Source organism: Gordionus sp. m RMFG-2023, chromosome 2 (assembly GCF_954871325.1).
Source record: "Gordionus sp. m RMFG-2023 chromosome 2, tfGorSpeb1-WG-v2, whole genome shotgun sequence".
NCBI lineage: Eukaryota > Metazoa > Nematomorpha > Gordioida > Chordodea > Parachordodidae > Gordionus > Gordionus sp. m RMFG-2023.
This window is the reverse complement of record NC_088776.1, coordinates 17,418,602-17,547,678: the sequence shown is the minus strand read 5'-3', so window position 1 is coordinate 17,547,678 and position 129,077 is coordinate 17,418,602. Positions and strand designations below refer to the sequence as shown.

General features: G+C 26.4%; 4 protein-coding genes across 4 annotated transcripts; 2 read left to right on the top strand and 2 right to left on the bottom strand.

Annotated features, from left to right (window-relative positions):
• The first annotated feature begins 22,619 nt into the window (after positions 1 to 22,619).
• LOC135924135 (A disintegrin and metalloproteinase with thrombospondin motifs 9-like) lies at positions 22,620 to 71,037 on the top strand. The gene is given in 26 exon segments (XM_065459182.1): positions 22,620 to 22,691; positions 24,289 to 24,773; positions 32,648 to 33,041; positions 35,644 to 35,783; positions 35,864 to 35,947; positions 36,309 to 36,474; positions 36,536 to 36,638; positions 36,685 to 36,843; positions 38,446 to 38,602; positions 38,809 to 38,904; positions 40,882 to 41,030; positions 42,742 to 42,805; positions 42,872 to 43,165; positions 43,809 to 44,022; positions 44,311 to 44,477; positions 44,536 to 44,665; positions 45,224 to 45,350; positions 45,418 to 45,658; positions 45,778 to 45,942; positions 46,028 to 46,192; positions 51,292 to 51,681; positions 52,650 to 52,823; positions 53,134 to 53,556; positions 53,603 to 53,764; positions 53,868 to 54,152; positions 70,804 to 71,037. Coding segments are annotated over 25 exon segments (5,046 nt in total). The 5' UTR covers positions 22,620 to 22,691; positions 24,289 to 24,410.
• A 14,492-nt stretch (positions 71,038 to 85,529) lies between these two features.
• LOC135924133 (zinc finger CCHC domain-containing protein 13-like) lies at positions 85,530 to 85,859 on the bottom strand. The gene has a single exon (XM_065459181.1). It carries the CDS (start codon positions 85,857 to 85,859, stop codon positions 85,530 to 85,532), a length of 330 nt encoding a protein of 109 aa, XP_065315253.1.
• Positions 85,860 to 91,278: 5,419 nt separating this feature from the next.
• On the bottom strand, positions 91,279 to 94,734 carry LOC135924132 (uncharacterized). The gene is made up of 5 exons (XM_065459180.1): positions 94,601 to 94,734; positions 94,244 to 94,521; positions 93,741 to 94,168; positions 92,768 to 93,557; positions 91,279 to 91,745 (listed from the first exon to the last, which is right to left on the bottom strand). The coding sequence occupies exons 1-5, from the start codon at positions 94,732 to 94,734 to the stop codon at positions 91,279 to 91,281; spliced, it is 2,097 nt and encodes a 698-aa protein (XP_065315252.1).
• A 24,274-nt stretch (positions 94,735 to 119,008) lies between these two features.
• LOC135923130 (A disintegrin and metalloproteinase with thrombospondin motifs 20-like) lies at positions 119,009 to 126,785 on the top strand. The gene is made up of 5 exons (XM_065457719.1): positions 119,009 to 119,045; positions 125,859 to 126,040; positions 126,094 to 126,185; positions 126,236 to 126,340; positions 126,645 to 126,785. Exons 1-5 carry the CDS (start codon positions 119,041 to 119,043, stop codon positions 126,738 to 126,740), a joined length of 480 nt encoding a protein of 159 aa, XP_065313791.1. The 5' UTR covers positions 119,009 to 119,040; the 3' UTR covers positions 126,741 to 126,785.
• The last annotated feature ends 2,292 nt before the right edge of the window (positions 126,786 to 129,077 follow it).

Here is a 129,077-nt window from a genome sequence, read left to right as displayed (position 1 = left end):
ATACACTGATTTCCATCGCATTGTAATGTCTTTCTTTAGAAAATATCGAGGCTCTTAGAAGATATTTCAAATACCTAATTATCAAAAGATTTTGCATCATATATTATATAATACTACCCCCTTCTTCCCCCACTCCCCTCATTTCCTATACCACATCAAAATTAGAACAACGGAATTCCAAATACAAACTACCCATTTTAATTTCAATCCTAATCTTGAGTTATAGCCCCCTCCCCTGTGGAAAAAGGTCCTGTTTAACATTGTTTGAATGGTTAAGCGTCTTTTTATTATTGGTAGTCGGTCTATAGATCTGGTTATAAGCAAGTATAATTATCATTAATATTTAAATTTCTTCATAACATTAGTGCTAATTATTTATTCAAACTTTTCTATTGGGAGAGGGGGGGGGTGGTGGGTGGGTGTTTCTTAATAAAAAAAATTCATGATTAAAGCAATATTTTTATTTTCCAGCATAACATAAGGATTTTCATTATCTACGCTTCCTGAGACAGATATCTTACTTTTCTTATATCTTTTTTATAGGGCCCTACTTTCTACTGTAAAAAGTGGAATCATAAATTATAAGTTCGCTTCAGCTTGTTTAATTAATTTTAATATCCGTCAATGCTTGCTTTTAAAACTTTTATTTTAAATTTTTCTAAACCTCTTTTAGTCTTGAAGAATACACATTTAAAAAAATATGAAGGCATAGAAAATGTAAAAAAGAGATATTTTCCACCTTTCGATTTTTTAGGGTTGTATCTACTCTTTGAAGTATAACTCACAAAGTAAATATTTTATTCCATTAAATTTTCTCATCTTCAGCTATGATAGTAACGTCCAATCACTATTATCGCCATTCTAATAAAATTTATGACATTCATCAGATTAATAAAATATAGCAACTGAACTGAAATGGAAATATACTATAATTTGTGTTAAAAATAGTTAAGTTATTTTTAATAATATATGAGGCATGTTCAATTCATTCAATTTTAGCTCTACTTATATTTATTATATTTCTATATCCATTTTTATACAATTTTGTCTTTTATCACATAATTAGAAAAAAGACTCGTCAGGAAGCAAGAACTTAGCAAGAATCAATTAAGGAAATCAATAATCTATTTTTTCCCCAATTCCTGAGTTACAATATGGCAATTTCATTATCAGAGATTACACGAATTAAGTACTGAGATGGATAGCAATTCAATTCGACAATCTACCTATGATGCTGAATATTGTTTCATGTCTTGTTGTGATAAGCTTTGACCTTGTCTTTTTGATTAAACAATAAGAGAACTTTATACAAATTTATTATCAAAAAATACTTATCAAGTCCATACTAAATCCCTCACTAATTAAAGCATGCTTTGTCAAAGAATAATATAAATCCTAGTCTAAATATCTGTTTGGCTCAATGTTTTAAATAAAACTTTTTTTCTTAGTGCCTTGCAAATTTTATTTATTTCGGCCAAAGCTCCATCCAAAACCTTTATTTTTAGGAGTCTAGCCATAATTTTAAATTTTAGGCCGGAACCTGTCCTGTCCCAAATTTAATTGAAAAATATAACTAAACGCATATTTAAACAATCAATTAATATAAAAATTTAATTCCTTTACCCTAATCTTTAGAGAAATCTATTTTATTGCTTAGAATCTTTTTTATATTTTTTGAGTCAAAAAAATAAAAGCCTTAACCCTATTTTTTAAAAAAATAGACCCAAGCCCGACTTTAACTTAATTTCCAGGTTCAACTAAGTCTGTCTAAAGGCCGATAAATATAAAATTGTAGTTTTCATCAAACTCCATTCCCGATATCGCAACTGATGTAATTCATTAAACGCGATAATACATTTGCGATAATGCATTCGTGCTAATACATTCGCGATAATGCATTCGCGATAATGCATTCGCTATAATATTTTCGCTGTATTATACTCGCAATAATGCATTCGCGGTAATGCGTTCGCTATAATACATTAGCGATAATGCATTCACTACAATATCTTATATAGAAACCTTCAATCAATTGACGGTTTTGGTTTTTTAGGTAGGACAAAATTATAGTGCTTCTATTAAATCAAAAATATTGGTTTCTCTATAAATATGTGGAACCCCAAATACAGATCGGCACTTTTCGACACTCAATATATTAAAGCCATCGCATACATCTAAATGTGTATCATTAGAGATTAATGAATTCTTAGTTATCTATATTAAAAAGATTTATGAATAAAATTTGTATAATAAAATAGAAAGAAAATTATATTTAGAAACGTGTTCCGAAACGCAGAACGAACGGGAATGTGACATATTTTTTACTTAAAAAACTGGTTAAAACCTTTTCTTAATTAAAATTAGAATCAAGATTCTCGTCCATCATATATCCATAAGGGTAAAGTTAAGAACCCTTCTATAGGCTAATTTAGGTAGCTGACATATAAATGCAATATATAAAAATTTTAAAAATGGTTGGTTTAATTTAGATTCTCTTTAATAACGGTTAATATATATTTAACAAATCGTTTCAGGTTTGGTTTAGCTGAGTTAATAATCAAGCTATACCTTGATATGAACTAAAAAGATTTTACAAAAAAACCATTGTTGAAACAAATAAAGTCACCGAAAAAATACAACAAATATACTGAATAGTATTATTAAAATGTTAATTTTGATATATTTTTCAAATCCTGCATAAACTTTTTGAACTCTATAATTGTCCCATATATAATATTTCTCTACAATATCAAGATCTAGAAAATAATTCTCTACAAAATAATTCTCTACAAAATAATTCTCTACAAAATAATTCTCTACAAAATAATTCTCTACAAAATAATTCTCTACAAAATAATTCTCTACAAAATAATTCTCTACAAAATAATTCTCTACAAAATAATTCTCTACAAAATAATTCTCTACAAAATAATTCTCTACATGTAATTCTCTACAAAATAATTCTCTATAAAAGTAATTCTCTTTAAAATCATTCTCTATAAACAAAATTCTCTATAAAATCATTCTCTTTGAAGTCATTCTCTATTAAGAACCTTCTCTATAAAATAATTCTCTTTAAAATCATTCTCTATAATCGACATTCTCACCATTCTCTATAAACGGCATTCTCTATAAAACATTCTCTATAAACTACATTCTCTATAAAACAATTCTCTATAAATGCATTCTCTATAATTGTTTTCTCTATAAATGTTTCTCTATAATGGTTTCTCTATAAAGACGTGGAACCCCTTTTATGTATTTAAACGTGATACGTGATAATTAAGCGCCTATCCCTATAATGTTATACACACACGGTTGATTTTCAATTGCGGTCGTTTTGCGGGACATTAGCATAAAATATATTTTTAATTGTAAAATTAAAATCATTTATTTTTATAAAATTTTATTTTGTTTACATTCTTTTATATATAAAAAAGATCGTTGGTTTTTTTTTATAAATTAATATATTTTAATAAATCAAGATGTTATTTTATTTTGAAAAATAGTTACCGACTTTGTATTTATATAAACTAATTATAAAAAATAATAGGCGGATAATTAAGTCAATTCAAAATCCCGGCCTAAAAATTTTTTAGCAATTTTTATATTTCTACCGCAATTTTCATATTTATCCCGCATAGTACCAAATTTCTCCCACAATTTGAAAATTTTGACCTGGCAACCCTGTATATATCACGTAACACGTAAAACCCTGTATATATCACGTAACACATAAATTAAAACTTCAGTCAATTAATATTAATACCATTGATTAATTATTTTTATCGAAAAATAATAATTTATGATTAAAATTTTGAGTGAGCTATATTCATTTTATTATTTAATATCTCTAATTTGGTCTCTGATATTTTTAAGATCTACATAAATTAACACAGACAGCACTTCTGAATATTTAATAATAAAAATTTGTTTTAATGTCCAAAACGTTAAGCCCAGGAGATGTATTGCATATAAATAACCTTAAAAATATGAATATATTGATGAGAGATATGCATTGCTGACCATACCTGTTCGTTCTTTCATTTATATATTTGCTTACAATTTAAAAATTGAAAATTTTTTTACATAAACCGTTATATATTTTATAAAATTTACAAAATTTATTGGACTTTAAATTTCGCTCCAGTCTATCTTTGACGTCTGGGCCCAAACCGGGCTTAGTGTTGTTAACTAAGCCGATCGACTTAACTTTCTATTCAGGTTTTGAGTCGTAAAATTTATTTCAAATTTGGAGACTAGAACAATTCGGATTCAGAGTCGGCTTGACATTTTTTTAAAATTATTCTCGGGTAGTAATAATAATATTAGGCCGTTTTAAAGTAAGAGTCGCCTCATCAACCCCACTCATGGGGCTCATTGGGATGCTTAATTTAAAGAGGTATTTTACCACATCAATTCTAGTTCTGAGTCATTAAAACTCTACTTTTTAATAACGCCTATTTATGTTGTGAAGATCTTAAATTTGAATTTTTACAACTTTCTAATTATTTATATTGCAATAGCATGTAACTATTTTATATAAATTAAGGTTAAAAGCGTGAGATTTTAAAACTTAATTTTTATGAGGAAACTCAAATAATATATAATTTATTATGCGAGAAAATATTAAATTCGTAAAACTAAGGTTTTAATTTAAACAATAGATCACGAGAATAAGTTATGATATTAATTGCAATCTCAATATATTATACACTTCTGGATGATTGATATTTGTGATACGGGTGCAGTGGCGTAGCTACGAGGGAGGGGGGGGGTGGTTCGGGTTTGGACCCCCCCCCCCACCCCCAGAGCAATCTTTCTAAAGATTATACGTTTAAAAGACTCAAAAGTGACTTTATATCAAATAAATACCATAAATATTTATATTTTTCTGGTTTTGATGTTTGTGGAAGGATATTATATTACTATTGAAATTATTCTGGATAGTATTATTATAATAAAGTCATTGAGAATAATCTACTAAATTTTAATAACATATTATCGATGCATTTAAAAAATATATTTATTATATATTATCGAAGATATGGTTCCCCCAGAGCAAAAAAAAATTTGGATCATACGTTCAAAAAATACTTTAATTCAAATAAATACCCCAACAAGATAATATTTTAAATAAAAAGTTTGTTGAATATGATTATGACAACACTAATTAAAATGATGAATAATTCTAGGACTTTTATATTGTAAGAAAAACAAATATGATTTTTAAAATAAACCAGGCCGAAGGCCGGAGCCCCTCAGGCCTTTATATGTATGGACCCCTTCTAAGGAAAATTCCTATGTACGGATGAAAAAACAATCAACACAATATCAACAAATTTTCAACGTTGAATTGACATGGTTTCAAATTCCAGAATATATAAAGAAGGAAAAAATTTAAACAGCGATTAGTAAATAAACTTTAAGACTTTCTGAATTATAATAAACTTAGTATTAATCTAATATTTTTTATCAACACCCCTAAGAATATATGGATAAGGATATAAATTTTGGCACAATCAAAATTTGAATAATTATTTTAAAAAATGAACACCGCGCCACAATTTTATTATATGATTATCCTAATATAAAAGTATTATTAGCAAAAATAGATATCATATTTAAATAAAATATTAATCAAAATAAAAATGTTTGATTCAATTCACAACCTTAGTTTTAACAATCGATTTTTAACGTTGGTAATATGTATACTTAACATGATTATAACAAAATATTCTTAAATGTATCTTAATTTCATCTAGATTAGGCCAGGCTATCTAGACACCTTTTATACAATATATAGATAGTGTCAAGAAAGCGAGATTTGACATTGGAAATCAAAACCTAAATATAAAATAAAATATATACTAAAATTATAGTTGAATCCTTTATTAAATAATAATAAATATAATTAAATACAAAGTTAAAAGAAAAAATTAAAATTAATATAATAAAAAGTAAATTTAAGTTAAAATAATAATTTAATCATCCCTTTTTCGCATCATAATTTTTCCATTATATATCCTTTTTCTTTAATCAACATTTGCATAGTCTCAATTTGTATCGAAATTTAATTCTTTTTTCTTGAGTAGATTTGAATATCTTTCGGCTTCGTAATTTTGTTTAAAAGTAATTTGCCTGTCTGGCGTTTTTCTTAATCTAGTAAATTTGCATGTTACCACAATTACAACAGATAGCTATATACTTTTGAAAAGTATGTTTTCCCAACTTTGCGCTTGGATAACATTTATAGCCACTTTGCCTCAATTTTATTATGTTAAACTTATTCTCCCAAGTTTAATTTAAGGATAAATGAATGCTCTATGGACACATAGGCGGGAGTGAAATAGGATGGGGTTATATGGGCTATGCTATCCTACTAATTTATTTTAGTCTCCTTTCTAAATTTTGAATATTATATAAAAATTATATAGTCAAAAATATTTTTCATATTTATTTTATACCAATTTTATTTTCAATATTTTTATTTTCATTAATTTTATTGAAATTTTTATAAGTCATCACCGCTTCTGCTTTATTTAAATCATAGATTGAGGTTCAATACCAAGGAGTAGTGGTGAGAAATAGTTACACTTTTAACAGGTTTTGAGCCATCTCTAAAAAGATTAAACAGAATTTTTAAATGAAAACAATGAAAACTATTATCTTAGCCTCAATCGAGGTTTAAACTTAAAGGATAGCTTAGCTCAATAAAATAAAATATACTCTCGCCCCAAGGCTTAGTAAATTTTTTTGACTGTTGGGATTTTAGCCGATTAAACAAAATTGCAGGCAAGAAATAATCCAATTTTAGCAAATTTTAAAAGTTTAAATAGTAATTTAACCCTTCAATACTCCGGTGAAAAAAATGACGTTAGTACTTACTCGGGTATGGTTTAATAGACCCCAATTTCAAATGTATATATCTCCAGTTATATTCATTATTTTTTTTAATATTTGGATATAAGATAGAACTAACCTTAAACTTCATAAAATATTTATTTATTTTTATTTCTTAAGTTTAGATTAAAGATAATGAGAAAAATAAAATTCGTGCCAAAATTTCCTAAAAAAAGTTTACTTTTTTTAAATTTCAAATATTAAATTTAAAAAATTAACTTATCTATCATATAATCATAATAACTCATAATATGGATCTTTAGTCTTCAATATAAAAAAAATTACACTAATACATTCAAACATAAAATAATATAGAGTATTGAAATATGTTAAATAAACATTTATTTACATAAAACATTAATGTGTTCTAAACATAAAATTTGAAAAAAAATATTTTGTTTTTTTTATTTTGATGGTTAGATTTAAAAATTCCAGCTAAATAAATATTTCCCAATAATGTCTTAAATTGTATTACATCAACTTCTTTAGTAGAACTTTCATATTGGTTAGTATAGTTTTTACATATAATTTTAATTTTTTATTGGTATGATAAATAATCTATTCAATCATTTTTATGTTATGAACAAGTCAAAACATTTTTCTGGAGTGTCAGCTTCTTTCCCTTATTCTTTTACTCCTGTCAGATGAATAACTAAATTTTGTTGATGAGTTCTTATTCTTTAATTAGGAAGATCCTTTTTTCCATTCGGTAATTATTTTTTTTGCTAATTTTAGAGAGAAATATACTATGATAAATGATTTCATATTTGCCTAAAATATTAAGTATATTGTCTTCAGCTAATATTTCTTCTTCATCTAATTCAGATTGTTTATCATGATCACTATCATATATAAAATCTTCATCCTCACTATTAATTATATTGTCATAATCACCTAAAATAAAATGATATTACATCTTAAATAATTATATATTTAGTTTCAGAATTTGCAAAAATCATTATAAATGACAAAATAATTTGAGAAATGAGTCAGCTGGTGAAAAATAATAATAAAATAACTCCACCAGAGAAAATCTTTACGTTTTCTTTTTCATATATCTTATTCAAAATATAAGATATTTAAATTTTGTTTTAATAAATTTTGTAATATAGTAGTATATATTTATAATTTTAAAAATTTTTTAAAAAAAATTTCTTAAAAAATTACATATTTATTCTGGTGGGGTATTACAAACCCCAATCAGTCACAAAATGCTTATATCTTAAAAACTACTCAACCAAAATATATGAAATTTGGATTATAGATTTTGAGATATATTTGATGAAGCTACTGAAGAATCCAGATCATAATATTTAACCGTTTTTATTTAATATCATTTCTAACATGCCTGGGGCTTCATATACCCAACCAGAGTATTGAAGGGTTAATAATTTCAAATAGGTAGGTTGTTAGATATTAAGATGATTCAATTTACTTTTAAAGAAATAATAAATTGGGATATTTTTTTTTCGGTTCTTTGGTGTCTTTTTGTCAATTAACCATTTTTTATTGAGTAACTAATATTAAAAAAATTATTAGGAATATGTTGACAATAATAAAAATATTGTGTAGGCAGCATCTCTACATGCCAAAAGATTTATTGGTAAACCCTCCAAAATTTACTCCTAACCCCCCCCCCCAACAACAAAATTTAACACCTCTAAATAAATTTTTTTTTTAAATTTCTTATAATGAACTACCATTTATAATGTCGAAACAATTTTAATTAAACTTTTTCAGGCCTCATGATTATTTAGGCCAATAATTATAGTTATCATAGTTGGATAATTGCTATATTTTTAGTCTGAGTTTTAGCCGAAAACTATCACTTTGGCTTCTGGGTTTTTCTTAAAAATATAGAAGCTCAAATTTGAAAGAAACTAATATAAATTAAAACGCCTTCATGTTAACGGGTTTTGTCCAGCATGTGACTATAAATCGGTATTTATAGTATTCTCCCTTTTTAAAAAAAATTTCTAAGGGATTCAAATTAGCAAATTACAATAGGCAATCAATTTTGCTTCTTTATCGATATGTGCCACTAACTTTACAACCATGTTGTGCATTAATTTTTGCATATGTTTTTCGACCTCTTCGTGGCATCTGTCTCTCATTTACTATGTGTTTAGTATAATAATTAGAGTTTTTTTATCTAGATAACTTGACAAAAAAGAAGTATGTAGTTAGACTAAAAGCGTTCAAAATTTACTAGTATATTTTCCTTTTGCTTTACTTATATATACCAGAGACTTTTAGCGTTTAAGCAAAAACTTTATATATGTTGAATATGTGATCGATATTAACGTTTTATTTATTTTGGCAATTGATTTATTTTTTTGATATCAATTTGTATTTAAATTTAATCGGTGAAATTTTATATTAACATATTATTTTAACGTTACATTTTTGTTAATATCAATTTGTATTTCACATAATTTGTTATTTTTTTATTGTTAAAAAAAAGATATAAAAGAAAAAGTATTTTTGGTTAAAATAGTGAATAAAAAAATGTAATTTATAATAAAAATAATATGTGATTTAAGATAATAATATTCTTTCTTATTTTGTTTAATTATTCTGTCATGGTATCAATAAATAAACGAGGATCTTATTCAATTTCTAGATGGAGTCCAAATTACGTCCGAACTTCGTGATGGATGCTTTGAACAATTCCACATATATGACTGAATTCGTCAAGCTGGATTTCCCTAAATTCAGTAGCTATGACAGCGCCTACATAGGGAAATTGCAGAATTTCTTCGACACAAGCAAGATTTCCAACGGAGAAAAGGCCGCGTTGTTTCTCCGAAGTCTCCCAGATGACGAATTCAATAACGTTGGAGCAATTTGCACGGAGGCAGACTTATAGGACCCAATCGCCCTGCTTGGCAAATTCAAGCCCAAACGGTCATTATTTTATGCTGCCACTCAAGGCAAGGAGGAGACGTTCTCGGCTTGGGTCACACGCGTAGCACGACTCAATAAAGAATGCAAATTCAATGGCATTCAGCGCATTATTGAGAAAGTGAGAGTTGCTTCGAATTCCAAAGATGTCAGGAAAGCGGTCAGGAGCTCTATGACTATAGAAGACATTTACAATCTAGGTCTAGAATAAGACACCACGGAGCCAAGTAACATCAAGGGCGTGATGAAAGTTAAAGCCACTCATTTGACTGAATCACCTAGAATACAAGAGGTCAATCACATGGGCAGAGTCAAAAATAGTTACGTAATAACAAAACCCATTCAAGACTCTCACGCACATGGTAAATCTCTTATCAAGTAACCCCAGTTCATCAAAGACATTCGCGACGGACAACATTTCGATGAACGTTACGACCTATGCTGCGACTATTGCTACGAAAAACGATTTGATGAACGTTACAAGATACGCTACGATATCGGCCGCAACAAACGATTCGATGGACGGCACAGCAACTTTCACGACAATCGTTTTGATCAAAGCTACGATAATTGTCACTATAACCGCAACCATTTTGACAATCGCAACGATAACTACTACGACGATCGATACAACAATAGCGGGTACAACGTCCATGGCAATCGCCACGACTATCATTGTGACCATCATCAAAGCCTTGATAGACGGGATGACTGCTATAGAGGTGATAACCGAACCAACTATTCCCGTCGTGGTCAGCACAGACACAACCCTCAAAATATTAATGGTTTTCCGAAATATTCGTCGAGGCCCTACCAGTACAAAAATGACAATAATACTTACAACAGATCTTCTGATTACAAAGATCGTGATTGTCAATTGAATACGAACCATGCTATGAACATCGAAGTAATAGATGATGACGACGACCTAAACACAGATTTTAAAGAATATAATCTGCAGGATTTGGAAGTGTGCAATCTGGGGGTTAAGGATACCAGATATGACTCGTACAACGTAACGGTGAGCATCAACAATATACCCACGTTGATGCAAGTTGACACCGGTACGAGGTACACTATACTTCTGAAGCTGACAGCTAAGACTGTAGGCATAACCACGATACGTAAGACGGATATGAAACTCACTGGTTATGATGGCAGCGCCATCAAGATATTAGGTCTTGCCAATGTGAACGTTAAGTATGAAGGTAACTCACAAACGCTGGAGGCCATAGTGGTGGATTGTGACAAGATCCCCCTGTTAGGGCGTATGTGACTCTACGCCTTCAACAACATTTTAAAAACGTTCTTAGTGGGTAAAGTAGAGAAGGTCTCGACAACAAAAAAAGACCTTGAATCAACTTATTCCTACAAACCCAAAATGGTCAGACAAGAGAAAGTTCACTTGAAGCCCGATGCTGTGCCTAAGATCATACCTTCAAGGAGAATTCCGTGTGCCAAGATTGATGCGATGACTCAGAAATTGAATGGCTGGCTGAATGACAACATAAACCTTGCTCGAGAGGAATCGAGATGTCCGATACGATGCACAAGCGATCCGATTGAGAAATTAGCTAACTGCCTTTACTTTACCAAGCCATCGTTCGGTTTGAAAAGAAGACTGCACCTTGAACATGGTTGGCGTATTGCTTGGCGATCATGAACGTTAATGGCGTTACCACTCAACATCCTAGGAAATAATAAGCCTAATTTCTTTGGGATATTAACGTTTAATTTATTTTGGCAATTGATTTATTTTTTTGATATCAATTTGTATTTAAATTTAATAGGTGAAATTTTATATTAACATATCATTTTAACGTTACATTTTTGTTAATATCAATTTGTATTTCACATAATTGATTATTTTTTATTGTTAAAAAAAAGATATAAAAAGAAAAATTGTTTTTGGTTAAAATAGTGAATAAAAATATGTAATTTATAATAAAAATAAAATGTGATTTATGATAATAATATTCTGTCTTATTTTGTTTAATTGTTCTGTCATGGTATCAATAAATAAACGAGGATCTTATTCAATTTCTACAATATATATCCAACTTTAAAATATGGAAATTAATCGGAATTGCGAAAATTAGTAAGCAGATAATAATTTTATGTGTTAATGTTCGAAATATTCAAATTTTCAATCGATTCTGAAACGATCGATTTTTGGCTTGTCAATTTTTTTAACATGCCTCAAAATTTTTGATATAAATTTTAAAAAATACACAAATATTCGCGGCAAAATTGTTTAAAATTTACAGCGTATACTCATGCTGTAATACGATTCCGGCACAATAAGATTAAAATTTAAAAACGCTCACTATATATGATTGGTGCAAATATGTTAATACCTTAAGCTGCTAAAGCCCCTCGAAACAAATAGTAATAAATACGGATAGAAAATTATTCGATTCATTTGATGAATACGAATGAACAGTCAATGGTACTTTAGTACCATCAAAAATGCACAATAACCAATATTTTTATTATTTTATTTGTTCATTTTCATAATATCCTTTTTACTTCAGCTTTTTAGAAATATTTTTAATTAACCTTTTGAATTTTAGAGATGATTTATTCAAATTTTGGTGAAATTTATTTCTAACTATCAAAAATTCAATCAATTAATTTAAATACTAAAATGAATATAAATATCATAAATATTCAAACTTTTATAATCAGTGTATGAAAGATACTTAATCTACTTTTTGTTTCTTTGCAAATTATGGGGCATTAGTTTACGATCACGCCTAAGCCTTTTCATTAGCTGTCCCTCGTCTCTTGGCCAAGTGTTACATTTGACTGTATTCCTCTTTTCTGACCCCTTGTTAATCAAAACTAGAGGTATATGAATCGGTTGTTTTAAACACTCTCTAACCTTCTTGTGCTTTTAGAAAAACTTGGATATTTCCTTAAATGAACGTTCTGTCGCCTACCTAACATCGAAGCTTCATGAAGGTGATCTCACAGTTTCTTATCACATGAACTAAGGATCTTGTTACGAATTTCTGTAAACCATACCCTCAGAAAATTTAAAGTGTTCCACTCCGTACTGCACAAGAACAAAGATTTGAAGGGTTACAACTTAACTACGCAATTGTTAGTATTCTATGAAGAACCTAGTTTTGACCTGAATGCTGGCGCGTACGCAGGAATTTGGTCTGGGGGGGGGGGATAATAAATTTTTTAAAGAAATATTATTGTTTTTTAAAAATATCAAGCATAAATTTATTAGGACTAATAACTATTCCTAATACACAATTTTAAATTAATGTGAATTATAAAAAAATTATATGTAAAGAATCACTTAAATGACCCCAAATAGAAATTTGAATTTTTTGAGCCTTTACACAAAATGTTTCTTAGTAATAATTGTATTTTGTATGTTATATATTTACAATGTAAAATCCAATCTTCGTTGGGATTGAGCTAATTTTTCAATTATCTCATCCTTGCTTGTCGTCAAATGCCTATGAATATTCAAAAGATCCAAACCTTTCAATCTACTTTCACATGTTGTACTTCTTAGTATGTTTTTCAGAGACCTGCAGGCCCGGCCTCTGGGCCGGACAGTATTTTAATTTTTTTAAATATACCCGGGCCGGGCCCGAAATTTTTTTTAAAAAACACCCAAGCCGGGCCTGAATTATTTTTAAAAAAACACCCAGGCCGGGCTATATTTTTTAAAACAGCCTATATTTGAAATCGTTATTATTAGCTATAAAAATCAAAAATAAATATAATTTATTTTAAAAAAATCCGGGCCGGGTCTGAAAATTTTATTTAAAAAAAAGCCGGGCCGAGCCTGAAAATTTTTTTTAAAAAAAGCCGAGCCGGGCCTGAAATTTTTTAAAAAAAAAGCCAGGTCGGGCCTGAAATTTTTTTTAAAAAAACCCAGGCCGGGGCCGTAAAAAATCTTTAAAAAAAATCCGGGCAGTGCCCTGCAAATGGTACTTCTGCAGGCCTCTGTTATTCTTTTTAAAAAAGAGAGTGTTCTCTCATTAGTTTACTAATGGGAAGAGTTTATTTCTTTTAATACATCGGGAATTTAATCTAAAATGTGTTTGAAATAATTCAGAGCATCCATAGCATTTTTTGGGACTATATCAAATCTTATAAACATAGTTATTCAGCTAGTAAGGCATCATAAGATACTTTAACATCTTCATAATAAAAATCTAGCAAATATCTTTTTTTCTATCACCATCTGAAAAAGGTTGGGAAGGCTTTTGTGGAAGTAATATTTGCAGATGTAAGTGCTGCATGATGAATTATAAATTCATTTATTTGGGTTATAAATGTATCAGCATCTAAGATATACTCTTCTACTGATCCTATAATAATGTTTTAACGATGAGCTTGCCTTGCTACAAGTCGAGGGAGACAAATATTAAACACGTATAGCTCTGCTTTTGACTCAACAAAAAATATAAAATATGAAATTCTTCATCAACATTAGCCCTAATTTCCTTGAGTTCTGATAAAATGCTCTCCGCTATTCTCATCTTCTTAATCAAATCAATGTCATGTTTTTGAAATGTAATACTTAAAATAGTTGTATAATTAAATAATACATTCTAATGAGAAATAAAATTTGGAATAAGCATTGAATCCAATAATTTTCTTGCTTCTGAGGAAATATTTCTTTCAGGCCATTGTGATATTTCAGTAATAGCAAATAATTGACTCTTCTAACTCCTTAATAGCTGTTAGTGCTTGATGGAAGAGGCTCTATCTCGTTGGACAAGGTTGCAATTTCTTTTTCCCTGTTGGACCAGAAGTTTCAGAAATAATTATTATTTGACTAGAAATTTGAAAATGGTAGATAAATATTACGCCACTAAAAATTTGAAAATAATAAGTAAATATTACGCCGGAAAACTTGAAATCGAAATTAATTGATAAAATAACTTATGAATGTGATAATAAATGTAATAAAATATATATTTAATATGAGATACGAATAAATATTAACAAATATAAATTAATATAAACAATAATATTTTTGAAAAATATATCCGGCATCTGCATTTTTTGGCTTTAGGGGTGGGGATTTGTTTCCCTGCCCCCCCCCGCTGCGTATGCCAATGCCTGAATGGTAAGCATGTCTCCGTTGCTGATTTAAAAAGGCCAATTCCCAAGGTACGCCAATTACAACGATAGGTAGCTATGCTCTTAGATCGGCAGGTATCCAGTCTACATTAGAATCAATCGCCTAGTGTTTGCAACGGTCCGGTCCGGTCCGGTCCAGTCCGGTCCGGTCTTATTAGACTTTTCGGTCCTATGGGACGGTCCGGTCCGACCGAAGACCGATTAAAGAATATAAAAGTTTACTATAAATTGCTTTATAGTTAATGTGTATGTACATGAACATATTAAATATGATTATTTAATGCCTAACACTATATAATATCTAATTCATCGTTTACTTTTTATATTCTAAATTCAATATTCATAGTTTACTTTTTATATTCTTCTTTGATTAGGCATTTGTGTATAATATAATAAAAATGAATTGATGATATAATTGAAATATTAATAGGGTAATTTAACTATTCATTTTTAATAAATTTAAATGCAGAATAAAACTTTTGTAGCTTTATAAAAAAATTTTTTTTAGGTGGGACCGGACCGCCTGGACCGGACCGGACCGACGGTCCCACGGTCCGGTCTCATTTGACTTAACGGTCCATCGGTCCGGTCCCAGTTTAGAAAAAAAGACCGGACCGGACCGGACCGGACCGTTGCAAACACTACAATCGCCGTCTTTAGAAAATGTGCATTAGGAATGTTCTAAATTTCTTGGTTAGAAAGTCAGATTTTGGCTTAGGACTTCACCTGTATTAATCCAAATTTTCCACCAATTCAATTTATCTCCACTCTCACCAAATTTTGGATAATTTATCCATCAATCTTTATAACTCTTTTTTCACAACTATCGCTTGCTCTACGCTAAACTATTTCTGTAGAACGCTGAATTTGAAAGAATTAGAAATTGAAAAGCTCAATTACCCAAAAAATCTTTTCGTCAAAAAAGGACTAGCTGTAAAACTTTTGCAATACACTGATCAGATTCGAATTTTAAAGATTTAATATATTTAAAAACGATAATTTAAACAAAAAATTTATTATTCATGCAAATAAAATCGATTTAGGCACTGTTTCGTTTTTTAAATCGTATTGGTAAATAAAACAATTTTTTGAAACTTTTATTTCATATTCAATATCCAAATATGGCCAATTCGAGCACCGTTGGTAATGGGAGAAATTTTTTACCATCTAGAATTAATTTAAGTAAATATTTAAAATTTTCAGTAATCAATAAAAAACATATGGTCAAATTTGTAAGGTGCACAAATTTCCAATCAAGACAAGCCAAAATAAATTACACAAATTGCATTGTTTTTTATAAAAATTTATGAAAGTTAATCATATTCATAATTAACATCACATACGGTTTTCATTATGTTTTATATTTATAAATATTATAAAATAAATATACTTACATAAAAGTAAAATTTATGAAAAAAATTTGCCTATTTGCAAAAACATGCCTATTTGGATTCTGACTGAACTATAAGCTGAACAAACATATTATTTAAGCTAGAAATATTTTGATTTTGCAGGTCTTCAAGGACCATATCTTTAAATATTTTGTTTTTCTACTATTTTTTATAAATATTCTTAGATTAAATAAATCTTATTTTACTTTAACGCTTAGAATTTTTCGCTTTAGTATCGTACTTTTATAACGGTTAATATTTTTAAATAAAATTTCAGATCTATGGAATTAGATCGGACTTGCAATGCAGATCACTAATTTGAGTAAATTCTTATAGCTCTAGGGCAGGGGCCCCTACAACGGGGGGGGGGGGGTCCGAAGCGCTTCAGTAAATTTGAGTGGGGGTACTTTTTTTATTTAAATTTTTTTAAAATTTAAAAAAAATTTTTTTTTTACATCCATCATGATCATGTGATTTCTGGTTTATAAATGTAATAATAAGACCCCCCCCCCACCACTTAATATTTAATTTAATATATTGACGGAAATTTTGGTCGATGTTTAGTAAATTTTATTTAATATCTCGTAACCAAGCCTTCTGGGGGAACAGGCAACAAGAAGGCAATATGATGGCCCTTATTAAGCTTATTGCAGATTCTGAACCTATACTAAAAATATATATACAGCAAAATGAAGAAAGAAAAAAGGATAAAAAAAATAAAGGATTAAAAACGAAATTATATTCAAACCTATTTAATAACATAAACATTGTCATTGAAACCATGAAATATATGGTTATAAAAAAAATTCAAAATGAGATTACATTTAACAGGTGCTTTTCAATCATAGTTGATGGCACATACGATGTTTCGAAATCAGAAGCAATAGCTTTGATAGTAAGATATGTTGAAAATAGTGAGACGCCGAAGCCTGTTGAAAGACTGATTGACATATATTGTACGGGAAATACCACAGGTCTCGATATAAAGCATAATATATCCAAACTTAGCTCGATGAATTTACCCCTTGAATATCTAGCTGGGCAAAGTTATGATGGCGCCTCAAATATGAGTGGAAGAATCAATGGTGTGCAAGCCTTGATTAGAGCAGAGGCGCCAAAGGCAGCTTTTATTTGGTGTTATTGTCATCGATTAAGTTTAATCGTTGTTCAATTATGCCAATCAATTAAAAAACTTCGAAATGTTCTAGGAATACTAGATGAGATTTATGTCTATTTTAATGGTGTAAAAAGATACGAGGTACTCAAAAAATTTCAGTGTAATGATTAGAAAAAATCGCAACGATTTCTACGCGTCAAGAATACCACTCGGTAATAGTTCCTTATCTATTTAAATTTTAAATGTTTTTTTTATTTAGAAGCTGGCAAATTTAAAGGATTCTGAAGATCCTGCCACTTCCACTATGGCTAGTGATATAGTCTTTAGAATAGAAAAATTTGATTTTATCTTATCACTTTGTGTTTTGGATAAAATATTGTTGATAACAAGTTTGGCTTGTACAAAATTGCAAACCATTTCGAAGGATATAGGGTATGCAATAAATCAAATTCAATTGGCAAAAGATTGCTTGATTAATTTGAGAAGTATAATATAAATTATTGTCTTAATTATTTTTTAATCTAATAGATAATAACACTGAATTTTTGGATGTTTTTTAAAAGGCGCAAGATTTTATGAAGGAGAGAAATCTACCTTTTGATTTTGAAAGTTCTAGACTTCAAACATTACAATCCAAAAAGGAGAGGTATATATACTTTCATCATTATATATAGAAATTTTTTTTAGCTTTAAAATAGGTGTGTTTTATGCTGCACTCGATTTAATTATTATGCAGTTTAACGAAAGATTTAATGATGATTCAATGAAATTTTTACATCAAACATCATTTTTTACGCCAAAGGGAATGGCAGAAAAATCAATTATTAAAGAAGGTATCGAGGATATCTGTGAATTTTACAATTTAAATTTAAGTCAAATTTTCGAAGAAATGTTGAAGTTTAGAAATATTTATAAGATGGCCAAAATGGGGAATGTAATTATTACTCATGACCTAGAGGTTCAAGAATCTAAAGATTTGTCAGATTCTGAGAATTGTAAATTTATTTAATTAAAATATTTTTACCAATACATTATTTAGCTTCTTCTGATTATGATGATAATTCAGGGACTTACGATTCAGATTGGAAAAACTATTCATTTATTTTACCTTATCGTTTACTTTAAAATTTTCCCTAATTTAAGAATTTTATATAAATATTTATTAACCATTCCCACAACCTCATGTACTGCCGAAAGAGTCATGAGTAAAATTAAATTAATTAAAACAAGACTGCGCAGTACCATGAAAGATTCTTTTCTCAATAATTTAACCATATTATCAATGGAAAATTTTTTATTTAAACAATTAAATACTGATAAATTTATAAATTCTTTCGCTTTCTCTTCCCCTAATTTATCTAAATTATTAATTTAAAAATAATATTTATAAAGTTATATTTTTTGCATTTTATATTATATATTAAAAATTGATGCAATAAAAATTATTTTTGAAATTTATGGGTGTCATAATTATCATTTTTTCGAAGGGGGGGGGATACTTTTCAAGGGGGTACTTTTCATGGGGGTATTCTGCTTCATTCGCTCAAAAAGTGTAGGGGCCACTGCTCTAGGGTATGAAATTGGATGTTGTTTTTTAGTCAAAAATTATGGGTTGTTTGATGATCAAATTAAATGTTTTTTTAGAATAAGAATTATATTTACATAAATAATAATCAATTTATTATTATTAATTAATAAAGAAAACCATCTTTTTTGAATTTTTTGATAATAAAAAGATGTTGCAAAAAAAAATATTATAAAAATTGTTCCTTCAAAAAAAATAGTGAAAATTCACGGTTTTTTTGTATTTAATAAGTATATTAAGCATGTTTTTTTTATTTATTTGATTGCTTGTTATGACTAACTTGAAGTGAGAATTGTGATAAAGAAAAATTAGCTAGTATAAATATATTTACATATTTAGAAAATTAATTAAAAATTTTTTAAAAAATATGTAAACTTATATATATTATAATTTGCAGTTTAATGATGTATATGTTAGCGGCAATGTGTTTTCATATTTAAATCATATTTTAAGCGTTTTTTTTAAATTTAAAAACCTAATTTTATTGGAAATGTATTGTAACATGCTTGGAATACCTACCCTATGAACTTTAGCCAATTTTGCCATGAACATTTTAACTTAATATAGTTTATATTAGTTTTTCTATAAATTTTCTTTATAAATTATAAATGATTCAAAGGTTAACGGCAAAATTGTCTACAATCTTAAGATAGGTATTCTAAACATGCCGGAATGCATTTCCGGTAAAACCAGACTTTTAAATTTAATAAAATGCACTCAAAAAAAATATAAAGTTGAAAAAATGGCACATTGCCGCATAAAACACATGGCCGCTAACATATATATATCAATATTTTTTTATTAATTAAAAATATTTTAATTTTTAAAAGGATATATAAATTTATATATATATTTTATGTATCAATATATATATTGGCGTCAATGTATTTTTCCTGCAATATGTTATTTTTTCAATTTTAAATCATTTTTGAGCGCGTTTTCTTACATTTAAAAATCATATATAACCGGAAATGTATTCCTTCCAGCATGTTTATAATACCTATCTTATGAATTGTTAATAATTTTGCCGTTAACCTTTAAGTCATTTATAATTTATAAAAAAAATCAATGGGAAAGCATATATAAAATATTTAAGTTCAAAAGTTCATAACGAAATTGTCTGAATTTGGTATTCCAAACATGACAGAATACATTTCCGACAAAATCAAATTTAAATTTACGCGCTCGAAAAATGATTTAAATTTGAAAAAATAACACACTGACGGAAAAAGCGCATTGACGATATCATATACATCATTAAACTGCAAATTTGATGGTGATTCCGAATAAATATAAAATAAAAAATTATTTTTCTGGGAGTTTTTATCAACAATTTTTTTTACATTTTCTATATTTTTTTCACATTTTCGTGATTTTGGCTAAATATATGAACAAAATTATTTTTTTTAAATTTTCTACTATTTTTTTTACATTTTTGTAATTTTGGCCAAATATTTTCTATATATATTTTTTTTTACATTTTCGTGATTTTGGCCAAAACGTTCACTATTATTGATTTTGGGGCAACGTGGTTTTAAGCATAATTTTTTATTGTAAAATTTTTTTAACAAATATTAATTAAAATAATTTAAATGAAAAATATGAATAAAGAATTGAGTGTATTGAAAAAAACTTACCATAAAATTATTTGCATTTAGAATTAATATCATAATATAATATATATATTCGTGCCCAAAAATATATAAATGACACAAAATAATGTTCATTTTTTTATAAAAATTTGAGCTTATTTGAATTTGACTTTAACAATAACCTATTATCAAAACTTGTGCCTGCAATCTTTCTCCAAAAATTAGCTTCCCTAGACTAAACAAACGACATTATATACTCTAACTAAAATTTTAGATATTTTAATTCTTTAATTAATATTTACAATTCAAGCCTTTACTCCTAAGTTCGGTTTGAAGTCTTGGCCAATCCCAAAATTAAAAAAGAAATTAAGACCTGATTTTAAAAAAGGGGGGGGGGGCTTAAAAATATATTTTAGAACAAATATAAAATTAGGGCTATAGCTCAAACTCCACTAACCCTTGAATAGAATGTACTAAATAGATTCTAAAAAATTCCTAGCCAAGTAAAGTTTTTCTTTAGCAAATTAAAGTTTTACATATCATAGGAAAATGCACTTCTAGGAGACAATTTTCGTCTCATATACATAAACTATATGTATTCTAGAGATCTGCAAATAATGCCTATTTTTAAAAAATAATTTCGTCCAGGCTTAAATTTATAAATATGAATAATTACATTTTGTCAAATAAATTGTTGTATTTTAAAATTTCAAGAAACAAGGCCCTAATATTTTTTTATTTGTAGAATATATTTCCTACAATCAAAAGAAATTAAATTTTTCCACATTTAGCTAAATTCGGGCAGGGTAGACAAATTATTTTTATTTCGGGTCGGGCTTTTTGGGACAAATAAAAAAAATCTCGTTCGGCATCGCGCCGGATCTTACAAAAAATTTTGGCCTGTGCTTGAAAAATTAGGCTCGATGCAGATTACTAATGTATTCTTAGTTAGGAGGAATAGAAAATGCATTAAGGAATTAACAGGGGGGCAAAATTACATTTTTTGAAAAAAATAATTTTGAATATAAATTTTGACGTTTATTTAATATTATATATTTTTTTTTTATTAATTTGCAATGTTTCATTTTTTAAAATAAATGTAAATAAAAAATATTCCCTTTTTTACGGAACTATAAAGTCTTATAAGAAAAAATTCTGTCTTTTCCCCCTTTTCTTTTTATCAAAAAGATGTTTTCCTTTTTCCTATTTTTAAATATCGCATCGAAAAGTTTCTGGAAATTGATATTATTATTTTTTTATTACCTTAATTTTATTTTTTCTTAAAATAATGATTCAAAATAATTTAATTATAAATAAGTAAATCTTGTCGATAAAGATATCAAATAAATAATAAATAAATTTTCGTTTATAACATTATTCAAATTTAACAAATTTTTTGGGGGGGAAATTTTTCTTATTTTAATTTAATTTTTTTTTTCTGCATATTCGGTGGTCTAAAATGAATTTTTTCGCGCCTTTTTAAGATTAAAGTTAATTAAAAAATTTTAAGTAATTAGAAAATATCTGAATCATTTTTATTTTCAATCAAAAATTTTATTGTAAAAAAAAATCCCGTTAAAATATAACTGCACCTTTTAATTTTTATATAAAAACTTCGAAAATGTTTAAAAAAAAGTTTAGAACTTCCTATTACGTCTTACTTTTTTAAAAAACACCTAATTAATTTGCACGAAATAAAAAGTATTATAAAAAAAAAGTTTAAACATTTTTATTAATAAAATAATAGTATTTTTATATTAAAATTTATTGTAAATTGAAACGAATACAAAAAAGAAGGTTATTCAAATAATAATATGGGAAAAAATTACTTTGAAAGAAAAGTAGAAGAAATATGAAATTAAATTTTTCTAAGATAACTATTACCGCGGAAAAAAAATAATAATTTAAACATCATTATTGAAGAGGAGAACCTTCATAACCTTATCCTTTTCTTTCTATCTAGATGGCGAAGAAATACTTGTGGTTCAGCACTAATATCTCGATAAATCTCTTCATTCTGCTCAATATAGCTCGTTTTTCTGAGTCGAAATTATCATCTATCAAGTATTCGAAATCATATGGTAATAAAATTAAATTTAATATTAAATTTTATATCAAGCTGCAAGCCTGAAACTCGGCCCGAGTCAATGAATAGTTTTAGAGAGAAAAAAATCTTGGCCGGGCTTGAAAATAGAATATTTTTTTAAATCCAAGCTGGGCTTAAATTTTCACCTTTTATTATTCACTTTAATAATGAAGACTGGTAGCTAAGCTAAGTTAAATTTGCAAATTCAATTTTATCTGCCCGAAGTCCCGCCAGCTACGAATTTTAATTTATGGCCTGATCCAGCATATTTCATGAAAATATATGAATTGAACTAGACACTCAATTATCACCCGTTACCCCCACGTTCTTTGCTATCCAAAACACTATGAAGTTAAATAAAATGCAAATTACTAATTGCTTTTCTCATGGAATAATTCAATTATCCTTATTGCTTTAAATTTTTAACCCTTATAAATTTATTTATTTTAAAGTCCATCTTGCGACTGCAAGGCTCCAGTCGTTAAAATATCAAAGGATAGTAGATTTTTCAATACAATATATTTTTTATCCTTGTTTGAATTGGGCGGTTTAAGTTATGCTTTTAAAGATGGGAGGAAAAAAATAGCAGATGCCAAAAATGAGGAAAGCTTTATCAAAGAAAAAATAATCACCGAATGGTCTATCCTCACATCGCCTCGTACAGGTGCAGCATGGCCATAAGGGCAAGTGGACAAAGTAACTATGCAAATTTTTTTTGCCGAAAAATTATACTAATAACATTTTATATGGTTTTAGAGAGATATAATTTATGATTAGTTTATTAAAGATAGCATCCAAAACTTGTTATGAAGATTCCAGTATTTTTAAAACTTTTTTTGCCAATGCTTTTATTTTTCATTTAACAAGAAGTCGATAAAGTTTAACTGTGTACATTGATTTGATTTATCATTATTTGGATAATCTTATAAACGTATGCAGGCCTAGAATTATGGAACTAATGTCATAGGCCAGAAAAATTCTTAGACGACAAATAAAATGGTGAGACAAGATGTTGAGCTCGAGAAAAGGCTACCCCAAATGGTATTAACTTTCATTGTATTTGATCTCGTAGCTATAAATTGCACTTGCTATAAATTCACCATAAATGATCAAATCCACTGACAACTGGGTATTATATTTATAAACCTGCAAAATTGTGGCCACTCATAAAAGTAATATCTATGATGCTTACCAATTTGATAACCCTTATTTATCCAATATAAATAATTAATTAATAATTACTTATATAATTCTCGACCTTACTCGCAATATTTTCTTTTAGCCAATTATTAAGTAAAAATGACAATAAATAATCTAATATATTTTTAAAAATCAGACCACATTTATCATGCTACTCAAGACAAGACCATTTTTATAGGTCTTCGAATGCCAATGTAAACTCATTACAAAACTTCTAGTTGCCATACTTCTTTTATGATTTAAAAACATTGGCATTGATAAGGAGGGGCAAAAGGACTTAGGGTAAACGCTAGCCGCCACTGTTTGAAAAAACTACTGAGTCAACCATTTATTTAGGTTATTTTTTAACTTTACATAAAAAAATCAATTTTTTTTTGAATTTATATAAAAAGACAATTTGCTTCAATTGAATTTCAGTGAAGAAATAAGTTTTCTACCAATTGATGAACATAACGGTATATTTTCCACCCCCTCTCAAAAAAACGCCAATATAAACGACGAAAGCGAATATAATATGAAAAGGCAGGAGGAAACGGAAGCCAGTATTATCGCCCGATTCACGCTTTTCTTACAAACTTTCGAAATCAAACTCGTTTCGTCTCTCAAATTACCGACACAATATTTGCCGAAAGGTGAGAACATAAAAAAAAATTTGGATTCATCGCGAAAAATACTAGTTCAATATTTTTCTTCCCGTGCCAACAATAATTCGTCTCCAGTTATGGAGGAACAAATAACCTTAACACGAGACGCCTGCATTTACGAAGGATACGTTGACCAAGAAACTTTCGGGGTTATTCTTTTCGATTCCACACACTCCAAGGAGGAAAAGCGGTTCGCCAAAAGTGCCGTGTTTAATTTATGTGGGGATGGACTGGTATTGATATTTTTTTTACGTATTAACATTAATTAAATATCCTTAAATTAAATAATGGTTATAATAAAATTGCATTCTGAATTTGTCAAAGCAAACCGACCCCCCCCCCCCTCCATCTTTCAACATATCCATTTTTTTGTTGCGACACTAATAATGAATTATCATAATATTACTACAAAAATACATATAATCCAATCTAAGTTCAATGGACCTTTTAAAATTTTTTAAATATATATCATAAGTTATTTAAAAAAAGTCCTTAATCAAAGATAAACTTGGCTATTATAAAATATCAACTTAACCCTGAACTGACTAAAAATGTGCACACCACTAAATATTTAATTGTGACAGGAAAGAGTTATTGATACTATTAAATAAATACAGTTGATCTTTTTCTTAGTATAATAAAAATTATAACGGGTCGGGCATATAGTTAACGGACGAGGCAATTCGTATATAAAAAATAAACCGGCCGGGCCCGACAATCCATATATAGGAAAGCGAACTAGGCCTCACAAATCTGTGGTTTTTCATCAATCTAGGCCACGTGGACACTAAAATTTTAATATATTTTTTTAATTTCAAGCTAAATATATTAAATATTAATACTATTATTTTAAGATGTTTATTTTTTTTTATATTTTATGAGCACAATTGATTTTTAAAAGTTATAGAAAGACATAGAGAAAGAAAGAAAGAAAGAAAGATAGTTGACATTGGAAAAAATTAAATATCGATATGGTCATTAAAAATGTGCTGGAATTCGTCTAAAAAAATTAAATGGTCCTTGCTGGGCCTGACTTTTCGTAAAATATTAAGTGGAATATATTTTATCGCCCGGTCCGAATTTACCTATCCAGCTCTAATCGAAAGGCAAAATATCCTATTCGGGGTGCGCCAGGTTCAGGTCTGACCGGGCTTCCCAGATCTCTATTTCTCATTCTCTCCCTTAGCAAAATCCTGACTACGCCTATGTGTTTATAAGTATGCGTTAGTTATCGCCTGCTTTTCAATCTTTAATGTTAATTACCTTAATTTTTTAAAAGATATTTTACCTTCCTTACATTAATTGCTGTAAAACGATTCGATGCTACTTCCAGACAGGACTTTTTTTTGAAGCGATTTCATGGTCACTCTTCCAGCATCTATTTTCAAAGTAATAAATTATCTAATTAATTTTTTGCATAATAAAATATAAAAAACATCACTCACTTAAAAAAACAAATGATTTTAATTTTTTTGCTAACGATTAAATGGTGACAAATTTATATTATGCAAAAAAATTAATTCGACGATATATTATCCTTTGTTTGGAAATATAAAAAAAAATTGCTGAACGTGCCAGGAAAACGCCTTGAAAAAACTATGTATCTGGAAGTGGCCTAAGGCGTAAAATGACTAAAATATGTCAAAGAACTGCAGGCCCGGACAGGCCGGCTTGGTTACACGGGCCGGGCCATATTTTAATTTTTTTAAATATACTCGTGCCGGGCCTAAATTTTTTTAAAATCATACCCGGCCCAAGCCTTATATTTTAAAACCATATATTTTAAATCGCCATTATTAGCCATAAAAATTGAAAATAAATAAAATATTTTTATAAATCGGAAATTTTATTTTAAAATAATCCACTCGAAAATATAAAACCCGGGCCGGGCGGAAAATATTTTTACAAAAAAAAATCACGGCCGGGCATTGCAAATGGTTATCTGCAAGTCTCTGGGATTTATTAATCAAATTTTTCCATTTTTTTTATAAATTGAAATTTATTATTAGTTCATGATTTTATGAATATTTTTCCTTATATAATTTTCAAAATTTACGATATTATAGTGGATATATCTATTTTAAATTTCTATATAAAACTATTTAGAGAAAAAAGAAAGTTTGAATGAAAGGATAGAGAAAATTATTTGCCGTAATTCTATAATATTAATACTACTTATATTGCTTTATAAATAGGCCTTGAACTTTTTATTTTTTTCAAAATATCATATTTTAAAAGAAATTTTATGAATCTAATTAAATATCAATATAATGAAAAATTATAGAGATCTAAAATCTTATTGTCATTTTTTAAATGTAGATTTTCTATAAAAATTAAAATGTATTATCAAGATGTAATGTTGTCAATGATAATTATGAATATGATATTGATATATATATATATATGTATATATATATATTTAACTATCATACTTTATTGATGCAGTAACCTGCCTAATTTGACTTTTGATTTTCTAACTTTTAAGCACCCCAAAGTTGTGAAATCCTCCAAAAAATTTACTTTTTTTTTTATTTAAAATTACTTGCATAATGCAAAGTTTTTAGTAATTCTGGTTTCGTTTCGAATTACTTTCTTTCAACCTTTTACAATAGAAAATAGAATATAAAAGAAAGAAAAAGATCTTGGTTTTTAATTTTTATTTCTATAATTTTTAGTACCTTTAAAAATGGATAAAAGAAGTGTTTTAATTTTTATTATTTTTTTCATAAATAATTCTAATTAATAATATAGATAGTACTTTTACTAAACAACTATTATGCACTTATAATGCTAATGTCTAAGGCCTATGCCCTTTTTCAAATTAAGTTTTTTTAATATAACAAAGTTTATAGTAAAAAAAAATATAAGGATTTTATTAATATTATTTTATTCTTCCAAATTATCCTTATTAAAAAGAATTATAATTTTTTTTAGAACAAGATCCCAATTTTAAAACCTATTATACTTATTAAATTCATAACAATATGATAATTATTTTTCAAAATGTTTTTCTTTTAAAATATTGTATATTATACATATTTATTTTTAATGACCATGTTTTATGAGGTGGAAATGAAACTTATTTACCCTTTTATCGGCACAAATCTTAAATATTAGCGATTGCTTACCAATGATTTGAAACACTCATTACTATAAAATTAGTTTTCTTGCTAAAAAAATCCAATTTAAAATCTTTATTTTACACAATATTTTTGTCGATCGTCATGATATATAATTGATAATGATCTTGAATCATTTTTTACTACTATTATATTTTCCTTTCTCGAAATCTTCCTTTATTTAATTTCCTTCTCCCCTATTCTTTTCATAAAATAAAAATTTTATTCGTTTTTTTAAACTATAAAAATAGATTGATCGTTTCTCTATTCTTTCACTTTGAAAAATAATAAAATTCTTTAAATTATCATTATAAAAATAAAATTCACAGTATTTTTTTTAAAAAATTTAACATTTGCCTTTTGGTACAAATTAATAATTATTTAATATTTCTAAAAGATTTTTTTTGTTGTTGCTCGCAGCAGACTTTATACGTTTTTTGAAATATATATTAACTTGTAAATATAGAAGTATAGAATAGAAAGAGAGAAGTATTATAAAGAGCAGATGTAAATCGATTCATTTTAAATTAATTAACATGATTGGAGACCTTTTAATTATTAATTGGATTAACAAGGACTATTACAGTTACAGTCTAGGTCGACACATTTACTTTAAAAAAAATTATATAGAGAATGTTATCTTTTGAATTTTAAATAAAAATCTTAATTTATTTTTGTTTTTTTTTTCAATATTTTAATCAATATTTTAAATAATACGAGAACAATTTTTATAGTGAATCAGGCCTTCCCCTAAGTGGGCCGAAAAATGGTATAATTTAATGGCCTGACCAAATAAATTACAAATCTAGGTTTTTTTTTCTCTCATAGATTACTTTATTTGAATAGCAGCTGATATAATATGTTATGGTATAATTTAATGGCCTGGCCAAATAAATTACAAACCTATGTTTTTTTCCCGCTCATAGGTTACTTTATTTGAATAGCAGCTGATATAATATGTTATCAAAATGTAATATGCCTCGGGTTAAAAAAATTTTTCTGCAAAAACCGGGCAGGGCCTGATTTTTTTAAATTTAAATTTTATAATAATTCATGAGAAATACTTTTTAAGTTTAATTTGTTACCGACTTAATCCCGGTATTTTATGTATAGTTTATATAATTTTTTATGTCTAATTTTTTTTCCCAAGCGGAATTCTCGACTACGTTATACAGTAAGGTCCCTAAAAAACTAATGAAATTTAAAATGATCCTAATTTAAATTTGATTCATTGACAATAAAACTTTTATGTTATGTTGTAATATAATTTTTGTGAAATTTGTTTTATATTTCGGTCGAAAAAAGAGTTTTTACAAATAACTTACTATATTTAATTGATGTTCTTTAATATCAATAAGTGAATCAATAAACTTGGATTCTCTTTATAATTACATTCTCTTAATTTACTTTCTAAATATGCAAAAAATAAAGTCAGACTCACTAATAATTTTATTAATATACATTTTAATGAAACCTAATTGGAAAGGTTATATCTAAAATATGGGTTATCTTACTTATTAATTCTTGATATATTATTTTTTATAATCATATATAGTGTTTACATTAATATAATATAATTTTTAATTTAAAAAGAATTATGTTTAAAAAAAACCCGATAGCGATCATGTCTTATTTTCTGTGTTCCTTTTCCTTTATGGCTTAAAAAATGTTCCGTTCCAATTTTGGAAACCTTCCTCAAAAATACCTGATTATGTTATATTAATACACATTTTATTGTTTCTATTTAATTATTTCATCAAATAATATCATTTTAAAAAGATTGTTTATATTTATGCGTTGTAAAAAGCGTAAAGTGTGGAAAAAACACTTCGCATCATAGCATACATTGGCCGGGATGTCTCCATAATAAAATGGTGGCCTACATGCCTATATTGAAAGTTTTTAAAATAGACACCGGGTTTTGGCTTAGTTTAGATCTTTATATAAACAAGATGTCTTGTTTAAGGCAGGCACACTATTTTATGATTATAAATTTATAGATAATTTTTTTTTATTGATTTCAATTATATAAAAATAAACTATGAAGTAACGTATTAAATAGTATTAGTATGTATTGCCATTATTCTAGTACACTCATTGCTCTAAGTTGGGCACATTTTTTAATATTGCTGTTTCTAGGCCATATTTTTCTAAACTGCGTGCCGGGTCAGACCAGGTATTGCAATTATTCCATATGCCTGTGTTTATATATTTTTTATATACTATGAGCCGGGTTCGGGTTAAGATTATTTATTTTTTTTAGTCTGCTGGCTGGGTCGGGCCTAAATTTTAATTTTTCCATGGACATGAACTTAGTGCGACCTCAAAAATTTAATACAATCACATTGGTTTCATGATTCGATTAATTTTAAACCTTTACTCCGAATATTTTATTTTGATAAAATATCTACCCCTCCCATGTGAGCGTATAAAATTTATACAGGCTCAATTTTTTTTTAACTTCCTACCTAATAAATATAATGATAAATTTTTATAATATAACTTGGGTGCAATAATTTAAATATAAAACGATAAATAAATTCAGTGTTTCTTGGTGAAATAAAATGATAATATAACTGCGTTTTACCGATATTTTTCCGCACCGTTCTGAACAGGTCAGGAATGTTCTGACTTCTGAGACAATCTTGTTTTATTTTTTATTCCATTAATGTACCTAAAGTTTAGTTCTTAAATCTTTACTTTTCTGATTTATAAAATATTAACGTTTAGGATTTTAGCACAAGTAACCCAATTAAATTTTTATGAAAAGTTCTTTCTAGTCCGTCAAATTCTTTTGTACTAATTTTCCGACTTCACATGTTTAATATCTATATAATTTTTTCCCAATGTCAATTAAGGCTTTATATCTCTTCTCTATTGCTATCTATTTCTACCGGCTGTTATAATTTTTTCGGACGGACTGGGCCGGGCTTTGCACATTTCTAAATTGAGGTAAGCTATATTTTTTATATGATTTGATTACTAATATTTGTAAAAAGTGTGAAATAAAGATTTTGATGTTTTTATTTTTAAAGTTTAATTAAAAAAATTTAGCGTGTATAAAATTTTCTCCCACATAATTTTTTCAATAAATTTATAAAAATCATCTGTAAATTATGTTTAATCATATTAAATATATAATAAATTTTACTACATTTAGTTTCCTTATGTAAATATTGAAAAAATTAACTTAATATTCAATAAACGGTTGTATTATTTTATATTATGTACTTGTGCATTACATATTATAACAAGCTTTGATATTAAATTATAATTTAACCTATGAACTTATATTGTTCAATGTTCGGTACATAATTTGAAGTTGAGAATTTGACTATAAATTTTTTAGGCCTTATTTATCACAATTTTGACAATGATCATGAGAAAGTATAGGGGACCAGACGAAACGGAATATGGGGTACGTCAAAACTTTTATTTATTTTGAAAAATATCTTCGAATTCATTTACAATTATAATATGAATAATCGCACATAGGATTTTAAGCCCACTTTGGAGAGCCCCTTTAAAAATATTAAATTGTATTTAGATATGATTCTTTTATGCAGATTTTAGATATAATGACATTTTTACGTTAAATTTGGGTAGTATTCTCTTTATTTTGCTCATTTTGTTAAAATTACCTCTTTTTTTGCTAATGTTAAAAATTTTCAATTATAATAAAATTAAATTAATTAAACCATATATAAAAATTTTACTATTATTAAAAAATCAACCTTTTATAGTAAAATATGAAATTCGATGTCTTAGCAGCAGCTTTGATACTTTTATGATTTAGTAGCTGTAGCATAAAAGTAGTCATATAAGACTTGCTCATCTTAGGAAATGGAATGATACGGTGAAGTTGCAAAGGATTACAAAAAATAACTTTTTACCCTCAGACGCCAAGGGTGAGACATTGTTTAGAAAAGTAATATTAATACTAAGTGCGCTTTTAGACTTGGAAACAGAAAATATCAAAGGTGGATCCCCAACGAAATACCCTCTTTGGGACAAGTGTCCCGTTTTTCAATTTTTTAATAGAATTTATATCAAATTTTTTATTATGTGAAAATTTGATTATAAAATGAAATATTTGCCTATTTTGTTCATAAAATTCTACCATTTTTTTACACAAGAAAAAAAAATTCTGAAATGATTTAGAATTATAAAATTAAAGAGTGTGTTTTATCAATTTATAAAAAAAATAAAAGCAAATTCTCATCTATATATAATATTATGAAAAATTTTATTCTACTTCATATTTTTCATGGGAAGGGGGTATATAACTACCAAACCTTTCCATTGTATTCACTAACTGTATACGTTGTTTATTATAGGAAAACTATATATAAAAATATATATTATTTATTATCGATAAATATTTTATTTTCATTTATATACGTCAGAGTAGCTTATTGGCCTGGTCTGGATTCTAACAGAAAATCTTTTTGAGCCCGGCAAAATTTTTTTTGGCCCAACCCGGATAATTTTAATATCAAGCCCAGCGACCCGGACTTTTTTATTTTACGATCCGGTCCAACATTTTTAAATTTCATTATTTTGAATCTACATTGTATACTGCATGGGAATTGAATATGGGCAGGAAATGAATATTAAAGTGCTCATATGATTTTCCGACGGATGATATAATTTAAATTTATTTTTTAAATCGGCCCGATCTTGATTCGGGCTTGCAATTCTTTGATATTTAATTATAAATTTTCAGTAGAATTATCATTCTTGTATGTTAATCATATTTTTTTTGCGAAAATTTAAATAATAGAAAATCTATACATATTGGAAAACAACATATCATATGTATACATTAGGTAGAGAACAGACTACCATTTGAGATATTTGTCATTTTATAGACATTTACACAAAATCCATTTTGTACCCGGTATCCCCAATTGAATTTAACCGTTATATCTCATTCATTGCTTATACTAAAGTCTATATTCTTTATATATTTTAAAAATATAAACAAGATGGGCATGTTTCAGATAGATGGTAAGCAATTTTTTATTGAACCCGTGACCGCGAATTCTATGAGGAAATTTAAACCGAGAGATACAAAAATATCGACATTTAACACTTCCTTAGCCTCTTTATTAGATAAAAATAATAACCATACGCACCAAATAGACGATTCGATGTATTCAAACTATACTCACGTGAATGTATATTTTCTTGAAACAAAGAGCAAAAGTATAAATTCATCCTTCGACTCTAGTCACAACTCACAACCTCATATTGTCTATAGCTTATCATCTATAAAAACGCCTCCATTCGATAAATATAACTTTTTGCAAGATTCTACCAATTTTTTCCCGGCTCCGAATAACGCTACTCAATCGCGTCCATTTAGGGAAGATAATAAAGGTTTTTTTAATATTTCTATCAGCGTATTATTTTTATATTTATTTAATTTCCCTTCTCAAATTTTAAAGATTACAATCGAAATAGAGTATAAATCTCTTCTAGAATGGGGATATTTATTTAATTTGTATTGTTAAAAAAAGAAGGTTTTGAATAAATATATTAATTTATTTTCATTTTAATTAGATTTAAATTTAATTGTTCAAAATCCGATTTCTCGTATTTCACCTTAACCCTAATATTTTTTTTGCATGATTTTGTCTAATAATATTAAATAAATATTTTGAAAATAAAACTAATCTAATCTCAGAGCTTATCTCTAAATAATGTTACTATTGCTATAAGGGAGGGGTCTATGTTGTTTTATTAAAACAAGTAATTTATGTCATATTGATAACAGACTTTATTTTAAAATATAATATAATATATAAATATTATATAACTTCTTAACTTTTAAAATATAATACAATATATAAATATTATACAACTTAACTAACTATGTTATTTAATATAAGGTTTAATATAACCATCATTTAAATTTCTCTCTTTTTTTTAAAAAAAGGGTCTGTTTTCAAAATTCAATCTTATCTTTTCGATACTTGATTCTTCACCATGATGATATAATCGATTATTTCATTTATAAAAATTTTAGCAGCTCATCATTGTTTAAAAAAATTCAATGTTGTTGTTAAGGTTTATATAATAAGATAATCTTACATCACTAATCAGATCCGTATAGAATTTTTTTTTTATTAATTAATGATGGTGTCTCGCTATCTACATACTTATTCAATACGCATGATCAAAGCATGATTATGATTGTATTGATCTTTATTCATAGGTTATTTCAAAATTGAAATCGATATATATTCTATTTTTTTTGTCATTGTAATTTAATATTTTATTATTATTTTTATTAATGTTATGTTAATAATTAAGTAAATCTGGAATTAGATTCATGATTTTGATCAAACCTCGACCACTCACTATATGATTATTATAAAATTTAAAAATTAATTGCCATTCATGGTTTTTCAGTTTTTTAGATTAGTATAATGCCTAATATACTCCATTTAAAATGGAAGAAAGCTATGATTTAAATTTAGGATCCTTTCAATGGCTCTCCTGGGAACTCAGCCTGCCAAAATTTATTTTCAATATTTTCTATTTGAAAACGCATCCAAAATGTTAAAACTAGATACACCATTTGTTTTCGCTTATATTTTTTGTTTAATTAAATGAATTAAAAGAGATTCTGAAAATCTCTTAACAATTGAGAACTGTCTCTAGCCTAGCCCTAATTCCAATAGCTTGAAGGAAAACGAGAATAAATTTAGATTTAAAATTTAAATACAAAAGCATATTTTAAATTAAAACTATAATGGATACATTGTTTCCTATTATTATTCAAGCTTTAATTTAAAAACATACCAAAAAAAGTTAATATTAATTACCATTAATATGAGTTATATTAAATTCTGGATTATGCATAAACATGTTTATTCAATATATATTTCATTCACCTTTTTTTAAAATAGCCCAAAATCTTTAAATATCATAAAAGAAGAATATAAATTCAAATAATTAGATTGTAAGTACATAATTAATAATATTAATTTTTTTTTAAATTAAAATAATGCTCTTTTTTAAATAATAAGATTAAAATTATTTCTTTAATTGGGAGACTTGCCGTTTATTTAAGTACTTTCAATTTGTATTTTACAAAAATACAAATACTATATAAAATGAAAATTTTGTGCTATTATTAACACTTATATCTTCATATGATTATGATGGGTTGTGCATTGATGTAGCCAAGGGGAGAAGCGGAAAATTCTCTCCCCTTAATTATAAATTTACTAATTTTAAAAAATAAATAAAAATTGATACTTCAAAAAAATATTTTTTTTATAATTAAATAATTTAACATTTTTAGGAAATTTAAATACAACCCGATTGAACCTAAGAGCAGCCAAAGGGACATATAGGGGGACTCCTCCATAAATTAGAAATCATGGCTATTAATTATCTAAAATTTACATGATATTAAACTTATATGCTTTTTGGTTTAAGGATTTGTTTTTTTGGCCTAATATAGAATAGATGCACCCCTCCCCCCCCTTTAAAAATTCTTGACAGTAGCTCTAGTTGATTTGATCATTAAGTATTTTATTGCAGTATCTTGCACCGCCTTACTTAGATAGTACATGCATTTTAGTTGAAAGTGAGATTAATGCTAAGCTAAATTTTGCTCACATCCTATTAGCTTCGTGGAATGCATTGATGTCATTTTTGGAAAAATGCCGGATAAAAATTGAATGCATTATTAGGTTAGGATTATTTATGCTATTTTTATTTGATGATATGGAGTAATTTTGAACTGGTAAACCTCACATTAATACTTGAGGTAGAGATTCATATGTATAATTTAACAAATCTAAGAAAAACAAAAGTTAAAGATTTAGTTTTGTGATTTTAACTCAAATCCTATGAATTTAATCTTTTAATTTAAAAAAATTAAAATAGGTTGAATTTATTGAAAGAAAAAAGAAAGAAAAATAATTAGATATAAATTTATTTATAAATATATTAATCATATAATTAGAAAGGATTAATGGGCGCCCTATAAAAAAACGTTCAGTATCTCGCGAACATTTCGTAGAAATTATGATAGTAGCTGATTATGATGTTGCAAAATCTCATGGACCGGATCTTCAGAGATACATATTAACAATCATATCTATCGTAATGCATAATAAACTTTATTTTTTAATCTCTTTATAAATCAATTATACATTTTATATACAATATACAACTAACAATAGGTTGAAATGATATATAAAAATCCATCTATCGGCAATGCAATCAATATTGTGTTAGTAAAAATAGCCATATTTCAAGATTCCGAGGTTATTAAATTATCTTTAATTTTTTAAAATGCTTGCTAATGTGATTGCTTTATATTTATAAATTATATAATATGAGTTAATTTATTTTTTTGTCACAAGGAAGGAAGGAAGGAAGGAAGGTAGGAAGGAAGGAAGGAAGGAAGGAAGGAAGGAAGGAAGGAAGGAAGGAAGGAAGGAAGGAAGGAAGGAAGGAAGGAAGGAAGGAAGAAGGGAGGAGAAAGGAACGAAGGAATGGAAGAAAGATTATGTTGACATTAAATATAAAGCTTTGTTTGTCCGCGACCACTAATAAAATCATTAAAACATTTTGGTTGTAAGGATATAGTGTACATATAAATATCCCTATAATATAAATGTATAGTATGCCCCTAAAATTACTGGAAACGGTGAAACCACACTTGGAAATTTTTGTGACTGGCAATACGAACACAATACTAAATCTCAATTTGAACTCTTTCATCATGATACAGCTATATTATTGACAAGGCAGGATATATGTAGCAATGAAATTAATTGCCAAACTTTGGGTAATGCACTTTAAAACAAATATATTAAGTTTTATCTATTATTATTAATATATGTACATAGCTATGACTAGGGGATCGATATGCGATCCCACAACTAGTTGTGCTATCGCGGAAGATAATGGCTTAAGTGTAGCTTTAACGATAGCTCATGAAATTGGACACAAGTATGTTTAACCCTGATTATTCAATAAAAATTAATACTAAAAATAGTTTAGGTTTACCACATGATGGTGATCCGCCTTGCAAAGAATTCGAATCATATGACGCTGACGCTAATACCTACCATATTATGTCCAAGGTGTTATATCCTAACAACAGAATATTGTCTTGGTCAAAATGTAGTCAGCATTATATTTCCTCATTTTTAGAGTAAATCATAATTAAATAAAATATAATATCTTCCGAAAATATCTTTCAATTGTATAATAAAGGCTTTTTCTAATATTTTAGACTCAGTTATCAAGATTTATAAAAAAATATCAATCCTTGCCATACTAATTTTAAAAAATTGGCCGGTCGATGGCAAGATATTAAATTACCGAATTTATATGCTAGTTAAATTTTACGTAAATCATGACTGCTAGTCAGGTCGAGATTAACTATGTAGGGTTAAAAAAATAATTTTGAAATTGAAAAACCTCAAATTACATGCATTATTTTGTGAGGCCATAAATTAATTTTATAATATTATACTATGTCAAGGGAAAGCTCTCAGTCTAAAGTAAACGGATTTTAATGTATTTGGTATTTCTGTAAAATAAATTTTATCCTTATAAAGGGATAATTCAATAAGATCTTCATCAACGCCTATTTTATATAAAAATTTTAAAAACTCTCAACATTTATTATTTCTTACAGTTTTCAAATATTTCTTGTAACAATTGTCAATTTTGTAAAACCATTAATTGTTTATTATTTTAATCGAAATTTGTTCAATATAATAAAATTTAATAAGAAAAGGTGCAAACATCAAATTACAAGATTATAATTGAAAATGTACAAAAATATCAAAATAAAACTTAGATGGAGAGCTGGTCTGGGGCTTGAGCTTTACGATTTTCAGGATGGTAAAATAAATTTGCTAATTTTAGAGCCACATTTAAAAAAAAATATTTCGAGTTGCCTGGACGAAGAAGCTTTTCAAGATTTAAATTAGTAAATACATATTGGCTGACTATAACTCAGGAAAAACTTAATAGTTTAGCGATTGTTTCAATATAATGTGAATATTGAAGAGTCAATAGAAATTTTTTACAAATCAACTCTCCAGTTAAAAAAATTGACATCACAATATTAATTGTCGCTTCTTTAATCGCCGATTCATTAGTCACACAATTTTATAATCATTATAAGATATGATTAACTCAAATTCCGTCCATTCAAAAGAACTTCCCAATCTTTTCAGATAAGAATTCTGATGGGATATTTTTAATTTTTTGATAGGGGGGGGGCTCAATTCCTGATCTGGGATTATTCTTGTAACCTTAGTGATCTGCAAGGCCAGATCCGATCCCTCCATTGGGTTCGAATTACTTTGGTCTTAGGTGAGCCTATTTGAAAATAATTTTGTTTCGGACTATGACAAAAAAAATTTTAAATTTCGGGCTGGTCTTTCTTTGGGCTGAGTCTAATGATATTTCTCCATGCAGATTTCTGATTGACTTCCTCCAACGTTTGAGTAAAAAGGGCAGTTGTTTAATGTTCTTTATTTTAAATACACTTTTATTAGTTTGAACCTAAATTTTACAACTTATACCATGCGATTGGACAGCGTTATATTACAGATATTAAAAAACCCGGATTACGCTGACTCAGACAGGACTGTAATAATTTATTATTTTTGTATAAATGTAATATAATATTAAAAATTTTTATTTATTTTATAATTTTGCAAAATGTTTTTAATCAATTAATTATATGACATTGATGAAAACTAATTATATAATTTTTTTAATAAAAAAAATAAAATAGCAAAGGTTTTGGCCAATGTCTATTAAACAAGCCAGAAAATATGGAATACATGAGTCAAATGAAAGCCTTAAGGCCACCTGGCGAGGAATACTCTCTTCATCAACAATGCCAGTTAATATACGGCTCTTTTTCCCATTTTTGCCCTAATATTAATAAGGTTTGACAGTTTTGAAAGAGTTGTAAAATTACCAATAATATGGAATGTTTTTGAATATTTTTGCAAAAAGTTAAATATTATCAGGAATTACTAGTTTTCCAATTATAATATTATTTTTTTTAAATTGGAAGGAAAGAAGGTAAAAGGAAGGAAAAAGGAACGAAATCAAAATTATTAAATTTAATATATTATACATTTAATTTAAGCCACCTTGTCAATATCTTTACTGCCTCAATAAAAAACGTAATTGCGATTATATGTACACTCAATGGGCTGATGGGACCAGTTGTGGTTATAATAAAGTTATATTTTTTAAACTATTTAAATAATTCTTTGTTTATTTTTAAAAAAGTAATTTTAATAATAAGCAGACTTATGCGGTCCGAGCAATAATCTTTCATCTCAACAGGGCTTGAATTGAATATAAAATTATTTGAGTAATCATAAGAATTGTTAGCACTACTGATTAACCTCTTATTTATATCCTACATTTACTAATCACATTCACAGCAGAAATAAATACACTACTAATTCACTGCAAAACTAAAAGTAAAATATTCAAAAAATGACATCAATATGATTGAGACTACGAGAATAGCTGAAAGCATTATATTGGAACTTTAGGAAATTAGGGCAAATATAGATGACGAATTTCATAAATTGTATCATTGTTGAGTCAAAAACAGATCTCTATGAATTCAATATTTATCTACCTCTACTAGCAACAAGGCAAACCTATCGTTCCAATATTAATATAGGGTCAGTCAAAAAATACCATAGAATAAATCTCTTTATCTTCTTCTTGGATATTTTTATAACTAAATGAATGAAAGTTTCTTAATTAACCAGGCAGCACTTACAAATCTGCAAATATTATTACTACAGAATCCGAATCTATCTCAAATCTTGTTAGAGAAAAGTAAATATTTGGCAGATTTTTATTGTGAGGATGTTAAAGTATCCAATTGTATTACTAGCTGATTGCAAATTATAGTATTAAAGGTTAAATATGGTTGATAATGTTTCAAGAAATGTTATAGATGCTTCGCATAATTTCAAACACATTTAAAACTATTTTCCTATGTATTATTATATATTTATCTACCAATAAAAGAACATTTCCTTCTCTAACAACAATAAAAACATATCTGAAAAGTAGTGTTGTTAAATTGCTCGATTTGAGCCGATTTTTAAAAATCAAAAAATACTGTCTGAGTGAGCTTCGAGATTTTGCTAATAGATCTCCAAACTAGAGGTATGTATTGGGCGGGTTTAGTCAAAAAGCCCGCCCACTCGTCACCCGCCCTCATTTCGCTTATTTATAAATTTTGTTTCCCGCTCATTCGCCTAATGCTTAAGAATTATTTTAATGGCTGGCTTGGCTTTTTATTTATTTATTTTAATGTATTCTTAATTAAACATTTTATTTTTAATAAATTGAAGCCTGTTCTGCTCATTTCGCTTGAAAAATATTTAAAATTCAACTGCCCAAGCCTGTCCATTACTTTAAGTTACCTCCCGTCAACCGCCCAATGTTGAAAATTAGGCGGGCGGGCTAAAACCCGCCCATTGCAGACTTCTAGTCCAAACCATTGTGCCATCTATGAGCAAAATATTTAGCTTTGCGTAATATTTTTCTGGATAATATATTGGTTAGATAGCCACTTAAAAATCAGCTCAAATTGAGCCGTTTGACAACATTACACATTAAAGTACTACCTCTTAAAATATATTGGATGGGTGTTAGTCCTTCTTAATATATGTAGGGAGTTAATACCAAGCACGGATGAAATCATTGAAAAATTAGCTCAATTCCAAGAATATTGAATTTTTCATTATAAATTTATAATATAATATGCTTCTTAATTATTTTTTTTACTATTTTTAGTACTGTTGTTAAACGACTCGATTTGAGCTGAATTTTATAAATGGTTAACTCAAGATTTTAGCCACAAAAATATTGCCTAAGCCTTGAGATTTCGCTAATAATTGTCCAAATCTTTGTGCCATTTATGAGCAAAATATTCAGGCTTACATTATGTTTTTATAGATAAAATACTGAGTTCGCCGTTTTAAAATCGGCTTAAGGCAATTCAACAAAACTAGTTACTAGTTTAATAAATTTATGAAACTAAAGTTATTCTTAAAATAATTTTATAAATAAATTTAATTATTCACCCCCCTCCCCCCACCCTCCACAGCGAATTCCTGCGTACGCGCCTGGCACTATTAATTCTAAAAATTTATATATAATAATTTTGTTTCTTTGATGAATCTAGTGGTGCCAAAATGGAAATTGCATAGATAAAATTCACCGTTCTAATATACCAATAGATGGCGGCTGGGGCGAATGGTCCGAATTTACGCCTTGTTCTCGAAGCTGTGGAGGAGGTGTTATGACGTCAAGTAGAACTTGCACTGATCCTATGTAAATTTATATTTATATTATTATTTTATTACTATAAAATTTTTTTATCTCTATTTGATTTTTAATGAGATAGCTAGTAGTTGGTAGTAGTTGATCTTGATAATATAAGAACTTGGAAAGCGGTAGTTGATTGAGAATGTATATTTTATTGTTAACTATTTATCTAATCATAATTCTTTTATATAAATTTACAATTAATGTTTTTTTAAGACAAAGATTTTATTTGTTTGAATATCATTTTTTAATCAAAATAAGTATCGTCTATAATATAATATTTTTTAGGTAATCTTCTAAAATAATGTATGTGTATATATATTATATATATCAAAATTAAACATCATTTAATATAACTAAATGTCCAATTTACATAAATTATTGCCTTAAACAGTAATCATTTAAATGGGCATGTATATTAAATCTTTAGACAATAATAAACAAAGTAATATTTATAATATAACATTAGTTTTTATAAACATTAAACTTTTTTGAAATAAAACATTATTAGATATTACATGTTACTAACATGTAACAATTTTAATTTGCATTCAATCTTTCTTAATAAAAAAAATTCCTCACTCAATTTATATTATAATATCATTTAATATTATGATGTTGTCTCTAGTGAAGAGCATCCTTCAGTTTTAACACTTGTGCCTTCCTGGGAGGCATGTCTAAATTTAATAAGAGTGCGCTCAAAAAAATTTAATTTGGGCACCTCAAACAATAAAATGACTTTACAGCAGCCCTAAGTGATAATTGCTATTACTAAATCTTGGTCACCAAAGATTCTAACTCAGTCAGCTTTTTTTGTGATAATGGATTTTTTCTCCAAAGTATACACTAGTGTTGTTAAATGACTCGATTTTTAAAAACGGCTAACCCAAATATTTTAGCCAAAAAATGTTATGCAAGCCTAGAGATTTCGTTAATATATGTTTAAACCTCTGCCATCAATGTAAAAAATCTCTAGGCTTTCGTAATATTTTTGGCTAAAATATTGGGTTGGCCGTTTTTAAAATTCGAGCCGTTAAAACTAGTTATACGCCCTAGACTCAACTAAAAAGATATGTTAAGTTTGACACTGCATATTTTTATAAACTTCAAATTTTATAATAAAAAATAAATAAATAACCCATATATGGTGTCGCTACGGAGAGATAAAGGCGTTCTCAGAACGCATAAATTAAATTTTAGCACACTAAATGGTAAGAGCGAGCGACGCCATTATTATTTATTATAATTTAAATAATCTAAATTAGTGATCTGCATCGGGTCTAATTTTTCAAGCCCGGCCAGGTCCGAAATTTTTTTTATAAAAGTTTTGCCGGCCCCTAACCCTAATTTTTTTAAAAAAGTTTTGCCGGCCCAGCCCAAATTTATTTAAAATAGAAATTAATTTTAATAATTAATTTCTATAATAAAAGACATATGTTATATGTCGTTTAATTTCAATAAATAAAATCAAATATTTTTATTTTACATAAAAAATTCAATATAAAAATTGATAAATTTAAATAAATTTAATAAAATTTCCAAAGTTCGACCCGGCCCGAATTTTTTTAAAAAGTATTAGCCCAGCCCGAACCCGATTATTTTAAATAAAATTAGGCCCGACCGGACTCGGGCCGGGCCTAACTTTGTAGATCTCTAATCTAAATATTTATCAACTCAACAAATACTATTATAAATATTATTACTATTTTGTTTAAAGACCCGCGAATAACGGCAGATATTGTTTAGGTCGTAGGAGCAGAGCCAAATCTTGCAATACTCAAGTAATTATTACTTTTTATTTTTTAAAAAAACCTAATGCTTAATCCTAAATGAAAATTCGCTAATAGGAATGCTTGCATAAGAATGACTTTAGAAATGAACAATGCGCTAAATTTAATGGCAATAATATGGGAATTTTAGGAATACCATCGGATGTTAAGTGGATAGCTTCTTATGAAAGTAATTATATTCATTCAAAAACATTTTAAAATATTTATTTTAATATAGTGCAATTTCAGGAAAAATGTAAGCTATATTGTCGGGCTGAAAAATCATCAGGACATAAACTAGCCAACAAGGTAATTGATGGAACTCCTTGCGATTTGGAATCTACTCAAATATGTATTCAAGGAATTTGCAGAGTAAATTATGGCATTTCTTATTGATTATCATCCATATAAAACCGATACTCGTCATCGGGATATCTCCAATTTTTTTATTTAAAAACATTAAAATTATCTGGCGGTTTTTTGGAGGGGGGCTAGAGCTCTTCATCATATCTATTTTTTCAAGTCAGACCCGATTCTAGAATATACGAAAAATTTTCAATTTTTTTTCAAAAAAATTATGATATGTCCGAGAGAACTGTCCGAGTCCGACTGGGCCTAGAACTCAGATCTGTCCTTGCCTCACTCTAACTTTGCCAAGTTCCAAAAGTAGAGTTAAAACCCTATAATAATATAAAATTATTATGATTTAAAGCAGATATCAAGAGCCCCCTGAAAATTTTGAAAATTTTTTATACCTAATAAAAGATCATATTGTAAATTTAAATTTTTTTTTAGCCCCATGAGATTGTTAAATCTAGTGACGCCCCTCACAATCATCTTAAGATAATTTAACAATATTTGTTGCAATATTAGCACAATCATTTTATAATTAATTCACTCATTTTTTATTGTGTTTATTTTTTTATAAGAAAATAAATTTAATATTTGCCAAATTTCCTTAAAATAATATGTCTATTACACAATATACTAATATTCGTATATTAATAATAAAAAGTCAGTAGGTTGCGACCAAGTTCTAGGATCGCGAGCTGAATTCGACAAATGCGGTGTTTGCGGGGGAGATAATTCGACGTGCCATACTGTTGTCGGATCTTACAATCTGATTAAGTACGGCTATAATAACGTTGGAAGAATACCGGTTGGCGCCATGAATATTGATATTAGACAATACGGGATGCATGGCATAGAAGCTGATGATAACTATTTAGGTTTCTTTAATGAATCATTAATTTCATTTAAATAGTTTTTTTTAATATGTATGGACCATTGTCTTAAATAAAACATGTTATAAAATACTATTACTATATAACCTTTTAAAACAAATATATTTTATTTAATATGAGTCTGATCCTTTCCTGCTTTATGATTATCAGTAACTTACGCAACATTTATAATATGCCCTTGAACCGTAATTTTTTAAAAACGTTGTCCCTTATTTTTGTTAAAATAAAAGGATATAAAACTTAAGGTAACTAATATATGTTTCAATTTTCTAGCGTTAAGGAGTGACAAGGGTGAATATCTAATTAATGGTGGAAATAGCATAACTATGACAAGATTAGATATCAAATACGGTCCATCTCTCTTGCAATACACTGGTTCAAATACTGCCGTAGAACGTATTAACAGCACTGGAATGATAAAATCGGATCTTATCATTCAAGTATACCATAATCTTATTTTCTTAATTTTTTTACAAAATATTTGTGAAAATAATTTAGGTCTTAACAGTTGGACACTTGTATCCACCTGACATCAGATATTCTTACGATATTTCAACTAATTTCAGAGAAAAAGTTCAAGTTTTTACCTGGAATATATATGGGCCTTGGAATAAATGTAGTTGTAAAGGTAATCCATTGATATATGTTATATATTTATCAGAGATGTTCCGATACGGATTCGATATTTTTAATTTTAACCCTTTACAATCTCAGGGGGCTAAAAAAAAATTTTTTTAAAATGACTCCTTTTTTAACTAACAATTTCAAAATTACCTTTTTTTTAACTAACAATTTTAATTTTTTATAAAGGGATTTTTAAAAAAATTACCCTTCTAACGCTATTGATTTTAACCGATAAAATGACCGATATTCAAAATAATTAATTCTTTAAAAAAAAATTAATCATCCTTTTAACCATAATTTCTAAGGAAAAAATTGATCTACAAATTCCTAAATAGATTAGAACTTTATTTTACTTTTGAATAATATCCATATCATTAGGGCTTAAATTAAACATCAAAAAAAATATTTGTGGAAAGACTGGGAAAAATCTTATATTTTTTTTAAATTTAAAAAATGACAAGATTTTGAATTACATTTCTTATATGGTATCTCTTTTTTATCAGTTACAAAAATAGTAATGATAGATTTATTGTATATTAATGTATGTATTATTTATTTGAAGGAAAACGATCTAGAAAAGTTTTATGTATTAATACTCAAACTTTTGATGTTGAACCAAGCGCCAAATGTGATCATCTTTCTAAACCTTTGCAAATTGAAGAAAAATGTGATATTGAATGTAATTTTAGGTTTTAAAATAAATTGATATATATGTATAATTAATTAAATATAATTCTCATTCCAAAATCAAAATAGTTGGAAAGTATTAGACAGAACTCCATGCTCTGTAACTTGTGGTCATGGATTTCAAAAAAACATTGTGGTATGCTTAAAGATTGATGAAAATGGGACTGGAAACGAATCTATCTATAATGTATCATCTATCGTATCCGATTCAGAATGTAGATTTAACTCGCACAAACCCGCATTTGTTCAGCCCTGTTTTCTCAAGCCTTGCTCATGGATAACTCATTGGAGTTATACTCCCTGGTCTAGTGTAAGTAATACTTTAAAAAATTATTTTGGTAAACATTATTATGGAATGGAATAACGTGACCTTTAAAAACTGCAAGATCATGGATATACTAATTATGATGCAAAATTGATTTATTATAGTGTTCTGCTAGTTGCGGGGGAGGAATTAGGACTAGGCAAGCTACATGTATAGATTCTTCTAATCGCACAGTAGGTCCTCATTATTGTAACAGTACTCTCACTGTATTATCTCAAATATGTCGTACTTCACCTTGTCCTACTTGGCATTTCTCACAATTAACAACGGTATTTTATGATGATTTTATTTAATTTTTTTCCCTGTGATATAAGATCATATTTTTTTATCGACATTGTTTTGCAAAATTTTAAGTGTTCAAAACCTTGTGGTAAGGGAGTACAGTCAAGAAGCGTATGGTGTCAACAAGACGATCAAAGAATTGATTCCTTATTTTGCCCGCAGGATTCAAAACCGAATGAAAATGAGATTTGTGAGAGCAGTAAAATTTGTATGTGGAATAGTGATCCTTGGACTGAAGTATATTATCTTTAAAAAAAATAGTAACATCATTGCTGGATATTGTTGTATTGCTTAAGCTGGGGCATTGCTCTCTCCTTTCACTCTTGCATGCTCAAATAGATGTTTTACTCATAAAATATTTAAAACTTACTCATCATTAGGCCTGCTGAGCACGCATTTATTTCCATATCTGGTCAATTCAGAGAAACTTTTATCGCCAATGTCTCTTATCGTGAAGGAATTTTATAGCGAAGGTAATATCGCGAAACATTTATAGCAAAACAATATAGCGAAGCCATTATCATGAATCTATTTCCGCGAAACCTTAACAACGAATACATTTTAGCGAAACTCTTAACGCGAACTCGTTATAGCGGAACTTTTATCGCGAACCCTTTACAGCGAATTTTTTAATGTTTGCGCGAAGTCTTTATCGCGAGCTTATTACTGTGAAACAATGAACAACATATTGAATATTAATTTAATCACAAATGTTCCTTAAATCATAAACGCGAAATGTTTTATGGATCTTTTGTTACCAATTGCTTAAGTAAGCATGTAACCTTTATCTGATATTATAAAAAATTAATTAACCAATATCTTTCTGGGTTCTTCTTACACTTGGTTTTAAGTATGGAAGGGATATTTGGTTCAGGTTTTTACCCCAAAAAATTTACCACCGCCCCTCCCCTCCCTTCAACATAAATTATTTTTAAAATGTGATTATGCCATTAAAAGTAAATTTGAACAAATATTTTGAAATACTTTGAAATTTTTTCTATCAAGATGAAAAATAGTAAAAGCTAGAATTTTTGATGATTTTCTCAGATTATTTTTATAAATCATAGAAGATTTTGATAAGTATTTTTTTTTTAAATTTTGAATTATTTTATTCAATTTTCTGATATTAAAACTCAGACTAATGTAATTTTAAAACTCAAAAAATCATGTTATAGAATTAATAAATAGTAAATATTTCTGAGCAATATTTTCTAAGAAATTAAATTCTGAGAAAATTAAAAATTTTTTAATTAGCAAAATCATCTTTTGGGAATTCAGTAAAAATTACTTTTAAGTAGTTTTAGTTCTGAGTAAGGGAAAAAAATAATATATGCTGGTATGAAAAGTTTGACAAATTTCGTGCTTAAGGCTGCGTCTCAATATTAGATTCAGATTCCTATTAAATTTTAGACTTATATTTTATAGATAAAAAAAAACTATTAAAGATCATAAAATCATAAGATTCAAAATATTTTGAATTAGAGAAATCCCTTAGATGTAATTTATTTTTGAATCACCATTCAAAATTCAATGAAGGCAGTCTAGCTTATAACGCTTGGTTAGTGACTGGCAAAACTGATTGATGAATTTTTACATATTAAGGACTTCAATAAATATTGGCCCAACCCAGGTATCAATTTTGCTAATAAGGATCTAGGTTTAGCTAATGAACTTAATGATTAATATATTAATAACGCCTGAGTTCCTTTTGCGCGTTTTATAAAATAAGACTTCGAGCAAGAATATTTTATTCCAATATATTTATTAAGGCTAAAAGAAAATTAAAGACTCTATAATTGAATCAATCTTGTACCTATCTTTAAAAAATATTATTCAATTAATATGATCATAAAAATAAATGTTTCAAATAGTAATTATTAGCAATTCGTGTTGTCAATCGACTAAATTTAGTCGGCTAAAAGACGACTAACTAATAGTCATAGTGGAAAAAATCGACTAAATTCGAACGACTAAATTAGTCTATTAGTCGACCAAGTTGATTCATTTAGTCGTCTTAATCAAATTATTGATTCTAACTTGCATCACCGAAGTCGGGGAAAAATATAAATTGTAAACATGTTAAATTGGGATTTCAGTGAAGATGAACCATAAAAAAGTGACAATTGTCATATAATCTTTATTTTTTAATTTTTTTTGAACCAAATGGCTAAAAAAAGAATTTTAATCATGTTAAATCAAAATTTTAGGGAAGATTAACCACATAAGTGACAATTGTCATAATCATTATCTTTAAACCTTTTTGAGGCAAATGGGCAAAAATATATATTATAAACATGTTAATAAGATTTCAATGAAGATTTACCATAGAAAAGTGACAATTAAATAATTATTTATTATTTTTGAATTTTTTTTTGAAGCAAATGGGTAAAAATATAAAGTGTAAACTTGTTAAAAATGAAGGTAACCATAGTAAGGTGACAATTATCAGAATCGTTATTTTTAAGCTTTATAATAAATATGCGATCGCACAAATCTTAAAATTTAATATTTTTCCAAGTTATAACAATCTTAATGAAAATGGATAAGATCATTACTCTGTCAATCACAGCAGAAACTTTATAGACCCAAATGATATATCGACCCATACGTATTGAGCGTTTATGGGGGGATCTTAAGGCGAACATCCCCAGCTCATTTATATATATGTAAATATACTTATTTTCGTAATATTAAAAATATGTCAAATGTATATTAATTAAATTTTTAAATGATATAAATTTATATAGAACTATTTATGTTTTTCCTTAAAATTATATATATCTATATTATCAGTTTATATATTATGTTTATTCAAATAAATTGCTTAATTATCTAGTATTTGATTTAATAGTCCTAACTTAGTAGCATCCAATATAGCACATTTCTTTTTAAAATTTTTAAATAATATATATTTTTAATGTCAAATTAAAGAATTGTGAAAATATTCACTAAAATAATTATAGTCCTAATTTAATAGCATTTAATATAGCACACACCTTTACCATTTATATTTAAAATTAAAGAATTGTGAAAATTTTTATAAGAAAAAAATATGAAATTCTTAAAACTTTTGAGTAATGTAATATTGAATTATTATTGCTTCAAAAAATTTCCATCCATATCCACTCGATCGCAATCGCATATTTATTATTTTTAAATAAAGAAAATTTAAAAAAAAAAGTAATATTAAAAATTTCCCCGAGTTTCATTGAGTTACCGTATTTTGATAAGGAATATATTTACCAAATTTCAAGATTATTGATTTGATATTTTTTAAAATATTTGCAATTTGTTGAGCTTGGGTAATGGGGTAATTCCGGACGAAAAATAAAAAAATATGTTTGAGTCAATAATTATTTAGCATAATAAAATTATTGCTTAATGATGGGAGATTCCACTCATATAATGATTTATGTCAACAGTAATTTTTTCCTAATTTTTGGTACTTTGAATCAAAAAGTTCAAAATAGCGCCGATTTCTCTTATTTTTTTTAACAAGTATTATATACCGTATATTATATCATTAGGTAAAGATCATACTTTACTTATAACATAATTATGATTTTTTTTTGTTGCAATTGACAAATAACCGAATTTGAAAATTTTCAGTGGTATTTTAAATTATATAAACAAAATATCCAAATCAAAATGAGATAGGTCATAAATAGCTAAAAATTGGGAATTTTTTTATACATTCCCTAAAATAGTATTGATAATGATATATTGTACTCTAAAGTGGTAGTTTTTAATAATATTTATATAACATCTGCATTATATATAAAGTTTAAAAAAATAGCGTTATCTTCACTGAAATTTTAATTTCACATGTTTATAATTTATATTTTTACCTATTTGCTTCAAAATATTTGAAAAATAATGAATATGACAATTGTCACTTTTCTATGGATCATCCTCCCTAAAATCTCAATTTAACATGTTTACACATTATTTTTTTTTACCCATTTGTTAAAAATAAATTAAAAGGTTAAAAACAATGATTATGACATTTGTCTTTGTCACTTTTCTTTTGGTACATCCTAATTTAAATAGCATGTTTACATTTAATATTTTTACCCATTTACTTAAATATTCAAAAATTTAAAATTAACAATAATGACAATTGTCACTTTTCTATTATGGTACATCTTCATTTAGATTTTAATTTAACATGTTTACAATTAATATTTTTACACATTTGCTTCAGAAAAATTCAAACAAGTTTCAAAATAACGATTTAATTGACACTTTTTATGATATATCTTCATTTAAATTTTAATTGCTGTTTGCAATTTATATTTTTGCCCATTTGCTTCAAATAATTCTAAAATTAAAAAATAAGGATTATGACAATTGTCACTTTTCTATGGTTCATCTTCCTTAAAATCTCAATTTAAAATGTTTAGAATTTTTTTTACCCATTTGCTTCAAAAAAAGTTTAAAAATACGATTATGACAATTGTCACTTTTCTATGGTATATCTTCGCTGAAATCCTATTGACATGTTTATTATATATATATTCTTACTCATTTGCGTCAGAAAAACAAAATAAGGATTATATGACAATTGTCACTTTTCTATGGTTCATCTTCACTGAAATCCTAATTTACCATGTTTACAATTTAATTTTTATCCCGGCTATACAGTGATGCAAGTTCGACTCTAAAATTCAATTTAGTTCACTATGGGTAAACTAAGCCGACTAAATGTTCGACTAAGCCGACTAAATAGATCAACTTGAGTCGCTAAAGTTTTTAGTCGATTTCCAAGAACTCGACTCGAAATAGTTTTTTCTATATTGTCTTTACGATTTGGGGTTCGCGATAATGATTTCGTTATAAAATTTTCGCGATAATTATATTTGCTGTAAATGTTTCGCGATAAGGGTTTCTTTATAAAAAATTCGCGATATTGTTTTTCTGGAAATGTTTGTATTGTGTATTCGCTATAAAAGTTTCGCTAAAATTCATTCGCGATAAAAGTTTCGCTGAATTGTCATGGAAATTTTATTTCACTAAGGTTTTTATAATTTTTACATAATCCAAATAAGAGTATAAAATTTGAAGCCCAAGAAAATTGGCCCATCTAGTATATTTTATAAAACAGACATCTGCAGGCTTGGTCTGGATTAGCTCATTTAAGCCCCTGGCTGCTAGATTCAAGTTTTCATACTAGTTTTAAAATTGAGAAAATAAACGAATAAAATAAACTCGGATATGCGAGAAGGGGGTGATTTAGAAATTGCAGGTCTTTGATTTAAAGTTATTTAGTATTAGGGCAATTTTAATTTTAACATGGTGTAATATTAAGTTAATAAAGTCCTTAAATATTAAAATAGTGCATTCCTGTGGCTAAGTGCGGTAATGGTTACAAAACTAGATCAGTTCATTGTCTTTTAGTCGACTCGAAGATTTCCTTAGTATCGCTTTCCTCCACACCGGTTAATGATAATTATTGCTTGGAGCAATTCGCCCAGAAACCTGCGACATCTCAAAACTGTTATTCAGAGTGTATATCATCTATTTATCACGACGATATTTCTAACGATATTCAACAAAGTGGTACTAGTTCCTTGATTCCGAAAACCCCAACTTTTTATCATCAAGAAACCAAATATGATAACAGAAGAAAAGACGGAATTTCGTACTTACCCTTACCTTTTGATAAGAACAATCAAATTTCCCCCAACGAGAATAATATTATATGGAAAATAGGCTCTTGGACTATGGTATAAAATCTTTTAAATAAAAAAGGAAACTAACTTTTACATATATATGGTAATTATGGTGTTATCTGGCTAAGGAATTGACTACATAAATGGGTAAGGGCAGGCTCATAGTCTTGAAGTTTTAGTGGGGGTGGGAGGGGGCAATATTTTTGGGGGCTAATATTTTTTAGGTTATTTTTAAGCCATTAGAAACAAATTTGGAGGCCTAGTTTAAGGATCTAAAAAGATTTTTTAAAAATTGGGTGGGGTGAGGGATTGTCTACGGGGTTGGATGTGAGGCATTTAGAAGACCTTTTTTGTGTTGTATTAAAATGCTTTCAATCATTATTGGACATTTTTAGAGATATAAAGCTCAGAACCAGGATTTCAAAATTAGGGGAAAATTTATTTTCACATGTCAATAAAATAAGAAAAATTCTGCTTTTTTAAATTTATTCTTTATAAATAGAATATAGGCAATTAAAATTTTAAGAAACTTTTCTGATATCTGAAGGATTACTTTTATTATTTTGAAAAAAGAGGTGAGAAAATAATCTTTATCAGATATAAAAATATTACAGTCTAATATAATAATCTGGCCTAAGGTTCGCCAATAAAATTGATGGGGGCTAAACACTCCATTTACCCTCTCCTTAGGTGAATTCTCTATACACTTAAAACATACACTTTTATTATAATATGCTAATTCTCTTAGTTCAATTGTGAGCATGCAGAAACATCATTAACTATGACCAGGGCTTGGGAGGCAGGCTCTTGGTATTATGAATAATAATGTTAATAGCTGCCTCTTAAGAATGTGTGAGTCACACAACTAAACTGGCGGAAAAGAAAACCTTCTTAATCAACTAAATATTTAACAGAATTTATACCTTAATAAATTTTATACATTTTCTAAAATTTCCCAGGAATTTTATCACTCCTAATTTTAAGTGATTTATATTATACAATTTATAATTATATACTTTTAGTGTTCACAGAGTTGTGGCTTGGGTCTTAGAGAACGAGTCATAACATGCATTTATAAAAATGGCACAAAAATATATGACGAAAAAGTATGTGAACTATATACCCCTAAACCCGCCATCGTAGAACAGTGTAAAGTTGCATTCTGCGGGTTATGGAGAGTCGGGAGCTGGCAAAAAGTTAATACAATTTATTTTAAAATATTCAGAAACTTATATTACGCAAATAATAACCAAGAATTTATTTATAAAATAAAATTGGAATTTAACACTTCCTAAGAAAGAAATTTTAATATAATTTCTTTATGATTTTTTTTACAATGATCACTACGTCATTGTTATCGCAAAAATATATTTGTCCACCACTATTATAAATTTAGTTTCTCCTCTGATTTATACTATATATAATTCAAATTATTATAAATAAATTAATAAGAAGTCATTTCAAAAACTATTTCGCAATTACACATAAAATATTATTTTATTTTAGTGTTCAAATTCTTGTGGCAAAGGCACTAAAAATAGGTACGTAGCCTGCGTTCTTTTCGACACCGGACATATTAAAGACGAAATTGAATGTGATCCCGCTACCAAACCCATTGTCACTAGCGAATGCTCTATAAGACCTTGTATAAATGAACAGATTGATAATAATAAATCTGATCAAAACATTGATGTATCTAACCGATTACAAATAGTTAAACAAATCAAACCTTCGCCATCACCAGGCATAGAAAAGGATAATAAGGATCTCCCCTATCCCAGAAATTCTCATCAGAATCACCAGTTTTATAATGTCAAACATTTTTCCTCTAATAAAACTCACCCTAGCGACTTAAATACTCTCCCTGGTTTAAAGTTGATTTATAAACCTATCACTAATAGCATTTGGAGGATGGGCACATGGAGTCAGGTTTAGATGCTATATTATATTTTTTATTAAAATTATTTTATAATAGTGTTCTGTGAAATGCGGAAATGGCTGGAAAAGGAGATTAGTTTTATGCCAAAATTCTCAAGGAGCTGCAGCGAGCGACTGCGACGAACAATTAAAACCTATCAATTTCGATAAATGCTTTGAAAAGCCTTGCTATATATGGAAAACGTCCGATTGGAGCCGGGTTAATAAATAAAACATTATTACAATATATTTAAAAGATAAATATTTTTTAGATTAATAATATGCCTTTTTAAATCTCTTATAAATTTATTATACAATAAAAGTGTAACAAATTACCCTGCCAGGGAATTAAGACTCGCACCATAACTTGTACAAGAGATATTGACAATATTGGGGTACACGAATCCTTCTGCGCCGAAAGTACTAAACCAGTCAGTTCTGAAGAATGTTTATCTGCCGATTGCCAACAAATGGCCGCTCTAACACTGCCTATCAATTCCAAACTTGATTATATGATAGATATTAATAATAATTTACAAAAACGCAATCGGCCAATTAAATACGAAACACCGAGCAAGCCTCAATTATATATTGGCCCTTGGAGCTCGGTAAACAAAAAATAAGCTTTAACAAAAATTTCATTAATTATGCATTTTTGTGCAATATCTCACAAATTCTGATATGGATGATATATTTTTTTACAACTTATTCTTTTTCTTAAAGTCATTTTTGTTAAATATTACTAATGGACAAACATCTCAGGTGATTTTTCTATAATCTTATAATTTTTATAAATTTTTGTACTCATGTGGTTATTGTTCTCAAACAAATTAAATTTTTAATGCTATTTTTTAGCAAAAATATTGTATAATATAAATAAATAGTTTATAAAAAACTTCATTTTTAATATTTTTATTTATATATTTATACACATAACTTCAGAGATATTGGATAATTTTTTGGGTTAATCCACTATATATTGAAAATCAACTGGTTTTTATTTTATTTAATTGTTTCTACCGATATCACATTTTATCAATCTGTCGCCTGATTATTAGAATATAAAAATTAACAATTATTTTATCAAAGATATACAGTGTTGTGATGATTTAATGAAACATATTAACGATTAAATTAAAATCCATTTATATAAAATTATAATCTTTGCAAAAATAATTAAAATATAGACAAAGCATTATTGAAATTTCTTTTATTATTCCTTTTGTTATTTTAATTATTTTTGCAAAGATTATAATTTTATATGGATGGGTTTTAATTTAATCGTCAATATGTTTCATTAAATCATCACTAATAATATTTGCGATAACTCTTACAGTTAGCACCATATTGCTATTTTAACAAAACTTTTCACTTTATTTAATATTTTAAGTTTTTATTAATCCTAGGTGCTCAAAGTCTCCTGGCTTGTTCTATCTATTAATACTAGCTTTACAATCTTGATAATAATGTATTTTCAAATTATAAGAGTTTTAAACTTTGCTATTTAAGTTAAATTGCATATTAGTGTTTTTTTAAATTTAATACAAATTATAATCTTGTTTTGCAACAATTTTCTATATTTGCCATCATTTAATAGTTAATTTTTTCGGAATGTTTTTTTTTGTATAGATATGTAAAGCACTTTACTAAAATCTATATTAGGACAAAATTTAAATATTTTAATACCTTAAATTTAAATATTAGATTTTTTAGTATAAAATTATGAGTTGAATAAAAGAAATAATTCTTGTTGATGGTCTTTGGATAAGTTTCAAACTTTCGACTTTTTTAATTTAGTTCGACTTACCCTTGATCCGATATGCCCTGGTCTCCTCATATTCATGCAAAGAACTAAAATCGATTAAAAACTTTGACCATGTGATATTTATAACTTAATTAAATATAAAAGAAAATGATAATAGCTACTTTGAATTAGAAGAAAACTATAGGTCAAAGAAAGCGAAAATGAAATATTATTTCTCAAAATTATATATTTATTACTATCTATTTATATCAGAGAAAGTTTAGTGTCGTAAAATCATCTAATTTAATTTTACCGGTCAATTAACTAAATAGTATTGGTGAATACCTAACCCTAATTAGCAAGTATTTTGGAGAAAATAACAAGCATCAGGGTGGGCATAGGTTTGAAAGTTTAGATTGGGCGCTATTCAAGGTAAAATAAACAAAGTTTTTTCGGGTTCACTAGAAAAAATTTACAAATCATTGACAATATAATTAAATTGAAGTCTACATATTAGTGTTGTTAAAAAGCCCAATTTTAGGTCGATTTATAAAAATGGCCCGATTAAGATTTTGGCCCAAATAATATTATGAAGCCTTGAGATTTTGATCATAGATGGTAGAAAGGTTTGGACATCTATTTGGCAAATCTCGAGGCTTACTTAATATTATTGTGGCTAAAATCTTGGGAGGGTCCCCTCTGATCGTAAGATTTTGGACCATTTTCTGTCAAAATGGTTGATATCCTTATTATATGAATGAATTTATATGCAAGTAATTATTCGATTTATGTATTTATTTTATATCAGTTAATTCCAAGTAATTTTTTAACAATATTTAAATTATTATCTTAATTTACAGCTATTAAATAAGCCAATCAGGAACCCTAACCCTATAGACGAATTTATGATCAAATGACTTTACGATCATAGTTAGGCATATCAAATCTTAATCGGGTCGTTTTTAAAATTCTGGCTTTTAACAACACTACTACACAACTTAAAGACTTTTTGTTTTAACTTTAATAGTAAATAGATGTGAGCAGGGTGTTGCACCAACGGGTTAGTTCTATTTCGTTTATTATTATAAAATTTTAAACGGTCCCATTTTGATTATTTTTAAACAAATTTATATCAGGGATGTGAATCCTTCGTCAAAAAATCAGGGTCCGGGTCCAGAGTTATAAAATTTTAATAATGCAATAAATAACGTAATCAAAAAATAAAATCGGGTATTATGATTAAAGCTTGCAAAAATTTCCTAAGCATGGTTCGGGCTCAGATTTCAAAGCCTTGATTCACATATATTGAAAATTAGATACTTTTTTACGAGAACATTTTCGAATATGACAAATTCACTGAAAATTCATATAAAACCTCTCTGAAATTTAGAGAAGCTTATAAGGAACAGAACCCTGATTTATTCCAAGATCAATCTAAATTTAACAGAAGGATAAAATAGTATTATTAAATAGCTCGATTCGAACCTATTTTTAAAACCGGAATTTAATATTTTGGCTAGAAAAATATTGCCTAAGCCTCGAGATTTAGCTAATAGGTATCCAATACTTTGTGCAATCTATGAGCAAAATCCTCAGGTTTTGCATTAGATAAAATATTGAGTTAGCCGTTATTCTAGCCGTTAAATAGAATTTATAATTTTAGATAAATGTTTAGGCTACCTCATGGCATTAATTCAGAACAAAATATACGCCGAGATTGATAAATATTTACAATTATTTACATGTCTAATCTAAATAAAATATAAATATGCTATAATTAGCAGGATTATCTCCTTACAACTTTTAATTCTGTCATTTAAAATGATAATAATTCATGTTATATATTTCTGAAATATTGACAGATTAAAAATAGGGTTTGAACTTATCTACAGTCTATTTATTGATATTTTATAAGCTCTATGTATAAATAATAATGATTAAGTTTGAATTTAATATTTATTCCTTTTGGCATGCTACTAAAACAAAGTTACCTTTGTAAAAATTAAAAGAAGAAATCATTCTTGAAATCCTTTTTAGCCAATTATGTATGGCACAATCTATATAATTCAGTTTAAATTTCATCTCCTATATCATGAAAGCTTAGAAATAAATTTAATTAAGAACTAACGTCCCCAACAAGTCCCGGTCTCCTACTTTTCAGAATTTTATCGTAACTATAAAAATCCTCGATAAATTGTAAAATATTGAGTAAAATCAAGTTTTCGTTTGATTTGATTTAATAATTAGGATCTAAGTTAAAGCTAAATTTACCTACAGGTGTAAATAATGAATTTATTTAGCTATCGGTATTTTATTTAAGTCTATTTAGTTAAAAAAGGCTAAATTTAGTGTAAGCGCGGCGCCATGTTTGAACAGATTCCGAAGTATTGGATATGCCATATCTATTATATCTGCAGTTTACTTCAATTCTAAACACTTTATAGCCTTTTATATATTATTTTGTAAAATTTTAGATATGGGCAAAAAAGTTATAGATAACTATTTTAAAAGATTATATTATGCTATTAAAAACTATTTCATTGTCAAACTTGTGTGCGTACTTTTACTTCCAGTTCAGAGAATGCTAAAGAACATTTTTTTATATTTGAGAATATACTATAACTAGATAAATTTATAGAATCAATAATATTTATCAAAAATCTTATTTTTTTCTTATGGCGAATTTTTTATGATATCTTTTTTTGATCATATTTAGTTTTTATAGATTCGCACATATTGTTCTCATTCATTTTATTTATAAATTCTATTTATACATCATCCTTAACTCTTTTTAATTCTTCTTACAATTATTAAAACATTGGTACATGATCTTCTTTGGTGAAATAAAGTATCTTCATGTTACATTCATACGGGACCATTCAAGGCATAGCTGTTTCCTCGAAAGGACATACTTTTTTTTGGACAATATAAAAAAAACTTTGTTTATTGCTAGAAAACATTTAGGCTGAAACCTGTTATGATTTATTAAAATTTATATCTTATAAAATTGATGGTCTCAATCATCGTCATCAATGTCAAAAATATGAAAAAGTAAGTAAGTCTAGTTCTTGACAAAATGTCGAACCGAACCCAAATTAATATTTTTAATGAACCTAAAACAAGCTTTTTTTAAAGATATTTTATATTATGCAAAAAAATTAACTCGACAAATTATTCGTTATGTTTAAATAAAATTGTTGAAAACGTACCTATGCAACCGCTTAAAAAAAGACTTGTTTGAAAGTGGCCTAAGAAAATTTTAAAATTTTATTTTTAAAATGGCAAGTAAAAAATAATAGATTTAACAATTTTCGACAAAGCAAATATTATATTTTTTATCACTTTAATGAAGGATGTTGGTGCGTACTTTTTGTAAAATTTAATATGCAGGCCAAAATTTTGTAAAATTCTAACAAGCCAAAAAAATTTTTTTATGCCTGGCCGGGCAAGAAAATATAATGGGACAGGCAACATGCAAAAATTCTTAACGGGTCGGGCTTTGCATAACTTTAGTGTTAACCCATCAGGCCTCTTACCGTCGATTGTTCGAGGCCTAGATAGAAGTTCAAGGAAATAATTTGTTTTTTAATTATAATATTTTATTATTATTACTAGTAATTTATGATAAATGACTTCTGGTTATCTCTTAAAATGCATGATTGATAAGAAACTTAATATACGACATTTTCTAATTGATCCATAAAAATAGGGAGATTACGCTAAAAAAATAATGCATTCTGTTAACTATATCTTGATTCCCGATATCAAATATTATCAGATAAAAAAAATAATAGGACTAGAAAAATATCTTATACAAACTTGGGATTTAATTGAGGCACTTGATGGCATAATGATAACTTGATAGTATAATAATATATAGTTCACTTCCATTATTAAGTAAAAATGCCTATCAAGACACCGACGTTTATTTTGAATTAACAAAAGTCGAATTATGGCACGCAAAACAAGAGAAAGGTACCATGGCATCGATATTTTTGAGTATTGGGAAGAAAGAAAATTAGAGCAACCCGAACTGTATCTATTAGCAACAACAGTCATGTCTGTCCCAGCTCTACCGGTTTCGGACAAAAAAGTATTTTTAGGATTGAAATATATTCTATCACAATAGAGAACAAGAATGTATAAATATATATTAAATGCTATTATATACACGTTGTAATCATAATTTCTTATACCAATATAAATTGACAATAAAATTTTTTGTTAACTGTGTTTTATTGTTCTTATTCCTCTATATTTATCATAAAATAAGATTAAAATTATTTACAGATCTAACTAAGAATAATAATTACTAAATATTTATGAACCTTTATTAAAGTTTTTATACCTGATCCCATACTAAACCTTAACTCAACCGAACCTAAACTTTTATGTTTTCTTCTTGGAACCTCAACCGATCTCATATATCAAAAGGTTTGACATTCTAGTTTTTGCTAATCAAAAATTCATTACTAGTCTCAACTACTAATAGCTTAGGCATAAAAGCCCAACGTCATTGCTCAGTCAACCTATATTTTTTTTTCCATTCTTAAATTTTCAAAATATATAAAAATCTTTTTTTCTAAAAATAAAAATTATAACTTGATTGATAATATACCTAGTTATATATAATATAAAATTTTGATCATATCGGTGAATAAAAAGGCATAACTCTTCAAAAATACTTGGCCATCTTTAATTTTTTCATGTTTTTGTAAATTATATTATCGTCTTCAGCCACTTTCTTAAAGGACATGGCACTTCTAATAGTCTCCTGTAAAGCAACATCTGAAAAAATTCGGAATTTTATTGTTCAACATATTTTAAAAGAAATATCTGGAAGAAACATTTTGAAAGCTTTAAATATTAGTCGTTCAACTGTCAGACATCATAGAAAGATAATATGGTAATATAAGACAATTAAAAATTCAGGACGTTCATAATACCACGAGAGAAAATAACATTAAAAGTTATTCACTGAATCACGGGGAAATTTTAATATTATTTTTTTTAATATAAAAAATAATAAATATAAGATCGTCTGGATATTTTTATAATTGTGTAATTTTACAATAAAAACAAGACGTGTGCTATGAATGAAGCTACTAAGTTAGGATTATTAACCAATTTATTAGAATAAATTTTTTTTTGTGAAAAAAAGTATATTTCAAAAAAGAAATAATTATTTTTAAATTTATAAATATAAAGCACTTGTTTAATTTGGTCATCGTTGAGTTTGAAATTGAATCCATAAAATTATATATAATTTAATGTAATTTAATTGATCCTCATATATAATATTCTTTTCATTTTTTATAATTTTATTAAAAATGTATCGCTCAAATTATTGAAAACCAAATTAGACTAAATTGTTAAAATTAAAATACGACTTCTTCCTACTAGACCAAACAATAAAAAAAAATTTTTTTTTAAATAAATAAATAAAATAATATTTAAAAATTCCCCGAGTTTCAGTGAGTTACCAAAAAATCATATTGAATCATGGGCATTCCAATTCAATTAGGATGGAATTCAATATGAAATTCAGCTATTTCTGTTAGTAGTAGAGGCCGGGGTATATCGAGCTGGATTTCGTAAAACCGATGAAAGATATGCAAATATCTCAAACGCTCTGATGTCTAATATATATTTTTTAGTAGACTCTAGTTTGTAATATATTTCGATAAGTCAAAAAAATAGGGTAGGTTGAACATAATAACAGGGTATTAGGACTATACATAAGTTTATATAAAATATATGTTATTAAAAAAATATCTTTATTTAATAAGGATTGAGAAAAACACTAAAAATTTAAAATTTTATGACCTAATAAAAAAAATTGTGATTATAAAAAATAATAATATAATGGTCCGACATGCCTCGATATTGTATAAAAAGTAATATTATAATGATATAATGATCCTACATGCCTCGATCTGACGTGTCTTAAGTTCTCATTCATGAAAAAAGATATTAATTTATGTTCCTTCGAATTTTTTAAAATTTGGTAAGCAAAGAAAGGTTAGTGTAGTTAAGAAATAGCCAAAATTTTAGCCTCGTAACATTTATATTTTTGGAGATATTAGTGTTCAAAATGGCAAAAATGACGTATTTTTACCATTATCTGCCTTCATTCAAGCATATCTTAAAAACTACGTAATTGTAAATAACAAATTTATAATCAAAATTAGGTACAAATATTCTACTTTCAGATAAAAAATTTTTTTTTATTTTTTTCCAATTTCCAGTCATTTTATTTAATATGCAAGGACTAAAAACGATTTTTTGAAAATAATATGACCTTCAATTTTTAAAAAAAATTTAGTAGACATTATTCTCTTCCTTTATATTTATAAAAAAAAGACTGGTCTGGGACGCGACCATCTTCATTCTCAAAATCGATAAAAATGTTTAGAAAAGTGTATAAATATTTTCCCGAAAGGGATCATCTTTGCATAAAATTATATATTAATCAGTTTTAAATGGTTTTTCTTGAACCATATGATATAATTTAAAGGATTATTCATCCTTTAAGTGAAAATAACAATAAATGGGGCTTTTATTCAATTATAGAAATTGTCTATCGATAAAAGATTCAATTTGTTACTTTATAATTTATTCTAAAAATTTTTGCCCACATAACTTATATTTAATGAATATTAATATGTCCAACCAAGTTTCAAGTTCTTGAATATATGAAATCTTGTGCATTTCATATATGACGCCAAAAATAATATCAAAATTTTCGCTACTCAATTTTTAAAATAATTTGATATTTGTAAAATATTACAAATATTTATTCTTATTACGAAATTATTATATACAAAATAAAAGTATTATCATCATAAAATAACCCAAATCAATATAAATATTGGATCGGATTTTCTAAAATCGGTATATTGACAAGGGTCAACACAACGCGATCAAATAGAAAGATTGTTTAGTTTTAATGACATCAAATTTATAACATACAAATAATGGCTATCCTAGATAGATCCACTATTGAAACAATAACTAAGCCAGTAGATGAATTTATCAATGCCTTTTTTGAAATAATAGAATCTTTATTACCCCATTCTTTGATTTCAACGCAACAATCGTTGTATTAAAACAATCTAAAATTGAACTTATACGAAGGCCAATATTTAATTTTATGTGATTTTTAGAAAACTATAGCTTTATACTTCAGGATGAATTACAATTATCATTGGAATAGGGCTCAGTTGACCCACCCTTTTGTTATATATTATAAAGATAATTTTGCCAATATTTGATGCTTAAATTATGTAATGATATCCGAAGCATATTTCCAAAAAACATTGGTAAATTTTTTAATTAATAAAATTTGTGTCAAATAAAAATTTTTATTTTTCCGATGGATCCGCTGCACAGTATAAAAATCGTAAAAAATTTACATATTTACCATGATGAGATAGATTTAAAGGTATAGGCGGAATGACATTTTTCTGCTACAGCACACGGGAAAAGTGTTTGTGATGGGATTGGTGGCACTGTTAAAAGATTAGCCTCTAGAGCTAATTTACAAAGGCCTTACTCAAAGCAAATAATCATATCATATGAATTGTACGAGTTCGCTAAAGAAAATATTTATGGCATATATTTTGAATATATGACCCAAAAAAATTATGATTCCCAAGAACTATTCTCAGGGAAGATTTTCAAACTAGACCTATACCTGGAACACAGAAAATTTACACCGAAATTCCAACAAGGTCTACATCAATTTAAAAGTAAAATGTATTCCAATTATATAGAAAGCACTATTGAATATTTATCATATATTAATGAAAGTGTAATTTTTGGAGAAATATCAGGATGGCATACGTGTGTTTATGATTCTAATTGGTGGTTAGCCTTTGTTTTAGCAAAAAATCAAAAGCAGGAAGAAATATATAAAGTTTTACACCCATCCGGACCTTCTAATTCCTTTACATTTCCAAGTATAGACGACACTCTTTATTTTCCAAAATGTCATATCTTAACATTAGTTTTACCGTTAACTGCTACTAGCCTTAGTTATACATTGTCGTCACAAGAAAGTAAATGCGCTACCGAAAAATTAGAATCTTTTAAAAGTGAGTTATATATTAGATTTTTAAATTTATATTATATCTTTTAATATTTAAGGGGCCATATATGAAACATATATACAAGAACTATAAACTTGGTTGAATATATTTTATTAATATTCATTAAATATATGTTATATGGGCAAAAATTTTTATAATAAATTATAAATATGAATTTCTTTTATCGATAGACAATTTCTATAATTGAATGAAAGACCCATTTATTGTTATTTTCACTTACAAGATGAATAATCCTTTAAATTATACCAAATAGCTCAAGAAAAACCATTAAAAACTGATTATTATATAATTTTATACAAAGACGCCCCCTTTCGGGAAATTATTTATACACTTTTCTAAACATTTTTATTGATTTTGAAAATGAAGATGGCCGAGTCCCAGACCATTTTTTTTATAAATATAAAGGAAGAGTTTAGTAATGTCTACTAAATTTTTTTAAAAAATTGAAGGTCGTATTATTTCCAAAAAATCGTTTTTAGTCCTTGCATATTAAATAAAATGACCGGAAATTGAAAAATAAATATAAAAATTTTTTTTATCTGAAAGTAGAATCTTTGTAAGTAATTTTGATATTAAATTTGTTATTTAGAATTACGTTTTAAGATATGCTTAATTTGGTAAAAATACGTCATTTTTGCCGCTTTGAACCATAATATCTTCAAAAATATAAATGTTACGAGGCTAAAATTTTGGCTATTTCTTAACCTTTCTTTTTCATTACCAAATTTTAAAAAAATCGAAGTGGGTCGGCCGAAAATCTCATTTTTTTGCTCATATTAAATTATAAAATAAATTGAGTTGGACTTGTGTGCCCCTTTACACGATGTGCTCGGCCTTCGCCACTTGTTTCATATAATTCATTCGATTGGTTTTTTCTATAAATTAAAATAAAATATTTATTTTTGACTTCTTTCATAGCCAAAAAGAAACTGTGCATTCGAGACAAATTTCCTGCTCATTGTCTTCAAAGAACAACTAAAATCACAGATAGTGTAATGGTGTCTGGCTATATAAGCTGAAAAGGTCCAGGAGGGTTATACTTGGAGATGGGATCTTAAATGCCATGTAATATAATCTATATATTCATCAAGCCCTGGTAATTAATACTCTTTTCTGATGGAAACTTTTTGTATTCCAGCAGGATGAATGAAGCCTTATGTCACACATCCAAATTGATCAAAATCCTGACTTAAACCTATTAATCCATAAAAGAGATTAGAAAGCAACGTTCAAGAGCCAAAGATTCTCTCAAATTTTTAAAATTACTTTGCATATCTATAAATCATCCATACCTAATTATTCACAACTCAATTTTAAATCAAGTGACCGCTTATAAATTTTTAGCGCTAGAATATCTATTAACATTTTTATACTTTTTTCTAATAAATATTATCAATATTTAGTATTTTTTAATATTTAATTATGTTAATAATAAATCCATAAAAATTGTAAATAAATTCATTACCCATTTTTATAAATTTGAAGATATTTAAAGGTTAAAAAATTTAGATAGACTGCTTTAATGACGTTGAGTTGTAATATAAAAATTCAGAAAAAGAGAATTTTAATATAAAAAATTGTAAAATTTAAAAAAAAAAAAAATGTAAAAGGGCTGCTATTAATAACCCTAAATCTCACCTTTAAAGATTAAGACCAGGCCTATAATTAAATAGTATATAAGTTAAACTGTTTAGCAGAAAGCATTAATTATTCTGTTTTGCCATAAATCAAACCAAAACGTTGTTTCTTCTATAAAATTGGTTATTTGATATCATAATAATATTTGTAACTATGTTTTTCAACGAGAGTTAGGTATTTGACCGGTCAAATACAAATCGATCAAATTTAATTATTTTATTTTATGAGAATTATTAACTTATATAACAGTAAATATACAAATTATTTTCATAAATAAATGCATTAAATTTAATTCTATGATATTTTTTGATTGAATCATTCTAGGGCTTCATTTGCTTTGGCAGTTTTTTTAGATTAATCATCATTTTCTTGTTTTTTTATTATTCGTGAGTATGTAACTAATTTTCCCATAGTCAAATTTTAAATCAATTTCGGTTCTTTATTAAATATGAATATTACCCTAAAAGGACTAATTTCCTTTCGAAAAAGAAAGCGAGCCTGGAAGGGTAAGGGTAGACCGGGGTAAAACAATTAGTATTTTGCATTTTTACCATTAAAACAAAAGCAAAACAGCAAATTATAGATCAATGTTTAGCCCACTTCCTCACTACAAAATAAAAAAAAAGGTGTAGTTTTCTACTTATAATACTTTAGATTAGTAATTATATGAAGTATGTCATTTACTATCCTCGTATCCAGAGTAAGATGGTGTTTTGCCCCGTAATCAGGATAAAATCTCTAAACAATAGTGTAAAGTTGGTAAAAATAAATCGAATGCAATTTTGCTGTTTTATTAAACATTTTAACATCTATTCTTTTAATTATACATTAATCATCATTGCAATAAAAGAAATGTAAGGAAATTATTAAAATAAGGATCTTTTGAGTGTACCCATTTTAGGCATAGGGTATATTTCAATTATTCGTCCCCTTGACGTTATTTTTAAAATTTTTACTCCATATAACTCAATATTATTTATTAATCTTCCTTTTTGCTTAAAAATTTCTTTTCGTATGGTACAGAATCAGACTAAAATAATTTAAAATTATAATTTGGAAAATAAAATTTTTTATATAACTTTAGATATTTCAACTAATAATAAAATATATATTTTGATACATTTTCTTTAAAATATCTATTAATAAAAATAGGGCACATCCGAATCCGATGCTTTGCCCATGTAATTAATTTAATTTTCAAAGAAATTTTAGATCCTTCTATTTTAAAACTGAGAAACATTAGCAGAATGATTCGTAATTCTCCCAAAAAATTTAATTTATTAAAAAATATATGTAGTTCACTACCCCTCCCCTAAATTTTTTAAAACTAAAATTGGATTGTGAAATAAGGTGGAATAGCACCTACCGAATGATTGAAATAGGCTTATTATTAAAACCCACTATAACAAAATTAGTCAATGAAGTGATAACTAATATTAAATTTCTCCAAGAAAAACAAATATCAGATGTAAACTAAAATTTATAATTAGGGAATATACTTTGTTAACAGGAGGAATGGGTGGATCTTACAAAAATTAAAGCTATCCTATTGCCTTTGTATGAAACTACAAATATGGTATGTGGGGAGAATTATCCTACTAATAATTTGGTTATTCTGATTCTTGAACACCTAAAAATGAAAAACCTGGTTTCCATAAATCCTTTAATAATAGTTTCAAAGTAGCATATGATGAATTGTTGGGCTGTTATAATTTAACTGCCGATGATGCAATGATATCCACAATATTTTATCCCAGCCTTAAAATAGAATATTTTAAATCAATATCTGTTGATTATGATATTGATATATCCAAATTAACGGACAAATTGTTTTTAAACAAAATAATATTCAACTATGTGAAATAAATTTTTGTCTGAGTGAGCAAAGAGTAATACTGACCCGTTAAATGTGGTGGAAGGCAAATGCATATCGGATCCCCATACTCTCGAAAATGAAGGGATTACCTATCTATACAAAGAACAACTGCTTATGAAAGGCTTTTCTTAGTTCGAACTTATTTATTGTCAAAAAATCTGTCGTAAAGAAAGAAAATATAAGAAAAACTCTTTGCCTTAAAAATTATCTTAGAATTATAAATTAAATTAATAATGTACACTTATTATAAATATTTTATCATCAGATTATTGATTACATATTTTTTATTATCAGATTATTATAATAATATTTTCTGTTTGAAATCAAATTTGCAATAAAAAATTTGTCAATACATTTGAGTATGATTTATTTTATTAAGAAAATTCATTTCAATTATTCGGCGGATAATTCGAATTGAATAAAAATAATAGATTTTATTATTCGTACGAATGCGAATAGTAAATTATTGGATTCGAATTCGTTTTTGAATAGGCCTAGTTTATACCATAAATAGTTTCTTCAGCCTCGTATGAATCTAGAGTTCATCGAAATTTCTAGTTATTGCAACATTATATAGAGGAATCTTAGCTTGTGTCATGCCAATGTTAATTAATGTAAATGAATGATTTCTATAGTGAAAGCACTTGGCATGTTTACCTGAAAAAAAATTATTATACCAAAGTTTTCAAAATATCTTCAAAAGCTTTATCTAAGAGAGGTCTAGCCAATTGTTTTCGACTGGGTTATCTTGTTTAATGGAATAACTTAACTTACTGTTTGCTGCACAGATTGCTTAAAATATTCAACTATTTTTTTTTATATATATTTATACTTAAAGCTATTTCAGATAAGCAATTATTAAAAATATAATGCATTATGGTATTTAATATAGCATGAACATGGTATTCTTTTATAATCTTTGAATGTACTTGTATCCTTTATATTTTAAACAGCATGTATAAGGCAATTACATCAATTATCTTTTAGATTTATAGGTAAATATGAGAAAATTTAAACAATAAGTAATTCAGATGTTTAATTTTCCTTTAAATTTTGACTGATTATAATTTGAGTGCACATAAAATAAAACATTAAATTTATTACCAAACTTCCATTGCTGAACAGGAGTTGAGATACTTTAATTTTTTTTATTTAATTAAAATTTTATAAGTGGGAGAAAATTATATTTATAAAATGCGTTTTTTTTTGTTTTCAAGAATTATTCCTTTTCAAAAATAATTAAATTATATAATATATATTATAATTATAAAATTGCTAATTCGCCCCATCATGCCTGGCAAAAATTTTGGGAAAGCCCACAATCCCAGTCAGGCATAATTATTTAAAAATTTTCACACTCACGCCGTGACCCATAGTGTCGCGCGTAATTTCATGACTCGCGCCCACCTCTAATCTTGATTAATACTATTTTAAAATAAATTACAATATTCTCATTTCTTAATATTTGAAGAGTTATCAAACTAAAAAAATATTTATTTATGATATGATCCAATTACAAATCCACAATATAGATATAAATACACAATTACATGATAAAACGGTTGTTGTAGAAATAGGTAGATATAAGCACCTTAATTGCCATTGGCAAGAATTAGATTACATAGATATTAAAAATCGGAAATTTTGTCGAAAAAAATTTGTACGAACGTGAATTTTCGTAAGATTTTAATGGGTAGGAAAATTAGTTTAAAAAAATAATTTAACAAGCTGGTAAATTGGTAAAAAACATAAATTATCGGGCCGCAACCCGGGCAAATATTTAAATAACGGGAGGCATCTTATTCAAAAAATCTTAAACACATCTTTTATTTAAATTTTAAATTCAAGGTATATTTGTATTTGATAAGAAAATACCTACACTTAGGATAACGCTATTCTCGCTCTCCCTTAAATGAATATTAAACGATTATTTGATTTTCCGATTAACGATATAATTTATTTTTAATTAAAAAATATATTTTTAGGCCCCGTCCGTTTTTTAAAATTTACAGCTTGAGCTTAGCGGGCCTTTGTCATTTTCAATTGGTCAAAAATTTAAACGAAAATTATGACATCTATTTTATTTAATTTATATCTAATATTAAATCATTACATGTATGATATTTAGATTTACTTACTTTGGTTTCATAATTTGAATATAAATATTAACATCATTATATGTATGATATTTAGATTTACTTACTTTAGTTTCATAATTTGAATATAAATATTAACGTTATCGCCTAAACCAAAATTATAATAAATAAATGCAATTATACAAGCAGGGATGTGAATCCTTCAACAAAAAAAAAAGGGTCCGGGTTCGGGTACAGTAATAAAATTTTAAAATGGTCCGGGTTCAGGGAACATAAAAAAAATGACTCAAAATAAAACTTTTTTTTCATTCATTTATTATTATACTTCAATATATACATATTCATAATTTACAAATAAAAAATTTAAAAATAAAATAATTTATATTTGAAATGTTTTATTCAATCTCACAATTCTAATATCTTAATCCACATAAATTAGACAATATATATTTTAAAGATGAAAATCCACGTTCTACGCTTACCTAAAATAGATAGGTATCTTTATAATACATATATTATTGTACTTGTGTGGCCGGTATAGCCAAGACGATTCTAGACAAGATATATAATTCTGGATATATTGAAGAATTTTCTTACCAGAATTTTAAAATATTTGTATCCTTATTTATTCTCTTAACTTCTGAGAACTTTTCTATTAAAGATGTAATAGGCATTATTTGATCCTCCTCTCTATTTGATAATAATTTGATTTTTTTTTCTCTATCTAAAAGAAAATTTCAAGATCATCAATGTTGCTATCATTATCATTATTATCCCTACAACCAGTAGGTATTATTGTCGTAGCCTCCAATATATTGTAAATAATGAATTTTACGTATGCCATAAATCCTTAAGATGGTCTTTAGCCATTGTTTTTGCTCATACAATAAAACTTGATATCGAGGGTCTAAATATATAGAAGCGTATACAACACTATTTTGCAAATATTGTTGCTCTTAAATTTTTATGTTATTTAATATTTCCTATAAAAAAGGACTAGTAAATCTTTCTAAATCTAATCGGCATCTAATCCATATGCCATAAAAATCAGATAAACATAATTGTTTTGATTGTAATCTTAATGTTATTATTTTTAAAATACACTAGTAAGGTCCTTTATTTGGATACGAGGATTCGGGAAGGTTCGGGTTCACATCCCTTTGTACAAGTATTCTTTTTTTAATATACAATGACTCAATTGATATGGAAATTGAAATAGAAGTCATACTATTATTATTTAAAAATACATAATTTAAAAAATATTAAACAGATGGTGATTTTATTTTTGAAATATTTTGATTTATTATTATTTATTTACAATGTCTCATCTCATGCTCTCTTGCTAAAGTTGTTACTCTAATGATAATCGTTCTAGATCTAGAATGTTAATAATACAGATTTAATAACAAAATTGATTAGAACATGCCCGATGGATCAACCGAACCTTAATTTTAAAATTTTTGGCATATGGGGGAAAAAATATTTCTAAACAACAAGCGGGAGGTTAGAATATTTTAAGGGTGAAATGGGCAATGTGGGCCTATAAAAATTCATTGTTTATTTCCACATTTTGCATATTTTATAATTTTAAGGAAGAAAAATATATTAATTAAATTAAATAAAGAACCAAACTAGCCAATCATATGTTTTAAACAACTTGTGAGCGGATACCACATTTAAATTTAGAGTATTTTGAGTAAATGGCTGGGCCGACTTGTAGGCTAAAAAAACTCCCGTTGCGGACCTCATATCTATCTAAATATAATTTTATTAAATACATTTATATTTTCTCAGTGCTCAAAAATTTGTGGCAAAGGTATTCAATCAAGAGTTGTGGAATGCCGAAATAGTGTTGATGGAGAAATGCTAATTTTATTCTTGTGTCTAGTAAATTCAACTAATCCATCAAAGTATTTTAATAACAAAAATCCTATTTCGAATAATGAGTTCATCGCAACCACGAGATTTTGTAGATCATCGAAATGTCTTAGATGGAAAGTTTTACCGTGGAGTAAAGTAAACATTTAATTAATTTTTTTATTGTGTGTAAACAACTCGTTATTTTAGATTAATGTTAAATTGTGACCGGTCTAAAAAAACTTGATTTGTTTAAAATAAAATTTTAAATTATAGTTTTTAATAATCACAATAATTTTCGATTAGCAAATTCTTATTTTTACCAAATTGCCCATTACTATATCTTGTATTCAAGTGAATGTCTATTTGCAATCTATCATCAATATTATATAAGGATGGAAGGCATCTGTGCAATGCATACCTTATATATATCTAAGATGACTGAAAGCGCAAAGGAAGTATTTGGTAGGCAATTAATAGTTTCGTGCATAACTGATTCATTAGTGTCACTAGGGGAATTTTTTTTAAAATAAAAAAAGTGTAGGTCATTTTAAAATTATTAACAAAAAAAGGATCATTTTCAAAAATTCAGCAAGGTCAAAATAATTGTCTTTATGACAAACTTGTAATTATGATTATTTTAGATATAAAAGAAATGACTGAATTGGATTAAGTATATATGTAATATTTTGACTTTTTAAATTAAAAATTATTACATTAACAAAAAACAAAATTTGGCGGCCTCTAAAATAATTGTTGGGGGGGGAAGGGGGGGGGGGGTGCCACCACTCTTGACAACCTCCTAATGTGCACTCGCATGGCTATTCCATTTGAGATATGTATATAATGAAAATATAATAAGATTTTTTGGCTATTCTCATCAGTATCTCCAATCCCTGTTTTGAAATTCTTTTGGTACAGTTTAAAATGAGAAAAAATGATATCTTGTAAATGGACTTTTTGTCTTTAAACACAAAGAGAAAATAACTTCACGGATCAGACATCATATTTGTGTGTGATAATTATTTATATTTTAATAATGATAGTCGTGTCAATAATATTTTCCAGCTATATTTATTTTATCCTCTTCTGTTCAGAGATAGCTTAATTTGGCGATATGATCAATTGACATAGATTAAATGTTTGAAAATCAGTATTTTAAATTAATTCATCTATTCGGCTATTCATACATTTAAAATATTTGCTGCAACAACTATTAACTATGTATAATAATTTATAAATAGTAATATGTCAAATTTTTGTTACAATAGTAATCAATGTTTTCGCCATATAACAAAATGGTATACACTATAATAAACTATTTCGTAAAAATAATTGTTAAAACCAACAATCAAAATTTTCCGACTGTTCACCATTGTACTAAACTTTAATTTTTTAATGTTAGAATTCTTTTTTTTATGATTTTAATAAAAAAGGTAATAATTACGAGTTGGGCATTATTACCTCAAATACTTGTATCTCAGATACAAGATTCTTTTTTTCTTGTACTATGTATCTTTTTAATAAGATACTATAAGTGTATTAAAGTGACTTTATTTTCAAAAGAATCTTATATCATTTTTTTGACAAAGATTCAGATATTTTTTTTAAATTTTGTTTAAAATATTCATTTTCTTATTTTCCGTATATTCTTGCATTAATTATGTTGTCTCTTTCTTTCCTCTATTTAAATTATTAATTAATATTTATTATTATATCATATTTCGATATACCAACTTTACCGTTATATGTAAATCAGATAATCCAATTTTATGATTTCTTGTCCATTTTATATTAATCATTGTATTAAAATCATAGTTATTAAAAGATACTTATTAAATGGATCTAGATAACGATACAGATACATCGTTTAAAAAGTTATCTAGTTACAGATACAATTTTTAAAATGTATCTAGATATAGATTCAATTTTTATTATACTCATATAAGGTTTGCATAAACTTAAATTAGGATTCCATTGTGAAAGTTCATAGGACTAAATATTTATTAACTCGATATCAGATTTATCTAAATATATCTAAAATAATGATTTTTAGATTTTAATATAATAATATAATATATGAAAATATGTGATTAAATGATTATTATTAATTATTAGATTTCAGTAATATTTCAAAATTTTTGATCATTAAGCCATCCTCGTTTAATTGTAAAGACATTTTTTGTGGTACTATATTTTATGAATAACAATTTTAAATCAGAATATTCTTTAAAAATACTAAAATTTCGACATTCATTTTTGAAAAAATTATTTTAAAATAAATGAAGGATTTTCATTGGAAATGGCTGAATGTCAGCTATGATAAAGGCAGTTATTATATCATCTAAAGTTGTTGTGGTTAAAGTCTGAGGTCTTTTGGCAAAATTATCAGTGGACGATGAACCTAGTCCAATATTTTCTATAATAGATCTCCTTCCCCTTTTTTTATTTTCACAGTGTATGATGTTTACTCTTAAAATTTAAAATTACAATTGTAAACATTTATTTAATATCTATACTCTTAAATGTTTTACAATGTTGTAAGTTGAGGTAATGCTAACTGAAATTTTCGTATTTTTTGGTAGACATGGCAAACATTTACTATCAGAGATTTGTTTTCTTTATTTTGAGATATTATTTTGAAATATGCTCTATAAATTGGCCATGAATAAACAATGTCTGAACTTGTTTATGCCTCATTGATTATTACTTTTTCCTCTTTATCACTATTATTAATCTAAAATAAATTTTTAAAATTAGTATGATAAAATAAAATTAACTAATTCCATTGAAAATAAAAATGACAGATTCCTAGAGATGGATTGTAATATCAAAATTATATATAAGTTTTAATATTTTATATATTAATTTTATAGTAGTCTTAATATTTTTTAATATATATATATTTAAATTATATGCTCATATGAAATAAAATAAATTTTGCATTCAAGTTTTATTATTTATAATATAAAAAAACGTTAAATAAAAATATATCAATGTATCTTTAAAAGTATCTAAAAAGAGATACAGATACCTCTAAAATAATTTTAGATATAGATACAGATATTTTTTTAAAAAATCTATCTAGATACAGATAACACATTTTTTTATCTAGTTACTTTAACAACTCTGATTAAAATGATCATCAACATTTTGGATTGTCTTTTGGACACATAAAAATAATAAAATTTGGTAATTTCAATTTTTTGATTGTTGCTTTATAAACTTTTTTATAATAATATCTCTTTTTGTTTCCTTTAATAAGAATATTTTATTATAGTCGTCGAAACCGTATCAGGTCAATTCAGCGAAACTTTTATCGAGAAACATTTTTTCGCGAAACTTATATCGCGAATATCATTTATCGCGAAAAGTTTTTATAGCGAAGGTAAAATCGCGAAACCAATTCTGCGAATTCTCCGCGAAACATTTATAGCGATGACAATTTCGCGAAGCCATTGTCGCAAATTTATTTCCGCGAAACCTTAACCGCGAATTTATTAGAGCGAATACATTTTAGCGAAACATTTTACGCGAACACATTACAGCGAATTTTTTATCGCGAATATGTTTGCGCGAAGTCATTATCGCGAGAGCATTACCGCGAAACAATAAATATATTGCGAATGCATTTATTTAAAGGAAAACAACATATTATTTATTATTTGATGTCTTTTAATAAAAAATGATATGCTACTATTGTAATATTATTTTTGTTACAATTTATTAGTGATTTTCACGCCCAAGATCTTAAGTAAAAAATATTTCTTGAAGTTCAAAAAGATTTTTGAACATATTTTGATAAAAATTTTAAATCTTCTTTGTAAATATATTTTTTTTGAGGAATTCTTTTGTGAAATTTATTATAAATATACAATTTTTAAGTGAAATCTTTTATAGTTTTTTTTATCATTTTTGTAAAACATCTATTTCTTAAGTATATTAAAAGAGGTGGGTTTTCTAAATAATTTTTTTTAAAATATTTATATTCAACTTATTTCTGTTTTTTATATGATCTTTTTGAGGAAGATAATTTAATGTGACAATTGTCATATTCGTTATTTTATAAGATTTTTGAAATTTATTGACTCAAAAGGGTAAAAATATCATTTATGTTGTAAAGAAGTTAAATTAAATATTCAATGAAGATGTTCCTTGGAAATATGGCAATTATCATAATCGGTATTTTTAAACATATTAGATTTTTTTAACGCTAATGGGCAAAAATATGTATTTTTAACATGTTAAATTATAATTTCAATTAGGATGTACCATATAAAAGCGACAATTGTCATAATTATTATTTTTAAAGTTGTTTTACAATTTTTTGACGTAAATGGGTAAAAATATAGATTATAAACATGCTAAATTAAAATTTCATGAAGATGTACCATTGAAAAGTGACAATTGTCATAATCGTTATTTTTAAAGTTTTTTGAATTTTTTTGACCAAAATGGGTTAAAATAAGTATTGCTAGTAGAGGTGGGAGCGGGCCGTGAAATTACGCATGACCCATCGTGTCACGGTGGGTCACGGCGTGACTGTGAATAAATTTTAAATTCCAAGGCGTGACGGGCCTTCCCAAAATTTTCTACGGGAGTGATCGGGCGTGAACATAAATTTCCCGTGAATCACGGAAATTTTAATTTTTAAAATTGTTTTTTTATAAATATAAATTTGCAATTTTATAATTATATTATATATTTTCTTATTTAATTTAGTTCTTTTTTAAAAAAGAATAATTTATGAAAACTACAAATTTTCCTCATTTTATAAACAACATCCGGTATCATTTCGTTAGTTCTATTTTCTTTTTATGTTTAGGTGATTTTATCGTGATCTTTAAATGCAACAGAAAGTGAAGAATTTTACAAGCTAGGCCAAGAGATAAATGTTGGTGTTACATATGGATAACAAAATAAAAAAGTTGTGAACCGGAAAACTCTCATGAAAACTATAGGTCCAAAAATATACCATGAAATAAAATTTAAGATTAAAAGCATGATCATTAATAATTACTTGTCTAAACACTGATATTTGGACGGATGACTTTAATCTAAGTTTTTTAGCCATTATAGGACATATTATCATTAAGAATTTTAATTAAAAACATTTGTTTTGCCCACAAAGGCAATGGATGAAAAAAACGTCAAAATTATAAGTGTAGTCAATTCAATTTTAGGAGAATATACAGAATTAGAAAAAATTACTTAAATAAATGTATAGTTGTGAGTAATAACGGAGCAAATCTTATAAGTGCATTCAAAGATGACGAAATGCTAGCATGTATATGCCATATACTAAATAATATTATGCATTATATTTTTGACAATTGTTTAACTGAAATAGCCTTAAATATATGTAAAAATACAGTTAATAACAAATTGCCACACCCTTAAACAAGATGTAATAGCGAGAATAACGAGATGGAACTCTGTATATGTCATGATACAGAGTTTCTTAAAATAATATTCTGAAATACAGGTGTACTTGTTTAACAAGCAAGAATTAAATAGATTAGCCACAATTGATATCAGCATCATACGCGAGTTAGATAAATTTTTATCAATATTTACAAGAATGCTCGGATTGTCTGAGAGCAGATTCCCTCCCACAATAAAATGAAATTTGTCTATGGAAACAAAAATTAATATAATTTTGTTAACCTTCTGAACGTGATACAATAATAATCAAAACCTTAAAATACAGAACAAGATTTCTTTTAAAAGATTATAATGCACCCACTACATAAGGTAGGCTTAATTCTAGATCTGAATTATTAAAAGACTTAAGTTTTTAATAAAAGAAGAAAACGATATATATAAAACAATCTTAAAAATGCTAAATGATATAAAATTAGATGATATGCAAAGTCAATGTCAACTATCATTTATAACTTTCCAAACTTATCCTAAACTCTAAAAAACCATATATTCTAAATGATCAATACCAACCATCACTTTCCTAATTCATCCTACACTCATAAAAGACCGTGTATTCTAAATAAAAAATTTAGAGAATTTCTAAATGATTCTGATGAAGAATCAACATCACCGATGGAAGCTGTGAGGATAAAAGATTCATATAAGATGAATAACAAGACAATATTTTGAAGTTTTGGAAGCAGGAATATTCATTTCCTTTTTTGAGAAAATTAGCGAGTAATTTTGTCAACCCCGACAAGTTCGGCTTCTAGTGAAAGGTTATTTTCTGTAGCCAATCTCTTATTAGAGGAAAGGCGTACACAATTGAAATAAAAAGATGGACATTCTTCTTTTTCTCAATAAAAATTTCGATATATTTATTTTTTGTTATTAATATGGATTATGAAATTAGAGAAATAAATAGAATGAATTCAAAAAAGTGTAAAATTATAGCAATAGTTTTGAAAAATATAAGAACACCGTGAATTTTCGGGCGTGACAGGCGTGAATCAAAATATTTCTTGTCGTGAGCGGGCGTGTCGGGTCGAAATTTTTTAGATAAGCGTGAATGGGCGTGATATTTTTTTATTGCCACCGTGAGCGGGCGGGCCGTGAATGAAAAATTAGGCCCGCGCCCACCTCTAATTGCTAGCATGTTTAAATAAAACCTCAGTGAAGATGTACCTAGATAAGTAGTGACAATTATCATAATTATTATTTTTAAACTTTTTTTGACAGAAATGTGCCAAAATAAGTATTGATAACATAATTAAATAAAACTTCAGTGAAGATATCCTGTCAAAATCGTTATTTTTAAAGTTTTTTGTATTTTTTTAACGCAAATGGGTAAAAATATAGAATGTAAACATGTTAAATAAGAATTTCATGAAGATATACCATAAAAAAGTGACAATTGTCATAATCGTTATTTTATAACTTTTTTAAATTTTAATGACGTAAATGGGCTAAAATAAGTATTGCTAACATCTTAAAATAAAATTTCAGTGAAAATGTACCCTAGATAAGTAACAATTGCCATAATCGTTATTTTTAAAATTATTTGAATTTTTTTGACGCAAATGGGTAAAAATATTTGTAAACATGTTAAATTAAAATTTCAAGAAGATGTAATAATCTTATTTTCTAACTTTTTGAATTTTTTTGACGTAAATAGGCCGAAATAAGTATTGCTAACATGTTTAAATAAAATTTCAGTGAAGATGTACCATAAGTGGCAATTGTCATAATCATTATTTTTAAAATTTTTTTAATTTTTTTGACGCAAATGGGTAAAAATATAGATTGTAAACATGTTAAATTAAAATTTCATGAGGATGCACCATAGAAAAATGACAATTGTCATAATCGTTATTTTTAAAATTATTTGAATTTTTTAAACGCAAATGGGCAAAAATATAAATTGCTTACATGTTAAAATAAAATTTCAGTGAAGATGCACCATAGATAAGTTACAATTGTCATAATTTTTGAATTATTTTGTTGCAAATGGGTAAAAATATAGATTGTAAATATGCTAAATTAAATTTTCATGAAGATATACCATTAGAAAGTGACAATTGTTATAATCGTTTATTTTTAAAGTTCTTTGATGTAAATGGGTTAAAATATAGATTGTAATCCATTTTAAAACCATATGTTTATAAAAATAAAACTTAACATTAAATTTATAGGATACTGATCTTGATTGTATCATATTATTAAATAATATTCATATGTTTTTTAAGTTCTTTCTATAAAAATTTACTCTGAATTCAGACTCAGTATTATTTTGCCACGATTATGCAAAAATATTTGCTAACTGTGAATTCAGGGTTATACATTTTTATAATGTAGTATTAAAATTTATTAATTAAAGGAATAAGATTGTGAGTCCATATCTTAAAAGTTTAGAATTTAACATAGGTTACAACTATCTTTAATAATCATTTTGCATTTTTTTATCAAATTTTAAGCAGGATAAAAGGAACAACGATTATGAGCATGAAATAATCGATTTGTTTTTTTGTTTCGACTGAAGTTTTATTTTAACATGTTAACAATTTATATTTTTGTTTAATTTAGTCAAACAATTCAAAAACTTTAAAAATAATGATTATGACTATTGTCACTTATTTAGGGTACATCTTCACTGAAATATTATTTTAACATGTTAGCAATTTATATTATAGCCCATTTGCTTCAAAAAAATTTAAAAACTTTTAAAAATTACGATTATGATTGTCACTTTTTTATGGTACCTCTTCATAAAATTTTAATTTGACATTTTTACAATCTATATTTTTATCCATTTGTATTCAAAAATTTCCAAAAAATTTAAAAATGATGCCAATTGTCACTTATCTTGGGTACATCTTCACTGAAATTTTATTGAAACATGTTATCAATACTTATTTTGGCTCATTTACGCCAAAAAAATGTTTAAAAATAGATTTTATTACAATTGTCACTTTTCTGTTGTACATTTTCATGAAATTTTAATTTAACAAGTTTACAATCTATATTTTTACCCATTTGAATCAAAAAGATTCAAAAAACTTTAAAATTAAGGATTATAACAATTGGCACTTATCTAGGGTACATCTTCACTGAAGTTTTATTAATACATGTTAACAACAATACTTATTTTAGCCGATTTACGTCAAAAAAAAATTAAAAAACTTTAAAAATAACGATTATGATAATTGTCACTTTTATATGGTACATTTTAATTGAAATTTTAATTTAACATGTTAAAAATACATATTTTACCATTAAAAAAAATCTAATATATTTTAAAATATCGATTATGATTATTGTCATTTTTCCAAGGAACATCTTCAATAACGAATATAAAAATTGTCAGATTAAATTATTTTCCTTAAAAAGATCATATAAATAAAATAACATAAATAAGTTAAATAAAAATATTTTTAAAAAATATTATTTAGAAAACCCATCTCTTTTAATATACTTAAAAAATAGATAATTTTACAAAAATCATAAAAAAAACTATAAAAGATTTCACCTAAAAGATTGTTTATTTATAATAAAATTCACAAAAGAATTCCTCAAAAAAAATTTTTTGTATAATATTTTGGTCGTGTACTAATAAATTGTAACAAAAATAGGTAACTCACAGTATCACGGGGAAATTTTTAATATTTATTTTTTTATAATATTTTTTTTTATAAAAAATAATAAATATAAGATCGTTTGGATATTTTTTTGGTGTAATTTTACAAATAAAAACGGAATATATTTTAAAATTTAAAAAACGGAGTAAATTTAAAAGTTAAAAAAACGGACGTATCAGGTCAATTCAGCAAAACTTTTATCGCGAAACACTTTTTCGCGAAACTTTTATTGCGAATGTCGTTTATCGCGAAAAGTTTTTATAGCGAAGGTAAAATCGCAAAACCAATTCTGAGAATTTATCTCCGCGAAACATTTATAGCGAAGACAATTTCGCGAAGCTATTGTCGCGAATTTTTTTCCGCGAAACCTAAACCGCGAATTTATTAGAGCGAAACATTTTACGCGAACACTTTACAGCGAATTTTTTATCGCGAATATGTTTGAGAGAAGTCATTATCGCGAGCGCATTACCGCGAAACAATAAATATATTGCGAATGCATTTATTTAAAAGAAAACAACATATTATTTATTATTTGATGTCTTTTAATAAAAAATGATATGCTACTATTGTAATATTATTTTTGTTACAATTTATTAGTGATTTTCACGCCCAAGATTTTAAATAAAAAATATTTCCTGAAGTTCAAAAAGATTTTTGAACATATTTTGATAAAAATTTTAAAACTTCTTTGTAAATATATTTTTTTTGAGGAATTCTTTTGTGAAATTTATTATAAATATACAATTTTTAAGTGAAATCTTTAATAGTTTTTTTTATCATTTTTGTAAAATCATCTATTTCTTAAGTATAAAAGAGGTGGATTTTCTAAATAATTTTTTTTAAAATATTTATATTCAACTTATTTCTGTTTTTTATAAGATCTTTTTAATGAAAATAATTTATTGTGACAATTGTCATATTCGTTATTTTATAAGATTTTTGAAATTTTTTGACTCAAAAGGGTAAAAATATCATTTATGTTGTAAAGAAGTTAAATTAAATATTCAATGAAGATGTTCCTTGGTAATATGGCAATTAACATAATCGGTATTTTTAAACATATTAGATTTTTTTAACGCTAATGGGCAAAAATATGTATTTTTAACATGTTAAATTATAATTTCAATTAGGATGTATCATATAAAAGCGACAATTGTCATAATCATTATTTTTAAAGTTTTTTTACAATTTTTTGACGTAAATGGGTAAAAATATAGATTATAAACATGCTAAATTAAAATTTCATGAAGATGTACCATTGAAAAGTGACAATTATCATAATCGTTATTTTTAAAGTTTTTTGAATTTTTTTGACCAAAATGGGTTAAAATAAGTATTGCTAGCTTTATTAAATAAAACCTCAGTGAAGATGTACCTAGATAAGTAGTGACAATTATCATAATCATTATTTTTAAACTTTTTTTGACATAAATGGGCCAAAATAAGTATTGATAACTTTACGGAAAAATAACTAACAATAACTTTGCTTTTGTAGACTTTATTTTTGGTTTCTACAAATCAAAATATATATTATTCAAAAATAAATTACAATCTTCTAATCGTAAAAAAAATTAGTATTATTTATTTTAAAATAAAATATAAAAATATCTTTGACCTCATTTCTTTTTCATATAAACATATAATATATCTTTGACATCATTTCTTTTTCATATAAAAATATAATATATCCTTGATATACTACAACACGCCCCTTTAACAAAAATCCTGGGCAAAATTATATATATTTTTTTTAAATCACTATGCTCAAAAAAATTTTAATCAGCGTATAAGCATATAATAAATGATTCAAAAAAAAATTAATCAGCGTATAAGCATTCAATAAATGATTCCCATTATTTTTTGTTTAAACCATATTTTATGTCTGCATTACTTCTTTATCACTTCATACACTCAATCAGATCTTGTTATCCCAGTATTGCTTTTAGAAGGTCGATTCTAACGTTGCCATCCTCCTTTCTTTTAGGCGATTTTAGTAGTATCCTCATAACTTTTTGTCCTCCTAACATAGTGTCGTTCCTCTTTTACGTTGGACATACGATGTACGTGGGTGCTTTTTGATTACACGATTATTTACACCATTGAAACCATTGAAATCTACATCTTTATTAACCAGGAACTATCCTTAAATATTTTCTTTTTTTTACAATTTCCTCTTTCAACCATTTCTATGCACTCTCTTCCGCAACTGATCCTCTGCCTGACACCTTCATTATTATCATCAAATTTACCCTATTTAATTTGTTTCCCAAATTTTCTATTAATACACCTTTCTCCCATTTTTTATTACTTCCATATAATCTAATCCACACTAACTGTCCTACAATATATTCCAATTCCCTTCTATCAATATCCTCAACAACTACCTCAGCTTTACTGGGTATCAACATTCCAAAAACATCCTTACCTTCCGGCCTATCATTTTTTCTGCCGGAGACAATAATTACCCATCGCATTATTATAATACAAATGCTTCACCCACATTTCTCCTTTTCCACTTTTGGTTTTCTTCAACCATCTTTAACCGTCGCTACCATCCGTTCCGCCTGTCCATTGGAACTGGGATGATACGGTGGCGTTAACACATGATATACACCCGTTTTTTCACAGAATCTCTTGAATTCTTCCCCGATAAAAGCTGGTCCACCATCCGATACTACAATTTTCGGAATACCAATCGACCATACTTTTTTAAAATGTTTAATCACAATATTCGCCGTTAACCCATGAATTTCTTCAAACTCTATCCATTTGGAGAACGCATCTACACTTAATATATACTTTTTTCCTTCATATTCGAAAAAATCAACATAAACCCTCTCTCCTGGTTCTACAACTTTTGGCCATGTACTATTTTTATCCTTACGGGGCATGTCAGACCATGCATTACAAATCTCACATTCTTTTCCCAATTTATCAATATCCTCGTTCATTTTCGGCCACCATACGTACTCTCTTCCCCACTGTTTCATACGAGTAACTCCTTGATGACCCGCATGTATAACATTCAAAATTTTTTCCCTCAATTTCCGGGGTATAACAGCTCAGGGTCCCCTCATAATACAATCGTCCACTATAGTTAATTCTTTTTCAATATTTTTGAAAACTTTATAATCATCTTTCCATGATCTTTTTCCCATTAGACATAATTTAACTACCGCTAACTCTATCTTTCCTTGTAAACCTTTGTATATCTTCCCATGTCGTTGGGCTACCCTTTATACTTCTCATTATCCTACGTACAAGACATTCTTCCCGATTATCAATTTTCAAAATCACCGATTCATCCACTCTTTCGCCAGCACCTAACCTTGACAAAATATCAGGTAACTGATTCTCTTTTCCCCTTCGATATTTTAAATTCAAATCAAAACTTCCTACTAACAATAACCATCGCTGAAGTCGAGGCGATAACATCAACTCTTTGTTATCCTTCTTGAATAAGTGAATCAACGGCTTATGATCTGTAAAAACAACAAACTTCCTACCTATAAGGTATTCACGACATTTCGTTAATCCAAAAATCACAGCTAAAGCCTCCTGCTCTATCATTGAATACCTCTTTTCTACCTCTCTAAACACTCTCGAGAAAAATAAAACAGGTCTTTCCATTCCATCTATCAAATGCAACATCGCCCCACCTACTCCTCTATTACAAGCATCTACAGCCAAAACTACTTCCAGATCACTATTAAAACATACTAGAATGGGCTCTTTCCCAATTCTCTCTTTTAACGTTCTGAACGCAATCTCTTGTTCATCTTTCCATTCAAAATGTACCCCTTTCCTTAATAATTCATATAAAGGTGCAGCTATTTCTGCAAAACTCTATATAAACCGATGGTAATAATTTACCATTCCCATAAACGACTGGACCTCTACTTTACTGGTCGGCCTATTCAAATTCGCAATACTTAACAAATTCTTATCTAACGGTTTTACCTCCATTCCATTAATCCTATGACCCAAATACGTCACTTCAGTTACTCCCAACACACTATTTTCACGACTCGCCTCTAATCCTTTATTTCGAATTCTAATAAATACTTTTTCTAGCCTATCATCATGTTGTTTCATCGTTATTCCTACAACCAAAACATCATCCATATAATAAAAAACACCCTCTAAACCTTGGAAAACAGCAGCCATTGTCCGCTGAAAAATAGGGGCTGATACACTTAACCCAAATGGTAATCGACAAAATGTAAAAAAGCCCTTGAATGTCGTAATCGTCAACAACTTCCTAGTCGTTTTTACCATCGGTAACTGCAAATATGCACACGAAAAATAAATCTTGGAAAAATATTTTCCCCCTTTCAAACTGGCCAAAATTTCTTCTATTCACGGTAGCGGATATTTCACCTCTACAACCCAAGGATTCAAGGTCACTCTAAAATCTGCACATAACCTCAATTTTCCATTGGCCTTTCTAACAGGCACCAACGGAGTTGCTCATTCACTATAACCAATAGGGCAAATAATTCCATCTCTCACCCAATTGTCTAATTCTTTTTCCATTTCCGCCCTCCATTCAAATGGAACTCTTCTCACCGGACACAAAACCTTCCTTTAAACGGATATCAACTTCATAATCCACTAAACATCCTAATTTCTCCTCAAAAATTTCACTATAACTATTCATTAAAACTGCCACTGCAAGCTTCCAATTTTCCAAACTCGACAATTGTTCCTTTCCTTCCCCTCCATTAATCTTTTTTTCTTACAAATTTCGCCGGGAAATTCTGTAATACTGGTATATCTTTCTTTTCATTATCCAGTTCCTTACACATTTCTTGACTCATAATTTTCTCCTCTATTTATTTTGTTTTTGTGACTATTTTTATTTCATCATTATTTCGCTCATTAATACATTTTCTACAAGGTATTTCCTTTTTTACCTCTCTAGGATCGTCATTTTCCATAATATTAACACTTTGCGACAACTCAGTATATCTTACCTTTCTTTTTTTAACTGGAACTATCCGCGTTTGCGGCATATTTTTTTTTTCAAATTCACTTTTTTGATTACCCATCACACCATTTCCAATGAGTTCACTTTTTGCATGACATAATTCTCTATTTTTTTTCATCGTTCTGAACTTCAATCATTTCATCCCGTTTAATTTCATTTGAAAAGAGACCCCAAAAATTATTTAATGGACCAATCTTAACAATCCATTCCCAACCCATAATCGTATCCACCTTTTTATCTACAATCCACAAATTTAAATAATTAACTATATCATTTATTACAAACGGCACTTCAATTTTTCCTACAACCTTTATTTCCGATCCATCAAACTGTTTAACTCTCATCTCTTCTTTAATTATATTCTCCTCTGGCCAATATCTACAAAAATTTTCATAACCTACGATCGATATTGCCGCACCTGTATCCAATAACATTAATATTTTTCTACTTCCTACAACTATTTCCACACGAGGACATTTATCCTTCTCACTTTTGTCCTCTAATTTTAAAACAGGGATTCTATAATCCTTTATTCCACCATTTACCAAATTTACATTTTTTTTTACCAACTAAATCTCTCTTAATTTCTACATCTCCATCCACACGAAATTTCATTTCAACATATCAGTATTTTGTATCACTCTCACACTAGATGCAGGTGCTATGTATTTCACTGCCGGAAATGCTTCTCCATTTATCGGTTCTCTTACATAACAATTCTCTTTAGCATGCCCCATTTTTCCACATCTTTCACATTGAAGTGTTCTTTGATTATTTCCCATAATACGATACGTCGGAACATAACATTTTTCACTACTATGTCCAACTCCTCCACATCTATTACATTTAATCGGTTGCTTGTTAAACATTGCCCCGTTCTCAACACAATTTCTACTTATATGCCCAAATTCTCCACATGAATAACATTTTATATTTTGCATATTAATCTTCGGACGATTAAATCTATTTCGGAAAAAATTTTCTTTTTCTCAATTTTCCCTTTCATTTCTCTGCAAATTCATTGCCGTACTATACTCTTTAAAATGATCGTATTCCTTATCATTTCTTCGATCATCTCTTCTGCTCACAATTTTCCCCATGACTATAATTATTTCGTTTATTAATTCTCATTCCACTTTCATCTTTAATATCTATTTCTCTTTTATTATCTATATCTTTTCGTTCCTCTTCCGATCTAATAATATTGATACTTTTCCTCATTCTTTCTATCATATTTTTATTTAACATTTTCCATATTTCATCCTTTAAATTTAACATCTCTTCCGTAATTCTTTCCTTTTCATTAACGTTTTTTACTTCCCTTTCATTTCTTCCTTTTTCAATTTCATTATTTTTCATTTCAATTTCCTCCGTAATTTTTATTCTATCTCTTTCTATAACTCTTTTTATTTTTTTTCGATGTATCCATAATACCCATTATCCATAAACATATCACTACTAGAGCTATAATACAATTATTTTTCCACATACTTTTGAGTTTTTATATTTCTTTTATAATTAAACATTTATTTTTTATTCACAACTTTATAAAAAATTTATTAAAACTTTTATTATAAAAATTTTAACATTACTAAAAGTTAAACAATATATCAAACCTAATATAATTAATAATATCAAAATTATATAAATGCACATCATTTTATATATTCCAAAAATTTTTTTATATTTTTATTTTAAGAATTTTTTATTTTCCACCGTGATTGTATTTTTTATTAGTACACTGCGTCCACTATTACCCAGATATCTTGTCCGTTGATTAAATAAAAATTAAACGGCACCAACTTTTGTAGTCTTACGGAAAAATAACTAACAATAACTTTGCTTTTGTAGACTTTATTTTTGGTTTCTACAAATCAAAATATATATTATTCAAAAATAAATTACAATCTTCGAATCGTAAAAAAAATTATTATTATTTCTTTTAAAATAAAATACAAAAATATCTTTGACCTCATTTCTTTTTCATATAAACATATAATATATCTTTGTCATCATTTCTTTTTCATATAAAAATATAATATATCCTTGACATACTATACAACAATAACATAATTAAATAAAACTTCAGTGAAGATACCCTGTCAAAATCGTTATTTTTAAAGTTTTTTATATTTTTTTAACGGAAATGGGTAATAATATAGATTGTAAACATGTTAAATAAGAATTTCATGAAGATGTACCATAAAAAAGTGACAATTGTCATAATCGTTATTTTATAACTTTTTTAAATTTTAATGACGTAAATGGGCTAAAATAAGTATTGCTAACATCTTAAAATAAAATTTCAGTGAAAATGTACCCTAGATAAGTAACAATTGTCATAATCGTTATTTTTTAAATTATTTGAATTTTTTTGACGCAAATGGGTATAAATATAGATTGTAAACATGTTAAATTAAAATTTCAAGAAGAAGTAATAATCTTATTTTCTAACTTTTTGAATTTTTTTGACGTAAATGGGCTAAAATAAGTATTGCTAACATGTTTAAATAAAATTTCAGTGAAGATGTACCATAAGTGACAATTGTCATAATCATTATTTTTAAAATTTTTTTAATTTTTTTGACGCAAATGGGTAAAAATATAGATTGTAAACATGTTAAATTAAAATTTCATGAGGATGCACCATAGAAAAATGACAATTGTCATAATCGTTATTTTTAAAATTATTTAAATTTTTTAAACGCAAATGGGCAAAAATATAAATTGCTTACATGTTAAAATAAAATTTCAGTGAAGATGTACCATAGATAAGTTACAATTGTCATAATCGTTTTTTTTTGAATTATTTTGTTGCAAATGGGTAAAAATATAGATTGTAAATATGCTAAATTAAATTTTCATGAAGATCATTAGAAAGTGACAATTGTTATAATCGTTTATTTTTAAAGTTCTTTGATGTAAATGGGTTAAAATATAGATTGTAATCCATTTTAACCATATGTTTATAAAAATAAAACTTAACATTAAATTTATAGGATGTTGATCTTGATTGTATCATTACAACTATCTTTAATAATCATTTTGCATTTTTTTTATCAAATTTTAAGCAGGATAAAAGGAACAACGATTATGAGCATGAAATAATCGATTTGTTTTTTTGTTTCGACTGAAGTTTTATTTTAACATGTTAACAATTTATATTTTTGTCCAATTTAGTCAAACAATTCAAAAACTTTAAAAATAACGATTATGACTATTGTCACTTATCCATGGTTGGGCAAATTTTGAAAAAATTGTATTCGGATACAGATACAGATACTCTCTAAAATTTTGTATGTAAGATACAAGATACTAGATACCTTGGCGAATTATTAATAAGATACAAGATACTTATATCTTTAAAAAAAAAGAGTATCTAAGATACAAGATACTTTTTAAAAAATACTTCAAATTCAAAATCAAAATGTTTCAAGCTTTATTTTTTTTAAACTATATTTTAAATTTATAAAAAATATGAAAATAATAGATTTTATATAAAGATATTTTTACAAATTGTATATTATATTAAAACTAATTAGTAACAATAAATCAACATCATAAATTAGAATTACTTTTTAAGATTATTAATTTTTCAAATAATATGTCGTTGAGTCTTTGACGAGGTCTATTGACCATATTTGCAAAGCTGAATAGCCGTTCAACAGGCGCAGGGATGGTAATATAGTGTTATATTTAATAAATATTTCTTTTATATATTTATAACTATTTAACATATTTATATTGCGCCTGTCATCTTTCATATAATTAAGAACCTCTAATTCAATCTCATTTATTGAATTATTGGAATTGGATGTGCTACTTTGAAAACAAAAATAATCATCATCTTCATCATTTGAAGATTTTGTTGATGTATTAATTTCAATATTATTTCTAAAAATAATTACAGCTTCATGTAATAATAAATCTTGTAGATATTTTTTTTCTTTTTCACCGTCAAACCACTTTTTAAAGAATGGATGATAAATTGTTGCTAAAAATGAGCTTTTATAGCTATCATCATGTTCATATATATTTTTAAATCTTTTTTTTAAAGAATTTTCTATTGCAATATAGCTATAGGTTTGCAAAAATGTAGGTCATTTTGAATTAAGTTGGTTATTTTATAAGATTTTTGAAATTTTTTGACTCAAAAGGGTAAAAATATCATTTAGATTGTAAACATGCTAAATTAAAATTTCATGAAGATCTACCATTGAAAAGTAACAATTGTCATAATCGTTATTTTTAAAGTTTTTTAAATTTTTTTGACCAAAATGCGTTATACTAGTATGTTTAAATAAAACTTCAGTGAAGATGTACCCTAGATAAGTGTCAATTATCATAATCATTATTTTTAAACTTTTTTAACGTAAATGGGTAAAAATATAGATTGTAAACATGTTAAATTAAAATTTCATGAAGATGTACCATAGAAAAGTGACAATTGTCATAATCGTTATTTTATAACTTTTTTGAATTTTTTTGACGTAAATGGGCTAAAATAAGTATTGCTAACATGTTTATATAAAATTTCAGTGAAGATGTACCATAGATAAGTTACAATTGTCATAATCGTTGTTTATTTTGAATTCTTTTGTTGTAAATGGGTAAAAGTATAGATTGTAAACATGCTAAATTAAAATTTCAGATGTACCATTGAAAAGTGACAATTGTCATAATCGTTATTTTTAAAGTTTCTTGAATTTTTTTGACCAAAATGGGTTAGAATAAATATTGCTATCATTTTTAAATAAAACTTCAGTGAAGATGCACCATAGATAAGTGACAATTATCATAATCATTATTTTTAAACTTTTTTGACGACAATGGGCCAAAATAAGTATTGATAGCATATTTAAATAAAACTTCAGTGAAGATGTACCCTAGATAAGTTACAATTGTCATAATCGTTGTTTATTTTGAATTCTTTTGTTGTAAATGGGTAAAAGTATAGATTGTAAACATGCTAAATTGTGACAATTGTCATAATCGTTATTTTTAAATTTTTTTGACCAAAATGCGTTAAAATAAGTATTGCTAGTATGTTTAAATAAATGAAGATTTACCCTAGATAAGTGACAATTATCATAATGACTATTTTTAAACTTTTTTAAATTTTTTTTAACGTAAATGGGCAAAAATATAGATTGTAAACATGTTAAATTAGAATTTCATGAAGATGTACCATAAAAAAGTGACAATTGTCATCGTAATATTATAACTTTTTTAAATTTTTTTGACGGAAATGGGCTAAAATAAGTATTGCTAACATGTTAAAATAAAATTTCAGTGAAAATATACCTTAGATAAGTGACAAATTGTCATAATCGTTATTTTTAAAGTTTTTTGTATTTTTTTGACGCAAATGGGTAAAAATATAGATTGTAAACATGTTAAATTAAAATTTCATGAAGATGTACCAGAAAAGTGACAATTGTCATAATCGTTATTTTATAACTTTTTGAATTTTTTTGACGTAAATGGGCTAAAATAAATATTGCAAACATGTTTAAATAAAAATTCAGTGAAGTGTACCTTAGATAAGTGACAAATTGTCATAATCGTTATTTATGAAGTTTTTTATATTTTTTTGACGCAAATGGGTAAAAATATAGATTGTAAACATGTTAAATTAAAATTTCATGAAGATGTACCATAGAAAAGTGACAATTGTCATAATCGTTATTTTATAAATTTTTGAATTTTTTTGACGTAAATGGGCTAAAATAAGTATTGCAAACATGTTTAAATAAAATTTCAGTGAAGATGTACCCTGGATAAGTGACAATTGTCATAATCTTTATTTTTAAACTTTTTTGAATTTTTTTGACGCAAATGGGTAAAAATATAGATTGTAAACATGTTAAATTAAAATTTCATTAGCATCATAGAAAGGTGACAATTGTCATAATCGTTATTTTTAAAATCATTTGAATTTTTTAGACTCAAATGGGCAAAAATATAAATTGCTTACTAAAATATTTCTAACAACTACACTTTATTTTTCACTAATAAATTCTAATAGTATAATCATAAAAATCGATATCAAATAATTCAAATTCCAATTCATAAATATACAATTCATTTAATAAAATCTCTTTTTCAAAGTAAAACATCAATTTATAATTTTTATAAAAGTCAAAAGTTTTTGTGTTTTCAAAATAAAAATCAATTATCATATCATATAATATATTTTATATATATTATTATTTTATTGATTGGCATTATATTTATCAATAATTATTTAAATTTATCAATAATTATTTACAAAGAAAATTAAATATATATAAGATATACATCACGCCCGCCTTATAAAAGACCAAGACATGAAAAAAAAACGCGTATATAAATTTTACATTATATGTCCTCTTCTTTATCTTTTAATATCTCCTCTTCTTCAGTTTCCATAACATTATATTTCTTTTGAACATCTGTATTATTTGTCACTTTAACTATATTTGATCTCAACTTGGTCGAATTATCATTTTTAGCTTGCATCTTCCCATAATATTGGTTTCCCATCGATGTAATTCCTACTGTCCTATCTTGAATTATATTGGTTCTTTTTAACATTCCATCATATTTAATAGGCGGCCACTGCCTATTTCCATACTGTTTATATCTTGATTCTATCTCATTTATTTTATTATAATTTTGGTACTTAACCTCCGACGGTACCTTATTATTTTTTCCACAAAAATAGCTTGAGGTTGGAAATTTCTCTGTATCACTTGGATAATCTTTGCATTCTTGATTCATCAACACATGAGTCGGAATTTGACAATCCTTGATCTGATGTCCAAAACTCTGACATCTGAAACAGCCTTTAAATATATCGGATTTAGGTTTTTTTATTCCTAATTTTTTCTTTTTTATTATTTTCACATAAATAATCTGTTCTGGTGTGTCTATTTTATAATACATCACGATATATATTTCAATATTTTTTTTTACTTTTAAATAAATACTCTAATTTATTATTATTTTTTTAAAAAAATTTTAATTTTGAAATTATAATTAATGAATTTTCTCTTTTAGAATAAATTACTACTTATTAATTATTTTTTTTTAAATAATTTTTCTCTTTTTAAATATATCATAATTTGCAAATTACCCCTATGTAATTCAAATTAAAATAAAAACAACACTCATGTTATTTTCTTTTACAAAATTATGTTACTTTTCATTTTTCTTAAATGAAGAAAATCCCTAATTATTAATTATCATTTTTAATAATCTCTCTCTATATTAACACATAACAGTACCCCTATGTAATTCATATATAACAATAATTTCTCCATTTTCTATAACATACATTATTTACATATTTCCCTTATGTAAATTATATAAAGAAAGAAACTTTCCATGAAAACACCACTCATGTTTTTATTTCAAAAAAAATATTTTGTTTTTCACTTTTCTTTCCATATTATCATTTTTAATAATCTTTCTCTTTATTAACACATAAAATATTTACCATTATCCTTATGCCATTCAAATTAAAAAAACATTTTCACAAAAACACCATTCATGTTTTTATTTTAAAAAATATTTTACTCTTCAATTTTTTTTTAAAAGAAACTCATAAAACATGTTATCTTATTTTCATAAAAAAAATTATTATGATAATCTTCTCTATATCACAATAACATGATATTAAATAAAATTAAATCAAATATTAATATTTAAAAACTGATACAAATATCATATAAGATTTCTGTCCTAAGAATTAGCTCCCATAGCTTTATATTAATATTTAAAAACTGATACAAATATCATATAAGATTTCTGTCCTAAGAATTATGTCCTAAAAATTATAAGAACCACAATTCTGTTTTTTAGGTACTAATTCCCCCTTTATCAGTTACCCTAATAAAATCATTATGACGTACTCCCATAGTACCATCATCAAATCGTATTGTACATAATTTATTCCCAATATTATCTATAACACAACCTTTCTCCCATTTTTTTTTATGGTCAAAAAGTCTACCCCAAATAATTTTCCCCACAGGAAATTTTATATTGGTTTTTTCACAAGATAATATATTGTCAATTTCTTTTGACTTAAGAAAATCTAAGGGTAATCTGGTTCTTCTACCCAAAAATAATTCAACAGGAGTAACTCCTTCCTTCATTTTTTTCTTGTTTCGCCTTTTTATCCAATTTTTTACAATATCTACCATCCTTTCAGCCTGGCCATTAGAGCTAGGATGATAAGGTGGAGTCAAAATATGTTTAATTTTAATTGAATTACAAAATTGCTTAAAATTTTCACTTATAAAAGCCGGACCGCCATCCGATACAATTATTTTAGGAATCCCAAATTTAGCCCACAATTTTTGTAATAATTTAATAACAACTTTAGTTGTTAACCCTTGAACCTCTTCAAATTCAATCCATTTGGAATATGAATCCACAACCAAAAAATATGATTTTTTATCCAATTCAAAAAAATAAATGTGGAGACGATCCCATGGTTTCTTTGATTTGGGCCACACTTGTCCCATCTCTTTACGGGGCATAACGGCACAAGTATTACATGGAACATATTCCTTTGTAATTTTTTCTATATCATTACCCATCCCAGGCCACCACACATATTCACGAGCCCAAGATTTCATTTTAACTTGACCCTGATGTCATGCATGTAATAAATTAATTATTTTAGCACGTAATTTCAAAGGAATTACTGCCCTATTTCCTCTCATTAAACAATCATCTACCACAGATAATTCTTTTTCGAATTTTTTATAAATTTTATAATTATTTTTCCATGGTTTTTTTCCCGTTAAAAATAATTTTATTTGTCTCAATACTTTATCTTTTAAAGTATATGATTTGAGATCTTCCCAAGTTGTAGGACCTCCCTTTAACATATATGATAGAGTACGCACTAATGCATCTTCTCTATCAATAATCATGTTATCAATAATTTCAGGAGTAGCACAACCTGCCCCTAATCTCGATAATATATCTGGCAAATGATTTTCTCTACCTCGCCGATATTTTATATCTACGTTAAAACTTCCCACAAGTAACAACCACCGTTGTAACCTAGGAGACATCATTAATTCTTTGTTATCTTTCTTATATAAATGAATTAATGGCTTGTGATCTGTATAAATCACAAATCTTTTCCCGATTAAATACTCGCGACATTTGGTCAATCCAAAAATAATCGCTAAGGCCTCCTGTTCTATAACAGAGTACCTCGTTTCAACTTCATGAAATATTCTCGAAAATCCTGTTCTATAACAGAGTACCTCGTTTCAACTTCATGAAATATTCTCGAAAAAAAAAATAATTGGTCTCTCTAAACCATCAATGACATGTAATAATGCACCTCCTACACCTTTATTGGATGCATCAACCGCAAGAATTATCTCCAAATCATTGTTAAAACACACTGAAATTGGTTCCTCGCCAATTTTTCTCTTTAAATTTTCAAAAGCATTTCTTTGTTCAATTTTCCATTCAAAATTAACACCTTTTTTTAATAAGTCATATAGTGGAGCTGCTATTTTTGCAAAATTATCCACAAATCTATGATAATAATTTATCATGCCCAAAAGACTGCACTTCAGCTTTATTACTAGGCTGATTTATGTTTAAAATATTTTTTAAATTTTTATCAAGCGGCTTCACTTCAATTCCATTAATTTGATGACCCAAATACACTATTTCGGTGACACCAAGAATACTTTTCTCTTTACTGGCTTGTAAACCTTTATCTTGAATTCTCTTGAAAACCTCTTCAAGACGTTGATTATGTTGTTCTGCCGTCAATCCAGTTATCAACACATCATCCATATAAAATACGCCTTCCAAACCCTGGAAAACTTATGCCATTGTTCTCTGAAAAATCGTGCAGATACACTTAATCCAAAAGGTAATCTACAAAATGCAAATAATCCTTTAGGCGTTGTTATTGTTAACAATTTACGAATTTCTTCTTTCAAAGACAATTGTAAATATGCTGATGAAAAGTCAACTTTTGAAAAATATTTGGCTCCCTTTAAATTTGCCAAAATTTCTTCAATTCGAGGTAATGGATATTTCACTTCCACAACCCATTTGTTAAGTGTTACTCGAAAATCTGCACATAATCTAAGTTTTCCATTATTCCACAGGAATAATAATACCATCATTAACCCATTTATCTAATTCTTCGTTGATCTCCTTTTTCCACTCAAAAGGAACTCTACGACACGCTAAGAAAATAGGTGAAAATCCCTCTTTTAATTTTAAATCTACTGGATAATCATTTAGACATCCCAAAGTGTCTTCAAAAATTATATCATATTTTTCAACTAAAATAGGTATAGCGTTTTTAACTCTGTTTAATTCATTAATTTCATTATTAATTTTTTTATCATTATCAACTTCACTATTGATCTTATATTGATTTGAATCTATCATGGATTTTGCAGGATATTCACAAATATTCTTATTAACGATAGAATCTTTCGCTTCACTCATTAATTTATTCATTTCCCTTTCTTTAAGCTTTTCCCTGACTTCACTAGCCATTATTTTTCTTTCGGCATTATCTCTAGCCAATTCGCTATCAATGATAAATAAATCCCAATAATTATTTCTAGGTCCAAGTTTGCTAATCCAATCCCAACCCATAATTGTTTCAACATTTTTTTCCCACTATCCATAAATCCAAAATTATACGAATATCATGGAAAAGAACATCCCACTGATTTCTACCCAAAACTTTGATTTCAGATCCATCAAATTGTTTTATACACATATTTTGTCTCTCGACAATACCATTTGGCCAATATTTATAAAAATTTTCACTAGACATTATTGAAATACTTGCCCCGGTATCAAATAACATTTCAACCATTTGTCCACCAAATTTTAAATTAATATGAGGACATGAACTCTGTCCCTTTGCTCCCTCAGTTATTAAATTTTTAGGCAATTTAATCGGTTGAATGGTATTTATTTTAACCTCTTTTTCAATACAATTAATATTCATACCTAAATTCATCTCAGAATTTAAAGATCTCTGAATCTCATTTATGTTTTTATTAAAAATCTCTCCTGGATATTTCTCACTTGTTTGATTACAATAATCCTTTTTATTCAGATTATTGGTTAATTTAAAATTTTTTATTTTATCAAAATGACAATAAAAATTTCCTACATTAAAACTCTTTTTATTCAAGTTAAATTTCAATGTATAATCATCATTCCCATGATGATTATCAATTTTATTATATATATCCACAAAATTTTTAATAAAACTATATATATCAAAATATTTATTATTCTCTAAATATGATTTTTCTATTTTTATATGATTCTCTTTCAAATCATATATTCAATGTGACCCACTCACACTTTGGATACAATGTATGGCAATATGTCCCATTTCTTCATATTTGAAACACATTCTATCATGGTCTGTATTGTAAGTTTTGATTTCATCCACATTTATAATCTGAGGATTTTGTATACTTCGAACCACTGGATTTATCACTACCGATGTTCGTTGCGGAAATCCACTTTTGAAATTGGCTTCTTTCACCATGCAATTTCTTTTTATATGTCCTACAAAACCACATCTATGACACACTATGTCATTTTTTTGACTTAGTTTTGCGGTCACATTCTCATTAGTTTTTCGGTCTCTTGAAAAACAATTTTTACCGATATGTCCTTTTCTTCCACAAAGTTCACAACTTTCAATCACATTATTACTTTTGATTTTTAAGTTGCTTCTCTGGACAAATTTTTCATATTTTCTCTCATTTCTCTAATTTCACATAAAATTAGAGATTCTTCGGTACTTTGTCTCAAAGTATTATTTGTTTTATTATTTTTCAAAATTTCTACTGGTTTCTCGATTAAAACCTCAGAAATTTGCTTTTTAAATTCAATCACAATTGAATTTAATTTTTTATTTATATCCTCCGATATGTCAATATTTTGAGGAAAATTAAATACTTCCCCCGTATCTAATATTTTCTCATATTTTTCTTCAACATTTTTTTTACCATTTAAATTTTTTAATTCTAACAAAATTAAATGTAAACTATTTTTGATATCTTCAGAAATATCTGGAGATTTCACCAAAACTTTAGGAATTAAATTTTCGGTATTTGTATTTTTTATATCATTTTCTCTATTTTTAAGAGATCTTCTTTTTATTTTCCTTATTACTTGTTTCATTATAATTAAGATTACATAAAACACAAAAAAAAATAATGCAGTAATGACATTATTGGTCACATCCACTTTATTAAAGTTTGAATTAAAAATTTTATTAAAATTACTCTTAAAATTTGACATTTTATTAATATTATGCTTATTATAATTATCATTAAAATAAAAAGGCATTTTTTCATTAATTACCCAAAATTTAAAATTTTATCTTATATATTTCAAATTTTAATCCAAAAAATCCTACTATTGCGTTGTGTAATTTATAATACAAAAAAAATTTCTTACCTTTATATATCCGGAATCCACTATTATTTTGGGAACCCGGTCCTAGAAATTGTTTTCATTAATAACGTCTGAAATTTATTTTTATAAAACACTCTTGTTTTATTTTTTCTCTAAATATTTCAATTTTTATATTTTTCTCTAACTTATTTTTTCCCTAATAAGTGTTCACGAATCCTGGTCGTTCGGTACCAATAAAATATTTCTCAACAACTTAATAAAATATTTCTAACAACTACACTTTATTTTTCACTAATAAATTCTAATAGTATAATCATAAAAATCGATATCAAATAATTCAAATTCCAATTCATAAATATACAATTCATTTAATAAAATCTCTTTTTCGAAGTAAAACATCAATTTATAATTTTTATAAAAGTCAAAAGTTTTTGTGTTTTCAAAATAATAATCATAATCTCATATCATATAATATATTTTATATATATTATTATTTTTTTAATACAAATTATTTTATTGATTGACATTATATTTATCAATAATTATTTAAATTTATCAGTAATTATTTACAAAGAAAATAAAATATATATAAGATATACATCACTTACATGTTAAAATAAAATTTCAGTGAAGATGTACCATAGATAAGTTACATTTGTCATAATCGTTGTTAATAAGGTTTTTTTGAATATTTTTGTTGCAAATGGATTAAAATATAGATTATAAACATTCTAAATTAAAATTTCACGAAAATATACCATTGAAAAGTGAGGATTTTATAATCGTTATTTTTAAAGGTCTTTGATGTAAATGGGTTAAAATATAGATTAATCCATTTTAACCATAATAAAATCTTAACATTTAATTTATAGGATGTTAATTGTATCATATTACTAAATAATCATATGGTTTTTAAGTTCTTTCTATAAAAATCCTACCCTGAATTCAGACTCATCACTATTTTGCCACGAGTATACAAAATATTTGCTAACTGTGAATTCAAGGTTATACATTTTTATAATCTAGAATTAAAATTTATTAATTAAAGGAATAAGATTGTGAATCCATATCTTAAAAGTTTAGAATTTAACTTAGGTTACATCTATCTTTAATAATCACTTTGCATATTTTTATCAAATTTGAAGCAGGATAAAAGGAACAACGATTATGAGAATGAAAATATCGATTTGTTTTTTTGTTTGGACTGAAATTTTATTTTAACATGTTAACAATTTATATTTTTGTCCAATTGCGTCAAACAATTCAAAAACTTTAAAAATAACGATTATGACTATTGTCACTTATCTAGGGTACATCTTCACTGAAATATTATTTTAACATGTTAGCAATTTATATTTTTGTCCAATTGCGTCAAATAATTCAAAAACTTTAAAAATAACGATTATGACTATTGTCACTTATCTGAGCAAAATTTTTTTTAGATTATACGTTCAAAAGACTTAAAAGTGATTTTATATGAATTATATTTTTCTGGTTTTGATGTTTGTGGAAGGATATTATATTACTATTGAAATTATTCTGGATAGTATTATTATAAAGTCATTGAGAATAATCTACTAAATTATAATAACATATTATTGATGCATTTAAAAAATATATTTATTATATATTATCGAAGATATGGTTATGATATGTAAGATAAACCCGGCCGAAGGTCGGGCAAAAGGGCCTAAGGCCCGTTAAAGAGGTCTGGGGGCGAAGCCCCCCAGATTTTATATGTATGGACTCCCTCTAAGGAAAATTCCTAGCTACGCCACTGATGGCAATTGTCAATTTTATATGGTACATCTTCATGAAATTTTAATTTGACATTTTTACAATCTATATTATTACCCTTTTGTATCAAAATATTTCCAAAAACTTTAAAAACAACGATTATGACAATTGTCACTTATCAATGGTACATCTTCATTGATATTTTATTTTAACATGTTAGCATTTTCTATTTTTGCCCATTTGCTTTAAAAAAATTCAAAAAACTTTAAAAATAACGACTATGACACTTGTCACTTATCTAGGGTACATCTTCACTGAAGTTTTATTTAAACAGGTTAGCAAATTTTTTTTGCCCATTTGCATCAAAAAAATTTAAAAAACTTTAAAAATGATTATGACAATTGTCACTTATCTTGGGTACATCTTCACTGAAGTTTTATTTAAACATGTTATCAATACTTATTTTAACCGATTTACGTCAAAAAAACTTTAAAAATAACGATTATGATAATTGTCACTTTTATATGGTGCATCTTAATTAAAATTTTAATTTAACATGTTAAAAATATATATTTTACCGTAAAAAAAATCTAATAAAAATACCGATTATGATAATTGTCATTTTCCAAGGAACATCTTCAATAACGAATATAAAAATTGTCAGGTTGAATTATTATCTTTAAAACGATCATATAGATAAATAAGTTAAATAAAAATATTTTTAAAAAATATTATTTAGAAAACCCACCTCTTTTAATATACTTAAAAAATAGATAATTTTACATAAATGATATAAAAAACTATAAAAGATTTCACCTAAAAGATTGTTTATTTATGGGCTAAAATGAATTGCTAAAAAGCAATTAATTATAATCAATCATAAATCAATCAAAATTTTATTATGTATAATTTATTTAATAAAAATTTTTAAAACTTTTTTTAAAATATACTTAAATTATTTTTTTATTAAATGAAGGATACTGATTAAATATCATATAATATATAATTTTATTTTGAGTTAATATTATTATAAAAGAAATATTTTCATAGCTTATTAAAACATAAATAAATTTTTTTCAATTTGAAAAATTAACAAATATATATCCTTAAGAGGGCGTTATATGCGTAAATATGTAAGTATCATTTTAGAAAATTGGAATGATGATTGGATAGCGCTTTTTTTATATTTGGGTATATATACATATGAAAAACCTAAAAATTAAAAAAAATTTTTAGGTTTCTTTGTTGTTTAATTTATGAGTAGGTTTAGAATAGTAAATTAATGGAAATTTTCTAAGGTAAATATTGCTGGCGTTATTTATTAAAATCTCTTAATTTTTGTTTTATATGTGTATATTTACGTACTAAGCATTATCCTAAAAAAATTTTTTGAAAATAATTTGATTTGACCGATTGCCGAGCTTAAAACCGACCACTTACTAAATATTCGATTGACCAAATTTACTAGTAATATAATTTGAAAAATGTTGATTTTCGTTTTTTATATCTATAAATACGTATAAAACATAATCCCAAAAAATATTTTTAAAATATCGCCATTTGGCGGATAACCGACTCGTAACCGACCCAATGACTAAATAATGAATTGCTGGCGTTTTAAATCAAAATATCTTAATTTTTGTTTTATATGTGTATATTTACGTGCTAAGCATTATCCTAAAAAATCTTTTGAAAATAATTTGATTTACCGATTGCCGAGCTTAAAACCGACCACTTACTAAATATTCGATTGACCAAATTTACTAATTCTTAGTTATAACATTTATATAATTTTTGTATTAACACTTAAAATTTATGCAATACTATATGCTAAAGTATTTTTATTTTTATATAATAAATAAAATCTATAATACTCTCTAAAATTGTGTTATGTGCAAATATTTCAGATAATTTATTGAGATTCAAAAAAGGGGCGTTTAAACCCCCTCCCCATGATTATATTATTTCTAATATTTTTTTATTTTCCTTTATTATTTATATTCAAAATTATTATATTTTCCTGAATATTTTAAAAATATTTGGCATTATTTTAAAAATAAAAAAAATTTGAGTTGGAAGTATATAAAAATAATAAACAAATAAATAAATACTTTTAAATAATACCCGTTTAAATTTAAAATTTTTTTATAATTATAAATCATATTTTTGCTATTAAAATGTTTATAGACATATAAAACGAAAATCAACATTTTTCAAATTATATTACTAGTAAATTTGGTCAATCGAATATTTAGTAAGTGGTCGGTTTTAGCTCGGCAATCGGGCAAATCAAATTATTTCCAAAAAATTTTTTTAGGATAATGCTTAGCACGTAAATATACACATATAAAACAAAAATTAAGATATTTTGATTTAAAACGCCAGCAATTCATTATTTAGTCATTGGGTCGGTTACGAGTCGGTTATCCGCCAAATAGCTATATTTTAAAAATATTTTTTGGGATTATGTTTTATACGTATTTATAGATATATAAAACGAAAATCAACATTTTTCAAATTATATTACTAGTAAATTTGGTCAATCGAATATTTAGTAAGTGGTTGGTTTTAAGCTCGGCAATCGGTCAAATCAAATTATTTTCAATAAATTTTTTTAGGATAATGCTTAGTACGTAAATATACACATATAAAACAAAAATTAAGAGATTTTGATAAATAACGCCAGCAATATTTACCTTAGAAAATTTCATTAATTTACTATTCTAAACCTACTCATAAATTAAACATCAAAGAAACCTAAATTTTTTTTTTAATTTTTAGGTTTTTCATATGTATATATACCCAAATATAAAAAAAGCGCTATCCAATCATCATTCCAATATCCTAAAATGATATTTACATATTTACGCATATAACGCCCTCTTACGGATATGTATTTGTTAATTTTTAAAATTGAAAGAAATTTATTTATGTTTTAATAAGCTATGAAAATATTTCTTTTATAATAATATTAACTCAAAATAAAATTATATATTATATGATATTTAATCAGTATCCTTCATTTAATAAAAAAATAATTTAAGTACTTTAAAAAAAGTTTTAAAAATTTTCATTAAATAAAATATACATAATAAAATTTTAATTGATTTATGATTGATTATGATTAATTGCTTTTTAGCAATTCAGTATTTAGTCATACCGTTTATTTATTATAAAATTCACAAAAGAATTCCTCAAAAAAGATTTAAAATTTTTATCAAAATATGTTTAAAAATCTTTTTGAACTTCAAAAAATATTTTTGCTTAAAATTTTGGGCGTGTGAAAATCACTAATAAAGTGTAACAAAAATAATATTACAATAGTAGCATATCATTTTTTTTATTAAAAAATCAAATAAAAGAAATCCATCTTTTATTTCATAATATAATAATATAAATAAAAAATATATATCATATAATATGTTTATTTGTTGATAAATAAAATATTAACATTTTTTCGTTATAATTAAACATTTATGTTTTAATATATATATATATATATTTTTTTTCCGAGTATGTACTATATTTCTTTGAGATAGTTATTAACTAAAGATTTATAAAATTAAATATAAATAAAATGAATTATTTTAATAAAAAATAACAGGCCGCGTTATATTTCGCGAAATAGTTTTCGCTATATTATCTTCGCGATATTGACTTCGCTATAAAATTTTCGCGATTATTGATTCGCGATAAAAATTTCGCTCTAATGTATTCGCTTTAAAAGTTTCGCGATAAGAGTTTCGCTATAAAAAATTCGCGATATTTGTTTCGCTATATTGTTTTCGCGAAAAAATATTCTCTAATGTGGATTCGCGATAAAAGTTTCGCTGACATGGAACCAAAAAGGGAGTATATTCAAATTGAATTTTGGTGTATTTTTACAATGAAAACAGAGTATATTTAAGAATTTAAAAAAACAGAGCATTTAAGGGCTTTGACTTACTAAACTGCAAATGCTTAGGTAAAAATTTTAATATATTATCTATTATTTGTAGTTGTCTTAGTATGTTAAAAAAATGTATATATATATAAGCCTCAAATGTCAATCAGATGGATTGTAGACATCTGATTGGAGGAAAAAAATTATTATTATTTAATGTAAAAAATAATAATAATTATTATAATAATATATTTTTTTGAAAATATATATTTTTGTAAAATTAATTCATTGAAAAATTTTTGTTAAATTTATAAAAAAAGAAGAAATAATAATTATATAATTTTAGTTTTTATTTTGTAAAGATTAATTCATTAAAAAAAAATTATAAGAAATAAAGAAATTTTGAATAATTTAAATAGTATTTTGTTATACTTATTCTATCGTTTAATACAATTCAATATCAACTATGGGTATCCAGAATACACTTAAAAAGTGTTGACCGTTCTCCCAGGATTCGAACCTGGAAATTCAAGGGTATTCATTATTTTAAGGTAAAAAAATAAAACTTTTTTTTATTTTACATATTATAGGTTACCTTAGGACACAACGCAATAATAACGTTTTTGTGGTTTAAATTTTTTTTTGTGAATTTTAATTAACAAAGTAGTTTGGAAAAATATTTTTTCTTTTTGTAATAACGTAATTTTAAAGTAGAAATTTGTAATATGCGATGGTTGTGTATTTCGATAAGTATTCTGAGCCTACTTTTATTAATAAAATTGCCATCTTTAAGGATATGGGTTATAAAATCTTGTATCAGAACCTTAATGAATTGGATATAGGTCATCACTTAGTTACATTAGGATTAATAATAATTCTATATTCAATATATATACTTTTGAAATTTTTATGTGGAAAATGTACTTTGGTTGCGACCAAGGTATATGGTAATTGGAAAAAGGACACTCTGGTGTCTGTTAATTGTTTTAAAAGAATTTCGGACTTGGAAAGTAGTTTAAATGGAATTTTAAATGAAATCAAGAACGGCAAACCAGGAATGGTTGAAACGAAGAAAGATAATATTGATGATCGTTTGGAATTTATGGAGAGATCAGTGGTTATCCTCCAGGAATTAAAAGATATAAAAGAATCTATTAAAGATATTTATAGTGATGTATCCAGGTTGATTAGTATGAATAATCAAGGGGATAAGAAACAATTCGGTGATAGAATTATTTCGAATGGAAAGAGTTTTCCAAAAATTATTGCTGACATAATTTGTAATCGGTGCAGTTACAAGGGTCATAAAACCTGTATTGTAAAGGAACAGAATTTTAGAATGGGTTTTCCATTGCAAAAATATAGTGGAGAAAATTCCAATGTAAGGAAGATTTCAGGCCTAGATGTAAATAAAGTTGATTCGTTGAAATCGGATTTGGATGGGTCTCGTTTATGTTTTAAATGTAAAGAGACGGGACATATAGCTATAAATTGTGCTTTACACTGACTATATGATAGCATGTAATCATATAGCAGTTGGAATACAGGGAAATAAAAATTTTAAGAAAGTATATTATAATAAAAAAAGATGGGATTCTCATAATTTTAATGGTTTTAATGAAAATGTTTGTTATCATGAAGATAAAGTTAAAACGGATTATAGTTTTAATGTGAATATAATGAAAAATAATGCTTTTAAATGGGAAAGATTTCCTGGGAGCATTGTGAAATATACAAATAGGAAAAATGTTGATAATTTTAAATGGGAGAAATATCCTCGGGATATTATGAAAAAATATAGTTATATTAGTAAAAAGCCTCGAAATTCTGAGTTGAATTTAGGAGGAAATTTAAATTTTAATGAAATGCATATTTCAGAGGGAATATATAGCGATCCGCCCCTTAAAACTTGTGAAATTTTAAGGACTGATGGAATAAATAGACTGGGTCAATGTCCTAGGGTTAACTTGAGAATTGACTGCAGGTATATTGATATGCTATTTGACACTGGTGCGAGCATTTCGATAATGTCTTGTATAAATTTTTATAAATATTGGCCTAATGGCGTGATTATTAAGGAAAATATGTGTTTAAAACAGTTCGATGGTTCTAAGATTGAGGTATTGGGTAAAACTCAATGGTATGTGGTTTTTAATGATACTATCATAAGTTTAGATTTATGGATAGTGGGAAAAGCAGTAGAAACTATTATGGGGTGGGATTGGATTACCACAATTGGACCCTATAATAATTATTGGAATTTATTTATTATTGATAGCGGATTAGCTAGTGATAAAGGAGATTTAATGGCGGATAATATCCGAGATGAACTTCAGAAAGAAGGGATATCTAAATTATTGAATGATGAAAATAGGATTGTCGTTAATAATAATTTTATTGAAACTCCTGAAAGGGTAGGGATCAGTTCTGATCATACAGAAATAAATGGTAAAATTGATAGGGATCAATTTATGGAAATTGAAATCGATGGATTAAAAAAGATCGATCTGGCTATACCTGTTTTGGTTAGAAAATATGGTATAATTTTTGAAGAAAAATTAGGACGTTTAAATGATTATCAAGTAGACGTTAAACTTAAAGAGGGTTTTTCACCCATCTTTTTGGCTTGTCGAAGAGTTCCTTTTGAGTGGAAAAGGGAAATCGATGAAGAATTGGATTAATGGGTTAGAGATGGCATCATTGTTCCTGTGGAATATAGTGAGTGGGCCACACCATTGGTACCTGTTAGAAAATCGAATGGAAAGTTAAGGCTATGTGCTGATTTCCGTGTAACCTTAAATAGATGGGTAGTGGAGGTAAAATATCCATTGCCTAGGATTGAGGAGATTTTGGCCAGTTTAAAAGGTGCCAAGTAAATTCATAAATTATTTACAATAACGACTCCGAAAGGATTATTTGCCTTTTGTAGGCTACCGTTTGGATTAAGTGTGTCAGCGCCGATATTTCAGCGCACTATGGCATCAGTTTTCCAGGGCCTAGAAGGAGTATATTATTATATGGATGATGTGTTGGTGACTGGTATAACACCAGAGCAACATAATCAACGTTTGGAAGAGGTTTTCAAGCGGATTCGTGATAAGGGTCTGAGGGCCAGCAAGGAAAAGAGTGTTCTTGGGGTAACGGAAGTTATCTACTTAGGACATCGCATAAATAGAATGGAGGTGAAACCTCTGGAAAAAAATTTAAAAAATATAACGAATATGAATCCGCCAACCAATAAAGCGGAGTTGCAATCATTTTTGGGAATGGTAAATTATTATCATCGTTTTGTGGAAGATTTTGCAAAATTGGCATCTCCATTGTATGGTTTATTAAAGAAAGGTGTTCATTTTGTGTGGAAAATTGAACAGAAAAATGCTTTTGATATTTTAAAAGGAAAAATTGGTGAGGAACCGATTTTGGTATGTTTTAATAATGATTTAGAGATCATATTGGCAGTTGATGCATCCAACAAGGGGGTTGGAGGTGCATTGTTACATTTAATGGATGGTGTGGAAAGCCCCATCATATTTTTTTCGAGAGTTTTCAGGGAAGTGGAAACTAGATATTCGGTTATTGAACAAGAAGCCCTAGCGGTTATCTTTGGATTAACCAAATGTCGTGAATATTTGATCGGTAAAAGATTTATAATTTACACGGATCATAAGCCGTTAATTCATTTATTTAAAAAAGATAATAAAGAGTTAATGCTGTCTCCCCGGTTGCAACGTTGGTTGTTACTGGTGGGAAGTTTTAATGTGGAAATCAGATATCGCAGGGGCAAGGAAAATTGTTTGCCTGATATTTTATCTAGGTTAGGATCCAGTGAAGGGGATCTTGACGGTAACAAAAGTATAATGGTGAATGAAGACAGGGTATTAATTTGTTCTTTATCACATATGTTAAAGGGTGGTCCTACGAATTGGGAGGATCTTAAAAGCAATACCTTAGGGGATAAGGAATTGGGTCGAGTAAAATTATTTTTGACGGGACAAGAACCGTGGAAAAATAATAGTAAAGTTTATAAAAAAATTGAAAAGGAATTGTCCGTAGTGGATGATTGTTTGATGCGGGGTAATAGAGCCGTGATTCCGTTGAAATTACGGAGTAAAATTGTACGATTGTTGCATGCAGGACATCAGGGTCGGGATAAAATGAAATCTTGGGCTCGTGAGTATGTATGGTGGCCTGGAATGAGCGATGATATTGAAAAGATTACAAGGAGTTGTATTCCATGTAATTCGTGTGCCGTTATGCCCCGGAAGGAAATAGGCAGTTATTGGCCGAGACCTGAAAGGCCGTGGGAGCGTGTTCACGTGGATTTCTTTGACTTAAACAAGAAGTCGTATTTTTTAGTTGTTGATGCATATTCTAAGTGGATTGAATATGAAGAGGTTCATGGATTAACCACTAGAATTATTATCAAATTGTTACAAAGGTTATGGGCTAGATTTGGGATTCCAAAGACAATAGTGTCTGATGGAGGTCCGGCCTTTGTAAGTGAAAGTTTCAAAGATTTTTGTAATGCGATGGAAATTAAACACGTATTAGCTCCACCATATCATCCCAGTTCCAATGGACAGGCGGAGAGAATGGTAGCTATCGTGAAAAATTGGATTAAAAGGGCCAAACAAGATAGTAATGATGTTTGGATGGCCCATTTATATTATAATAATTCCAGAAACCGAGAGGGAATTACTCCGGTGGAGTTATTTTTGGGAAGAAGGACCAGAATGCCGTTGGATTTCTTAAAATCCAAAGATGGAACTGGTGTACCTTCGGTTGATAAGATTATAATAAAATATCCTGTTAAAAGAATTATATGGACCCGTTTGTTTGATAACAAAGGGAAGAAATGTGAAAAAGGTCGTATAGTAGAAAACCTTGGTTCCAAATTAAATGAAATTTTGCTAATAAATGGAATTACGGTAATCAGACATAATGATCACGTAAGGTTAGGAGAAAGTAAGAAAGGATAAAGATAATATGAAAATGCTTAAATATTAATCTTATCTGATTATTTTTCCAGAATCTTAGATTATTGGAATCATATAGCATAATGTGTTAAAGATGAATAATGAAATTTATTGTAGTAATATAGCATAATATGTTAGATGTGAATAATGAAAATATTGATTCTTTTGGGATACTCTGATAACGATACTTGCGTAGTATTGGGAGTAAGATACTATCATAAAGATAGGGGTAGGCTTCTTTGGGATTAAGTGTTAATAGAATCCATTAGAGGATGATTAATTGAAACTTTGAAAAGCCTGGAAAATAAAGGGATTTTTATATTTCGGAGGGAGAACTCAACATCCTATAATTATACGGGATTATAATTGAGTCTCAGGGTATTGAAGGGCAAAGACAATTTTTTTTGTTTTCCCTTGAAGGAAGAGATTCCTTTGGTTATTTAAATAATCACGTAATTGAAAAAATTAGTGGATTACAAAACAAAATTATATAACTTAATGAATTAGTTGAATACTGAACAACTGGGGGTGTTTTGGTAATTTATGCTTTCGGTTACATGGTATTAAAGTCCATCGGAGGAAAGTATTTTATTAATTTATTGATTATTTTATATACTCGAGTATCCTCATTGTAGAGTGATAGGAGTATAATATAAGTAATTAAATGGTATAACGAGGGAATCGTTTATGATTATGTTATATACCGAGCAGTTGTTTTTTTTTTCAAGGAAAGTAAAGAAAAAGTTAATAAAAAATGTAAATTTTTGTGACGGATGGTCAGTGGAAAAAGAAAAAGAAAGTTATGTTTTTTTTGTTTTCACGGACGGTTTACTTTGATGTTGCTATGGTATAAAGAAAAAAGATTCAAATTGTGTTAGACAATAAAGAGACTATAAACTTTGACCTTATGGTTGAACTAAGACTATAAACTTTGACCTTGTGATTGAACCAATGGGAATCACAAAAGTGAGAAGACGATTCGGGAAAAATTTTCGGTCGTTTCAATTGATGTATGGAGGGCCAGCGTTATTCAGATCAAGCCAACGATTAAATGCTGACTATCGTTATTCGAGTCAAGCCTGCAATCGCATGATGATTATCGGTACAACTAGTAATCAAGCTCAAGAGTATATAAATATGGAGTAAAAAGGGACAACTGGATATCTGTATTTTTCCTTATGAATACATTCTAAAGAAAAAAATTCTCTTATTATAACAACATAATAGTATAATATTTTTCAAAATATATATTAAATATTATATTTAATGGTGAAGAATGTCGTTTGTCTTAGTATGTTAAAAAAATGTATATATATAAGCCTCAAATGTCAATCAGATGGATTGTAGACATCTGATTGGAGGAAAAAAATTATTTTTATTTAATGTAAAAAAATAATAATAATTATTATAATAATATATTTTTTTGAAAATATATATTTTTGTAAAATTAATTCATTGAAAAATTTTTGTTAAATTTATAAAAAAAGAAGAAATAATAATTATATAATTTTAGTTTTTATTTTGTAAAGATTAATTCATTAAAAAAAAATTATAAGAAATAAAGAAATTTTGAATAATTTAAATAGTATTTTGTTATACTTATTCTATCGTTTAATACAATTCAATATCAACTATGGGTATCCAGAATACACTTAAAAAGTAGTGAGATTCATTTTCCTATGATATAAATAACTTATAAAAAATTAAATTATCAGATATATTCAATAATAAAGAATTATACATTATTAGTTGAATTTTCTTTTATCTCATAATAAATCGTTTAAATCCTTTAATATAATTATATTAAAAATATTTATATTTAATTTCAATAATATTAAATCCGCAAGATGGCGTATATTATTTTATAAAAGAATTTATAATTATTTTTTTTTATATTGTTTTCTAAAATCATATTGTATATTACTTAAAAAGTAAGCTAAATTCCATATATTATCTATCATAAATTGATTCGAAAAATTTCAAGAATAAATATCAATTTTTATAAATTACATATGATCACATTTTAATGGTTAAAGTAAGAAAAATTAATTTTTTAAAATAATTTTTGCATACTTTCTATTGATATTTTTCCTAAATAACCAATTTGTTTTTATTGCCATTATTACAATAAATAAATAAGATATCACAGAAAAATTTTATCGAACATATAATCTTTGTAGATTATTTACACCTAGCATAAAAATGTATAAAGATTTACCATTTTTAGGGGAAAAATATAATTTAGATAAGGGATTCCTGATATTTTAAATGACGTTATATTTTATTTGTAAAATGATATATTGATTTTAAGTAAAGAATGTAGAGGGGGGAGGGGTAGGTGTATTTGTTCGAATTTTCAGTTGATTTCTAAAGACTTTGATTTGCTATTCTGAGATATAATAACTTGGGGTTTTAATGTAGGCTAATATCTAATGAGAATTGTTGGTGGGTTAAGTGTCCATGTATTTCTTTTTCTATAAATTTTGTTTTGTGAAGTTAATCATTAAAGTAATATAATTTGATTGTTTAAATGACCATGAAAAGGGTCTTTAAGTGTTGCTGAGTTAAATGACTAGAGGTTATAAATTATATTATGAGAAAAAATGCTTAATTATTATCTTTCCATTAAGGAAATTTTTTTATAAATATAATACTGTAATATCTTCATCAGCTTCAATTGAAAGGTTATTTAGTCTTGGTAAAATGCTATGTATGCCAAAATAGCAAATATCTAATACTAAATTATTTTAAAATTTTGATTATCTTATAAAATAATAAATCTATTTTAAATACTCTTTTACAAATTAATATTTCAACTCCCATTAAAAATACTAGTCTCCCTTCCCTATCTATGCTAAGAATGGGCTATCACTAATATTAAAATGTCTGATATATTAACTCATCATTAAATATTTTATTAATTATTGTAAATATTCATTCTTACTAAATGAATATGTTATGTTCTTCACTAATAAATAATAAAAACTATATTTTATAAACTATTTTAATTTAATTGGTAATGATAATTAGATGCAAATATCTTTTTGATATTTTGAAAAATATACTAGTATCTATATCGGAGATTAATTTTTTCACATCTGTATCTAGATTCTTAAGGACCTACCCATGTAATATAAATATTTTCTTACGTGATTATCCATTTCTGATTGAATATATTAAGTGTATTAGATATGACGACTAAAAAGAATCTATTACCCATGTAATATAAAAATTTTCTTACGTGATTATCCATTTCTGATTGAATATATTAAGTGTATTAGATATGACGACTAAAAAGAATCTATTGTGATTGTAATCTTTTAATCTAATAAAATGAGGTAAAAAAAAAGGTAAATGAATGAATGCCATCATGTGAAATATTTATATAAATATGATTCTAATTATATAAATATAAATATAAATTAATCATTTACTATAATACTTAGATAAATCAAGATAAATAATATTTAAATTATTTTATTTAAATAGTAACTTGGTATTATTGAATATCATTTGACACAAAATAATATTTTTATCGTAATATTAACAATATACTTTACCGGCATGACTTTGTTTTAAATATTATATATAGCCCTCCATGATGCGTATTATGATAATTCAGCTTATTAAAATGAACCTTTAATGTTTTAGGTGTAAATTCTGATATATAATATTTTTAAATGATTATATTTTTTTATAATAGTATTTTTATAATAATACACGCAACTTGCGGATTTAATATTATTGAAATTTAAAATTTAATTATAAATATTTTTAATATAATTATATTAAAGAATTTAAACGATTTATTATGAGATAAAAGAAAATTCAACTATTAATATATATTTTTTTATTATTGTATATATCTAATAATTTAATTTTTTTATAAGTTATTTATATCATAGGAAAATGAATCTCACTACAAATAATAGATAATATATGAAATTTTTACTTAAGCATTTGCAGTTTACCTTAGCATTTGCACTTTAATCAAACCGAAAAATATATATACAATAATAATATAGATATATATTTTTAAGGAAAAACAAAAATAGTTCTATATAAATTTATATCATTTAAAAATTTAATTAATTTATTTATATTAGACATATTTGTAATATTATGAAAATAGGAATATTCACATATATATAAATGAGAGGAAGATTTTCTTCCATTTCTGGGGATGCTTGCCTTAAGATCCCTCCATAAATGTTACATACATTGAGTGTGGGTTGATATTTTGTTAGGGTCTATAAAGTTTTTGCTATGATTGACAGAGTAATGATCATATCCATTTTCATTCAGATTGTTTTAACTTGAAAAAATATTTAATTTTAAGATTTATCAATATTTAATTTCCCTTCCATTAAAAAATTTCTACCAAAATCCAGACGATCTTATAAATAAAAAACAATATATTAAAAAATAATAATAATATTAAAAATTTCCCGTGATTCACTGAGTTACCCATTTTTTTTATTAAAAAACATAAAATAAAAGAAATCCATTTTTCATATCATTTCATAATATAATATATAAATAAAAAATATATATCATATAATATGTTTATTTGTTGATAAATAACATTAAATATAAATAAAATAAATTATTTTAATAAAAACAAAATATTTTAAATAAAAATAAAATATTTTAATAAAAATAAATTATTTTAATAAAAATAAAATATTTTAATAAAAATAAAAAATATTAATAAAAATAAAAAATATTAATAGGCCGCAGGCGCGTAACAATGGAGGGGGGGGGGAGGAAGAGGGAAATCTCCCCCCCATCGCAAATTTGACTGTTTTTATAAATATCATTTTAAGCTAATAAAAATTTTACCACCCCCCCCCCCCCATACCCCCCAATCAAAATTTTACAAATATTTGAATATCAATTTTCCAACATATTCAGAAATATTAATAAAATGGAAAAATATTTAGTCAAAGAGTTGAAATCAAACGATATTTTTTTTTATATATTTATTTTATTAAATTCAAAATTATTAGTGAGTTAGAATTAATAAGTATTTTTAATAATATTTTATAAATATCTATATTTAAATATTTTTCATTTTTACTTCCATTTTGTAGAACAGAAGAAATAGAAATAAAAGTTAAATAAGGCTAAGCATGAAAAAAAGTAATGTGTCGTCAGAAGCGATATCATTATTGAATTCAATTGATCAATCAGAGTTTATCATTGCTGCTAGTTGCATCAATAAATTATTTTTAGCTCACTACTTTGTAGAAATTTACAAAAACCAAATTTAGATTTGGTTCAGGTTATTGATTTGGCGGAAAATATATATTAACAGGTAGATACAATAAGAATGAATGTAGATAATTATTTTCATAATATTTCTCTAGACGTTAAATCGAAGGCTAAATTTTATGATATAACACTAATTAAACCTCGTCTAGCATATAGGTCATTATTGAGATGTAAAATAAATATTGGCTCAACTAAAGAATATTATATAATATCTATTTTTATCCCATTCTTAGATACTTTTTTATCGATAAAAAAAACAAGTCTTTAGCAATCTTCAAGTTTTATTACCCAAAGATCCTTCTTCGTTTTCTAATGCCACTATTTGTAAAATTAAATATTTAGCAAAATTTTATTCCTATGATATAGATACTGAAATAAATTTAATCAGGGAATAATTGTGGTATAAATATTTACTACGATTAGCTATTTTACCTAAGCATGCTATTGAAGCGCTCAATCGGTGTAAAGAAACTTTGGCTCAATTTCCTAATATTTTGAAGTTTTTTTATATCCTTGCATGTTTTCCTATTACAACATGTACGAATGAAAAGACTTTTTCCAACTTGAGGAGGTTGAAAACATATTTACTAAGTATTACTTCCGAATCTCGGCTAAATGGGTTAGCTCTGTTAAATATCCACAGATATTTGGTTCCCACGACAAACGAAATTCTTGATGAATTGGCAACATTCCCACGAAAATTAAAAATCTCATTATAATTATAGTATTTAATAAAAAAATTTGTATATTATTTTATTTGAAAAGAAGTTAAAAAAACTTGTTTTTTTAAATATTTTTTAGTCAATATTTTATACACACTACTATTAGTATTTTCAATAAAAAAATTATATTCTACTTATATTGTATGAGAATTTAAGCTGAGGCTAGTTTTTAAAGCAAATTTTATAAAAAAAATGTCATTAAACTTTATGTCAACTTTACATTTAAAAAAACTTTATTAAATATAATATACCTAACAAATAATAAAAAATAGACTTGTAATATCCATAAGCACGAATTAGTAAATAATAGTTAAAAATATTATTAAATTATGAATAATTTAATAGAATAGCTAGAACATAAGACCCGGCCGAAGGCCGGGAGAAAGCTGGAAGGGGTTTGGGGGCGAAGCCCCAAGAAAAATTCTCCCCCCCCCCCCTATAAGAAAATCCTGGATACGCCACTGATAGGCCGCGTTATATTTCTCGAAATAGTTTTCGCTATATTGTCTTCGCATTTTATGTTTCGCGAGATTGACTTCGCTATAAAATTTTCGATTATTGATTCGCGATAAAAATTTCGCTCTAATGTATTCGCTTTAAAGGTTTCGCGATGAGATTTCGCTATAAAAAATTCGCTATATTGTTTTCGCGGAAAAATACTCGTTAATGTGGATTCGCGATATTTTTTTTGCTATAAAATTAATTCGCGATAAACGACATTCGCGATTAAAGTTTCGCTGAATTGACATGGAACCCATTTTTAATAAAACAATCGTATCTATATACGATACATTTTTTATATAGAATATATATTTAAATTTTCAAGGATCTTCCCAACTCTGATAACTAAATAGAATCTTCGTCGATTTTTTTTCTTTATTGATATATTTCTGTAACTTTATTACCCTTTTCAATAAATTCAACCATAGATGCGAACCCGGCAAAATATTTGTTCGGGTTCGGTTTAAGGTAAAATAAATATAGGTGGGTTCGGTTCAGGAAAATATTTTTGAACCCGGGTTTAGCTCGGGTTTAACAATTTTTGAATTGATAAAAAAAAATTATATTTTTTAAATCATAATAACTAGACATAAATTTGGCATAAAAAATAAATTTTTTATTTTATTTATAGGCAAAATATAGTTAAAAATACAAAGCATAGTCATGTATCAATTTTAAAAATTTAATGACATATTTCCTTAAATTAACAATATCCAATATAATAATTTTTACTTGACTTGTTGACTTTCATTTTCCTCTTAATAATCATTGAGAATAAGTTAAGAATTAAAAATGGCGTAAATGAATTTAATTGTTTAAAATTTATTAACACTCCAATAGGAATTTTTGAGAATAAATTAAATAAGTTTTAAAAATGGCATATATGCATTAAGTTGTTTAAAATTTATAAACACTTCACTTAATTGGAAATTTGAAAATATTATAAAATCTCTACAAATATTTGTATTTACCAGAGTTGTTAAGGTATCTCGATACAAGTATCTAGATATAAAAATGTGGTATCTGTATCTAGATAAATTTTTGATTAAAGTATCTGTATCTAGATATTATTTTAGAGGTATCTGTATATGTTTTTAGATACTTTTTAAGATACATTTTGATATACTTTTATTTAACGCTTTTTTATATTATAAATAAAAATACATGAGTGTAAAATTTATTTTATATGAGCTTATAAATTAATATTAATATATACATTAAAAAATTATATATATATATGTAAAATATTAAAACTTATATATAAAAAAGAATATATAAATATTAATTAAATATTATGTCCGAGTTATCAATAACAAGCAAATTCTGATATTATAATCCATCTCAAGGAATTTGCCATTTTTAATTGCAATGGAATTGGTATTTTATTTTATTCTATTATATTAATTTTTAAGATTAATATTGATGATGAAAATGACGACATTCTTCCATGGTCAATTTATAGACCATATTTTAAAATAATATCTCAAAATAAAGAAAACAAATATCTGTTAGTAAAATGTTTGCCATGTCCAAAAAATATGAAAATTTCAGTTAGCATTACCTCAACTTGCAACATTGTAAAACATTTAAGGGTATAGATACTAAATAAATGTTTACAATTTTAATTTTAAATTTTAAGAGAAAACATTAAACATTCTTAATCCAAATAAAAAAGGGGAAGGAGAAAAAATCTATTAAAGAAAATATTGGACTAGGCTCATCGTCCATTGATTTTTTTTCAAGAGACCTCAGACTTTAACTTAAACCATTTAGATGATTTAATATTTTATTATAGATAGCATTCAGCCATTTTCAATTGTTGCAAATCCATCATTTATAAAAATGATCAAAACATTAGCTCCATAAAAAAATATAATTTGTAGACAGACAGTGGTTGCTAGAATTTCTCAAAGATGGGAGAATGAAAAGAAAGAAATCATTAAAAGTTTAATAGAACCATCGTTAATATGCACAACATCAGATTGTTGGAGTGCCTATCGCCGGTAAACATATTTCCCAGCTCATTATTAAATTGAAAAATTTTAAACAAAAACCTAAAATTTTGTTTACCACTCTTAAATGCCTTACTTAAATTGAAGATAGGTAAATTATTAATAAATTAATCAGTATTTAATAATTCTAGGTTTATTGAGACAATTTTTGAAGATGAAAATATTTTGGCAACTATACTTCATCCTTTTTTTAAACTAGATTGGACATGGTTGCAAATGGATGAAAATTTTAATAAAAAAAAACAATACAAAGATTAGTTGAGGAATTATCAAAGTCTTCAAATGAGTGCAAATTAACCTGTGAAAAAAACCAATAATTTAATATCCGATTTTTTTCAATATCCCACTTGTTAATGATTTAAATTCTGATAATCAACAAATTTTAAATAGTTTTTTCAAAAATGAATGCCGAGATTTTATCATTTTTAAACAATATCCTGATATAAAAATGTTATTCGTTAAATATAACACCACAATCCCTTCTAGCGCCCCTGTTGAAAGACTTTTTAGTATAGCTAAAAATGTCTTTACAGATAAACGAGGATGTCTTAAACCAAAATTTTGAAAATATTTTATTACTGAAATCTAATAATTATTTTTAATCATATATTATATTATTTTATTAATGATATATAATAATTATTTATATTAATCATATATTATATTAATATCTAAAAATTATTATTTTATTTTATTAATGATATATAATAATTATTTATATTAATCATATATTATATTAATATCTAAAAATTATTATTTTAGTTATATTTTGATAAATAAATATTGTTATTTTAAATTTTAAAAACAAAAATCAATATATATATTAACATAATATGATATGATATACAAAATCGAGAAAAAAAAAAAATATATATATTAAATATTTAAAACATAATTGTTTTGTGATATCGAGTCAATAAATTTTTTAGATCATTTCATGAATTTTCACAATAGAATCCTAATTTAGGTTTATTCAAACCTTATCTAAGAGTATAATAAAAAATGTATCTGTACCTAGATACATTTTAAATTGTATCTGTATTAAGATAACTTTTTAGAAGCTATATCTGTATCTAGATAAATTTTTAGTGTATATGTATCTAGATCCATTTAAAAAGTATCTTTTAACAACTCTAGTATTTACACAAATCTTAATATATGACATGACTTTAAACAATACACTGAACCCAGTGGAACCCGGATTCAAATAAAATTCACGGGTTCGGTTTGGGATTTTGAAAATTTTATAAACGGGGTTCAGGTTCGGTTCGGGTTCAGATTTTTTCCAAAAACCCGGGTTTTCTTCTCCGGGTTCGGGTTCGGTTCAAATCCCTGAATTCAGCAATATAAATCAGAATCCTTTATGTTAAGAAAAATCAAAGTATACGTCGATTAGATTTATTTTTAAATAATCTTGTGATTACTAAATGTATGAATTTTTGGTTAATGTTTATTATAAGGGGAAGATGAGAAGGGGGGGGGGGATTAACCAGAGTATTATGATCGAAATCCTAATAACTTATTAATGTAAAAAAATTTAGTGTTCATCTAGCTGCGGAATAGGATTTAAGACAAGAAAAGTGATATGTTATTTAGGAGGTATTAAAATCCATTCCGAAAAATGCATCAATGTTTTAACGAAGCCTCTGACTCTAAAATATTGCAACAATAATAATCTTTGCATTTATTACGATTGGAAAATATATAACTGGTCTACCGAGCAAGTTAAGTTACTTTTTTTCATTGACATAAGTTGTTTTATTTAGAGTATAACAAACAAATATTTTGAATAACTTTTAACATTTTAGTGTTTTAAGTACAAATGTTCCCTTAAAAATACTGGAGTAAGCGATGCGATATATGAAACTCGAAGGGTTGATTGTATAGATATGAAAGGAAATATAGTATCTGAATTACTATGTCAACATAGGCCTAAGCCGAATATTACACGCTCCTGCAACAAATATTTATTATCAAACGAGAAGGAATGTTTGCCCATTTATCCTAATTTTATTAAATATTCAAGTGATAGATCTATTAATTTTACCCAGTTTCCAGATTCATACAAATGGAAAACCTCTCCTTGGACTAAAGTTGCTTAAATTTTTTTTGCTTTTATAATACCTTTTTTTTATAGTGTACAACTTATAGTTGCAATTTTGGGTTAAAATTTAGAAGAGTTTGGTGCACTAATAAATCAAATATCACATTAACCAACACTTCGTTATCGCATTACCACAAAACATTGATAAATGCTTCCAAATGTCTACACACAAGGAGGCCAAAGGCTATCAAAAATTGTAAAAGCAATCAAACCACTTGTAAAAATATTTTTTTTACTTAATTTAATCATGAAATCAGGCATTTTTAAATCATGTTTCGAACTAAAAAACAAAATGAATATCTCGATTGATGGCACGTATAGCTTGAAAGTTCAAGACAATTTGCGAAAAGTAAAAATTTTATATATTTAAAAGAATAAAATTATTATTTTTGTATAGATTTATTGCCACAATATGAATGCATCAAACCCTAAAGAATATATTACCTTGATATCGGGAGAAAATTATGCTGAATTTTTTAATATGCGGTATGTGATTGATTAAAATATATAATAATTTTGATAAAAAATTAAAAGAAAGGAATAGTGTAAAAAAAAGAAAGAAAAGTGAATATATTAAATAACACCATTTTCAATTATCACCCAATTGCCTGACAATTCATTCATTAAAATGCATAAGTGTGCATACATTGGAACGAAATGTGATCTGCATTTAGATGAAATGTAAAAACGCCATTTAGATGAAATATTTTTCAGTGGCATCTACTACAGCCATTTACATTGATTACAACTGACTTCAATGTATATACACTTTTAATAAATGAATCTTCAATCTGGCTTATTATTTTAATTTTACTGTTAATTGGTGTTTATTATTTGTATCTCACTTTTTATTTTGCCTGTTAATTGATATCTAGGCTGGATTCATAGTAACATATCATTTCCGTCTTTATTATATTTTTTATGAGATTGACATTTGATTGAACCGAAATCCGACGCTACTATGAATCCAGTTTTACTCTATTTGTGATATTATTTTGATTATGCAAATTTTGTCGATTAAATTATTTAAAAGGGATCGCCAACTTTAGTTTGGCTTAGATTCTGTTTAAAATTTCTTTTTGTCGTTTCACATGACCTATTGTTCTTTTATTTGTGTTCTATTATTATTAAATATGCTATTTTGTAACTTATTTATTAGATCTATTATTCATAGAGTTGTTAATTATCTGAATACAAAAATATTGTATCGCTATCATATCAACGATACATTTTTATTAAAGAATATCTATATATATACACTATGATATATTTTAAATACAATTTTATTTTACATTTTTTATAATATGAAAAATATTTAATCCTCTTTTTTGTATCAAATTTATCTGTCCGAGTTTATTTACTTCCAATTAAATTTAAACATGTTTTATTTTTAAATAATGGGTGGCAAAAATATGGTAAAGGTATTAATAATAATCTTTGTATATTATAATTTTTGGATAATTAATATTAGTGACTAATGAAATATTGGTTCACTTCACAATTCGAGTTTAACAATATATTTTGACATTATGCATACATTACCTGATTATGATTAAAAAAATGTATCTTGATTATATTTAAAATATATTGGAAATAGGATTTTTAATTTTGATAATGCAAACATTACATGAATATAATCTAGGTTGGGCGGTAACGCTAATATTTTGATTTAAAATACCAAATTTTAATACTTTTTTTATTTATATTTATTCGAATATTTTACAAAGTATTTAAATGCTAAAAAATAATAGGTATTTAGTATTAAAATGACCTTTTTAATTTTATACGAATACAAATACCTGTTCTATTTTCTAAAATTGAATTTTAATTTGTAAATTAATGATTTATTAATTTAAATATTACATTTTTGACCCGAGTTGCGAAAAATTTATATCTCATCCGATTGATAATGGACGAAAATATAGATTCCACCAGTTCGGCTGAGTTTTTTTTATTAAGACATTATATTTACAATATATTTTTACAGGGAAATAGACAAAAAAGAGTAGAGATTGGGCTTAGTTGTTTTTATTAAGCTATTTATGTTTATAATAATTTTTACAGGGAATCTTTTACAACATCAAAATCCTCTTCTAAATTTAATTTAACCATCTTAGATGGTAAATTTTTTATAATCATCAGTATAATAAATAATATAGTGATAGCTAAATGTAATTTATACTCAACTAAAACACCAAAATCATAAACGGTCTCCAGTCCAAAAATTTTCATTATCCATTTAAAAGCATTAAAATAATTATATAGATATTCGAAATGTATCTATTTTTCCTTCAAATTGTCCATTTATTTCATTAATCAAGTTAAAGTTATGTAGCAAGGAAGACTGGCATGATAAATAAATATGAATGAATATATTAATTTTATATAAGTAGTAATTTTTTATATTATTCAAGACAGATGATTTTAAATTTATTAATGTTGTTAATTATCATTATACATTATTATAAGGACAATTTTTCTCATAATTTCCTCGCCTCGTTAAAAGTGTTATTTTTAATGTTAGAACCAATCATAGTTCTGTTCATTTAATTAACAAAACAATCTATTTACATGGGGTAGTAGATTATAATAGACTCAACATTAATATTTATATAATATAATAGAAGAAAATGTATTGTTTAAATAAAATTTATAAAAATGGATTCTATAATAAATCCACTTTCTGTAGGTTTTTTTAATCTTGAAATTTTATTATGAATTGCTGACCTCTGAACATTTTTCATATCACTAAATATTTAATGATAAATTTTGAAAATTTAGAAAGCTAATTAGAGTATATAAATGAATTAAAAGTAGGCTGTGTTAATGTTCTTCTTAATTTTTTCTCTCTTAATTCTGATATTTATTACATAATTATTCGAATTTTATAAAATGGTTAAATGTTGAGATGAATAGTTTTAAACAAAAAATGTCTTATTCAAATAAGAAGAATTATTACGATTTTACTTCATTCCACATTATAGACTATGTAAATGAGGATATTTCGAAGTAAATTTTAAAGGAAAAATATATATTTGAGATTTTGTGGATATTTTAATAATTGTATAATTTAATTAATAGTTGGAGACATAATTTACACGCTGTATTTTATTCGAATTTATTAAAAACAAAAGAAAAATATATTTCATTACGAATCAATAATCATCAATGAATGAATCAATAATATATTCCTAATTCCACAATCAATAAAACATATGATTGACATTTTTTATATATAGTATTATATTTTATCTAAGTATACATATATTATTAATATCTACAACATGTCCACCCCTAAAAGGCCAAGGACATGTATAACTAAATAAATGTATATCATATATTTACAAAATAAACACATTAAAAATTTATCACATACAAAATTTTTTCATTAATCATCTTGTTTCAACAATTTTATTTCTTCCATTTCTGCTCCGTAAATTCTTCCCCATCTTTCGTTTAGCCTTTAATTAGACATTGATCCTCTTTACCAGGTCTCATATAGTAGCTGGTACTGCATTCACTTGCTGGATCTGAATCACCTTTTTTTATAGATTTTTTCATAGAGTTCATTAATCAATCGCTTGATTGTTGAGTATTTCCTTGATAAGTCCTGGGTGGCCACACTCGATTGCCACCTGGAATCTAATTCGTTCATTTTGTTATAATTAATCAGTCTCAACTTTTCTTTTTTTATCTTAGCATTATAATCACTTGAGCAGCAACGATGACTATCCCCATCCAATTCCTCACGATAGAATTTGGAGGTATACATTTTTCTTTTTAACAAATATGATGGCACTTATTCTGCCAACAAGTGGTCAGTCCCTTAACACCGGAAACATTTTCTTTCAGTTTTAAGTGTTTTCTTTTTCCTCTCGAAACCTTTCACTGATTTGGGAATCACAAATCTTTATGTAACACTCTCCACTATCAATAAGTGGAAGTTCCTTAGTGTTTATTAAATTAACTTTAAAAAAAAATTTTTTTATAATAAAAACAATATATTTAAATTATAATGCTTTATACCTCTTTTTTTTTTAATCAAACTTTTATTTTTCTCTAATACACCATTTCATGTTTTCTTATAAACAAGAAAATATTTCAAACCTTTGTCTGTTCTTAATTGACCATTTTATTTTTATTCATTAAAACATTTTATTTGCTTCATTGATTGATACACCACATATAATAAAAATTTATTTCAACAAATAAATTTATAAATTTACACCATACGTTTGGTTTTTATTTTACATTTTATTTTTATCAGATAATAAAAACAATTTTATTAATAAAACAATTTAACTAGATTCATTAATAAACAACACTTCATAAATTTATCTTCAACCAATAAATTTATATATTTACCACACAATTTTCATCTATATAATTACAAATTTTCATGTATAACTTGATTATCATGATTTAAATTTTTTTTTAAAAAAAAACAACTGGTCATATAATACACTATTAAGTCAAACCTCAACTTGAATCATTGGAAAATAAAAATAATTATCGAATAATATAATCATATAAAGATGATCACATTAAGTTTCCTAGTCACATTCAGATAATCACTTTAAGTTTCATAATCACATTACCATGATAAATTGAGTAAGTCACAGAATAACTAAGAGTCAACCAGATCACATTATCATGATAAATTGAGTAATAATCATTACCATAATATTGTTAAATCTTATAATTAGACTAATATTCACATAATTCTAAGGACATATTAATTTTATAATCACCTTAGTTTTGGTTCAACATTACTTTTAGAATAACATAAATCTGAGAATACCTTAATTTTAGAATACATTGTTTTTGGAATAACCACAATTTTATAATACATTAATTTTGGGAATAACATCAATCTGAAAATATTAGTATATCTTTATCTACGTATTTTCGATTGATCGTTATGACGGATTCCCTTAATTCCGTCTATAAACTCCACACAATTTAATTTGTTTCCTAAATTTTCTACAATGCAACCCTTTTCCCATTTTTTTTTCTTATTCTCAAATATTCTAGCCCAGATCATTTGTCCCACAGGAAATTTTATGTTATTTTTATCACATGGTAATATACTAACACTTCCCTTTGATTTAAGAAAATCTAAAGGTAATCTGGTCTTTCGACCTAAAAAAAAACAATTCCACAGGAGTAAAACCCTCCTTATTTTTAGAATTATTATAATATAACTGAGCCATCCAAATCTCAGTTTTTTCTATTTAGTTTTTTTTATCCAATTTTTCACTATGGCTACCATTCTTTCCGCCTGACCATTAGAACTAGGATGATATGTCGGAGCCAACATATGTTTTATTTGCAATGAGATACAAAAATGTTTAAAATTTTCAATAAATGCTGGACCCCCATCTGACACAATGGTTTTAGGAATACCGAATTTGGACCACAATTTTTTTTAATATTTTGATAACAACTTTGGTTGTTAACCCATTAACATCTTCATATTCAATCCACTTATAATATGAATCTGTTTTTTTACCATCGTCATGGTACCAATTTAATAATTGTATCATTTAATTAATAGTTGGAGACATAATTTACACACTGTATTTTATTCGAATTTATTAAAAACAAAAGAAAAATTTCATCACGAATCAATAATCATCAATGAATGAATCAATAATATATTCCTAATTCCACAATCAATAAAACATATGATTGACATTTTATATATATAATATTATATTTTATCTAAATATACATATATTATTAATATCTACAACAGATATAATGATACTTTTCAATTTTTGAAAAGAATTTTTTTTTAGTTTTTATTTTTATACAAGTTTTTACTATAATCTTTTATAATGTTAATTTAATATGTTTTTACTTTATAATTTATTATTTTATAATTAATGGAGATGATTAAAGTAAAACATAAATTTTGTTATTTTGTTTCAAACTTCATACCCTTCATTATTTAATCTATCATCTGTTTTTTATTTAGATTCAAATGTTTTTTATCTTTTACAATGGTGCTCAAATCAATTCAATAATAAAGAAATTAAAAAAATTTAGTGATACTTTAAAAATTGACTTGCAAAATTCCTAATTTCTAAAAATGATATCTGCATCTGGATACCTTTTTAGGTCTCGCATTTGCATCTAGCAATATTTGATAAGTATCTTTTAACAACTCAACCACGCATATTTATAATTATTTTTGGTTTAAATAAATTGCTTATGAATCTTACCTTTTTCTTTTTCTCCCGTAGAAGGTTGACTGACGATTAATCTACTAAAGCCAAGCTGCTCTTGCCATAAGCTAAGCCTTAATGCAACGAACGATGCATGAAAAGCGGAAAAATGATTTTTTTAAAAATTAAATGGTCAAGGTTAACATACAGAATATGTATAAGATAGCAGATATTCTCTTAAGGGAATTGGGAAGGTATCTTATATCCCTTAATAAAACCTTTTAGAATTCATAAAACTACATTGATGGATAAGAATAGGTTGCTTCCCGAGAAGTAAGTGGAAGAAATCTGCTCGATGTTTAGATAAGAGGGATGTTTATTTATCAATGGATATAGATTAAGAAGCCTTAGTAGCGTCATCAAAAATTTTGAAAGAGAGGATAAAATAGCCCAGGATCTAATCCCGTTTATATAAATCCTAACAGATTGGGCAAGTTTAGTTTACAATATTGTCACCCCCCTAGACTGCCTTCTTAAGGGTATTGATAAAAGATTACGAGCACGGCAATATTATTGCAGCAATGATACCCAAGATTCAAGAGTAACTTATTCTACATTAATTTGCAAGAGAATAGTCTGTTAAGCCAGACTTATTACTCATTTGGAAAACCAATTAATCATTCAGATCTATATTCGAATTCCGTTGATAAGCTAGATGAAATTAAAACTGGAGGGGTTGGGGAGGGGGGGGGGGGTTCAAAATGCTAATACACTAATATTTTGATACTTTTGCAAAAATTTTAAAAATCATTATAGAATATAATTCATTGCCTTTCAGTACTCGTGTGTTATTTATAAAGCAAAATATGTTCTTAATGAAAGACATTAGTGTTTTAAATTACACTTATTTAGAGAATTGTAAACAAATATATGATTACATTATTTTATGTGATTTGTATCAAACCACGTTTGTCTAAGTAAATATTATGTTTAATACGAGGCTCTTAAATATGACTTCCATTCATACCCTTGGTAATGCCTACTGTTAAAGTTAAGAATGAAATAAAATTTTCAAATTAAATTAAATGCTAACATTTTTAAATTTTAAAATATATTTTAAATCATGAAGACTTAAATTCCCAAATAAATGTATAAACGAATCTCAAACGGGGATTCATGCAATTTCACGTTCGACTAAAATGAACAGCATGTTCTATTGTAGAGAATGTGTTCCCATTACAAACAATAATTACATTGGCAAAACGTCATTCACTAAAATTAGATTTGATCCATCCTCGCTAAAAGTCACAGGTTAAAAAAATAAACGAATTTCGATGAATTACTATATGTAATATATTTAAAAGGAGACGATTATACCTTTTCAAAGCGAATTAATGACAATTTCGTACCTTACGCGACCGCCGGAGATTGCTTTAGTTTATCATATTGCCCTCAGGTTTTATTATTTATGACAAATTTTAAATTCTATATAAAAAAAAATTATAGGGATCATTTAGCATTGATCTTAATGGAACTGGTTTTGCCGTTTCTAATAAAACGCATTGGAATAAATACGGGAACCGCGCCTCTGTTAAAATACTCATTGAAAAAGTTTTTTTATTTAAAAATATATATCACATTTTATGATAATAGCTCAACTTAAGGAATGTTCTATAGTAGATTTTTTTTAATTAGATGAAATATATTTTAAATTAAACAAGTCTAGGGTCAGGGCTAATTAAAAGTTATAATGGTTTTTAATAAAATTTAATTATTTGTATAAATAACTTATCGAATCTAACAAGTCAGTGATTATAAATAAATAAAAATATTAATAAATCAGATGTTATACAGTCAATTTTCTTTGGTTGGACCATAATTACATTATATATATATACTATTTTCTTTTTTCCAGAATTATACTAGAATATATGGGATATGTGGTGGTTATTGCGGTAAATGCACCCCTTTTAGAAAAACCGGTTTAATTTTAATGATTGACACTTCCTGAGCAGCATTTTTTTTATTTTTTCGTATTTATTAAATTTATCGAAAATAATTATGGATGGCATTTGCAAATAAAATAATTGATCTTAGGAAATAATTTATTTATATATAAACAGACCTCGCATTTATATATTATTATTTATTTATGTATAATTTATTTGTTATATATTTTATTATAAAAAGGAATTCACACATCTACCAAAATAAAAAAAAAATTTTTTAAATAAAACAATCAAGATATAAAATTTCTTATTTGTATATGTATATATTGAAATATGTTTTATAAGTTTGTTAGAAACATATTAAGAAATCTTATTTCTTCATACTAAAATAATAGATAATTCGTTAAATATAGTTCTCAGTTATTCAATCTCCGTTTTCAATTAACTTTATAGAAATCTGATTAAAACTATCATATTTGATTTCTTATTCAGTCATCTACAATGACATTTGCTAATAAATTAATACTGAAAAGATATCATAATTATGAAAATATATATATGATCTCACTTGTATATTTATACTTTTATGTTTGATTTAATCGTATTATAATTAATATTTATAGGTAATGGGATCTCATATTATCTTTTACTCTTATTTGTTTTTTTTAAATACTTTTGCTTTTTTAATTTGAGGTTCAAAAGAGTTTAAAAAATATGAGCAAGTAGAATATTATTCCCTTATTAATTTAATTATTTATACAAATATTATCTCAACCATTTGTAACGAATATATAATATTCAAGCATCAAAAATGAAAATTTGTTAAACTTAAGGCAAAATATCATTCTGGTTAATCCTTTCTCTGCAAATTTAGTTGCTTCAATTATTATAAAGTTATTTCTATAACCCTGAAACACAATGATTGGTTAAATCAGGAATTATAATATGAAATTCCTAAAAAGCTTTAACTTTTTCTAAAATTTACAAGTATATTTATTAATCTATTTATTTACAGATGACGTATTCTTTTAATCGGTGTCTATGGCTTGACAAAACACCTCATTTTTTCCTAGGCTGTAGCTTTAGTCCAGTAGTCTGGCCCACAAGTCGGCTCATACAGTTTGTTCATTGAACCGCTAGAGCTCCGTTTTTAACGAATCCTCTAAAAATTTGACTATTTAACTACACATATTGAAAGTTATGATATCTATGAGAATGATATTGTAAACAAAAAAAGTCAATTTCTAAAAGTTTTCTGGGAACTTTCATTTATGATTCCCGGTTTAACGAATCATATTGCTATTTTATGTAAATTTAATGATAGTTCTGGATTATATAAAATAGAATGCCAAAATAATTAAAGTTGCAGCCAGGGAAGTAACTATAAGATATAAATTTATTATAGTATTTATCAGAGACCTGCAAATATCAAAATTTTAGGCCCCTTTTGGATGTGGGGAAAAAACATTTTTAATTCCGGTCCGTAATTTGAAGATTTTAAAGTTCGGCCTGGATTCTAAACATTAAACCATTTTCTTGTCTCCTCATTAAGAATATGAAGGTGAGAAAAAATATATTGCCAACCCACTAATGAAGTATTAACAATCTTAAAATGAATAGGAAATTCAGAATACAATTTCTACTATTAAAACCTATTTGGATAATCTTCAATTAGAAACAAAATACAATAGTAACAAATAAATAAATAACCAGAATGAGATTTTTTAATTAGGGTGTTATCATATTTTTATCTTTGACTCTTTCTTGCAATATTTAATGTCTTGTTGCTATTCAAATTTTTTATTTTCTGTTATAGAACACGAATGTCTTAGGTTTCTATATTAAATTTTTTGTATGAATTATGAATAATAAATTAATGTTATTTAGGTGAAAGTTTATTAATCATTGATTTCACGAGACTTTCTTTATTTTCAATCTTCTTTGCATAAGATAACTCCTGGTGGATAGAGTTAGTAATCTTCAATGCTTGTTGACTCAATTTAGATTGAAGTTCAGCCGGAACGCTAAGGGGTTCTTTTAATTTTTTCTGCTTTGCATTTTCATGTTTTCTAATATCTCTTTTAACCATTTCCCTTTGGAAGGCCGTCTTTTCTAATAGATCCTTACCCACTTTTTGATTCCACTTTAATTCCTTGCATACTAGGGAAGGTTTAAGCTTATTGGAGCTTGCTAAATTTTCCTTTAAATCATAATCGGTAATATTACTAGGTTTTGCCCATGGATTATGTGCACCGGCAAATGGTGGTCCTGCGGCGACTGCTATGCCTAAAGGTATTTTACCCTCTAGATTATGAGCTATTTCATGAACGTCATGTGAGGTAATGTGTTTAACATGTTCATTTATACTGAGATTATTTTGTTCCTCATTATGATCTATT

Coding starts and splice junctions, on each gene's coding strand:
- LOC135924133 (XM_065459181.1), bottom strand. CDS start 85,859: ATGCAAAATATAAAATGTTATTCATGTGGAGAATTTGGGCATATAAGT.
- LOC135924132 (XM_065459180.1), bottom strand. CDS start 94,734: ATGGATGATGTGTTGATAACTGGATTGACGGCAGAACAACATAATCAA. Junction 93,558..93,740: donor CATATACTTTAAAAGATAAA/GTATTGAGACAA, acceptor GCATGACATCAG/GGTCAAGTTAAAATGAAATC. Junction 91,746..92,767: donor AACTGATAAAGGGGGAATTA/GTACCTAAAAAA, acceptor ATATATTTAAAG/GCTGTTTCAGATGTCAGAGT.
- LOC135923130 (XM_065457719.1), top strand. Junction 126,041..126,093: donor ATCCTCGCTAAAAGTCACAG/GTTAAAAAAATA, acceptor TATATTTAAAAG/GAGACGATTATACCTTTTCA. Junction 126,341..126,644: donor TTAAAATACTCATTGAAAAA/GTTTTTTTATTT, acceptor TCTTTTTTCCAG/AATTATACTAGAATATATGG.